Below are 140,460 nucleotides of genomic sequence, written 5' to 3'. Positions count from 1 at the left end.
TCTCCTCTCCTCTCCTCTCCCTCTCCCTCTCCCTCTCCCTCTTCCTTCTTTCTCTTAAAGTCTCTTTTTTAACTCTCCATATTCCACTTGGGCACTTCACCATGGGAAATAAAAAGAATTGCCAAGCCCTTTGTATAACCTCTCAAAGGAGAAGGGACCTATGGCTGCTAGATAACCAGAGGGGGAACACTTCCAAGACTATGTCATACCCTAGAAGGATGAGTTGAGACCCCAACTTTCTGCTTTCGGGTCTCTCGGATATCTTTGCAAAAGGCAGTATAAGAATAAGCGGTATAAGATGCAATTATATAACACCATTTGGAAGAGAGGTCTGGAAGGTCTTATTTGGAAAGCAAGTCTTGGGATATGGGTAACTGGAATGGGGGAAAGCAATTAGTCAGTTGGTCAATAAACATTAAATGCCTACTATGTGCCAGGTACTGTGCTGGGACCCATCTTCCAGTAGGAAAGATAAGTACCTCAGCTTGTGTATCAATTCCCCAGCTCCCTCATTTTAGGGTCCCCACCCTTGGTCTAATTTACTTGTAAAACCGAACCGATGGGATAAATGCATTGTGGCCAGAATCTTTAGGGAAAGTTAACAGACAATGTGACTTTGAATTGCAATTACCCTCTCTTAAAAAAAAAAAAACTATTAACTTCCTTGCTATGAACTGTATGTTTACATGGGAGGGGAGGGGAAGGACAAAGTCAGTGCTGGCTTTGGAAGAATTTTTTTTTTCTAAATATGGAGCTATCTTTTTTGTGGTGGCAAAGAACTGGAAACTGAGGGCGTGTTCATTCCCCATCAAATGGGGAATAGCTGAACAAATTATGGTATATATCTGTGGAATACTATTATGCTGTAAGAAATGAGGAAGGGGATGATTTCAGAGAAACCTGGGTAGACATGTAAACTGATTCAGTGAAGTGAACAGAACTAAGAGAACAATTTATGTAATAACAATATTATATGAACAGCTTTGAAAGACAATGTTGAGAGATGAAGTTCAGTAGGGGTGTAGACTCCTCTCAAAGAATCACCAGAATGGAGTCAGGGAGCCTTCTGATTAAAACAATGTCCATTTTCTCCTTATTAGAGTGTAAACAACTACTAGCTTTCATATTTGTGTCCCCCAAGCACAGTGCAGTGCTTTTTTTTATTCATTTATTCATTCATGGTATATATTTCAAAATTTTCAGATGATGGGACAGATTTCAAAAAGGCTACATCTGGCTGAATGGAAAAAGATGAAATATAATCTAGAGAAGTGTAAATTCTTATACTTGGGTTTAAAAAAGTCATTGTTACACAAGAGAGGGAGCCCTGTCTAGACTGAAGCTTATAAGAAAAAGCCCTTTGAGTTTTAGTAAAATATAAATTCAATGCTAGTCAACAGTGCAATATGGAAGCCAAAAAATAAACATAACCTTTTTTATTTTTAAATATTTTCTTTTCCCTCGATTGGCATGTTAAAACAATTTTAACATTCTTCTAAAAATTTTTGAGTTCCAAATTCTCTCTTTCCCTTCCTTCCCCTGGACAAGAAAAAAATACTATATATGATATATTTATATATAATATATATTACAAACACTTACATATACACATACACACACTTATATACACATATTTATAGATGTGTGTATAAATATAAATACATATCCACACATATATACACTTATACATATATACTATAAATGTGTTTATGTACATGTATATTTTGTAATATATATTTGTATATGTAGCCTTATAAACCTTAAAATAGCATAAGAAAATGCAAGCTCCTTGAGGGCGGTGGCTGTTTGGTTCTTGTCTTTGTATCCCCAACTGCTGGCATAGAATCTGGGATCACAGTATGTGCTTAATTTTTTAATACCTGTTGAATAAAAGGATGAATAAAAATGTCAGCTATTACTAGTAAAGGAGATTTCTAACATCCCTTTAGCCCCTACCACTTGGCTAGGGGATGGGACAGAGTTCTCGGGGGACACTGATCAGGTATATAGACACAACACCATAACTTAATATTATGAGTCCATTATTAAGCCACCTTCCTCCCTCTTTTCTAGCTCCCACTCTTCTCTTGGAGGTTCTTTAGGGTAAATATGAGTCTCCCAAAATGTCAATGTATTAAGAAATATAATTGCCAAGTGGTCCAGGATACTTATAAGAGCTAGTCAGTGCTAACTGCACCCCCCTCCCGCCCCAAATAAGGTTGTTTTACTTAACGCTCTATTTTCATGGATCCAATGAATTCATTTAGTGAGGCAATGCCTCTATTTATGAACGATTCTTGTTGGTTCCTTGAGGAAGTAATAAAGTTGGCCTAGAGTACATTTTGAATGACTTTGAGGTCCTCAACAGGCTGCTGGGTATTTTCTAGGATTATGCTATAAACAGTCAGGGTAGAGGAAAGAAGGAAAACTACTTTTAGAAAGGGAAAAAGATGGTATGCGCTTAGCTCAGAAAAACACCCTGGCGCCTGCTCTGTCAGGACACTTGGTTCTTTCTCTATGAAGGAGTGCTCTAATTTCCAGGAGGGCTGAAAGTTATAGCTCACTGTTTACATCCTTTGTCTGCAGCAGTCTGACGGTATACACTGCAGCCTTATTTTCCTTGTCTCCTTCTTAAATCAACCATAAATCATTCTCCATGCTGAGCTTTCCACAAAAATTCCCTGTGGTTTCTTTCTGTCTCTCACTCCCAGCTATCACGTTGTGTCTCCCATTGGCAATAATGGCAGCATCTGTTCCCCATACCAGCACTATTTGCGAATACTTCGAGACCGCGTCCTTGATTACTCCTCAAAAGTTCAACTTCTGTTTTCACAGAGCCAAAACACATACTGTATTATCCAGTTTAAATAGTTTCCAATCCTCATCTGGGCAACTGGCTTCTTCATTTCCACCCATTACTCATATCATTTTTTAAAATTACACTTCAGCCTTTCCTTTGAATTCATAGTATACACAATTCATTCCATTCTGATTGGTTGGTGACTTAGTTCTTTGGAGCTGTGATTTGCTGTTTCCTTGGGGTGGCTTTCATCCATGATGCTATGAACTTTTGAGATGCTTTCTTGCCCAAGGGCTGCATTTTTCTTGGAGTAAACCAGTATAGCTATAAGTTCACCACAGTTCTGGGAGCCTTCAGGTACCATAACATCTACAAAGCCAATTAAATTGGTCTTATAGAGAAGTGTCCATAGTCTGGAAGATCTTGGTCCCTCCAGGCTCTTGGTCTCCTTGTGTTGGCCACCCTCCCTCCTGTTTATATGGCTCAACAGGGCAATATTTTACCAGTGCTAGAATGAGCATTCCAAGCAATGACCATCCACTCTGTGCTACCATGCTATTTAAGTGGAAAGAAAGATCATATTTTGAATCAGAAAACCTGGTCTGGATTCCTTACTAGGTCAATCACTAGTTATGTCATTTTGGACAAGCCACTTAACCTCTTAGTCTATTTCCTTATCTATAAAATGGAGATAATAATCTTGACATAACCTAAACTATTTCATGGGTCTCTTGCAACATTTGTTGGATCTTAGATGTAGAGCTAAGATCTCAGACACTTTCAAACTGTATGTATGATCCTGGGCAAGTAACTTAACCTCAATTGCTTAGCTCTTACCACTCTTCTAGAACCAATACTTAGTATCAATTTTAAGATAGAAAGTAAGGATTAAAAAAAAAAGATATTTAGCTGAAAGAGAATTTAGTGGCCATTTTATTTGACCCCCTGTTTTTACATGTTAGGAAATGCCCAGAAAACTTAAATGATTTGCCCAAGGTGCCACAGAGAGTCAGTAGGAAAGTAAACTTACTAAATAAACTGAAAATCTATCTTAAAAAAATATTTGAGAATTCTATCTGTTCGTGGTTAGCCAAAATGTGAATTTTAAAATTAATATCCAATATTCCAAGTGTTATATTTAAAAAGTTTATTAATAATAATTAAAGTAAGAGACCTAGTTATTCAGCCCGTTCATGAGAGCAAAAGAGGAGGAGAGAGGTGGAGCTTCAGAACTTATACAAACGTGACCACAAACATGGAGGCACAGAATAGATTAAAGGGAATTTTGGAAAACACTAAGGAACTTCTGGGGGATGAAGACCAAGGTTCAAAATCTCCACTTATACAGAATTTAGTGGCCATCTCATCTGACCTCCTGTTTTTACATGTGAGGAAATGTCCAGAAAATTTAAATGATTTGCCCAAGGTGCCACAGAGAGTCAGTAGGAAAGTTGGGGTTTGGATCCAAGTTCTCTGGCTCTATTCTTTCTATTGTACTATGAAGCCTCCCTAAATCGCAACGTAACAGAGACATTAAATATATTTTGATTTGTCCCTTTTGGGTAGTTATGCAGAGCATTTGCTGATATTCCCTGCCTGCTTTCAGGTGGACCTTTGGGGGACAGCTTTGAGCAGGTATGACCAAGGAGTTTGTTTTATGGGATAACAGAGTTCTTAATTGGTTGCTGAGCTGGAACAAGTGATGAGGGTTTGCTGAGGCAGGTACCAGTGGAGATGCAGCCTCGGCAAACGGCCCACTTTTGCTCTCTCTACAAGCACACTTAGAGCTGCCTCCTAAAAGATGAAGGAAGGAAGGACAGCTGTCCCGTCTCTTAACTGTTGCTCACGACAGTGAGCCTATGACTATTTCCCTCTCTCTTTTGGATCTTTTTTGGTTTTAAGTTAGGAGATATTGAAAAATTGGTTCAGTTGGCTGATTTTGTGAATTGAGGGTAGTTCATATGTGATTTGTAATCTCAAATTAACATTCAGGGATTGGTCAAAGGTCCTGAACAAAGGTTTATAGACTGAAGGATTACTATGAATTGTCGGGTAAAGATAGACTAAAATTTAGAAGACTTAATCTTGCTTATTGTTCTAAAGAAAGATAAACCCATGGCGGATCATTTGAATCCTCTCTGGACAGTTTCCCTTGATTCCCATTCTGACAGGTAAGCTTGAGGTTTTCTATAAAGATTGTTATTTCTCTTCCTGGTTTAAGGAGTATAAAGAAGTCAACACATTCACTGGGCTGTGGGTATGGAGGTAGGTAAACTGTTATAATGAATAGAGTACTCAGCGTGGTCAGGATGTCCTGGGTTTGAAGTCTTCCTCTGACACTGACTAGCTATGGACAAATGACTTAATCTAAGCCTCATTTTCCTCATCTGTAAAATGGAGATAATACTTATAGGACTTACTTCATGGCATTGTTTAGAAGTTTAAAAGAAACCATCTTTGTGAAACAACAAATGCAACCCTTAAAGTGCCATATAAAGGCCAGTTATTCTTATAATCATTATTAATAAACAAAAGGAAACAAAGCAGGAAGAGGTCTGTTAATCTTTTTTTCCAACAATCCCCAAATTAAAATTGTTCACATGACTAATGTGTTCTTTATCAATATAATGCCATATAATATTTCTAGAATGATTCCCTTCCATAAAACAAAGTTGCTAAATGGAACTTCCTGATTATCTCTTCCTTACAAGTACTTTCTCATTCTTAGATTTTCACGATCCTCTTAACCCGTGGGTTCTCCTCCTACTTAACTATTTCCTCTTACCCTTTCTTTCTGGATCATCAAAAGTGGGTATATCCCAGGATTCTGTCCTAGACCCTTTTTCTTGGTGATCTCATTCAATTTCTATAGATCTAGTTATTATCTCTATAGAGATGGCCCTTTTTGAACCCTTTTTTTCCAACTGCCTCTGGATATCTGTATTTGAAGGTCTCACAGATATCTCAAATCAGATATCCAAAATGGAATTCATTATTTCCTCCCAGAAAACTCACCTTTTTCATACCATCCATATTTTCATTAAGGACCCCATCATCTAGACACCCAGGTTAGCAACTTCAAAGTCACACTAGATTCTTCCTTTTGCCTTATTACCTATAATCAGTCATCGATCAAGTCTTGGAAATATGGTCTCTATAATATCTTTCACATGGAGGCAGCTAGGTAGCACAATGGATAGAGCATCAGGACCTGGAGTTAGGAAGAACTGAGTTCAAATCTACTTTTGGCCACTAGTGGTGTGACCTTGGGCAAGTCACTTAACTACTTTATGCCTCAGTTTCCTTAACTGTAAAATAGAAATAATAATAGCATCTACCTTACAGGGTTGTTGTGAGAATCAAATGAAATAATATTCATAAAATACTTAACACAGTGCCCAACCCATAGGAGGTGCTTTAAAATGCTTATTCTCTTTTCCTTAGCCCTTTATAGCCATCCTTTTTTCTCCTCTATACCAACATAGTTCCTGACTTCAGTCTCTCATCACTTCTCAATTAAGGCATTTTGCAAATCTCTAATTCCTATGTCAATCATAGCTATTATCCATCCTGGAATCCCCCACCTCTGTTCATGGCTCAGCTCAAGCATTGCTTTCTACACAAGTCACTACTACATTTTTCTAGGCCTCCAGTTATTAGGACCATGTCCCCAAATTACTTGTGTTGACTTCGTATATGTTTTGTATTTATTTGCAATATGTGGTTTTTTTCCTCCTGTAGAATGCTTCCCAAAGGTAGAGATTGTTTTGTCTCAGTGCTTGTACAGTATTTGGCCCACAGTAGTTGCTTAATAAATGCTATTAAATTGAATGCAAATGGAGAAAAGGAAGAGGACTTTGGATTTATGGACCTAGAAGGGACCTTTGAAATCCATTGAATAAATATTTCTTAAGGACCTCTTATGTGGAAGATATTATATTGTCTCTTAAAGACAGAGAGATGAAGTAAGGATCAAACCCTGACTTCAAGGAGCTGATAATCCAGTAGGGGAGATATAACTTTGGGAGGTTAACTGGCCTCATATTTTGTTTTAAGTTAGGTTGTACTTGAAATGTCCAAGAAATATGGGAATCTACCCTGGTTAAAAAAAAAAGACTTTTGGAGAAGGAAATACAGTAATCTCTCTGAATAAGTCATTTCAATTTTTGACAACCAGGAAATTCTTTCTCATGCTTCATCTAAATCGCTCCCACTGAGACTTAAGTTCCTTTTCTCTTATTCTCTCTTTAGAACAGGGGTCGGCAACCTTTTTGGCCGTGAGAGCCACAAATGCCACATTTTTTAAAATGTAATTTCGTGAGAGCTGTACAGTGCTCACAGTGCGTGCTCCTGTAACAGTGCCTGAAAAAAAATTGACTTTATGGCTCCTGCAGAAAGAGCCATATCTGGCCCTCAAAAGAGCCAGATATGGCTCGAGAGCCATATGTTGCCAACCCCTGCTTTAGAAGATGGAGAATAGTTGCTCACTATCCCTTGTAGGATGAGTCCTCCATGTGAGAACTAGTTATCAAAAGTCTTCTCCAAGGTAAAACCTTTCCATCACACACTTTACTCACCAATGCATTGTCTTCTGAATCTTCTTCCCCTCCCCCCATATTACTTTATTTATTTTTTGAATATTTTTCCACGGGTACATGATTCATGTTTGAAACGTCTTCGAATTTTCTCTTCTTTGAGTTTTAGCACTCCCATAGATCTTGCTAGGGTTAGCTATGAGGTGTAATAAGGCACCAGGTCTAAAGTCAGGAAGACTTAGGCTCAAATCCAGCTGCCTCAGACACTTCCTAGCTATGTGACCCTAGACAAGTCTCTTAACCCTATTTGTCTTAGTTTCCTTGTTTGTAAAATGAGCTGGAGAGGGAAACCACAAACCATTTCAATACCTTTGCCAAGGAAACCCCAGATGAGGTCCTGAAAAGTTGGACGTGACAAAAAATGACTGAACAACAGCAACAAAGCCTTTGCTGTGCTATTTAATGAAAAAATGCAGAAGATCCCTAGCAAAAAAAAAAAAAAAAAAAAAAGGTGGGGGATTTGGGAGGATCATTTTCCAGACGCATAATCAGGAATTCTTTCATATGAGATAAAAATAGTCAGTGGCTGGGGGTGCCAGGCAGGAGAAGTTTACTCATGTGGTCATACTTAAATTTTGTACTTTGTTCTTTTATTTCTTCTACTTCAAGTGATTATTAATAAATCTTATAAAATATAATACTTGGAGTTATTGGATATTAATTTAAAATTTACATATCTTAGAATCAATACTGTGTTTTGGTTGTAAGGCAGAAGAATGTTAAGAGCTAGGCATTGGGGGTCAAGTGATTTGCCCAAGGTCACACAGCTAGGTCGTGTTTGAGGCCATATTTGAACCTAGGACCTCCTGTCTCTGGGACTGACTTAATCCACTGAGCCACCCAGCTGCCCCCAGGCCAATTCTTTTCAGTCAATAAACACTTATTTTCTCTCCCTCCACTTGCCACTGAGAAAAAAGGAAAAGAAAAGAAAAGCAGGATCATTGTAAGAAATATCTGCAGTCAAGGAAAACAAATTCCCATCTTGGACCAGCATCTATTGAAAGCCCTGGGACAAGCTGAGAGATGAGATTTATGTCCTTTTTAAATCGCCCATCTGTGTGACAATGACAATGAGAAAACTTGTTGAATAGATTGAGAAGAACATGTTTAAGGATGGAGAAACATACAATTGGGCTAAGCATATCTGAGAACCTGCTCAGTCAGTGAACCTGGGCTTTGGCATGCTTATTATATATATGGCACTAGAAATCTGATGGATGTGGTATGAGATGCCAGAGATCATGGGATTCATTTCTGAAAACAAATACGACTGCATACTCTCTTATAAGCCTTATCTTGGGTCCTAGAAACAGTTCTATGACACCATCAGTGTAAAAGTGTGATGGCCAGAGAGCTTGAATCTCTTAAAAGAAGCAGGCAACCATTAAGGACTATGTAAATGGTGCCAATAGAGTTACTACCGTGGTTATTATTCTGATTTCAGAGCAGAGCAAATCATTTCCATCTCAGTCATTACTTGTAGTTCTGGAAATTCCTTATGTTTTTACAGTTTCCGGCATGTTCAGCTGGGTAGATATGTCAATATAAACACCGTGCAGACGCCATTGCTGGAAGATAAATTTGAGGGCATGGCACATTTTTTTCCTTAGCAATTCACATGTATCATGCTGGTGAGTCGATGCAGAGTTATAGCAGTCATTGCTTTAGGATTGGGTGACATTTCTTCCCTATGGGCAGGGTGCCCGGAAAGGTGAATGGCCGTGCCAGGTGAACCTCCACAATGAACGAATGCTATACAACAAATAGACGAGGTTCAGATTCAGCACTGCACCAACATCAACAAATGCAGAGGATGTTTCGTGTCCTACACGTGACTCATACGAGCTGATGGCTCTTTCCTAAGGGACCATCAAGCTACTTACTGACTCTCTTCTGATTCTTACCTTCTACCCATTCCAGGACCTGGTAGATTCTGGGGTAAAACTTACCCAAATTTCTCATCTTGGCTTTCAAAGTTTTACGTAATTAGGTCCTACTTATTTATAGATATAATTTATATGTATATGTTTCTGTAAATATATACATAAAATTTATATTTATAAATATATAATAATTTACATTTGAATAAATATATAATATATAATTTGTACTTTTATATACATGTGTAAATAGGATCATTTCTGTATTTATAATAAATATATAAATAGGATCATTTCTATATTTATAATAAATATATAAATAGGATCATTTCTGTATTTCTATAAATTTATCAATAGCATAATTTGTTTTTCTATGCTTATATCAATAGCATAATTTACATATTTATATATTATACTTCTAAGTTTAGATAAATATATTCTTTATCTTAAGTAAATATAATTTATATTTTATAAATATTAATTTATATTTATGTAAATATGAAATAATTTATATTCAAATATAATCTATGCTTCTATGTTTAGATAAATGTTTATATTCATATACATATTAATTTATATTCATATAAATATACATTTTTATTTAGAAGAATAAATGATAATTTATATTTACATAAATGTATAATAATTTATACCTCTATGTTTATATAAATATAAAATAATTTATATCTCTATGAATATGCTACAAATATTATAAATATATACAATGCATACATGTATACATGTATATGTATGTATGTATTTACATGTTTAAACTCTTACCTTCTGTCAGAATTGATACTAACGATTGGTTCCAAAGTAGAACAACAGTAAGGGAGTTGTGACTTGCCTACAGTGACACAGCTAGGAACTGTTAGAGACTCGATTTGAACCTGGGACCTCTTGTCTCCAGATTTGGCACTCTATCCACTGAGCCACCTAGCAGTCCCTCTACCTATTTAATACTGTTCCTTATTCCTTTCCTATGTAGAATTGCTGTAGCTAGGTGGTGTGATGGATAAAGTCCTAGACTTAGAGTCAAGAAGATACCAGTCTGAATCCTACTTCATTAGATGTGTGATTCTGGACAAGTCACATAACCTTAGCCTCAGGTTCTTCATCTGTAAAATAGGGATATTAATAATAGCACTGACCTCCCAGGGTTGTTGTGAGAATCAAATGAGATGATATGGAAAGTGCTTTGCAAATTTTATAGTACTACAAAATGTTAGCTATTATAATTATTATCCTCTGGATGATATTCTCAAATATCTAGATAAATAAAGGTAATGCAATTGCTGCCCTTGGAATCAGGAGAGACCTGAGTTCAAATCCTGCTTCTGACATAAAAGATATGTGAGCCTGGGCAAGTTATATAACATTAATGAGTCTCATCTATTAAATGAGAATAATAATAGCACTTATCTCAGGCAGTTATTGTGAGGATCAAATGGGAAAATGTATGCAAAGGTAAGCNGTTGTAAGGCAGAAGAATGTTAAGAGCTAGGCATTGGGGGTCAAGTGATTTGCCCAAGGTCACACAGCTAGGTCGTGTTTGAGGCCATATTTGAACCTAGGACCTCCTGTCTCTGGGACTGACTTAATCCACTGAGCCACCCAGCTGCCCCCAGGCCAATTCTTTTCAGTCAATAAACACTTATTTTCTCTCCCTCCACTTGCCACTGAGAAAAAAGGAAAAGAAAAGAAAAGCAGGATCATTGTAAGAAATATCTGCAGTCAAGGAAAACAAATTCCCATCTTGGACCAGCATCTATTGAAAGCCCTGGGACAAGCTGAGAGATGAGATTTATGTCCTTTTTAAATCGCCCATCTGTGTGACAATGACAATGAGAAAACTTGTTGAATAGATTGAGAAGAACATGTTTAAGGATGGAGAAACATACAATTGGGCTAAGCATATCTGAGAACCTGCTCAGTCAGTGAACCTGGGCTTTGGCATGCTTATTATATATATGGCACTAGAAATCTGATGGATGTGGTATGAGATGCCAGAGATCATGGGATTCATTTCTGAAAACAAATACGACTGCATACTCTCTTATAAGCCTTATCTTGGGTCCTAGAAACAGTTCTATGACACCATCAGTGTAAAAGTGTGATGGCCAGAGAGCTTGAATCTCTTAAAAGAAGCAGGCAACCATTAAGGACTATGTAAATGGTGCCAATAGAGTTACTACCGTGGTTATTATTCTGATTTCAGAGCAGAGCAAATCATTTCCATCTCAGTCATTACTTGTAGTTCTGGAAATTCCTTATGTTTTTACAGTTTCCGGCATGTTCAGCTGGGTAGATATGTCAATATAAACACCGTGCAGACGCCATTGCTGGAAGATAAATTTGAGGGCATGGCACATTTTTTTCCTTAGCAATTCACATGTATCATGCTGGTGAGTCGATGCAGAGTTATAGCAGTCATTGCTTTAGGATTGGGTGACATTTCTTCCCTATGGGCAGGGTGCCCGGAAAGGTGAATGGCCGTGCCAGGTGAACCTCCACAATGAACGAATGCTATACAACAAATAGACGAGGTTCAGATTCAGCACTGCACCAACATCAACAAATGCAGAGGATGTTTCGTGTCCTACACGTGACTCATACGAGCTGATGGCTCTTTCCTAAGGGACCATCAAGCTACTTACTGACTCTCTTCTGATTCTTACCTTCTACCCATTCCAGGACCTGGTAGATTCTGGGGTAAAACTTACCCAAATTTCTCATCTTGGCTTTCAAAGTTTTACGTAATTAGGTCCTACTTATTTATAGATATAATTTATATGTATATGTTTCTGTAAATATATACATAAAATTTATATTTATAAATATATAATAATTTACATTTGAATAAATATATAATATATAATTTGTACTTTTATATACATGTGTAAATAGGATCATTTCTGTATTTATAATAAATATATAAATAGGATCATTTCTATATTTATAATAAATATATAAATAGGATCATTTCTGTATTTCTATAAATTTATCAATAGCATAATTTGTTTTTCTATGCTTATATCAATAGCATAATTTACATATTTATATATTATACTTCTAAGTTTAGATAAATATATTCTTTATCTTAAGTAAATATAATTTATATTTTATAAATATTAATTTATATTTATGTAAATATGAAATAATTTATATTCAAATATAATCTATGCTTCTATGTTTAGATAAATGTTTATATTCATATACATATTAATTTATATTCATATAAATATACATTTTTATTTAGAAGAATAAATGATAATTTATATTTACATAAATGTATAATAATTTATACCTCTATGTTTATATAAATATAAAATAATTTATGTCTCTATGAATATGCTACAAATATTATAAATATATACAATGCATACATGTATACATGTATATGTATGTATGTATTTACATGTTTAAACTCTTACCTTCTGTCAGAATTGATACTAACGATTGGTTCCAAAGTAGAACAACAGTAAGGGAGTTGTGACTTGCCTACAGTGACACAGCTAGGAACTGTTAGAGACTCGATTTGAACCTGGGACCTCTTGTCTCCAGATTTGGCACTCTATCCACTGAGCCACCTAGCAGTCCCTCTACCTATTTAATACTGTTCCTTATTCCTTTCCTATGTAGAATTGCTGTAGCTAGGTGGTGTGATGGATAAAGTCCTAGACTTAGAGTCAAGAAGATACCAGTCTGAATCCTACTTCATTAGATGTGTGATTCTGGACAAGTCACATAACCTTAGCCTCAGGTTCTTCATCTGTAAAATAGGGATATTAATAATAGCACTGACCTCCCAGGGTTGTTGTGAGAATCAAATGAGATGATATGGAAAGTGCTTTGCAAATTTTATAGTACTACAAAATGTTAGCTATTATAATTATTATCCTCTGGATGATATTCTCAAATATCTAGATAAATAAAGGTAATGCAATTGCTGCCCTTGGAATCAGGAGAGACCTGAGTTCAAATCCTGCTTCTGACATAAAAGATATGTGAGCCTGGGCAAGTTATATAACATTAATGAGTCTCATCTATTAAATGAGAATAATAATAGCACTTATCTCAGGCAGTTATTGTGAGGATCAAATGGGAAAATGTATGCAAAGGTAAGCATCCCATAAATGTTAACATTTCTTGGGGGATGTGGGGATTAGAAGCCAGAAGACCTGGGTTTGAATATTTGCTGCCTTTGTGACCTTGAGCAAATCCCTTACCTTTTCTGGGCCTCAGTTTCCTTATCTGTAAAATGAGGGGTTTGAACTCTATCCCATCCATTTCAACATCTAAATTTATGATCCTTTGATGCCATTTAGCTTCTTGGTTCCTTGTTTTCCTTTTTGAAATAACAAAGCCTATATTATCTGCTTTATAAGTTTGTTAGGAGGCTATAGAACAGGGACTGAGCCTTATTTTCTTTATTCTCTGCAGAGCTTGACCCAATTTTAGGCACATTTTATTCTCTCTTATCTCCTGCTGCCGTCCAACATGAAGTTTTTGGTCCAACCAGACCAATCTCCTTCCTCACTTCTCTAAACACAATATCCCCTAGATATCCCCCCCTTTTCTTAATACCCAGAAGGCTGTCTTAGTATCAATTCTAAGACAGAAGAGTCACAAGGGTTATGCAATCAGGGTTGTGACTTGACCAGGGTCACAGAGCTAGAAAGTATCTGATGCCAGATTTGAATCCACATCCTGCTTCAATATTTAATAAATACTTGTTTGATTCAATTAATTAAAAGCACCCAGGGAGCTTCCTATTTAGAAGATATTCAGGATAAGCCTTAAAAAATGCAAGAGGAGTAAGAATTGAAGCCAATTCCTTGTTGGTGATTTAGGAGATTTTTAAAAGTATATTCATAACCTTAAAACCAGATCTGACTTGAAATAGGGCTTTGCCTTGCTTTCAGTCTTAAAAACTACTAACTGGAGGGGCAGCTAGGTGGCTCAGAGGATAGACAGCTAGACCTAGAGAAAGGATGTTTTGAGTTCAAATATGACCCTTCCTAGTGGTGTGACCATGGACAAGTCACTTAACCTCAGTTGCCTAGCCCTTACTGCTCTTCTGCCTTATAACAAATACTTTTTTTTTTTTTTTTTACCCTGGGACTCCATTCTAGGAGCATAGGGCCACAACCTGTAGGCAATGGGACACACAGTTGCTCAGGGTCACCCAGCTGGGAAGTGTCTGAGCCCGGACTTGAACCTAGGACCTTTCGTCTCTAGGCCTGGCTCTCAATCCACTGAGCTAGCCCAGCTGCCCCTACTTTAGGTTGCAGTTTCTTTAGCAGATGTAGTTTTTACAGGGTGGGGTTGCTAGCCCCACGCCCAACCCTCCTCCTTTTTTCATCCCGGCTAGGGACCGCCCTTGGCCCAGGAGTAGTAAGGGTGGGCAGTAGGGGTCAAGTGACTTGCCCAAGGTCACACAGCTGGAAGTGTCCGAGGCCGGACTTGAACCTAGGACCTCCAGTCTCTAGGCCTGGCTCTCAATCCACTGAGCCACTCAGCTGCCCCTAACAAATACTTAGTATTGTGTAAATGAGGGTTTTTTAAAAGTACTAATTAGAAATCAAGAAATGTTTGGGGGGCAGCTGGGTAGCACAATGGATTGAGAGCCAGGCCTAGAAATGGGAGGTCCTGGGTTCAAATCTGGTCTCAAATACTTCCTAGCTGTGTGACCCTGGGCAAGTCACTTCACCGCCATTGCCTAGCCCTTACGGCTCTTGTGCCTTGGAACCAATACATAGTACTGATTCTAAGGCAAAAGGTAATGGTTATTAAAAAAAAAAAAAAAAAAAAAAGAAATGTTTTGAACCTAAAATAAAATCTGTTTTGTCAAACTGAAAGAGTGTAACAACACCGAAATTAAAGAACTCAGAAAATTAATAAGAAACCAATTCGTGTGCTATATTAGGAGCCGGAGAGTCTGAGTTTAAATCCCAAACTTTTCTATTTACCACCTATTCGAACTTGGGCAAGTTTCTTCATGCTTCTTCGTCTCAGTTTCCTGATCTGTAAAACAAGATGGCTGGATTAGATCTCCAACATACCCCCCAGCTCCAAATTTATAAGCCTAATTCAATGGCATCAAACTGGAAGCTCGTCAGTGTTTAGGAGAAAGCTGAGAAATCAACTTCAAATTTAGTAAGGTTTGAGACTTGCGTCACCTCCCATCACCAGGAAAGAAAGTTCGGGCACTCTGATCTTACACACAGACTTACAAGAGCCTCCTCCTTGCTTCCCCCTTCTGCTCCCCTCCATGTGGCTGTCAAGTCGATATGTCGAAAACACAGATCTAACTAGAAGTCTCCTGCTCAGGATGCTTTGGTGGTTATCTAGTGTCCCTAGGACAGACTAGAAATGTTTTTAATGATTAATGATCTTTACAGTATGGATCTAACTTATCTCTCCACATTGCTATCCCACAGACACTTCCACAATACAGCCAAACTGGGCTCCTTTCTCATCTTTATACATGAATGACAGATTTTCCATTTCCCACCTCTGAGACTACAACAGGTTATCCCTGGTGCCTGGGAGCCCTTGAAATTCTTAGGTCCCATCAAGGCTCTGTTCAGCAGCCACTTCCTCCATGAGGTCTATCCTAAAACCTCCTACTAGTTAGTGTTTCTTTTTTCTTCCCACCACACTGGAAATTGTATTTCAGTGCAATTAAGTAAGAAAAGCAGAAAGCCACCTCTTTTATTATATTGTGGAGAAAAAAAAAAGTCTGGAGTTCAAACCCTGTTTCTGATAGTACCTTTGGGGTCTGGGGTCACTTAATCTCCCTGGGTCTCTGGTGTTTCATCTACAAAAAAAAAGGCAATTGGATTAGATGACCTCTGGGATGTTTAGATCTTTTATGATCTTCTTCCTGAATTTCCTCTATGCCATTTGCTTCTGTACACATTCTTTTACAGATTCCCCTCTTTTAAAGATGTCTTACAGAGAGCCAAATTGGAACATGCATTGGAAGAGATGGGGAATGAATGCTTTGAAAACAAACTAACTGTGGGAGGAAAAAATTGTCAGCTCTCTGTCCAGACAATGAGCTAAGTGGCCTAGCTCCAATTCTAGCATGGAGGAATTGGGCATCTAGGGTCTTTCACATTTAGCAGAAAACAAACCCCATCACCTAGCTACTCAGTCAGAATGTAAAAGCCAGTCGGGAGACAAGCAGAGCTCCTAAATGGACCTCCTATGCCCAGCCCCTTGCTATTTTCTCTAAAGGAAACAAAAGATCTGGAGAAAGTATTTCCTTGCACTATTTGGCAAGAGAGAGAAGCACCTGGAGATTTCTGAAGGAAGAGAAAGCACACCTTACCCCTATGGATATGAAAGAAATACCACAAAAATGGGAAATGTAGAAGAATGAGTCTTGGTATTGTTAATCACCATTGTATCGAGTGCTTTGTCATAAGATGCTTTCATAAGTTGTTTTTTTTTTAAAACACATTGACACTGGATCAGTTGGGGGAGATTTATAGCAAGGAGGACTGGAATAAACAATTTTCTATTACCTGGTTGTCACCTTCGCCATTTCTTGGAAGAAAACACAATAGATGGGGCTACGCATGGTGAGCCAAATACAATTGTCTTCTTGCCCTGCTAGGTCACGGTTTATTTTAGTGATAGAGAGTTCTCTCCTGATTCGCATGCATTTTGGGATAAGGCTATTCCCTTTAGATGGATTTTCAAGCAGCCTCAAAATGCTGCTCAAGAGAACCCTCTTTCAGCTCACTTGAGGGAGTAGAGCAGAACTAAGCATGTACAAGAGAGCTATCATGGTCTTTCCTTCGAATATCCTGCCCAGCAGGACAGTCCCAGGAGGCAGGCAACTTGTTTTTTGGACTGGATGAACTGGGAGAAGAGAAATTCCAATTGTTCCATGTTACTTTTGCTAACTACATCCCATAAAAAAATACTGCTGTAGTCCACTCAATCTTGTCTCCTGGTTCATTTGAGCGAATCATGCCATCTTAGTTCTTTTCCCAGTGTCCAAACTTGAAAGATGGAATGAGTAGCCATTGGACCAGGGGTGAGGTGAGATCAGGAAAGGGATCTCAGATTCTAGGTGATTTTTCTGACTTGTTAGAAGAGTTGTTTTATTATTTGGGAAATTATATGGCTTCTAATAGGTCAAAGGAGAAAAGAAAATTTTGAGCTAGTGTATTGAGACTGCCAGCTATTGAATGAACCACTTGGCAATGCCTGCCTGTCAGCCATCCCTAGCATATTGTTTCATTCTGTATATACTGCTATGCAGTTTCACACAATGTTTCTGTTCATACACAAAATATACAGTTCTCAGATATGCATGTGTCCAGCTGGATATGAAAATAGGAAACTGCTCTGACAGAGGCTTCCTGACCTTTGAGGAAGGTAAAAGAAAAAAGCCACTAATGGTGGAATAACTGGGGGCGGGGGGTAGAAGGGAGGCAATAGAGGGATAGAGAGATTCCTACCCTTCCCCAGAATGTTTGACTAAAGCAGTTCTGGGGGAAAAAAAGGAAAAGAAAACACGTAATGTTAGAAAGAATTTCAACTCAGAACACAACCTCTCTGCAGGAATCTAAATTCTAGGTCAGGTCACACTGATTTTGGAGGAAAAAAAAGTCCCAGGCCCATGAATATTTGAGACAATCTATTATTTTCCCAAACTATTATTTTGAAATGTCTACAGATCCATATTTTCATAGCTACAGGTTCTGTAACCCGCCCAGGCCTTCTCGTCCTCTGCAATTCTCTTCTTTGTCTTTTGTAAATGTTCCATAGAAATTCTACCCAACATGCTATAGACCTTTCCTTGTTTCCAACACTGTATGGATACCAGCACTGCATATAAGCTGCCCAGTTGTTCTCTCTGTCTCTTACTACATGACCAGCATCTCTCCTTTTCTTGGCATTCATGGATTTGATTGTATTTTTTACTCCACTTCTCCAATTGTAGTCATTGCTGGTAATATGTTGCAGCTGCCTGAATGCACCACGTTATCTTTCTATTGCTTTTGGAGGCACTTGTGATTTTGATTCTTCTGAGATTGTGTTGCTTGATAATGCATTATTTCATGGTAACCCTAAGTGAACATTGTGACTAAAATGTAGGGAAATTTGGTAGCACTGAGTAGCTTGGGCATCATTAAGAAATATGGTACCATCTCCCCAAAACATTTTAGTTCCCATCTCTTTCTCCTGTTCAATTCTAGGTGCAGACCACTGTCCAGCTATAGCTTTTATCCAAGATGAATCTAGTGATGCATTTTCTCCATGGATGGTCATATAATCTTAGCAATATGCATTCTTCATCTACCATGTTTTTCCAAGGTGGGTAGCTAAGTGATCTTTGATCTCACTAAGGAGGCAGCTTTGTGAAAAAATTCTACCAGAACTTGTAGTAATGATCTCAATGACATCTACAAATATACAGGAGGGGTCCTTCCGGCAGATAAGGAAGTACTCTTCTCCTAGAATTTTGTAGAGAGCAGCCTATGACTCTATCTTAAGCCTTGCTTAATGACAGAGGCAGTGTAGAATTGTGACTAGAGAGTGAGCCTGGAAGTCAGGAAGACCCCAGATACTGGCCGTGTGACTCGATGTGTGTGTGACTTAAATTCTTAGTGGCTCTTGGGTTAAGATGAAGTCACACATAATTGACGAAGGGACTTGCCTCACATCAAAGTTCATCAAAAAAAGTTCATCAAAGCAGTGAAATCACAGATCTAGTCCCATCTTCTGTCCTTTGGTGTGGGGATTCAAAAGTGGCTGAGCAAAAATCTTAGTGGTAGTAGCTGTATCTGACATCAAACCATATTATTTTAAGATGGTGGTTGTAAGTGATGACTTATTTAGGAAAATAAGAAGCCCACGCCTAAGCAGCCTAACCTGGCTCTGGCTCCTGCCAAAAAACCCAACAACCACCTCCACCAACCACAACCCCAAAACTTATTTAAAAACTAACCCACACCAGGATGTCAGGAAAGGGAACTCTGTGAGGAACAGGGAATGCTGGGGGATGTAGTCCCTGGGGTTACAATTTTTTTTTTTTTAGCCCACAACCCTCAAAGATCATACTTCTTCCTATTAAGTCAAATGTTCTCAAGCTACAGCTTGGTACAAAAATCAACTGATGGGTTAAAAAGAATTATTTCTACCTGCTCTGTGATGAACTGGGAACCTTCTTAAAAAGATTCAATGGATCCAAGCTATTGCCAAGGAATTGGGCATTTTTATGAGCCTAACGAAATTTTTATTTTGCTCAGGCTCTATTACATTAGCCCAAGTGGGATGGATGATGCTCCCGCCTTTTGGGAAGACAATCAATAATTCTTTTTATTTGGTAGGTGACATTTGATAGGAAAACATCCATTTTCTGGGGCACAGACTCTTCTTGGTGCCTACCTGCTGGAAAAAAAAAATCAAAGAGGATAAAGAGACAGATCACCCAGATGCCCGGGACTGGGCTGAATGCTCTTTGAAGTCTGTGTGCTCTTAACTCTTGTTTTCCCCCTAAGTAGTGCTGACTTTTGTTTATTCATTCACCTGCTTCTTGCTGTTTCTCACTAAAGGTTAAGTGGTTGTGAAACTGCACGCCCTGCAGGATCGGTTTCTGTTGCTTTAAATACTTGTCCAAGTGGCAGTATCTTATGGCTCCACTCTGAAAAGCTCCATTGGCTCCTGAGGGTGGTTTGTTTTTGACCACTGGAAGTTTTTAATGTGCTCCATCAGTCTCCGGCCAACCTGTCTCTCTGCAGTCAGGGCCATTTTGCTTTTGTTTGAGACTCTTTATGACAGTGCTCAAGGGAGACGTGCTTGGAAACTCACAGGGCTCCTGCAAAGAGGAAGCTGTGCCCACTCTATCAAATCTGCTGCTATTTACTCTGCCCATTATAGGACGCTTACATTTGCATTTCCCCCCTTGCTTATTATTGCACGATGCTGATTCACACTCAGAGGAAAGAAAAGGAATGTTGTCTTCGCCTTTTTCTCCCCCGCCATCCTGGACACATGCTAATAATGGAGGCCAGCTAGAAAGACCCTGGTGCGCCCTCTCCTAAGTAGCTTTGAGGTCCCATTTTTGGAGCCAGCTTCAATGCAGATGCAGCTGTTATTCTACTTCAATTTTGATTTATGACCATGCCAACTCCATCTTCCAGGTACCTGCATGTCTCTGAATTCCCAAACTGAATCCTTAAAATAACCCCTCAATATTTCATGATTTCATTGGCATTAATGTGGCATTAATATACATAAAATGTTTTATACATTACAGATGTTTCCACTCATATTTTATAGCTGACACTCCCTGAATTCACATATTATTCTAGATTATGCTAGAGCTGAATCCCTTTGAAGATATTTTGAGGATTTTTTTCTCCCTGGTAGTACTGAATGATAACTATTTTTTTTCCTCCAAATCAGGGGTGGATGAGTGATGTGTTCTCTGCTCACAGGGCTTGAATGGGATGCCAAGTAGGAGGCTGAGACAGGGAGGGGGTGAGAATAGAATGGAAGAAATAAACACAGCTGAGGAGAGACAAAAGGCTGACATTTGCTCTTTGCTTTGTTCTCCTCCCCTCCTCCCCATTTTACACCTGTAAGAAGAGAAAGCAGAACCAACGCTTAGGATTCATAGAATTGTGGATTTAAGGGCAGATGTGATCTCATTAGGTTGTGACCCTACCTTCCAACCTGTTAAATATAGAAATGGCTGCTTCAGGATCCCCAACATCTAGTCTCACCTGGGAAACTCTCAATGACAGGTGGTCATCTTGTGCAGTCTCAAAGGACTAAAAGGTCATTCTGCAGCTAAGTGACCAACCATATCCTGGGGATGTTGGGAAGGGGATTTCTGCATTTGATTTTTGTGTTTTGCATTTGGAGAAATCACCTGTGTGGGGGTTGTGGGAGGCAGGGGGAGAGATGGGAGTGGACTAGATGGCTTCTAAGATAACCCAACTTTAAGATTTTATGGTTTCCAGTTCAGCCACTAACTTCCCTTTTTTTCTTTTTGTTTCAAAAAACCCTTAACTTCTATCTTAGATTCAATTCTGTATATTGGTTACAAGGTGAAAGACCTGTAAGGGCTAGACCAGTGATGGGCAAACTTTTTAAAGAGGGGGCCAAAGGAAATGAAATGCTCCTCTGTCAATTTGTTTCTAAGGCAACTGTTTTGAAGTTTCATTGTATCATACCCTACTCACTGTATTTGTCAGACTAGGAATAATGTAGCTTGGCCCTATAGAACATTTCAGGGGACCACATCTGGCCTGTGGGCTGTACTTTGTCCATCATTGGGCTAGGCAATGGGGATTAAGTGACTTGCCCAGGAACACAGCTAGGTAAGAAGTATCCAAGGCCAGATTTGAACCCAGGACCTCATCTCTAGGCCAGGTTCTCAATCCACTGAGTTACCTAGCTGTCCTCAGCCACTAACCTCTTACTACATGACAGGAAAGTATTCTTGGGTTCACAAAGATTTTGCTAAGCAGAGTAAAGGCAGGCAGCTCTTATCAAGGTGAAAAGGCTTCAGTGCCTCTCAGTTCAGACAGGACAGTATGTCTGTCCTCAGAACATCAATATAGCTAAATTCAAAAAGGCTCATTGCCAGGTGGCTGCATATTCCCCCACCCTTACCCCAGATTTTCAAGCATAACAGCTCATGAAGACTATCCACACACTAAAGGATCCTGTGGCGATGAACTACACGAGAAGAGGAATTAGTTACAGCAGTGAAATCACAGACCACTGAAATACTGAATTATAAAGAGATTCTTAATAGGAAACATAGGGGCTGGTAGAAAGCTAGCCTTCGGGGATATGAAGATCTAGGTCTGGGTGGCATACTGGATAAAGCTTTGGACTTGGAGTTTAAAAGTCCTGAGTTCAAATCATAACTCAAATACTTGCTAGATCTATGACCCTGGGCAAATCACGTAACATATCTTATTCAGTTTCCCCATCTGTAAAATGAGGATAATAATGATGCCTTACTTCCAGAGTTATTGTGAAGTTAAAATAATATTCATAAAGTGCTTAGCAGAATGTCTAACATATAGTAGATGCTTAATAAATGATGGTTAAAATTTAATTTTTTTTAAAAGTCCTGCCTCTGACATATAATAACTGTATGACCCTAGAAAAATAACCTTACCTTTCAGGATCCTCAACAATTCTCTCAGACTATAAATTGCACAGAAGGTGCCAGTCTCCTTTGGTAAGGAGAGGTTCCTCACTGAGAGTTCCCTATACCAATAAAATCATAGCTCTAAAGAAAAAAAACAAAACCCTTACTTTCATTTTAGAATTGATACTGTATATTGGTTCCAAGGCAGAAGAGTGGTAAGGGCTAGGCAATGGAAGTAAAGTGACTTGTCCATAGTCACACAGTTAGGAAGTATCTGAAGCCAGTCTAACATTTTTTTAAAGGAATACAAGTATTCTCCCTCACCTCAATTTCAACAAGCATTCATTAAGTGCTAACTGTAGGTCAAACACTATGCTAGATGTTGGTAATACAGAGACAAAAATGAGACAGTCTTGGAGTTAGTCCTTCCCCTGAGGAACCTGCATTCTACTGGAAGCAAAACAACCTGTTTGAAACTATGCTCAAAGGGCTTTAAAACTGCATACCACTTGATCTAGTAATACCACTACCAGGTTTGCATCCCAAAGAGACTTAAAAAAAGGGTTGTGGGGGGGGGGGAAGGATCTACTTGTACAAAACTATAGTAGTTCTTTTTGTGGTGGCAAAGGTTTAGAAATTGAGAGGATGTCCATCAGCTGGGGAATGGTTGAACAAATTGTGGTATATGATGGTGATGGAATACTATTGTGCTATAACAAATGATGAGCAGGATGATTTTAGAGAAAGCTGGAAAGACTTTCATCATCAATGCAGAGTGAAATAAGCAGAACCAGAGAACATTGAACACAGTAACAGCAATGTTCTACAGTGATTAACTCTATAAAAGACTTAGCTACGCTCGGCAATACAGAACAGTTTTGAAGGACTATGACAAAGAATGCTCTCTACCTCCAGAGAAGGAACTGACGGAGTCAGAATGCAGGTCAAAGCACACTATTTCTTAGTTTATTTTATTTTGGGGTTTTGGTTTTATATGAATATTCTCTTATAATGATGACCAGTTACAGAAGAATGTTTTTTCATGATAATATATGTATAACCCAGATCAAATTGCTTACTATCTTGGGGAAGGAAATAATTTGGATCTTATAATTCTGGAAAACATACATTGAAAATTGCTATTATATATAATTGGAAAAATACAATATTAAGAAAAAAGAAGAAAATTAGTTACTATTATTATTCTACCAACTCCACTGTAAATTTTCCATCTTGGTTGTTATGTTTTAGGAGGGGATGCTTTTCAATAGTGAGTGAAATTGTTTCTTTGTCATAACTTGTGTGGGAAGTTCTTTTTGCAATATTAGAAGTTTTAAAAAGAGAGGCAGAATGATTAAGTAGATGGATCTCAAAATAAAGAGCCCAAAGACCTGCTCACTTGAGAGTCTAAACATTCCTGTCAATTTACTCTATAGCTTTGGAAAAAAATCAGTTAGCCATTTCAGATCTTTTCCCCTTCTTAAATCAGTAAAATGGGTCTAATAATAATTCCTGATTCCTTTCTAACCTTCTTGAGATAATGACAGGAAAAGAAGTATTTGTAGAAGTATAAAAGTAAGTACATTTTGATCTCCTTTGGAGAAAAAAAATATGTTTATCTAGTTCCCAACTGGTATGAATATATTGAATACCCAGTGAATCAATCCTACTATTTGAATTTGCACTGCATAATTCCATCAAGCTGGAACCAATGACCATAGTTTGAATTTGAATAAATATGAGTACCCCCGAGAATTCATTATTCACACTACCCCCATCTAGCTATATTATTATATACTCAAAGAATGCTTAAGAGCATATGCTAAATTTCTTCCATTCTTAAAAATACTAAACAATTTACACAAAACCCACCCACTAAGACATGGTTTTAGATTAAAGTGGTGACAGGAAAACTGCATATGAAGTGGGACAGAAGCCCAGGAAGAGAATGAAGTGCTAAGACATATTAGTTTCAATACCATTGTATTCAAAATAATGAGCAATTTTTAAATGGTTAAGGATAAATTTTATCACCTCAACAATGTCCAACAACTTATGATCCAAATTTAGAAACTTGATTTTAGTGGGCAGCTAGGTAGTTCAGTGAATTGAGAGCCAGGCCCAGAGAATCTGGCCTCAGACACGTCCTAGCTGTATGACCCTGGGCAAGTCACTTAAACCCCATTGCCTAGCCCTAACCACTCTTCTGCCTTGAAACCAATACACAGTATTGATTCTAAGATGGAAGGTAAGGGTTTAAAAAAGAAAAAAAAAACTTGATCTTAGAAAAGCATTTTTTTTTAAAAATATCCATTTCATTTTAAATGTTTTCAAAAATTACATTTTTGTAACATTGAAGGGTTTCTTTTGTCATTTAAAGCTCTTGAACATAAAGCAATTCTTGTTTAAAATGTTGAATTACTGTAGCTTAACAAGGGGCCCAAAGGCAAGAAGCTGCAAAGAAGCAGCAAAAGATTGGTATTCTCAAAAAAGTCAAGAGAAAGTCACATGGAGAGAAAATAAAATTATTACCTTGTGTATGGAAAAAGCCTATACTGGAATTCACTCTGCTACAGTGTAGTCATATTACTACAGACCTGGTATCTTTCTACTTATGTTTTTGCCTGTAGTAAAAAAACTAAAAGGAAAGATGTCAGAAGAAATGGGAAGTTCAGTGAATTACATAAACCAAAGAAGGCAAGCAGAACCCTTGTGCCTCGGACACAATCAGAAAAGCAGCTGATCAGTCTTTAAAGACAAGATGTCCTAGAGACCTGATGTGTGACTGAGTGATGTGCACACCTGGGAAGGTTCTGATTCTGAGCCAAGATTTATGATGAATTAATGCTATTGTAACCTAGGGAAGAAAGTGGGTTAAGAATAAAGATGAGTGAAGAATGTCCCTAACTAGATCTACGTATGTTTCTTTAAACTCCTGCTCTAGGTTGTGTTTCAGTTTAATGTTTTTGCTCTCACTAGTCAATGTTTGCTTTTCAAAAAGAATTCCATTTTTATAGATTAAGCACAGTTGTATGGTAAAGATATCACTTAAATTTTTTCCCATCAAAAACCATTTAATTGAGTACTGTGTGTTGGTTGTTGGGCTAAGTGCTGGGATTACGAAGAAAGGCATAAACAGTACCTGCTTTCAAGGAGTTCACATTATAAAAGGGGAAACAAACATCTGAGAAATAAATAGGTACAGATGAGGTATAAACAGAGTACATAGGAGATAATTTCTAAGATGAAGGTGTTAAAAGCTGGAGAGACTAGGAAAGACCTGTAGAAGACGGGATTTGATCTGTGTCTTGAAGAAAACCAGAGAAACTATAAAGGGTGGGCTGCAAAGCATAACATGCACAGAAGGCAGCTAAGTGAAATGGAACACACCACTTTAAATTACCTAAGTTTAATTGTTTGCCTTCTCATTGATCAGGGAAGAGGAGGTAGAGGGAAACAGAGACAATGGAACTCAAAAAAATTTTAAAAGGATGTTAAAATTAAAATAAACAAAACATTTAAAAAATAAATTACATACATTTGTAGGAAGGTTGAATAATTATAAGCAAGGAACATCCACTTACTTAGGTTCAGAGATCCAGAGATAGAAAAAACCTTAGAGGTCATCTAGTCTAACGTTTTACATTTTATAGGTGAGAAAACTGGGATTCAGAGACATAAAAATGATTTATCCAAGGATACATGGCAAGTAAGGAGAAAACTGGGATTAAAGGACAGACCTTCTGATTCCAAATCCAGTGGATTTGTATTCAGGTTGTAATATAATATAATTATAAATAAGACACTTGAACCCCTTAGGTAAATAGCACACAACTGTTTGCACATGAGCATCTGAAAATAGGCAAACAATCTCTGTCTAAATGCAGAATAGCATTAAGTTTCCCTCAGAAATAAGGGAAGGAATCCTCAGTTGGAGAGGTGGAGAACTGTGGGTATGTAGTGTTGCATACTTTGTCAAATTGGGTTGGAAATACTGGAAACTTAGTTTTGTTTAACTTTTGTTATATAACAGAAGGCAGGTGGTGGGAAGGGGAAAGTAATATGTTCTGGAAATTATTTTGATGCAAAAACAAAAGGCTTCAATAAAACTTGGGAAAAAAAAAGAAAGAAGGGAAAGGTCAATGTATTTTGAAAATGGGTAGTCCATGAAACTCATGTAAATTTACCTGTAAACTTGTGAGAAACACAATGTAAAATAAAAACCAATAAAAGGCAAAATTTGTGAGACTCAGCCTTTCACAATTTAATTTTGCATTAAAACAGCACAGAATTAGAGTTAGTTCACAGGCAGGTGTTTATCTAGCTTACCTAAAGTGAACAATCCAAATGCTTTAGAATGGTTCTAAATGCTGCTCCCCAGTTGAGCATCTATCTGCAAATGGACCAATTTCTACATCTGGTCTGTAACTTCAAGCATTTAAATTACCTGATGTTGGAAACTGGGGTACATTAAATGATTTCACTAATTAGGAATATGGCGGACATGCCAAGGGACTGGGGCAAACAAAACAAGTGGGTTCTCTGAAGTCATCATTAACTGAGTGTTTCAATTGCACAGATATGTCATAGCAAATGTAAAACAGTTAATAATAGAAACAGCTATACTGATTTTCTAACTTTTTCGAAATATTTCTCATTTAGCTAGAAACTTTCCACATTTTGTCACTGCCCAGAATCAATTTAGCTTTTTTTCTTTTTAATGAGTAAAATAGAGAGGAAATCTTAAATAAAGTCTCTGAATTACAAGAGGGTAAACAAATATACTTTTCTAGCTAATGAGAAAAAGGGTGCTTTTAAAACCCTAACTAGGGGTAGCTGGGTAGCTCAGTGGATTGAGAGCCAGGCCTAGAGACAGGAGGTCCTAGGTTCAAATCTGGCCTCAGACACTTCCCAGCCATGTGACCCTGGGCAAGTCACTTGACCTCCATTGCCTACCCTTACCACTCTTATGCCTTGGAGCCATTGGCTCTAAGACTGAAGGTAAGAGTTTAAAAAACAAACAAATAAATAAACAAAACTCTAACTAACTCAAAAGCAGATAAACTTTCAAACATCCTACTCTGACTGTCTCCATTGTGACTGGTTTTTGAACCTAAAAAGAAAAAATGTGCATATGTGGGAGGGTGTTAAATAAAGATTCCACGCCTTTATAAAACTCTTAAAAGGTCATTTTAAGGGGCAGCTAGGTGGCTCAGTGGATCAAGAGCCAGGTCTAGAGACTGGTGGTCCTGGGTTCAAATCTTGTCTCAGACACTTCCTAGCTGTGGGACCCTGGGCAAATCATTTAACCCCATTGCCTAGATCTTACCACTCTTATGCCTTAGAATAACAACCAATAAATAATCTAAAGAAGAAAGGTAAGGGTTTAATTAAAAAAAAAAGAACCAAAAAATAAGAATAAGAACCAATAAATAGTATCTAAAGAAGGAAGGTATGGGCAATTTTTTTTTAAAAAGGTCATTCTAAGCTAGAGCTATAGAAATTCTTCTGTTGTCCTAACTTGTTGGTAAGGGTATAGGCTTTGTAAGGAAAAATACCATTTACTATTTGTTTTTGCATTCTCAGTACTTAACACAGTGCCAGGCATACAGAAGACACTTAGTAAAATACCTGTTGGATTGAAATGGAGGCTCCAGAGGATACCCCTTCTTTTCCTTCTCTGCCATAAATTACTTTACCCAAATAGCTTCTCCTGCATAGAGGTCCAATTTGGGAAGGCAGGTGAAGGGACACAGATTGACTGGGGGAAGGAGCAGGGAGGCAGGATACACAGGCTTGAGTGGCTCTGGTGACAATCTGTAAAGGGTAGGAAGGCAGCACTGGACAGGAGCCAGAGGAAGCCCAGTTTAGAACTCAGGCAATGAGCTGGTCCCAATTTGGTTGACATTTTTAAAGCTTCAAAAGGTCAATGTATATGCTATAACATACTGTACAGAGACACAAGACTGGATTTTACTGTGCCTGTCAAGTGGCTGGCTTGAACCTGCTATTTAGAACTTGCAGACAGTACAATTTCCATGTGTGAAGATGTGAGCATAATTTTACCTTCTGTTGTTTTTTAAACCACCTTGGGCCACGATTTTTAAATTGAAACACAAGAAGTAGGTTGTGCTCAGGTTCCCATAGCAACATTAACTTATCCAAATTGCCCATGCTGTATGGAATACTTTCAATTACCAGTTTGGCTTTTAAATGTACACTTTAATTATGGGAAATGTAGATGAGTTAAGATTCTGATGCAAATCTTGGCTTTTACATCTACTGATTTATACATGTTTAAATAGTAACCTTAATATTGCTAAAGACACATGCCACCAAGTCAAGGCTGTCCTCATTTCATTTACAATCTTTCTTTTCTATTCACTCTATCCTGAATACCACTGCCAGATTAATCTTTCAAAAGAACCTTTTCCCTCCTGTTTCTCCTCAGCTCAAAAATCATCAGTGCCTCTCGGTTGTCTATAGGATGAAATTTGGACTCCTTAGCTTCCAGGTCTTTTGGCGTCTGGCTCCAACATGTTGAGAAAAGAGCAAGCCACAGTGATGCTATGGGAAGAGGGTTAGCTTTGTAGTCAAAGGACCTGTGTTCAAATCCCATCTCTACTACTTTATTGACTGGTGTGACTTGGGTGAGTCACAACTTTTTGGGACAGGTTTCTTTATCTGTAAAATATGAGGATTGGACCAGATGGCCAGAGATGTCTCTAATCTTCTCAACCTACTTCATCTCTCAGTGTTGCTCAACAAGAACCTCTCATTTTCAGGTAGGCCAGTCCAATCATACTGTCCATGCTGAAATCTACCACATGTGCTTTTATCCTCACCAATAATCTAAATCTTAAGTAGCTTCTGAGGTCTGGTTCAAGTATCCCTCTGACCATTCCAAGCCACATGGCTCTTCCTGAGCTCTTATGACACCAATTTTGGTACTTACTCTAAATGCCTTCATTCCATCCTTTCACATGTCTCTGTCTTACCACCCCCTAATCAGACTATAACTCCTGGGGGCAGGGTCCCTTAACTTCATTTATGTCCTCCAGAACAGAATGAACATATATTGGAAGAATATGCAATTTCTCATTTTTATCCCATTTTCGTATGCTGAAATTTTAAAGTCTGATCATTTTAACCTCTTTATAAGTTTTACAGAAAGTTCTCAACAGTCTGTATACCTGGTGACATTCAGAAACAATACTAAGGATGGGGCCACTGTCACAAGAGCAAAATAGCAGACACAGACAAAAGGAGAGAAAAAGTCACAATCTACTCCAGATAGTCTCTGAATTAGGAGAGAAAAAATAGCTTTGAGCAAAAACTTGGGTTTTTCCTGAATTTCCCTGGAAACAGATATGCTGCCTATTTGGTGACAGATGACAACTGAGCACAGCTAGAATATGTTTGTGAAATGATTACTAAACCCAATGGTATAAATAAAACAGATGATTGTCTCCACTTTTAAAATAGGCAGGCTATTGTTTTTTTTTAATTGATCTCAATTATTGCAGTAGACTTAATGAGTAGTATACTGTTTTTGCAACCATTTTCAAAGAAACACGAGCGGTTAGAAGTAACAAACACAAACATGCTTGGGCAATTCATACTTCTTTTTTAATGCCAAAAATGGTGGCTACTTCCATATTACATAATAATATGTGTGTATAAGCTTAATGGAAGGGTTCACCTATAATAAAAGAGACAAACGTAGATATTCCATTCCTATCTTCTACTTGCTTATTCAAGAATGATTTTTGGAGAGTCTTTTGCATGGGGTGATCTTGATTTACAGAGAGAATAGCTTTGCTCTTCAACCAGCAGAAATGCCAGGAATACGATTATCAGAGTGATTATGATGAAATGAATGCAATGGTTTCTGAAACTTGCCCTGTACCCACACTCGATACATTTTCACTTTTTTTTTCCTATTAACTTGTAAACGTCGATCAACCAGGTTCTGCTTTTCCTCTAACCCAGCCTGATGGAACATATTGTGGACTTCCCCTGTGACACAAAATGAAAAGCAAAAGTATGACAAGCGATTAAGGACAAGAAAATTGTCACACATTACTGCTTCAGCTAACTATCTAGATTTTTATCCTTTTTAACAAAACTATTTACAAAACTGCCCTTCTAGGGTACAAATGAGGATGGGAGTCTTTAAGAAAAAACATATAAATTCTACTATATATTATTAAAACATCATAAGGAAGTATGATATAAAACATAGAGAAGGGCCAGGAACTAACTGTATTTGATGTTTTAACAGATATTCCTTTTCAGACTTTCTACTTGTTTATAAAAGGTGCCAAATATGCCACAATGTAAATGTGTTTACATAAGGCTAGGGAAAGTCCTTGAATACAGGGCTCATTTAATGCCCATCACTGGCAGAAATGTACTTTAGAATGAAAAATTGATAAGAGATAAGTCATTTCCTATAGGACTCATAAGAATAAAACATTCTCGATGGACTATACTTGTCATCAACTCTTTTTTGCTCCATACTACCAATGTCCACTGTGGAGTGATGCACATCATCTGGCAGGTGATGCTATGATGAAATAGTAGGGCCAGTGGATCAATTTCACTGGGGAAAAAAGATGTTAAAATACCCTTTTTAAAAAAACCTTTAAATTTTAACTTCCTGACAGAATATTTAGAACAACTGGAAAATGAGGATGTCATGACCTTTAATCAATGATTTGACATTACAATACTTAACTACTATAGCTTTTGAATTCTTCCCACAAATAGAAACTAAGGATTATTTTTTAGAACCACTGTATCCTTTATGATGTAACTTACCTTTTGTAAAGAAATATGCTCTGGTACCATCTCCTCGAACATAAAAGTTTTCAGACAAGCAACATCCTACAGAATATAGTTATGAGAAGGGGAAATTAAAATTCCTATTTGAAAAGCAGAAAAAAAGGAGTAAAATCATGGTAAACATTATAACACAAATATGCAAAATCACCAAGGAAACAAAAAGGATCTAGTTGTACCTTTTTTGAAACGAAGTTGAGTGAGATCATATCTTCCATGGTCCCGAAATAACAACATTCCTCCAGGTTTCAGTAATTTGGACAGCCTGTTTACAACGCCTTGCATCCTTTAGAAACAAAGCATGATGTCCTATTCAATTTTGCCTTCTTTTTTCTCTACCAGGGTGAATGTTCATCTTTTGAAGTCAAACTATAAAAAGCCTGTCATCAAGCTCATTATAAGGCCACAGAAAAATAAACAACAAACATGATCAAGAATGAGAACAAAAAGGGCTTTTACCAAGAAAGATTCATATATATGAAATAACCAGGTTCGAAGGAAATTGAACTGGCGACAAAGAAGCCTACAGTGTCTAAAGAGACCACCCAAGTGACCAGAATTATTTGGTGGCTTCATAGAGGTTTCTGCAGAATGTCTAACAAAGCTGTACTGAAAAATCACATAGATATTTTCCAATAACCACAGAAAAATTAATTGGCTGCAAGACAGGGAAGAAGAAAAACTGCATTGTATTTCTGCTTGCAAAATCTCTTACGAAGTAGAAGAGGTACCTATGCTACTGTCATTTCACATCCTAAAATAGGAGTTCCTTCCTTGGGGCGAACTTGGGGTCTTTTTCCTTTATAATACTTATGCATTTAAAAACATTTTTCTGAGAAGTTCATAGTTTTTACCAGACTGTCAAAGAGGTCCATGACACACAAAAGGTTGAGTCCTTAGTCTAGAACCAAGCTCATCTTGCCATCCCCTTCATAACTTCCTCTTGTGGTTGATAGATGTTCCCATCGGTCACCAAAGCTCAAAATCTTGGAGGTCACACAGGCATCAGAATCATATATCTGGAGTTGGAAAGGACCTTAGGGACCATCTAGCCTGGACTGTCTCCTTTTAAAGATTAGGAAACTAAGGCCTAGAAAGGCTGTGACTTACTATCTCCTAGATTTACCGCTACTCCATATCCAATTGATCACCAAATCCTATAGGTTCTTCCTCCTTCATGTGCTCTCTGAACCTATCTTTTTCTGTTTCCACTGGCACCTCTTTTGCCTAGGACCTCATCATTTTATGACTGAAGATGAGCAATAACAGACTTCAAACATGGTCTCCCTAATTCCATATGCTTCCTGCCAAACCATCCTGCATGCTATGGTCATACTAATTTTCACAAATGCTGTTCTTGTCACATTGATCACCTCCTCAATAACCTTCAATGATCCATGATCAATTTTTGTTGTTCAGTCATTTCAATCATATCTGACTCTTTGTGACCCCAGTTGGGTTTTCTTGGCAGAGATGCTAGAGTGCTTTGCCATTTTCTTCTCCAGCTCATTTTACAGATGAGGAACTGGAGCAAAGAGGGTTAAGCAGAAGTCACAAAGGTGAGTCTTCCTGATTTCAGAACCAGCACTCTACCCACTGTCCCACATAGCTGCTCATTATTGATTAACAAGATATAATCTAACCCTCTTATCCTGGTATTCAAGGCCCTCCACAATCTGATCTCAACACATCTTTCTAAACATAAATTTCACTACTCCCCAGTCTGAAACCTTTTCCAGCAAGACTGGTCTACTCAGTCTATCCTGAAGAAACCTTATATATTCCATTCTTTAATACTTTAGTTCACTCCATGCTCCTTATTTACAATGCTATCCTCTTCTCTAGCTATTCAAACCCTAATTTCTTAAGGTCTACCTCAAGTTCTTCATTATCTGACTACCCTAGCCCTGGGTGATCTCTCAATCCTTATGCTTGGGGTCCTCTACGTATCAGTGGATAGAGAGCCAGGCCTAGAGATGGCAGGTCCTGGGTTCAAATCTGACTGTGGCTACTTCCTAACTACGTGACCTTGGGCAAGTCACTTAACCCCATCGTTTAGACCTTAATGCCCTATTGCCTTGGAACCAAAACACTAAGATGGAAGGTGAGGGTTTCAAGATTTAAAAAAATTTTTTTAAAGAAATATGCTTTTTACTTTTTTTTAGCATTTTTTGATAAATGGTAAGTTTTTACCTCAAAAGTTTAGATCTCTGGGTTTAGCAAACACTAGGTTACTATGGTCATTTACTACTATGTTTTGTCTACTTAATCTCTTCCACCAATTCATGCTCTGTTTCTTAGCCAGCAGCAGAACGTTTTTCTGATTACCATTTTGCAATATCATTTGAAATCTGCAACATAAATTGACTCATTCCTGTACTCTCTATGTAGAATACTTATAATTACCCTAATAATGATAAAGTTCTTGGAGGATACATGTATTATCTTCCTATATAGAAAGGTAAACAGTTTAACTTTGAGTCCTTCATGATTTCTCTTTCATCATTATCTTTTTAATCCTTCTCTTGATTCTTGTGTTTAAATGCCAAATTTTCTATGCAGCCCAGGTCTTTTCATCAAGTATGCATGAGAGTCCTCTATATCAATAAATATCAATTTTTTTCCCTTGGAGGATTATGCTTGGTTTTGCTGGGTATGTTATTCTTGGATATAATCCCAGCTCTTTGCTTTCTAATAGCATATTACAAGTCCCCTGCTCTTTAAAAGTGGTAATTGCTAAATCTTATGTGATCCTGATTGTGGCTCCACAATATTTGAATGTTTTGTTTTTTTTCTGGCTGCTTAAAGTATTTTCTTTTTGACCTGGGAGCTCTGGGATTTGGCTATAATATTCCTGGGAGTTTTCATTTTGGCCTCTCACAAGGTGATTGGTGGATTCTTTCAATTGTTATTAACTCTCCATTCTAGGGCATCAGGGGTAGTTTCCCTCCATAATTTCTTGAAATACAGTATCTAGGCTCATCTTTGATCATGGCTTTCAATTAATCCAATAATTACTAAATTATCTCTCCTCAATCTGTTTTCTAGGTCAGTTGATTTTCCTATGAGATATTTCATTTTTTTTCTATTTTGTCATTCTTTTAATTTTGTTTTATTGTTTTTTGATGTCTCATGGATTCATTAGCTTCCAAAAGCCCAATTCTAATTTTTAAGAAATTATTTTCATCTATGATGTTTTGTGTCTTTTTTCCATTTGGCCAATTCTGTTTTTTAAAATGTTATTTTTTTAGTGTTTTTGTGCCTTTTTTATCATTTCACAATCTTTGTTTTTTTGCTTTCATTTCTTTACCTATATTTTTCTTCCACCATTCTTATTTGATTTTGAAGATCACTTTTTAGCTCTTCTAGGAATTCTTGTTAGGTTTGTGTCTAATTCTCATTTTTCTTTGAGGCTTGGCTTAATAGCTGTTGTGATTTCATTATCTTCTAAATTTTTATCTTGATCTTCCTTGTGATCATAGTAGATTTTTATAGTCAGGTTGTTTTTGTTGTTGTTTACTCCTTTGTCCACCCTATTTCTTGATTTGGAACTTTGTGTTAATGCTGGGCTCTGTTCTGGTATGAAGGAAAGTGGAGGTGCACGTCTCAAGCTTCAGGCTTTTTCTTTATTGCTGTTTTCAGAGTTAGTTCCGGGGTTTCAAAGTTTTTGTTGTTTTTAAGGTGGTATGATCAAGAGAGAGGTGTGATCAATGCTCTCTTGATCTTCACTCTGGTCCTTACCTAGGAAGAGCCCTTAAATCCCTTGCTGTCACAATAGATTCTAATCCTCAGCACCCTCTGTCCCTCGGGACAAGAAATAATACTGTTCTTTGGGATCCATGATCCCTTGGGGCCAGAAGTGATACCGCCCCTTCGGGCTTCCCCTCATTTGTGACTGACAGTGCTCTTCTCTACCCTGTGACCCAGGAATGGGTGTAAGCAGTGGAGGTGCTAAACAGCCTTTGGTCCTGTGCCCAGTGCTAGCACAGGCATATACTATAATCTCTTTATGCTCTATTGCCTTGTTTTCTTTCTTTCTTTCTTTCTTTAAATTAATATTTATTTTTAACATTATTTTAAAAAATTTTTGAGTTTCAAATTCTCTTCTCTCCTTCCCTCTCCTACTTCACCCACTGGGAAGGCATGTAATAGAACATTTATGCACATGAAATCATGTAAAAATATTTTCATATTAACCATGATACAAAATAAAGCAGAAAAAATTAAGTGAAAAAATAATACTTCCATTTGCATTCAGAATTTATCAGTTTTCTCTCTGGAAATGGATAGCATAAACTGTGAGAACAATTTTGTCAAGCAAATGGAGCAAGTATTACTATACCCATTTTATAAATGTGGAAACCAAGGCCCAAAAGATTTGTCCAGTTATATGGATGACATATAGTGGTAGAGTCAGAAGTAGAATGTAAGTTTTTTGAAAAGGGCTATTTAACTTTCATCTTTGTATACCCAGGCAGAGCACAGTGCCTGGCACATAACAGATATAAATCTATAACACTTATAATAACAATACTTAAACTGATTGATTTACAACATGTATACATAATATTTTCTTCTGAGTTATAAGCTAACATCACAACTTTCAATATTCACTAAAAGCAGGTCTAAAGGAAGCAAACAAATGACTTTGTAGCTGGTATGCTTCTCCTTTTCCTTTATACTTTGCATGGCCAAGTTAAGTAAAGAGTAGGACTCTTCTCTTACTTTTCCCAACCTCCTAGACTTCTGTGAAAAATCAGAATACTGCAATGGCACAAAAGATTACATTATCTAGTCTAAAATATTGTAGAGTGAAATTGATATGATTTGACTATACTGTTGCAATACTAAAAAGGGAATCCTAAATTCCCAAAGACGTGTCAAAAATCAAGTTACTCTTGATTTAGGTTGTTTTTGAACTAAAGAAACACATGACAGTGTTGGGAATGAATTCACTATTTATGCAGTTTACTTTGTCCTGGGTCAACAAATCTCTGAAATATTATTATCTGATTTTTTTATGGTATGAATTATCTTTAGCAAAACAATTTGGAACTTAATTACCTAGGAGATATCACTCTCCCTTTACTTGAGACCCTTTCAAGAAACTAAAATTGCAATATCATGTTTGTATAGTAGGTAGGATTTCTAAATTGGAAGACTATGTATGCTCAGGTTCTTGAAAAGCTGCATTAGTAATTGCTGTGTGTAAGGAGCTGATATGTGTAACTGCTGTGTGTAGGGGGCTGATCTCAATAATTTCTAAGGTATCTTCCATATTCAATATTTTATGTTTCTCAAATCAGCAAAGGTGCTCTTACTGACAGGTCCTAGTTCTATAAATTGATTTTGGGTGGAAAGCAAAGGCCTCACCAGAAATCTTTTAAGTAGATGCTAGATTTGTCTTTTGCTTTTTAGTGGGAATTCCGTTTTTTGGGGGTATTGGTTGAATTAGATGGCCCTTGAGGTCCCTTTCCAACTCTAAAATTCTATAATTCTGTGAGTACCAAATTGGCGACTTCCAATATGTGGCCTGCATATTTGAAATTCTTGTCTTGGTATGTTAATGAATTCAATTTGTGGTTAAGCTTCATATGATATTCAGAAGTTATAAGACTGAAAAGAGATTGTTAGGATATGACTAAAGTTACAGACTAAGGCATTAATTCCATTGGATTTGCTGAGTTCATTTGTATTAAATTTGAGAAATTATCTATGAAACATAAAAAAGAAAGAGGGCCATAGCTGGAATAGCAGAGTTAAGTAAAGAGTTTCATAGATTTTAAGTGAAGAGTTATGTGGTTTTTTTTTTCTTTTAAACGGTAGGGGAAGTGGGGAGAGGGAGGGACTTATGTATATGTAAGGTTTAGAAAGAAAGAGTTTTCTGGGGCTTCCTTATTCTGTTATTGACTATTTTCATATTGTATGTTTTTCCAGTTTCTGATAATGGATTTTTTGGTTTAAAAAACAAAACAAAACCATGCCTAACATTTTAAAACACCACTCTACTCTCAGAAGGTTATATGTTAGAAAAATATGATGCATGAAGTTATTGATTAAAAACCTCCTACAAAACTAAAATGCAAACCAAACCACCCCAAAGGAGCCCAGCTAAACACTCCAATATTTATCCATTTTTTCCCAAAGCCTTCCTCAGAGTTCAGTATCCTTTAATCTGGATTCCACTTTGACAAGAAGTTGGTTTCAAAGGCATTATCTCCTAAAAGAGGCCTTTTCTGACTTCCCCTTTATTTGCACAATCTCCCTTTTAGGCATGTCTCTTAAGTTTACTTACATGCAAATATGTTTTAATCCTTCAGGAGAATGTAATTTTCCTAAGTAAAAGGACTACAATATTTTCATCTTTGAAACCCAAGTGCCTTATTCATGGTAAGCATTTAAAAACTGTCTGTTAAATCAAAATGAATTGAACAAGACCTGTGATTACAGATAAGAATGAGAAGACTTTTTCATTTTGGTTAACAATGAAGTCCCATAACTGGTTTTGGGAAAGGTGAGTAAAAGATGAAAATAAGGAATGAAAAAAATCTCTTTCTTCTCCTATTCTACCTGAGCCCACTGTTCTGCTTTTGGCTATCTCTGGACTAAAATAAAATAACTAAATGGTGGCAAGTTCTTCTCATTAAATTTATTATGGCTTTACAGCAAGTTCTCTGGGCTGTAGGGTTCAGGACATGGTAGAATTATCCAGGTCTTTAAAATGACCAGGTAGCCACTTCTTTTATGGTCAGGTCTGTTCACAGAGGCCTGAATGACCCTGGCCATGACAATTATAAAAAAGTCTCCCTGGATGGTAAAGATAAGTCAATATCAAGCTTGAATGAAACTGATTAAAAAAATAAATTTAATGTACTTCACTGTAAAAAGTTTTCCTGGGACATCTGCTTAAATCTGTGCTGCGACATCCAAGCCAAATCATTATTTAGAACAAAATAATTTCAAATACTCTTTCTGTTTCTTATCTAGAATTCAAACATTTCCTACTTGATCCAAGGAATAGATATTCTTTCTCCTTATCCTCCTCCCACTTCATCTTTTGACTATTCATATTAGGAGGCAAAATAAGACAGATTGTGTCATCCAACCAGTACCTGAAAAAAAGTTACCATTTAGGTTGATTAATGGAAAGAAATAATCTGCAGAAACGGATAAAACAGCAGTTTCATAGGACTAAAGTGAAGCTAGAAGATACACATAAATATTCCTTTGGTTTATAGCCAAAGTATTTTTATTTCTACACAGGATTCTATTTTTGAGTTCAGTTTGTCATTCTTTCACTAGTGATGACCTCTGAAGAAAAAAAGTTAAGGGACGGGGCCTATGAAAGGACCAAGCTTCTTACATCAGAAACTCTAGCTACTTTGGAAAAGGAAGACAATCACCAAACCCAGGGTGATTCAAGCATATGCCTCTGGTATCTATCTGTCAAGCATGCCAGTCTCTATTTCTTTCTTTTTTTAAACATTTATTAATATTTATTTTTTAAAAAAGTTAACATGGTTACATAATTCATGCTCCTACTTTCCCTTTCACCCCCCCACCCAGCTCCCTCCCATAGCCCATTGCGCATTTCCACTGGTTTTAACATGTGTCATTGATCAAGACCTATTTCTAAATTGTTGATAGTTGCATTGGCGTGGTAGTTTAGTGTCTACATCCCCAATCATGTCTGCCTCAACCCATGTGTTCAAGCAGTTGTTTTTCGCCAGTCTCTATTTCATGCAAATCTTAAGAAACTTCCCACATGCTTACCTTGACATGCCCAACATGGTGAGATGTGACAAAGGGAGCTAAATAATAAACCTGAATATTCTTAAAGGGTTTTCCCCCCTTCCTCACTAGAGAGTATTGTTCCCCAAAACCATTCCAACAGGAAGTTTAGCTGAACTCTCTAATGGGAACAACAGGTACCTTAGGTCTCACATGGATTAATCTGGCAAGACCAAACAATCTACTTTTGTTTTTTTTACTTTTTTTCAGAAGCCCAACTAAAATCTTTGTGAACCTGTGTGGATGCATGACCTCTCTTTATGAACCTTTGGTAAGATGCTAAATCAAGGATGTTTGTTTCTGATCTCCAAGAACAACTTGCTGTTCCTATGCTTGCCTTCCCCCTGCGCCCCCCCCCCCCCCCGGGAGCCTATTAGGCTGTTTCTGAATTTGTAATTTCCTTGAAGCACTGTCACTTTTAATAGGTATGTGTCTTGCCAGAATATGCTCACTTCATTTTGACAGTGACAGAAAGCTCACTAATGAAGTAGTTTGACCAGTTTCTTTCTAAAATTCTGAAAAGAGGGGGAAAAAAAACTGCATTTAAAAGGCAGCACATTATACATAATGTAGCTTGCTAAATAATAAATTCAAGAATTGTCATTTCACTTTGATATTCCTGAAAACCACTAGTGATAAAAAAAAAAAAGCTTTAACATATTTGCTTTGCCCTTTAGTCTTCATTTACCTGTCAGGATGAATAGAAGAGAGTACAAAGACTAGGAGAATGACATCCAGGATCCCATCTGGAAAAGGGTAGGATAAGCCATCATCACATACATCATGAACAAAGGCAGAACACTGGGCTGGGCTGTAGGATGAGTGGGACTGTCATGATGGAAGAAGAGAAAGATGAAGAATGCAAAAGTCATTAAGCAGAGCTTCAGTGAGGTTGCTTTGTTGTTTTCTATTATTTAAAAGGTCAAATCTTTTTATTTCTTCTGAGGAACTTTCTCCAGAAAATTATGAAGCACTTGATTTACAGGCAAGAGCTTCTGTTTCTTCCACCTGGACAGTAGAAACTATGTTTGCCAATTCAGCTTCACAATAAAATCTTTGCTATGCTGAAAAGGACTGGTCTTACAAAATGACCAACCAGGTGCTCACGTATATGATACGATTTGGCGGGGGGGGGGGGGGGGACCCTGGGATGCTCTTCTGGAGCCTAAATAAGCCTTTCCCATGGCTAGCCTACTTGTCTTTGAGATGCCATAGATTTATTCCATTTTTATTAAGGCTTTGACTGAAGTTAAAATATCACATTAATTCCAGTCATTTGCACAGTAACAAGAATGAGATGATAAGATCATCGGATAGGGGAAAGACAGAATATTTGGGTGCTAATACGCAGGTTAAAAATTGCTACTTTAGTGGGAAAGGGAATTCAAAGTATAATCTTTAGCACTAAAGACAAGCTTTTCTGACTTAACATTTTGCCCAATTTGGTCCCTATTTAAAGCAATTAGCAGGTACATAATTCTTGCTGGCTAAATGGAAGAAGGAAGCAGTGACAGAAGAATCTGTGTTAGTCAAGGTACCTGTCTCTTCCATGATGACGATCTGAAAAAGTTACAGATTTGCTCTAAATATTGCAATTTCTTTTAAAGTTCATGGATGATAGAATTATATAATACGTTATCAAAACTCTTATTGAAACGATTTATATTTTTAGCCCACAAAAAGTTTCATATATTTACTATTCATTTTGTAAAAGAGGAATCATTTATGATTTTTCCTAAAATTATCTTCATTGCTCTTCAAAAGTTATACCCTAAAAAACAGATTTGTGATTTTGTGAGTTTATGAGGAGGTGCTGGCATGGAATTCCTCTCTACCACTACAGATGAGTAATAGTCCTAGAGTTTTGTTTGGGAGGACTGATAGGTTAAATGGCCACAGAACAAGGATGTGTCAGAGGCAAGACTTTAGCTGAATCTTCCTAACAGATTTTTAGGTTATAAACAAATTTTTATATTTATGATTCATATATTTATGAAACTTTTTATGGGTCAAAATTATAAATAGTTTCAAACAAGAGTTTTGATAACTTAATATAAATATATCATTCCTCTTTCCTTATGTTTGATGACTATAAATAGAAAGTCTGCAACAGTAGTCTTGGAGTGAGGAAGAACTTAGTTAAAGTCTTGCCTCTGACACATCCTTGTTCTGTGATCATTTAACCTACCAGTACTCCAAAACAAAACTCTAGGACTATTACTCATTTGTAGTGGTGGAGAGAAATTCCATGCCAGCATCTTCTCATAAACTCACAAAATCATAGATCTGTACGCCTTCTTCCCCACTGTGCCCTCTCCCCTGCCCCAAAAGAAATTTATAATGGTTTTCATTATTTCAAGCTTTGTCTTTTTTCTTCTGCTTTGTTTCCTTGCTCTTAATAGTTTGATAGAAACTTTAAAAATGTTTAACATTTAATGACTTCCTCTCCCACTGAACTTTCCCTTGTAGCAAAAATTAAAACAAAAATTAAACAAATGCAACCAAGTGTGATGGTACATGATAATAGTACTAAAAATAGGGGCAGCTAGGTGGTACAGTGAATAGAGCACCAGGCCTGGAGTCAGGAGGATCTGAGTTCAAATATGATCACTTCTTAGCTGAGTGACCCTGAGCAAGTCACTTAACTCCATTTGTCTAGCCCTTTTCCTTCTGTCTTAGAGATGTTACTAAGACTGAAAGTAAGGGTTTAAAATTATAATAATAAATAATAGCTAACATTTTATATGTGCCAAATATTGTAATAAATGCTTTAGAAATATTCTTACCTAATCACATGTAACATTCTGCACCTGTCGACACCCTGCCTCTTTACCAAGAGAAAGAAATGTTTATTCATTTGTTTATCCAGACCAAAAATGATCATTGCAATTAAGTTGAGTCTGGTTGTCTTTTGGGGTTGTTTTAGTTTATGTTATTGAGGTCATTGTAGATAATGCTTTCAGGCTGTCTTCCCACACCAGTAGACTCAATTTTTTTTTTCTTTTCTAACTTTGCATGCAGACCTGGATCATTTTAAGGCCTTTTAGTTGGACCTGTTTGCTTTCTTATTTTTACTTTTTTGAGGTACAGGGGCCAGAGCAATATGTATAGCATATCATGGTCTGTTCAAGGATAAGAAGACAAGATGATGCGTGTTCTGTTTGGTATTCAATATCTTTCCTGACAATTTTCAGTATTTTAAGGTCTTTGGCCATGGCAGTATTAATACTCCTGCCAAACAGGCCTATTAGTCATTCCCCAAACTTGCCATCCATTCTGATTTCATGCCTTCACAAAGGCTGGGTGTCCCCCATGCAAAGCATCCCTCTCTTCCTCCCTGCCTCTTAGAATAATAACAACAACAGCAATAATAATAATAGTTAACATTTATAGAGAGACTACTATGAGCCAGGCAATGTGCTAAGTGCTTTACAATTATTATCTTATTTGATACTCTCAACAAGCTTGGGAGGTGGATGCTATGATTATCAGCCCTTTTTACAGATGGGAAAATAGAGGCAGAAAGAAGTTAAGTAACTTGCTCAGGGTCATCATGGCTATTATCTGAGGCCAGATTTGAACTCGTCTTCCTGATTTCAGGCTCCACACTCTATCCATTGCACCATCAAGCTGCCAACAATCTCTAGATTCCTTCTTTCCTCAGGTGTTAGTGCTTTCTCCTTCCTCAAACTGCCTTGTATTTGCATACCTTTGTACATGTTGTATTCCCAAGAGACTGTGACATTTTTATTTTCATATTCCCAGTGCCAAGCACAGTATTCATATATATATTTTTTGGATTTCACAGATTTAGGGAACCTCTGGTGGGCAAAGCCATCCTATCAATGCAGGTGATTATTTGCTTTGAAACCTAAGAATTTTAGGAAGTTGCCCAGGGTACTCAAGAGACTTGCTCAGGGCCAAAATGTGTGAGAAGCAAGATCTGAATCCAGGTTTTCCTGACTTTGAAGCTGGCTCTCTAGCCGCTACATCACACTGCCTCTCATTTGAAGCACTAATAATAGGCACTTAATAAATTTTTCTAAACTAAAATGAACCAGAACTATAGGTTCTCTTCAGGGGTCAGCTGGCCACCTTGTTCTTCTCAGAAATGACAAAAACTCAGTTTAAAACAGTCATATGTCATCTTATCCCAATACTCAAGGATTGGGGAGGAGTGGGGAGGGAAATGAGACCATTTCCTATCAACCTATCAAGACAATAAAAGAGATACCTTTACTAGTTCCACGGCTTCAGAAGCAAAATCACAGCAGTAAAGAAAGGTCTCTGGAGCATTCCTATGAAAGCAAGGGAACACTCTAATTATGTTGTTGCCATAGATATATTCAAGCCACACACAGAGGAAATTGCATGTATGACTTATTAATAGGGATTCTTATATAACTCGGGGCAGGCCCTGACCTATTGTTTATGTTGTTTCATTATCATCATCATCACTATCATCAGTAAAAAGTGACAATGATGATTAGCAATAGTAATAATGCTGCTTTTTTATACCAGCACTATGTGGTTTCTCTACCTTGCTTCCCCTGCCCCCCCCCCCACATTACTTCTGAATTGGCACTGCTTTCATTGGTTTCCTACTACCTATGGGCCAATCTCTCACCTGGCATTCAAAGCCCTTTATAATTTGGCTTCTATCTATCCTCAAATTTTACTTTTCCTTATACCCTTCTCCCTTGTGGCCAAAGGAATAATATACCTATGGTTACATAAAGGGTTGAGTTGTTCAATCATACTCTTCCTTCAGGGCAAGAGTGCCTTCTCCTCTAAATTCCATTTAAGTGTTTGACCCTTCCTTTAAAGCCCAGAATATCCCAGACCATGGTGGCTTTTTCCCCCCTAAACTTCACTGCATTTTAACAATTGTACAACTAATTTGTCACATAACGTTTGCTATTGTCCTGTAATATTTTCTAATACAGTGGTTTGCAAAGTTTTTAATCAAGGTGGAACCCTTTATTATTATTATTATTATTATTTTGGGTACCTCTACTTGCAAAAAATAGACGCTTTTTACTTTTCTATATATTCCTCCCTCCCTCTAGCCATCTTTTGGAAAAAAAAGATGAAAAAAGCAGTTGAGCAAAACCAAACCTATAAACAATGTCGTTGTTGCTATTTGTTATTCAGTCATGTCCCATTCTTCATGGTCATATCTGGGCTTTTTTTTTTTAAATAAAGATAATGGATTGCTTTGCCATTTCCTTCTTCAAATCATTTGATAGATGAGGAAACTGAGGCAATCAGGGTTAAGTGACTTGCCAATGGCCACACAGTTAGTGTTTGAGGCCAGTTTTGAACTCATGAAGATGTGTCTTCCTAATTTGAAGCCCAGTGCTCTATCCACTGTACCAAAAGCTGCCCATATGACTGTATCAGATATATACATAATTCTTCAGTCATAGTCCCTTATTTCTGCAATCAAGGAAGGGAAGTACATTTTCTCCACTTTCTTCTAGGGTCATCTAGTCACTATAATCATATATGGTTTAGTTTTACTTTATTGATCTTTCCATTTTCATTGTTGTGGTCAATATGAATAATTTTCCTGGACTGCTTACTTTATTCTTTATCAGTTCATATAAGTTATCCCATGATCCCGTCAATTCCTCATATTTGTCTTTTTTTACAGCTCAGTAATTCACCATTAATATTAATGTGCCACAACTTATTTGTATCCCCAGAGCCAAGCACAGTGCCTGGCACATAGAAGGCAGCTGATAAATGCTTGTTGATTGATTGACCAATTTAGCCATTCTCCAGTCAATGGGTATCTCCACTGCTTCCAGTTCTCTGCTACCTTAAAAAAGTATAATCATAAATATTTTGATATAGATGGGACCTTTCTGTTTCTGACCTCTTTGGGGGAAATCCTTTACTTTAAATAAATCTTTAGCCCAACTTGTACAATAAAATATTTACAAATAATAATGATATTAATAATGATAATAATAACCAAGATTTATAAAATGCTTTAAGGTTTGTGAAATGTTTTACAAATATTGTCTCATTTGATCTTCCCCCAAACGCTGGGAGATAAGTACTATTATTATTCTTATTTGACTGATTAGGAAACTGAGACCCAAAGGCAAAGTATGATTTGCCTGGGAGTCAAACAGCTATCATCTGAGGGAGAATTTGAACTCAAGTTTTTCTGACTTTAAGACATTCTATCCATTGTTTCAAATCTATCAACTGTTCTATCAGCTGTTTCAAAAAGAAATAAAAGTACTATTCCTAAGGGTACTAAAATAACATAAGCCTGTTTTAAAAAGAAATCTGTTTCAGATCAAGTTGGTACTGGATGTAACAATATTATAAACAAACTGCTTAGGGAGAAGCCTGTGGTGATTTGCTATCAAAGTGTTTTATGACTGGAAATGCCATTGGGTGCTATAGTTCATCTTACAAGATGTTTCACAAATGGTTTTCATGTTCCTTCTTGCTTATATAAGCTAGTATTTGGGGGATTCTTTAAGTTCATCATGTTTTTGCTTTTAAAAAGCTCAAGGGCTCTGTTTTTAAACTGATTTTTTGGTTTGTAAATGATTGTCATTTTGCAGGCAGTCAGGAACTCTTAAAAAAAATGGACACCAGGATCACATTTCAGAATCACTAGGAATGACCCAGAATAGAGATATTTGCATTTTTCACACATATTTGGGATGTGGTCATCAAACCAGGTTTGTGGCCATCTATTTTGTCATCAGAGCCTTAGGTATTACTCAAGCTGCTTTTTGTTGTTTCTTCTTATTTTGATACCCTCCCTCCCAAATAATAAAAGGAGGAAAAAAAAAAACAGGAATAGAAATGGACAACTGTTTTACATATACTTTGGGGAGGCGTGCCATATAGATAGGCAGAGCACTTATTAAGCACTTACTACGTTCCAGGCACTGTGCAATAGGTCTGAGATAGAAATAAAAGCCAGCAAAAAAGCCTCTGCCCTAAATGAGCTTGAATTCAAACAGGGAAGATAAAATGTGAAGGAGAAAGGGGGGGGGGGGTCGGGGGAGCTGAGGCTTACCAAGTCAGGGGCACTGGAGGTGATCTGGAAATGGTGTCAAGTCCTGGACTTATTTCACATTATTTCCTTTCATATACTTTTTATGCTCCAGGCAAACTGGCATATTTAACTATTACCCAAACTTAGCCTTATATCTCGCTCCGCACAGACTGTCCCTGAGTCAGGAATGTCCCGCTCCATCTTCCCTCACCATTAACTCTTAGAAGTCTCAGCTTTTTTTCTAGGCTCAACTTGGGGATATCCACTCAAATCCCCCTGGGTTGCTTGTGTTCTTTCCCCCATCAAATGATCTTCTATTAACATTTGTGGGAATGTTTATAGATGCATAAACTCCAACTCCACACCCAGCAGAATGTAAAGTTTGTGAAAGCAGGGATGGTTTTTCATAGCACCTTATATAGAGGAGGCTCTTAATAAATGATTGATGATCTGAATTGTAGTTGAGTTAATGGACAGTAAAAATAAAATACTATCAAGCATGTAATGCTAGGAACTGGATTCTTGTCTCTTGGGTATGGGGGCTACAAAGTCTTATCTATATGGCTGTAGGAATATATCATATAGCCCTTCAAACACCAACAGCCTTGACCAAAAATTATGGATATTCCTTTAGTATGACATTAGCCTTGTAAACAAGATCACACACCAATTTTTTCTCTTAAAACTAGACCTTTTGTCAAAAAGCTAAAATGCCTTGAGTGTGTTGGTGCAGTGAACAAATAAATTACTTTTTATGGAAATTCTCCATAGCCTTTACTTTGGGCTAATTTTATACAACAGCTTTTAACTCAAGGCAGTAGAGACATGTAATCAATAGGTAAAAAATATGACTAATTATGATTTTGGCAATTATATTCTGCCCACAGGTACTAAAATACTCTTTCTGGAATGAATTTAGCACTTTTTTTGTGAAGTATGACCTCATATGGCTGAACAGGCCTCCCATTATATGGATAAAGGCTGCTGTTGAGTGATTATCTAATCCCTAGGTGTCTCTTCCTTCAAAGCTCTATCCTGGGTTCTGTTCAATGATAAACTTCTTGTTTCAAATGAGTTGTATTTGGTAGACAATTCCTCAATCTATACATCCAGCTCAATGTCTCTCCTGAACTCCAGTACTGTTTCACTAAATGCTTGCTAAACATCTTTATCTGGATGACTCACTGGCATCTCAAAAGAGAACTCTTAATCCCTACCCCTAAAACCTTTCCTCCCCCAAACTTCCCTATTTCCATTTAGGGAAACAGTCTAGTAGCTTTCCAGACTCATTTTGTATTGTTCCTTTTACAAATTCTATGTTCCAGTCAAACTCTATTACTAGCCATGTCCCCAGATTCAAAACTCCATTTCTTTGCCTTTATTGTATGCCAAACATTCCCTATCCCTGGTATGAACTCCCTCCTCATCTGTGTCTTAGAATTCTTAGCTTTCTTCTTCTTGGGTACCATAATGTACACAAAGCCTTTCTAATTTCCCTACCTATTAGTATGCTTCCAAAACATCTATTTAACTGTGTATTTGTTGTATCCTTTAATAAAATGTAAACTCCTAGGAGACAGGGGCTATTTTTTTTTTGTTATGGGAATTTGATAAATGCTTGTCAAATGACTAAATGAAGATGGTCAACAGTGGAAGCTGTACCAGTTATTCCAGTAACTCTGGTTACAGTTTAATGAAACAATCCCAGCCAAAGCCCAAGGCAAACAGTAAAAGGATTTCTTGGGCATCTGTAAGAGTACAAAACCAAAATATTCTTTCTTATCAGAATATACACAGTATTTATTATCTGCACAACTGATATGAAAGAAAATATGGTATTGTGAATGAAGAGCCAGACTTAGGACAGGAAAACCTGGATTTAACCCAATTCTGACATTTACTATCTGTGTGTGATCCTGAACTTAACCTTTTTGAGTCTTAGTTTCCTCATCTATAAAATGAAGGTAATAATGTATGACAGTCTTTGTGAAGCTCAAAGAAGATATACATAAAATATTCTAGATTATATCATTGAATTGTAAGCTCTTTGGGGGTACAGACTGGCTTTTGTCTCCTTTGTATCCCTAGCACAGTGCCTGGCACAAAGAAGGTACTTAATAAATATTTATTGGGGGCAGCTGGGTAGCTCAGTGGATTGAGAGCCAGGCCTAGAGATGGGAGGTCCTGGATTCAAATCTAGACTCAGACACCGCCCAGATGTGTGACCCTGGGCAAGTCACTTAACCCCATTGCCTAGCCCTTACCACTCTTCTGTCTTAGACACAGTATTGATTCTAAGGCAGAAGGTAAGGGCCTATAAATAAATAAATAAATATTTGCTGATTATTTTGCAAACTGTAAATGATTATATGCATGTCAGCCAATATTATAATGATCAGCATTACAATTACTCAGGATCATAGCATTTAGATCTCTAAGAATTCTGTCTTGGGCCCACCCTTTCCTATCTCTATTGAAGATCTCATCAGTTCATGTGGATTTGACTCTCATCTCTATGCAGACGACTCCCAAATCTACATTTCCAGTCTCTTCTGAGCTTGGATTCCCAATATGTCACTGTCTAGTAGCCATCTCTACCTGTACATCCCATACACTCTCAAAATCAAGATGTCCAAAACTCATACTCTTGAGATCTAACCTGATGAGATCACCAAGAGAAAGAGTATAAAGAGAAAAGAGAGGAGAGTCTAGGACAGAACCTTGGGAATGGGCAATGATGATAATTCAGAAAAGAAGTAGCCAGGCAGGCAGAAGGAAAGAAGGATCAATGTCCTGAAACTCCAGAGAGAGCAAGTAAAATATATTGTTTTGGGCAAGGTAAGATAGTAACTCCTAGTATCCCTTCCAGATGTCTCTTATTTCTGTTGTTAAAATTCTTCCAATTATCCATCAAAACCTTAGTCATATTTGCTTACCTGCATACATACACATACACACATATTTGTATATTCTTGGAACATAGTATGTACTTAGTAAATATGAAACTGAATTGACTATCCAGGCAGTTATCAAAGCACGTTGATATTTGCTCCTTCAAGATATTCTATCTCCTGATTCTTTGCCTTTATATATGTTATCCCCATACTTCTCCCCCTTTATTCCTGCTTGGTTATCTCTAACTTTCCTTGAAATACATCTTAAGATCTGTCTCCTGGGGTTTTTCCTGATCTCCCTCAGGTGCCTGCAGCCTCCTCACAATTTACTTTTTTTTGATATGTAGTTTGTATTTATCTTTACATATACATACTGTTTCGACACCCATCACCCCATAAAATGTAAGTGCTTTAAGGACAGAGTCCATTTCCTAATTGGCTTTGTATCTCCAGTGCCTAATGTTGTAATTGATTTATTATTGTTCAGTCATTTAGTCGTGTCCAACTCTTTGTGACCCCATAGACATAGCATGCTAATATTGTCCATGAGATTTTCTTGGCAGATACTAGAGTGGTTTGCCATTTATTATTTCCAGTGGATTAAGGCAAAAAGAGATTAACTGACTTGCTCGGAGACCCAGAGCTAGTAAGTATCTGAGGTCAGATTTGAACTCAGGCCTGTCCTGACTCTAGACCCAGTGCTCTATCATACTGAGATGTCCAGCTGCTTGGTTATTAGTTGATGTTTAATAAATGATTGTTGATTAACTGACACATAACAGGTACTTCATTTTTGATGAACACAGAGACAGATGAGGTATTTGGTTTTTAAAGATAAAGAGCTTGAAGAGAAAATAAGATATAAAAAAAATCTATATATCTATATCTATATGTATCTTACCCTCCGGTTTGTCTCTCAGAAACTGCTCAGGGATAGAAATATAGATTCAGGGATAATCAGCTCACAGGTGACAGTTGAAAGCAAAGATTGTCAACAAGATAGCTGAAGAGCAAGAAATCTTGGTCTATGTTTTAGGATGACCTATAACCAAGGAGCAAGAGGAAAAAATAGAATCAGCAAAGGAGACAAAGGCCTGAGAAGGTAGGAGGATGACTCGAGGTAGCCCAGGGTCAATGAAGCTAAAGGAAGTAAGATTTTCAAGCAAGGGGGTCTCAGCTCCTGGACTGGATGGTTCCTCTCTACAGAGTAAAAAGCATAGTCCAATACTTAATATCACCCATATTTCCCTCCAAAAAGAGCCTTAAAGATGTAATTTTTTTCCTACTTACTTAAGATCCCCTGAAATTTCAGGCATTCATGAACCCTGGGTTAAGAACTAAGAAGCTCTCATATAGAGCAAGAACAGGGTGGAACTCTCTAACATTTCATGTCTTCCCAGAAGATGCTTTAAATACTGCTTTAGGCCCATTCTGGTGTACAAGTGCTAAACCTCTAAACCCAGAAACTGCACATTATTTTGACACATGCGGCATTCTTCTAATGAATGGGCTTTCAGATATCCTCAGATTTGGGACTGAAATGCCTCTAAGGTATGTGGTGTGAAGGTTCCTGAAGAAAATAAATCAATCCTTTAGGACCTCGTGGGGGGTCCAGCTCTTTCTTGGGAGACTAATCATCTGGTTAACACTATTTATTAGGAACCTACTTTGTGCAAAGCACCTTCTCAGGGACTTGGTGAATTATAAAGGCTTATCTGCAAAGATTTTACAGTCTGGTGGGAGGCATGGAAAAAAATGCATGTCAAGAAAAGGAAAGCAGGACTGCAAATTTCTTACAAGGGTTTTTTTTCCCCTTTTCCAAAAGGGAGGAAGAGGAAAGGAAAGAAAATAGATAATTTAAAATTTTTTAATTAAAAAAGTAAAAAAAAATAGAGTAGAACAAAACTACATGTACACAACATCTAATGCATACATTCATTGTTCATTACTGTGACACACAAATTTTAAGAAGGTTCCACAAGACCACGTTAGCTAGGGAAGATTACATCAAGGATAAAAGTTTTGAAGGAGCAAGAGACATGATTAATTAGAAAGGAAAGGGAAAGGCATTTTAGGTTAGCAGAAGGAATTAGGACTTGGTTTAGAGGGCAAGAGTTGGTTTGAAAGAGAGATAGCCCCAAATCTCACAGAGTAGATTATAAGGGTAATAATTAGGGAGATTTGTAAATAAAAATCCTTGTGGTTCAGAATAAGTCTTTTATTTACCTAGAAAAGCTATTCAATCACTGTACCTAAAGTTAAGGGACCTGGGGCTCAAATTTGAGTTCATTTTTCACTTTGCTTGTATGACTTTGGGCAAGTCTTTGAATTGCCCTGGACCTCAGTTTCCTCATCTCTAGAATGAGGAAGTTAGATTGAATGATCTAAGGCCCCTTACAGCTCTAAATAAATGCTTCTATGATCCTATAAAATTGATGCACAAAAATATATTTAGCAAAGTCTCAATCAGGCTCCTGTTATACACCTACATATTTCTGGAGGATGAATACTATGTTCACACCTGATATGCTCATCCTGTGGCTCTGGGGATTTGCATTCAATATAAGATCTAGCTGAATAAAGTTAATGTGTAATGAATAGGACCTGGTTATAAAAATAGCAAACCAGGACTAAACTAAGACACATGTAGTAGTTAGCTAAGATTATTTTCTCCATCTGTTCCAGTTTTGATTTCCTACCTCTCAGGCAATCAGTCTTTTGGTTGGTGGGACAGATTTTCCTGAATGGCTAAAATAACCAGTGTCATAATATTCTGAAATTCATTCAAAGAGTATTTAATAGTGGGTGCTTGGCATGATACAAAAGACAATATAAAGAGAGGGCACATATATACTTGCCTCCCCCAGATGACTTTTAAGTATAACAACTCAACTATTTAGTGATTAAATAGAATAAACTTCTCCAAACTCCTTTTTGAGAATGAAGATCTCTTTTGTAATGTCAAAAAAATTCCATAGGCCTCCACAAAATATAACTCATTAACAGTGATTGTTGACTCAAAAAACATAATACAGAAGGTTACTATGAATTCATCGATGCTTTTATGTATATTTGTATTATATTAATTACAATGGTATCTAAATGTTTAAAAAACAGTGCATATTCTGAGTCATTTATTCAGTTTAAAAAAAGGCATGTATGCTTATTTATAGATTAGCATATGAATTTTTGGACACCTTCCAATAACCAGAGTTCTACTGGCCTCAGGTTGAAAATCACTGCCTGAGCAAAATAACCTTTTGGTGGACTTGGGAACTGCTCCAACTTTTCCTGAAGACAATTTGAAGTTACTTGATAAAAACTGTTAAGTGTTTATACCTTTTGATCCAGTGATAGCATTACTGGAAATGTAACACAAGGAGGCTAATGGTAGAAAGGTCCCATCTATATTAAAATATTCACAACAATATAAAAAATATATGAAACTACTGGAAACTGAGTAGGTGCTGAGTGATTGGGGAATGGCTGATCAAATCTTGGTATAGCAATGCTATGATATATTTTAAAAGTATTTTGTTGTTTAGTTGTTTTTCAGTTTGTTTCACTCTTTGTAACCCCATTTAGGGTTTTCTTGGTAAAGATACTGGAGTGATTTGCCATTTCCTTCTCCAAACCATTTGACAGATGAGGAAACTGAGACAAACAGGGTTAACTGATTTATCCAGGGTCACACAGCTAAGTCAGTGTCTGAGGCCAGATTTGAAATCATGAAAAGTCTTCCTGATTCCAAGCTCAGTGCTCCATCCACTGCCCAATGAAGCTGCCCATATGACCACTATTGGATAGTATACACACAATTCCATAAGCCATAGTCCTCTACCTCTGCAACCAAGGAAAGGAGGTATGTTTTCTCAACACTAAGGTCCAGTTTTACACCTACTGCGCCACCTAGCTAACCCATTTTTTAATTATAAGAGATGAAAAGTATGAAGAAATCAGAGTAACAGAGGAAGCCATATATAAAATGGTATGGAGTAAAATAAAATCACAACTAAGAGAATACACACAGTGAATACCATCACATAAATGAAGACAACACATTCATATATTGCAATGAACAACTTTGGTTCCAGGGCACTGATACTGAATACTCTTCCTCTCTTTGTCATGCTATCAGATAATTTGGTTCAACTTTTTTTTTAAATAAAGGAATATTAATCAGGTAGTTATTGGGGCATGTTTGTGGTATAAAAAACAAAATGTACCTATAAACATTTTGTTGTCTGGCACACAGTAGGTGCTTAATATGTTTATTAACTGACAAAAATTTTTCTTTAATAGGGGAAAATAATATCTCACAAGATTGTTATGAGAAAATTTTTTTGCAAAACAAAGGGTGTGTATGTGTGTGCATGCACATGCATGTATACATGCACATACATATATGCCTATATATACAACATATATTTAAATGTATATTTTAAATACTCTCTCTCTCTCTCTCTCTCTCTCCACATGGTACATATGCCCTAAGATGCCCATTTTTGGAGGATGAGGCAGTTAGCTGGCTTAGTAGATTGAGAGTCAGATCTAGAGACAGGAGGTCCTGGGTTCAAATCCAGCCTCAGACACTTCTTACTTATGTGACCCTGGGCATATTTATCCCTTTTTGCTCTTCTGCCTTGGGACCAATACACAGTATTGTAGGTAAGGGTTTGAAAAAAAAAGGTGTGTGTATGGTATGCCAGTTTATGCATACATCCACACATGTGCACGTGTTTCTACACAGATGCTAATCTTGTTGTTCTTGTCCTGCTGTCTCCTATTTCCAGGCCTCTGTTTGCATCATCCCTTAAGCTTAGAGTGGACTTTCCTCCCCTTTATCTCTCCTGAAGTCCCTCCTCCTCTTCTTTAAAGTCTAACTCAAGCCAGCAGCCACATGAAGAAATGCTTCCTTATCTACTGAGATGGAGGTCATCTCTCCCTCCCCAATTTCTTATAGCATTTTGCCTGATCCTTCTCTTGCAATTATTTTCTCTTGTACTCATTCCTTCCTTGCCCACTACTCATTGAATTTTAGTTTTTTGTTTCCTGACTTTCCCCTCTTTAAATTGCAATATCCTTCAGATCATGACCAATTTCCAATCCATGTGGGACTATAAAAAGAGTGATAGGTTTAACATCAAAGAATCTGGATTCTAGTCTCTGAATAAGTGACCCAAGAACAAGTCATTTAACCTCTCTGGGTCTCAGTTTCTTTGTTTGTTAAATAGGGTCACTGGAAGAGCTAACTGCTAGGGTTCCTTCTAGCTCCCAAATCCTGTGATGTCTCTTTTTATCCACTGGTACAGTGCCAAGTATGTGGAAGGAGATCAATAAATGTTTGTTGAACTACACTGAATTGAAGTGAATTAACCTTTGTCTTCAGTTCTGCAAGGTGGATACCCTCGGTCTTCACTGTACAGCCACAGCATGCAGAACAGTGTGTCAGCTGGGGGAAAGCATGCTTTTATTTCACCAGGAAGGCTACTGAATAATTCCCTCTTGCATCAGCAGTTTAAGTTTGAAACTTGTGACCACCCAATGACTTTCTGTGGCATTTTGTGAAATCAGCTGACAGCCTTGGCCCTGTTCCCAGCAGGCAGGTGTAAATATCACTAGAATCTACCACGACACTGGGCACTCTCTTGGCAGGTGGTTTAAGAATTAAACGGTCTTTGGAGAATGATCTGACCTCTCCCTTCCAAAGGGCTAATTATGGTAAGGTATTCTGTAACTACAAAGTGCTGGATAAGTATAATAATCCAAGGTTTTGATCTTCCACTTTCCACATGCAATAAATTCAATTTTAAGGGGAAAAAATACATATCTGCTCCTCCCTTTGAAAGGCAATAAACTGGTTTTCTTTTGAAAATTAATTAACTATCTCAGTTCACTGGGCAACAACATTCCCAATATGTATGTATCCTCATGAGGAAAAAAAGGTTACCAAGAAACAAGGGTCAGAGACTAAAGAGAAAAGGGCTTTCAGTCATTTAAAAATGTATTATTATTATTTGATGTAAGAAAGATTATTGTGCAGAAACAATCATCAACTTGGAGGGTATTAGAAGTCATTAATCAACAAATATCTATTAAGTACCTTCTTTGTGTGAGTGCTTGTACACAGCACTAGGCTATAAAAAAACTAAGAGAAGCCTCAAAAAAGGTTTCTGCCCCCAGGAAGCTTCCAATTTAGCTTGAGGTAGCATAAACGTTGGCAAAAGTAAATAAATATATAAGCCAAGAAAAATCACAAAGAACTTTATGAATGATTATTTAATGAATGGTACAGAGAATGTCTACATTTACTGACCTGAGGCATGAGGCCATTTTTTATGGAAATAAATTTATCATTTTACTAAAAAAAAAAACAAAACAACAAAAAACAACATACTTATCTTCTGTCTTAGAATCAATGCTGTGTATTGGTTTCAAGGAAGAAGAACAGAGAGGGCTAGGGATTTGGGGGTTAAGTGACTTATCTAGGGGCAGTTAGAGTCTGAGGCTAGATTTGAAGCTAGGGCTTCCCATCTCTAGGCCTGGCTCTCAGTCCTATCTAAGTTACCTAACTTATTCTCCATTTTACTTTTCAAACTCATAGTCCTTATATAGGACCAATTAACCCTAGGACTATGAACTCAGAAGGAAAAAAGATCACTTTGGAGATCATATGGGGATTAAAAAAATATGATTCCTAGAGGCTAAAGGGTGGATCAAATTAGAGTATAGCCAAAACAGCTTTAGGGAACTAATGATTTTCTTGAAAAAATAAAAAATAAAAAAGCTGTGTTTGGTCATTAAAAACCAAGAGTACTACTCCTTTAAGAACATTATCTGGAAGACTGAAAATAAGTGATTTGGAACCCCCTGTGAGGCAACCGTGTTTTCTTTATCCTAGAATAATTTCAAGAGGAGAGGTATATGAGTCAGAGGGGATAGGCCAGGAAAAGAATACTAGTCAATTCAGTTTCCATATCAGTGTGCCCTATTTGGCTTAGTTCTGTTCCATCCCTTTCAAGCCCAAATCATTTAGTAGAAATACTCAATACAACTTGAGGAGTAGCAGCATAGGCAGGATTACAGAGGTAGAGCCAGGAGGGTCCTCAGAGGCCATCTTGTCCAATCCTTTGCCTGAAGAGCCAAAAGTGATATGTCCAAGGTGTCAAAGGTAGTAAGCAACAGACATGGGATTTAAACCAAGTTCTTTGACTAAGTGCACTTATGACCATAATTATAATTTCACTATCTATCCCATAGTATTGTAAGGGGAGTCCTTTGGAGACTTTACCTTGAAAGTTATTAAAGAAATGTGAGTTATTTTTATGTATTAACTAGGAAGTATATATATCTATATATCTATATCTATATATGTATCTAATATGTACAACATTTTATCTTTTTATACTCTTTTTTAAATTTAAATTTAAATTTTGAATATTTTCCCATAGTTCCATGTTTCACGTTCTTTTCCTCTCCCCCAAACCCCCTACTCCCCTGTATTTTACTCTAAAAAGTGACTTCCTTTCCAAAGCCTGGCAATTGAGAACTACCATTGGGGTGTTTTTGGAAAAAAAAGTCCTCCACCAGGAGCCAAGAGATCTGGAGATTGGTCCTGGCTCTGCCAAAAATTCCACTGTGTGACTGTAAGCAAGTCCCTTCGCTTCCATGTTCTTGTTTCTTCATCTATAAAATCTGGGAGAAAAAGGCTAAATGATCTCCTGAGCTCCTGTGGGTTTTTAGATTTTTATGTCCTGGCATTTCAATCCTATCACCAATACACACACAAACACAAATGAACACCCACACCCACACAGAGAAATGCACATCAGGGTGGTTGTTTTGTTTTGAGATGAATGTAAGTTATGGTATTTTTCCATGAGGGAATGAACAGTTGTTCAGCAGCATTTTCAGGCGATATCTTACTACACATGAAACTAGACCCTAAGACAATTCTTTCTTCTACTGCCTATCTTGTTTCAGTCAGCCTTCACTGAAAAGCACAGATACTAAATATTATTTACAAGATTACAGCTTTCTATAATTTTCCCAATTGTCTATAATGGAAGATCTAATACTCACTTCAGAGCATTAAGAATGGGGAAAACACTATTTCCAGCACCACAGCCAACCTGAAATTAAAAGAAAAATCAAAGAAAAATCATAGCAGTAAAGCAAATGTCTCTTTAGCCCAAGCACTTATCAGTTTAGAATTGTTTCTGACTTTTATCATCCTAATGTTTAACTAGTACTGACATTTTATTAGCTTTATGATGTACACATCATATCACATATACTCTCTGTGCCTCAACTTTCCCATCTATAAAGTGGGGTACAATAATAATTTTACTATCTACTTTGTAGGAAGGAGCTTTGTGAGCCTCAAAGCAGAATAGAACTGGGAGCTTTTGCATGTACTGAATGGCACACTATTACCTCAAAAAGTAAGCAAGAAATAGTTTTTAGTAGAACTGCTACTCTTTCATCTAGCTAGATACAATAAATATAAGAAATCGATTAAGAGAAAAAATTGTAGCCAGGCACACTGGGTTGCAAACTACATCACTGGAGACAACACACACAATGATGGTATTGGTTAGTGATTCTACTCTATCAAATAATACTCTAAGCATAGATTTCTTTAGGCACTTCAGTTTGGGATCAAATTATGTTGACCAGTTATTTTCTCTCCCTTTTTTCTAGGGATGTGAAATCCGACTGCAAACCAGGGCCACTGAAAAAAATTATACAGATTGTACACTTCAAGATCACTCACTGTATGAGACTTTCTGCCCACTGTTTCTCTAGTACAATACCTCTAGAATTCTGAAAGTAGCACAGCTGCCAGGGAACAATTTGGTCTTTGAGGCCTCTTCTTTCTTCTTTTTAGGATGCTGGATGTCACCAGATCTTATTTTGCTTTGGCTATAAGTAAAATTATCACCAAAATCATTTTTACAAGATTCTACTCTTTTAGGCACGTCCAGGCAGCTTGTTTTTGAGAAAGAGTCTGTAGCATCAGTTTTTACAAAATCCCAAGACATTTTCTCCTTCTTTTCTTTATTTTGTAGTCCAACTGGAAGAATTTCAGGAAATTCCCTCAACAGCCAATTACGATCCTTGAAAAATTTATTTTTATGAATCTCATAAAAATTATTCCAATATTTACTTGCTTGATTCTCATATTTGACTGAAATGAAAAGAAAAAGGCATTTTACATAATCTGTATTTTGTTTATTGTTCATAGTGATATAATAATTTTATAGTCACTTAAAAATTTCAAAACTTAAAAATTAATCAAATTTAAATATATATCTCAAATATGTGTTTTCTTTTAATTTTACTTTATCTTGTGTCTTCACAGCCTAGGACCTTAAAAATAGAGAACGCCATCATTTCAAACTCCTTTTCTCAATTGACAGTTGGAAATCTACCTTTAATAAATATATTTTCACAAATAATCTTATATTCTTATATGAATCTAGGCCTCAGAAAGTGACATTTCCTTAAGGCTTCAAATGCAGGCTTAGTAAGTCAAATTTTTTAAAATGGAAAACTAAAACACTAACTTTCCTTAATAGAGAATGAAGAACAGGAGAAAGAATGAGAACAGAGATTATCCAAATTAGAATTCTTTTAGGCATCTCTTTTAAATCAGAGTCATAACTAAGTATTCTTAGGTTTGTAGCATAGCAAGACTCTTTGTTTCAGGAGACCTTAAGAGGTAGGAAGGAGAGTCATCATCTAGAGTGGTAGCAATCCCAGGGGTCAGGGCCCAAAGCATTTGGAGTTCAATCCTTGGACTCTACATAAGCGTGTAGCGCGCAGTTCTGAATAGAGGCCTACTCAGCCCTGTTACCTCTGTCCTTGATTAAAGAGTGGCTTTTCTGACTTTAAAAAAAAAAAAAGAGCTAGGAAGATCCTTTGAGGCCATCTAGTCAGGCCTACACCAGAAAAATAAATCCTCTTTCTAATAACCCTGACAGTCATTGTTCTAGATTATATTTGAAGCTCTTCAGTGATGGGGATTTTTAAATTTTCATTTAAGCTTATTTTTTTCCAATGGACACAAATCTACCCTCTCTCCATCCCATCCCATCTCATTTTTTTCATGTTATTATTTTTTTTTAATAAAACCCTTACCTTCTATCTTAGAATCAAAACTGTGTATTGGTTCCAAAGTAGATGAGTGATAAGGGCTAGGCAGTAGGGGTTAAGTGACTTGCCCAGGGTCACACACCTAGGAAGTATCTGAGGCCACATTTGATCCCAGGATCATCTGTCTCTAGGCCTGGCTCTCAGTCTACTGAATCATCTAGCTGCCCCCATACCATCTTATATTTTTAAATAATGTAATTTAATAATAATGATAATATTGTTATTATGTAAATTAATAATAATTGAGTAAATAATAAAATAAATAATCACTCTCTGAAGTGTCTCCTTAGAATGAGTATAAGCTTTCTTAGAACTCTTACCACTTGTCCTAGTTGCGCTTTCTAGAGACAAGCAAACTTAGCTGAAATCTCTTTTCATGGTGCAAACTTTATATCTGAGTGACAGTTTCCCCTAACTCTCATTTTCTTCAGCAGTGGTTCTTGGAGTTATCCCTTTGCTCATCCTAGTCCTTTTCACAACTTAATCCAGTAGCATCTAATGATGACACTCAGTATTTGAGGCTAGAGGTTTTTGTTAAGTACTGTACTTTCAAAAGCATGAAGCACATTTCATTTTCATCACAGATTTGAAGGTCCTCTACCCTCAAGATGTTGTTCCAAGGGAACCTGACATATTACTGTGTCAAATGCATACTTAGCACATGGTTCTACTCTGCCTTCCTAAGACTTACTTTTTTTCTTTTAATTTTTATAGCCCTATATAATCATAGAACTAATGTTGCAAGGAACTTAATTTTTAAAAAAATTCTCAAATTAAACATCAAAAAGAGAGTAAAAAGATGGCTGTATATAAAACCATAATCTGTTTCATGCCACCTTTTAAAAATATATATAAATTACATACATTATTTTCAAAACTATTCTCCTTGTCTATACTTCTTGCTGACTCTCTTTTTTTGGCATCACAATTACCAACTTCTTTACTGTCTGATACTCCCTCTCCAATTAAAAGCTAAGGAAAAGTGGAAAAAACCCTTGTAATAAATACATAGCCAAGGAAAATGAATCTACATAATGGTCAAGTCCAAAAATGTATGTCTTTCTGCACTTGAGTTCCTCAGCTCTGTCAGGAGTGAGTAACAGATTCTAACACTGGTCCTTTGAAGGCAATGGAGGTCGTTGTAGTGATCAGGGTTCTTAGTTTTTCAAAGTTTCTTTTCTTTACAATGCCATTGTTACTTTATAAATTGTTTTGCTTCTGTTCATTTCATTCTGCATCAGTTCATAACACCCAAGATTTTCTAAAATCATTTATTTCTCTATTTATTTCACTGCTACTCTTCAGAGGTTCCATGGTGCCTAGGCTGGGTCTTTCTGGCCAGGAATGCATGACCTTTTCAGGTTTTTTTGGAGGGAGAGAAAAATCCCTATTGGCCTAGAACTTTGAAGGCTAAATAGTATTTTATGACTGATAGAAGGCTGGGCTTGTTTGTCAACTTTGGACTGGTTTTGTTGGTAGTGCCCTTTCCTATTATTGCCCTTGGGGCTTTCGACTGACTGCATAGCTCTAGCATGGAAAAAGTCACTTACTGTACTTCCTTCCTTCCTTCCTTCCTTCCTTCCTTCCTTCCTTCCTTCCTTCCTTCCTTCCTTCCTTCCTTCCTTCCTCTCTCCCTCCTTTCTTCCTTCCTCTCTCCCTCCTTTCTTCCTTTCTCTCTTTCCTCCCTCCCTCCCTCCCCTTCTATCCCTCCCTCACTCATTTTCCTTCCTTTCTCTATCTTCTGTCTTAGAATCAATACTACGTATTGGTGCCAATACAGAAGAGTGGTAAGGACTAGGCAATGGGGTTTAAGTGACCCTGCTAGGAAATGTGTCTGAGGAAACACCTGAAACCAAGACCTCCCATCTCTAGGCCTTGTTTTCAATCCACTGAGTCACCTAGCTGCCTCTCCCTGCCCCCTCCTTGGATTTCTTAATCATTATTTGGTTTAATATTAATTTCTGGGCTTTGCTAGAGTAGGTATATAGGAGCTGGGTAGTATGCCTCTGGTTCAGGTATGGAACTAGAGAATATCCCCAAAACTTTAAGAGTTTAAAAATGTACTAAAACTTCTAGATAACCTGTAGAAGGGTATTCAAAGATCATTTAACCCAACCTCCTCATCTGACAGAAAAGGGAAATGAGATCCTGAAAAACTGTGACTTACCTAAAGTCATACCAGTAATTAGTAGCAAAGTTTGGATTTAAATGTAGGTCTTCCAACTAAAAATACTGTCCTTCTCACTATACCTCCTAGCCTATCTTAACTGCAGGAAAATTTATCTGTAATGAATTCTAATCATATGGTCAAAAATGCCTTCCCATCAAGGTAAAATCTCAACAGTTAAGAGGAAATGCTTTAAAGCTAATATACTCTGTTTTGAATTCAAGCATTGAGAAATGATGCAAGGTCTACAACATTATCCTATGAACACCAGTTTCAAAGTATGCTAAAATCTTACACACACAGTCAATTCCTGTATAGGCAATAATAAATGGAATTCTATTTATGGAGAATCTAAAAATTAATTATATTTGTTTGTAGAATATTTCTAGATTTAAGGAAGCTGTATTCTAAAAAGCTAATTCAAAAAGTACTAGAAATCTATCTAACATCTCCATTTTACCTCTTTCTTTTCATTCTCCAAATATATCCCAATAAGTCTATTCCATGCTAGGGATAGAATGATAAAAAAATATCAATCTAAGCATCAAATTTTTCCCTCAGAAATTTCCCAGAGCTAAGCAGGTGGTTAAGTAGGTAAGCAAGCAGCCAAGTCTAGGGGCATGATGAATGAAAGTAAGGAATAAATAAGAAGAGTGTGAAACATTAACAAGGCAACTAATTAATGAGAGTGCTGGTTAACTGTCAATAACCTTGTTAATAACCATGCATTCTCTGGATAAGCCACAATGAATAACGTCAAAATGACTTACGCATCCCCAACTTACTTCAGTGTTTTGCACTAATGAGTGATATATGATGAACACTAAAAATTACCAGTTCTTTACACCATTAAAACATATTCTTTTAAGTACATATTTCACTATTGCTTTTACTTTCAGTTTTGAAAGAAAATTGTTAGCAGATTCCAAGAACACAACTAATTTTGCTGAGATGCCAATGTGTTACTCCAATTTATGAAGAATCAAAATTTAATGACATCCTTTACAATCATCAAAAAATACTAATAATATCAAAATGTTAAAGTTTGTTAAAACAATGACCTTGGTTACAAGAATGGGATATGTCTACAAATGAGTGCCAGGAACTGTTTAATTAGGTATTTTCACTTTTCAGTTCCTGATCCACTCAAAGGCTAGTAAAAAGAAATGTGCATGAATTCAAAGGAAATATTAACTAATAAGGGAGGGAGCAGGAGAAAAGAAACACAACATTCCACCAAAACCATCCAACAAATAATTTTAACTATGCTATTCTGTTCTCTTCCCTAAATTATGAAGCATTCAATTGAAAATAAAACTTTACCATGTCTTCTAAATTATTTAAACAATTATAAATTTAATGTCAATTGCTTTTAACACCTTGTAAAATCTAGCACCAGAAAGGTACACTGAATTGTAATAATCGAAATGGACAAAAGCAAAACATGAGGATACAGAATTCATGCAACCTGTATTATTTGAATTATACATTGTATAAACCATAAAGGAAAGACCATAGTACACTAGAAGCAATGAAAATATAAACTGGTATTAGAATTCAGTGGAGGTAAAGGTGGAGGCCAGGGCTAGTGAACTGGGAAGGTTTCTTTTTAATGCTGTATTGCCTGTTGCAGGTCCCATTTCTGTCAATGTTAGGGATTTTTAAAAAAATTAATTTTAATAATATCTTTTTTTACATAATTTTCATTTCAGAATGTAAATCCCCAATGCAGAGAACCATTCCTCATAACAAAGAATTTTTAAAAAAGAAAAGGAAAAAAAGCAATAAATAGTAAAACAAATACATCAGTTAAACCTGACAGTATTATATGCAATGTTTTGTACCCATAGCCCTTCACTTCTGCAAAGAATCAAGGGAAACAAATTTTTTTTTCAAATCTTTTCCAGGGTTAAGCTTGGCCATTATACAGGTGCTGGAAATTCTGTGATCAAGTGAAGGCAACAGTAGGAGGTAGAAATTCAGCCAATCATCATGATGCATCATGACAATAATAAAAACAGATATTTCCAGGGCATGATTGAAATTGTGGATTGTGGAAGGGTTAATTCTCTTTGCACAGGTGGATTCTCAGAAAGAGTTATTTAGTCAACCTGAGCTCAGGCCAATACTGATAAAAACCTGTCCTTTCTTCAGCCTTGTCTCTCTGACCTTCTAACCAGGTATGCTAATGATATTAGAAATTTCCTTGCTGGAGCATGGCTGTTTACTCTACTGGGGTTACAGACTCTTGAGTTAATTGCTGTATGCTTGCTGATGGCAGAGAAAGAGATGCAGTGATCCTTTTTAACCACAGCAGAATGAAGCAACTTTTCAATTATTCACACACTGCCGAGGGTAAGAAGGTATATGACACATACTAGCCAATTATAAATATTCAGAATTCATTCTGAATCACATTGAATATCACAAATAAGAAAATGTATTAAACCATTTATGCCTCTGACACATATACGATATGATTAATATGAATTATGAAAATTTATTCTAAGTTGCTATGTAACAAAAAGCAATTTAAGGTTATTTTTGCTCACCGATTACGCAAATAACTCAACTCTCAAAGTTGGAAATTTCTAAGTGTCTAGGGATCACTGAAAAAGTTTTCTAATAAAAAAAATCCTTTAAAGGTATTACAATGAAAGTGAATTTCCTAAATGTGTCCCACATGAAAATTTAAGCCTCTCAACAGCCTTGCCAACAAATATTCCAAATTTATTAGTCCACAGAAATTTTTTGTTAACTCACCCTTCTCCTCACAGGGTTTTCAAGTGGCAAGATGAAGTGAGAAATTCTTTATTATTTGCCTGATACAAATAATAACTTGCTCAAAGCATCTGGATATTTGCAAAGCTGATTTAAAATGAAATAGCGTTTTCTGTTACTGAGTTTAGTAACCATCGCATTTCCTAGTTAACCAGCTATGATTTAAGAGAGTAGAAATGCTTTTAAGGGATGAAAAAAAATATTTTTCCACACCCTCATCTTAAATTGCCAAGTGTATCCTTCTCAAACTTTCCTTAGAAAAGAATCTGTCCAAGAAGGGTGGGAGAAAGAGGAAGAAAAAGGAAAATAATTTCATTTTCCTAAAAATTTAAAGTAAGTGGAAAGAAATCAGTAAGTGGAAAGGGGGAACTGGTTCATGAGATCAACTAATCCAGGCATATTGATATAAGACCTAATACTGATGAAATCTAACAGCTATAAATAAATCATTATTTTTTTAAAAAGCCCTTGTTATTCTTCAGATGAACAAATTCTCCTTACTATCAACACTGTACATGAATTTCTCCTTTTCAGCATCAGCCAGGCTATTGTGATATTTGACAAAGGGACCTGAGTGTAGGTGCAACAGGAAAGACAGACAGACAGACATAGAAGGGATTGAAAGAAATATGCAGATAGTATTGGGCATACCAGCAACTCAAACAGTAGTTCTTCCTTCAGTGGTATTAAAATATGCAGGGTAAAGGAGGTAAACAGGACTCAAATTCGACAACAATCTGAATCTGAGATGTAAGAGAAAATTGATTCATTTGAAGACTTTGGGCTTTTCTATATAAGAAATGACACAACGATTACAGAGCCACTGGCAAGCAGGTGAATATGTCAAAAATCTCGTCAGGGCTCAAAGACTCTAGGCAGATCTACTAAATTACTAATCTCACCACTTTTCCTTGTGGCCACCAAACAGCCCATCAGGAGCCTCACCCACCAGGGCTTATGGGCTTTAATCACCTGTCTAGAATTCAATTCTAGACAGATCCAACAAATGTGCAGGTTCAAATTCAGATTCTGATACTATAACTTGTAGATCACTTATAGTTTCCCATTTGTGAAATGAGGGAACTAAGATGACTTCTAAGGTCCCTCCTAGACCTTAACTGACAATCCTATGACCTGGGCACCATACTATGTGCTCTGAGGATACAAGGTTATAAATTGTACACAGTTCCTGCCCTCAAGGCACTTATAACAAGTAGGAGGTTAAAGACATGTACACACATAACTGTAACCAGAAAGGATAAAATTGGGTAGCACCTTTCCCAAGAGAAGTTCTCCTTTCTTCTGCTAATGCCCATATACTGGTCTTGCCATTGCTGCTCTCTAGTTGACCTTGTTTAAGTTTCATGGGATAGTCACCCCTATCCTCGTTTCTGTCTTCGTTCTCAGACACATATGAAGTCAACCATACTGATGACTGGTGCAAAGGGGCAGTTGCAATAAGAAACCTCCTCCACTTTGTCTCATTTAAATGGACTCTTTTGTCCTTGTCTCCACGGCAGCCAGCAAACTTGCTCACAAACAGGCTGAACATGCTAATAAGAAAACCAAGTGGCTCAAAGTGCTATCATCAGTCCTCGCCAGCCTGCTTTTCCTGCTTCTATAGAGGGAGGCCAGTCACCATCTTTCTATTTCAGTCACCCTATGGTTCTGTGGGAACTGTCATTTTCCTTTACTGCCGTTTCCAAGGCCCCCAAAATAACCTTCTCATTAGCTTCACTCTAGTTCATTGTTAACACAAATAAGCCAAAACGGGCAGCCACTTACAGAGCAAAGTTGAAGCATTTTAAGAGAACATTACCAGCGCTGCTCATCTATTCATGTTCTAAACAGAGGCATTCAGAAGGGTAAGAGAAAGAAAGGGAGAGATTAAAAAAAAAATTCCTTAGATCTGCACATTTTCTGGAAATAAACTAAGGATGATTTATAACTTCCTAGAAATAAACTAGGATGACTGATAATTTTATTTCAGACTGGGTATGATTTTTCTCTATCATATTCAGTTGGCAACTAATAAGAAGCCTGACTAATGTTGAAAATGTTTATGTTCATGCTGACAAAGATGGGTGGTTATATTTCCTCAGAGTAGGGAGATGGTTCCTGCAAAGGGGTACCATGTTGGTTGCTATACAAGCCAGAGAACTTTTATGTACCCACTATAGAGTCCCACAATATCTTTACTTCAGGACTGCATGGCAACCAATACAAAAAGAGTTCCTACTCTGTTCCTGGGAAGGGTGGTGAGATCAAATCCTAACTCAGATATTGATTAGCTGGGATTCTTCACTGAGTTGCTGCAAAGATCAAATTCTAAAACGTATGTAAGGAGTTTTGCAAAACTTAAAGTGCTACATAAATATTAGCTATTTTCTTCTTATTATTAATCATTAATGCTTCCAGGTACATTTTTTCTCCCCTTTCCCAACACATAATCAAAGAACCTCAGATTTAGAAGGACCAAGCTTGGGTAGCTACCTAGTTGAACAGATATCTTAAAAAGAACCCCTTCTTAAATTAGGACCACTCTTTGGAGCAAATGGAATGGTCTCTGTGAGAGTAAAATTAGGACAAGGATTGATCAGTTTCTTCTACCCATTTTGTGGTAAATGCCTTTCCAGATGAGCTATAATACTATTACTTAGATATATAGTAGGGAATGGAAAAGGAAGCCTGTAAACAAGATCTGCATATCCAAAAAGGATATTCTACAAGCAGAGTGGAGAACCTAAAAATCTCAGAAATGCAGAAATGTTAAATGCATTCTTTCATACCATAATATAATAAAAAACACATTCAATAAAGGGCCTTAAAAGTATAAATTAAAAATCAGTGTCAAACTCAATAATATAATCCAAAAGAATGAGTCAAAGAACAAATAATAGAAAAAAAACCCAATAATTAAATAATTAAAGATAATGACAAAAATGAGACAAGATATCTAAATTTGTGGGATGTAGTCAAAGCATTAGGGGAAATTTTATATTCCTAAATGTTTACCTCAATAAAAGAGAGAAAGAGTAGACAAATGAATTGAACATAAAACTAAAAAAACTAGGGAGAGAACAGATAAAAAAATTCCCTATTAAACAGCAAAATAGAAAACCTGAAAAACCAAAGGAGAAACTAACAAAACTGAAAATACAAAAATATTAAACAAATAAAATTAGGAACTAGTTTTACATCTATAATAGATAAACCATCAGTTAATCTGATTAAAAACTAAAGAAAGCCAAATTATCAATATCAAAATGAAAAGAATGACTCTACAACCAATGGAGATAAAATTAAAGCAATTTTAAAAGCCTTTAGTCCAATTATATGCCAATAAAACTAAGAGAAATGCATGAATATTAACAAAAATTAAAATTACCCAAATTAACACATGAGGAAATAGAATACTTGAATAATGTTATCTTAGAAAAGAAGAAATTGAACAAGATATAAAAGAGTTCCCTAAAAAAAAACAAAAAAAAAACAACCTGAGGACTAGGGGTGATGAATTCTACCAAACATTTAAAGATCAATTAATTCCAATATTGTATAAATCATTTTTAAAAACTGATAAAGAAAGAGCTCTAAAAAATTCTTTCTATGATACAAATAAGGTTTTGAAACCTAAACCAGGAAGAACAAAAACAGAAAAAGAAAACTGAACCACTTTCCCTAGTGAATTCTGATGCAAAAAAACTTGAATAATACTAGCAAGGAGATTATAGCACATATAATATAGATCATAGGGCATATCATATTGCCCATGTCAAAAGGAAAAACAATAAAAATCATATGATTATTGCAATATGCAGGAAAAAGCCTTTGTCAGAATATAATACTCATTCCTATTAGCAATAACGGAAAATGTTGGAATAAAATGGAGCTTTCCTTAAGATGTGAAGTTGTAACCAAGAGCAAGCATCTATAATGGTGATAAATTTAAAGCCTTTCCAATAAGAACAGAGGTATAGCAAGGATGTCCATTAACACCACTATTATTCAATGTTGTATTAGAAATGCTGTAAGAAAAAGAAACTGAATAAAGACAGGCAATGAGGGAACAAAACTAATAATTCTTTGCAGATAGCCTGATGGAATACTTAGAGAACCCTAGAGAATCAACTAAAAAGCTATTCAAAACAACAATCAACTTAGCAAAGTTACAGGATATAAAATAAACCCACATAAATCATCAGCATTATTATATGTTACCAACAAAACCTACCAGGAAGAGATTGGAAGAAAAATCTCATTTAAAATAGCTGTAGGCAATATAAAATACTTAGGAGTATATTTTCCAAGACACCCATAGGAACTATGAGAATACAATTATAAATGCCTTTCACATAAAGACAGATCTAAATAATTGGAGAAATATTCATTGCTCATGGGTAGGCTGAGTCAATATTTTAAAAATGACACTTTCCAAATTAATTTATTTATTCAGTGCCATACCAAACAAACTACCAAAGAATTATTTTATAGAGGTAGAAAAAAAATTTATCTGGAGGAACAGGAACAAAAGGTCAAGAATATCAAGGCAATAAGTGTGGAAAAAAGCAAAGCTGGTACTAGATAAGAAGTAAAAGTGGTAGATCAATGGAATAGATTTGGTACACAATATACAGAAGTAAATGTCCACGGTAACATAGTTTTTGATAAACCCAAAGGCTCAAGCTTTTGGAGCAAGAACTCACTAATTGACAAAAAAAAAAAAAAAAAAAAAAAAAAAAAACTGCTGGGAAACCTGGAAAGCAGTCTGGTAGAAAGTAAGCGAAGACCAACATCTCACTCTGTATAATAAGAGAAGATCAAAATGCGTACAATGATTTAGATATAAAGGATGATATTATAAGCAAATTAAGAGAACATGGAAGAAATTACTTGGCAGATTTATGGATAAGGGAAGAGCTCATGACCAAACAAGAGATGAAGAGGATCACAGTAAGTGAAATAGATTATTTTGATTACATGAAATTAAAAAGGTTTTGGACAAATAAAACAAATGTAACCAAGAGCAGAAGTTCAGCATGAAACTAGGAGAAAAAATTTATAGCAAGTTTCTCTAATAAAAGTCTCATTTCTTAAATATATAAGACAATGAGACAAATTTATTAAAAAAAAAAAGTCATTCCCCAATTGATAAATGGTCAAAGGATATGAACAGGCAGTTTTCAGAAGGCAAAATCAAAGCTATTAAGAATCTTATGAAAAAAATACACTAAATCACTAATTAGAAATATGCAAATTGAAACAAGTCTGAGGTACCACCTCACACCTATCAGATTGGCTAACATGACAGGGAAAGGACATAACAAATGATGGAGGGAATGTGGAAAAATAGATGCATTAATGCATTGTTTGTAGAGCTGTGAAATGGTCTTACCATTCTGGAGAACAATTTAGAATTATGAACAAAAGGCTATAAAATTGCATATGCTATTAGGTCTGTACCTCAATGAGATCAAAGGAGAGGAAAAGGACCCATACATGCAAAAATATTTATAGTAGCTCTTTTTGTGGTAACAAAAAACTGGAAACTGAAGGAATGTGCATCAATTGGGAAATGGAAAAGAAGTGTGGTATATTATTGAGAAGAAATACTATTGTGGTATAAGAAATGATAAAAAGGATAGTTTCAGAAAAACTTGTGAAGACATATGAAATGTAGCAAAATGGAATGAGCTAGGCAAACATTGCACACAGTAACAACAATATTGTAACAATAATAAAATATGAAAGACTTGGCTACTTTGGTCAATACAATGATACAGGAAAACTTCAAAGGACTTGGATGGAAAATGTTATCCACCTTCAGAAAGAACTGATGAATTCTCAGTGTAAATGGAAGCATAGTTTTTCTCATTTTATTTTCTTGGCTTTTATTTTTTACCACATAGCTAATGTGGAAATGTTTTGCATGACTTCATATATATAATAGGGTATCACATTTCTTGCTTTCTTCTTGGATGAGGAAGGGGTGGAAATAGAGTGAGTATTTGGAACTGAAAATAAATATTAAAATTTCTTTAATAAAGGAAAACAGAAAATAAAAAAGGTTGGAGATAGGACTAGGGTACTGTGGGTTTTCAAATCTATGTCCAGACTAGGGTAGTGTGGCAGCTCCAAAGACAAATTCCTAGCTTGCCTTTTTTTTTTTTTTAAACTAGGAAAAGTCTTATATGTGAAGTATGTTAAAGATGTTCTCCCTCCTCAAAATTCCAGAAATGGTGAATTGTGGGGAACAAGGTGTTATCTTATAGATCTCATATATTCAGGCATGAAGGTACTTTAGAGGCAACAAAGTCTAACCCCCTCATTTTACTCATGAGGACACTGAGGCACAGAACCATATAATTTATAAAAGTATGGGGTAGTATTTCAGCCTAACTCTTACTGACTCCAATGCCAGTGTTCTATCCATTAAATGTTGTTGCCATTTTACTATCCCCCCTTCTAGCTACACGCATCACTGAGCACAATAATTGGTTGAAGGGGAGAAAAGTAAGGGATTGGAATGTTTTGCAGATTCACCCAAAGTTAGCTAATAAATATGACATGGAAGGTCTTTATCTATAATGCCAGGTAATATGAAGCCATCTTGGTTCAGATGGAAACTTTTCTTCTGTTTAATTATTACTGGGAAAAGAGGTGTAGGTTCTAGTTTTAGAGATAAAATTAAAAAGATCAATTAACACTTACAGAATACAAGCCAATTATTATGGTATGAATTTTCAAAGGGGACTCCAAGGTGTTCAAGAAGGGAATCATTAGAATGGATTTGGGTTATTTTATCAAACGAGAAATCGAAGGCCTTATGAAGGTACTCATGGCTTTCTCCTTGGGATTCTAAAAATAAATGTTAATAACTCAGATGCTTTAGAAGAGGAGAAATGAACTTCTAATATACAAAGTTCCTAACAAATGGAGAAGGCATTAATATAACCATGGGCAAGCAGTAACAATTTATTTACATTTTCCAGGAAGGTGAACACTTAGTTACATAATTTCTAAATAAGAAACATATGGTCAGTCATTCAATCAAGAAAGAGTTATTAACGATATACTATATTCCAGACATAAGCTCTGGGGACCCCAAAAGAGGCATGCATAGAAATATAGGGCTGGTACTTGAAATGGATGGGATGATAATAACTAGTAAGAGGATAGTCACACAATTCTTGTTTTTCTTCTGTTTTATCTACCATGAAAAGTACCCTCTGTGTTGGAAGTGACAAAACAAAACAAAACAAAAAAATGGCCAACAGTAATATGATACCCAAGAAAAGTAAAGAACTAGTAAGGGTATCTGGTTACCATGGATGGATTCAAGTCACCTGATTAAGGTAAACAACTCTCTCAGGTATTAAAAGAACTGACAGATGTGATTGTGAAGCCACTCAGGAATGTTCAAGAGACAATGGTAAAAAGGTATGGGCCAATGTTCTAATTTTCAAAAAGGGGAAGGAAATTGTGTCTGCCAACTATAGGCTAGTAAACCAGGCTTCAATTCCTGGGAAAATTAAATAATAGATCATTAATAAGGGTGGTAAATGTCTTGGAAAGGAAGCAGTAATTACAAAAAGCTCGCATGGTTTCATTAAGAAAAGTCATGTCAGACTCACTTAATTTCTTTCTTTGAGAGGCTTATTAAATGGGTAGATCATTTGAGTATTCAAGATTCAAAGGATGGACAAGCTCTTATTGGATTCTTAATTCAATTAGGATTTGGACTAGATTAGCTGTGTCAAACTCAAATAGAAATGGATCCCCGTGGGCCACATATTGATTTTAAAAACCACTAACTGACATTATCTATGTTGAAATGTAGTTTTATTTATTTTACTAAACATTTCCCAATTACATTTTATCTGGTTCCGGCCCCATTGGGGGTCAAGTGGCTGGAACACCTGTAGCCTAGATGGCTTCTGAGATCCCTTTCAATTCTGAGAATCTGTTCTGATAATTCAAATCTGAGAATCCAAATAATGAGAAAATTTATTCCTCACTGCCTACTAAACTTTACCCTGGGGTGGGTAATCAAGAGAGGGAAGACCCTCTAGAGTAACCTTCCCAAATACCTTTTCTTCAATTTTTGCCCTCAGTTGTTATAAAAATGAGGGGGTATATGCAGGCCCAAGTTCCTGGGACAATATTCACTTACCAGTTAGCAGGTCTTGCCTGATTTTAGTAAGTCTTGCCACACATAGCTTCCTCAGAAGAATGCAAGGCTCTTTATCTGGGAAATTTCAGAGTAGCTGCCTGATAAAGAAACCAATCCTTAAACTCCCTCTATCCTAGATCTCAGTTGTATTGATTTTGCTTATAACTGAGCCCCCCAAATGGATAAAAAACAAATAACCTACCAAATAAAAGAAGGTAACCCAAATCAGAAATTTGGCAAAACCTGGAAAAATATATGTGAAGAGTATTCTAATTTGGATGGTCTGGACCCATGATTTCATCAGTTAAGGAATTCCCAGTGTGGAAACTCCCTTCACTGGTGCGCATCAGCAATTTGTTTAAGTCTTAGAGAATTGTTCCTTGTTATTTGAACCCAGGTTTCCCTGATTTCTGGTCAGCCCCTCTACTGACTATACCACCATGCCTTTCAGAGAGAATGGAAGTTGGGAAATGTGATTATAAAATGGGTTGGACCCTTGAACATATGGAAAATCTACTGTGGCTAAGAGCCCTTTCCTTTGTTCTCTCAAATAAAAGTACAGTAAAGAAGCTGCCTCTTCTAGAACATAACAAGAGATTTTAGAACATTTGAGTAACCCAAATGACTTACAGAAACATATCTTTCAGTTGAGCCGCAACACAGGTAATTTCCTTCATTTAAAAAATAAATAACTTTTAAATAAGTTTCACTGATCTGTTTTGTCTCTACAGTCATGGTTTTAGTTCCCATCCCCAAAATGAACCTTTTCCTAAAACAAAAACAATTAAGCAAAAAAATATTCATTATGGAGACCTTGTCTAACAAAATATATGTATATGTATATATATTGGTATATATGTATCTACACACACACACACGTTTTTCTGCCCTTTTAGCACTCCACTCTCTGTCATGAGAAAGAAGATGTATTTTATTAACTCTTCCTTAGAATTCTTAATTGCTTTTTCCATTACACAGCATTAAATTAAATGATCAAAAGATCAATTTCATTGAACTTTTCATTTATATTGTTGCAGTCGTGTTTAGGTTGTTTTCTTGGTTCTGGTTATTCGCTCAGTATTAGTTTGTATAAATCTTTCCACCCTTCTCTGAATTCTTTATATTTATACCTTACTATACAATAACACCCAATTATACTTATATACCATAGTTTTTTTCAGTTAATCTCCCTCCAATCAGTGGGATTTCATTTTGTTTTCAGTACTTTACTATCAAAAAGGTGGCTGTTGTGAATATTTTGCTAGAATAAACCTCTGTTTCCATCTTTACTTTCCTTGGTATATCTCTCCAGATAGTTGGGTCAAAGGGACAATACAGTCCCTTTTTTTGTTATAATTTCAAATATAGATGCAGAATGGTTGAACCACATCACAACTCCACCCAAAGTACATCTTTTGCACCTTTCCACAGCCCTTTTAGCCTTGACAGTTCTATCTTTTATAATCTTTGCCAATTTAGAGTATGAGGAGAAACCTCGGAGCTGTTATTCTTTGCATTTCTCTTACTATTAGTGACCTGGAGAAGGCTTTCATGTTGTCATTTAGTATTTGTAAACCTTCTGTGGAAAACTGCATGTCCAGACCTTTTGACCAATTAGCTAGTAAACAATGGCTCTTGACGTCCATTAATTTTTTTCTTAATTTATTCCTATCAAGGAACCAATGTATAAAGTCTCTCCCTCATAAAGCATGAAACTGTAGCTACTCTTTATCTCAACAATATGTTATCTTTCTAATAATGTGTAAAATCAATTTTAACATTAATTTTTCAAAACTTTCAGTTACAAATTTTCTCAATCCCTCCCTGCTCACTCCTCCTTGAGGTATTAAACAATTTGCTATAAGCTAACTGTGAACTGCAGCTAGTCTTGAAAGCCTGACTTCTTTCTATTCAAAGACATGAGCAAAAAAAATGAATCAGAACCCAATGTCATCTGATAATATTCAACCAATAATCACTGAGCAAGTTTCTTTGTGCCAAACACTGGAGATAGTGGGACAAAAATTAAAAAATCCTTGTTCTCAAAGAGCTTAATCTATTATGAGGAAATGACATGTACCCATATAAGTAAATACAAGGCAATTGGGGACATATTAGCAATGAAAGGAATCAGAAAATGCTGTATGGAGGAGTTCATTTGAAGTAAGCTTTGGAGGAAGTTTGGAATTCTAATAAGTAGAGATGAGAAGGAAATGCATTCTAGGAATAGGGTATATAGGCTGTGAGCAAAGGTGAGGATATTTTTTTAAAAGGATATCAAGTAGATTGATATGACTGAATGCAAAGTATGTAAAGTGAATATATAATTTGCCTTCAATGATAGACTGGATGAAGAAGGGCTTTAAATGCCAAACAGACAACTTTATATTTTATCTGAGAGGCAATGGTGAACCAGTGGGGCTTCTTGAGCAGGGAAGTACAAGGTCAGATGTATGCTTTAGAAGCTTCAATTTGTAATACCATATTTGAAACCAAATATTATCATAGGGAAAGTTTCTAAACAATAACAGTTTGACACCATGTCTAAAACAATACTATCCTGGTATACATAAACCCAGAGTGAGCAATTCCATGACTTGATCTCTAAATATACAGCAGGAGTTAATAATCAAAAATCAGCTAGCTGTACACTGAATGGATAATTGAACTGGATAACCTTGGAGAATGGGAGAATTCTTCTACAGAGAAATTAAAATGGGTTAGCAAAAGTTCTTATTAGTAAGATCATAATCTGAGCAAAAAGGAGTAAGGAATGGGTTGAATGTGTGAAATGATGAAGCAAAAGATTCATCCCATTATTTCTACATGCTTCCTGGAAACAAGTGGTTGATTACCTTGGTCTTCTAGTTGCACTCTCACAGATGAGTTTTCAGTTGTTTTTTCTCTAGCTGCTGCTTCTTCTTCTTGTGACCACTCCATGTGGTCCCTATAGAAAAACAGTTACACATAGATCACAATGGGGTTGGGGGAAGCATTGCAGGGGTGTTTATAGAACCTTTTATTCTAGTTTTGAAAAAATGAACTACATTGTTTATTCCCATGTCAAATGAATACATTTTGGTGCAAGATGTTCCTTCTGACAGTCCCAGTACATTCTGAAACTCCTACAGTTCTTCTGTGTTGTTTTTTTTTTTTTGGTTTTTTTTTTTTTCTGCTTGCTTGCTTTATTCTCAGAACCAACAGCCTCTAATAGCTCCCTGCTACTGTAATGTTCTTCTCAACCCTCCGGCATCTATGCAGAGTGTCCATGTGGTTTGTTATTTTCCACTTTAATCTGAATTTATTTGCCTTTTTGTTGATTTCTACTCAGGACATTCTATTCTGTAATAGTTTCCCTTGCTCTTTTTGCCTGTGTTCTAAACTCAGCTGCAAATGTGATAAGAGTCTTCACAAAATTTTTGCATTCAAGAAATTCTTGATAGCCTATGTTTGTCTGTACTACCTTATTTTTCTATAAACTGATTCATTTAGATGCAAATGATAGACTGCATGACATGACAAAAGAAAATGTGTCACCTTTATAAGGAAATGAATTTTCCTAGAGGTATTTTTAGCTATAAATGTTCTATTCCAGTATGGGGAGGTATTATTTTCTTGTTTTCTTGTTGTAAAGATTTTTATGTTCTTAGAAGAGGAGCAAAGGTTTTATATGAAAAGGTTTTTTATTAAATATGTATTTTCTCCTTTGCATAGATAGGATTAGAAATAAATGAAGAAATCTCTTACAATGAACTATTGAAGTTGCTTCCAGCTTTAAGCTTAAAATCTTATAGTTTTTCTGAATAATAAAATGATTTTTCACAACAATAAAAAGCATAAAAGTTGAGAATTTAAAATCAACTCAGCTTATGAGTTAACTTATGAATGGTAAGCAAGCAGGAACTAAGAAATCCCAGAGTTAATACCAAACTGACACTCTAAGCCTGTTGATTAATGAGAAACAGGCAAACATACTGGTTGTCTAGGTGGCAACGTCACATTATCAACAAACTTTTATTTATTGAACAGCTGCTATGTGCAGGTCAGTCCCTCATGTCCTGGGGAAACAAAGTATATAAGACATGAACCATGACCTACAAAGGTTTATATGTGGTGGGAAAGAGAAAAACCATGCCTAAGAGATGAACAACATTATAATATAGGATGTGCTAAATGTTAAGTGATAGAGAGAATGGTTACTTTAGAAATCAAGACTGCTCACTAAGTGTTGGAATGGCCAAAAAAGACTTCATGCACCAAGCAATACCTATGCTGAAGACAGGTGGGTGAGAATCTATGTGGTGGGTAATCTTCAAGATTCTTTTTGCAGAAACGAATCTAATGGAGTAAAAATTAGAATGGAAATGAGTAACTTGGCAAAAATCTTTAGAACAAGTTTCTTTGATAAAAGTCTCATTTCTAGATATATCAGTAATTGATTCAGTTTTATAAGACTAGGAGCCATTTCCCCAAAAGAGAAATGGTCAAAGAATATGAATAGAAAGTTTTCAAAGGAAGAAATCCTAGCTATCAGTAATCAGATGAAAAAGACTCTAAATTGTTGTTAAAGGAAAACAAATTAAAATAACCTCGAGCTTACTTTAAATATCGAACCTATCAGAGAGACAAAGATGACTAAAAAAGAAATTGGTAAATATTGTAGGGGCTGTGGGAAAACAGTGCACTGTTAATGGAGCTATGAATTAGTCCAGGAATTCTGGAAAACAATCTGAAATGTTGCCTATAAAGTTATCAAACAGTGCAAACCCTTTGACCCCATCATATCATCATTAGGTCTATACCCCAAAGAAATCTGAGAATGAGGAAAAGAATTCATATGTACAAAGATAGTTATAGTAATTTTTTCATGGTAGCCAAAAAAAGGAAATTAAGGAATTGAGTGCCTGCTATGGAATGATTAAAGAAATTGAATATATGAATGTTACTGTGCAATAAGAAACAATGAAACTGACAATTTCAGAGGAAATTAGGAAGACCTTTACAAACAGATGCAGAGCAGAGTGAGCAGTAATAGAACAATTTATAATGGTAACATTTCAGAGGAAAAAAAATAAAGATTTTGAAATAAAATTTTGAAATAAAGATGTTGAAAGATTTTATAATTCTGATAAGTATAATGATAAATTAAAAGAATGAAAGTAAACCACGCCACCCACCTCCTGACAAAGAGGCGATGAATTTAAAATGCAAAAAGCAAAATTCATTTTCAGGCATGGCTAATATTGGAGGGAGATAGAGATGGGAGGGGAAGGAGAGGGAGAGTGGGAGGGAAAGGAGAGGAGGAAGAGAATTATGTAGTGCCCATAGGGAACAAAAAAAAAGGGACCTATTTGCCTGAAGAAGAAAGATTTCAATTAGAGAGTGAGAGGGGAGGATAAGATGAGAAATATTTATCATGAATTGTCAGGAACACCAAGCTGGGAAGACAGGACGCTTTTGCCAGGTCTGGTAGGCTGGATTTTGAGTATGGGAGTCACATGTGCAAACAGTGTATTGAAAAGCAATCTAGCTATGGATGGATAACAAGAGTCTAGAAGTCAGGAAGTCAGTCCAGACAAGGAGCAGAGAGAGCTTTGGATGAGGATGGTGACTGGCAGTAGAAAGAAATGGACACATTTGAAAGAGGTAGTTAGAACCAGAATTGACAGGACCAAGTGACTGAGAGGCAGTAGAGTATAGTCTTCGAGTCAAGAAGATCTGAGCTCAAGTCTTCAAATCACTTTTAAAATATTGGGAATAATGAACTGGAGGAATTTCATGTGAACTGGAACAACCTTTAGGAATTGATGCAGAGTGAATGGAGCAGAACCAGGAGAACATTGTACACAGAGACGAATACACTGTGGTAAAATAGAATGTAATGGACTTCTCTACTAGCAGCAATGCAATGACCCAGGGCAATTCTGAGGGACTTATGAGAAAGAACGCTATTCACATCCAGAGAAAGAATGGTAGGAGTAGAAACACAGAAGAAAAACATATGATTGATCACATGGTTCAATGGGGATATGATTATGGATGTTGAACTTAAATGATCACTCTACTGCAAACATGAATAATATGAAAATAGATTTTGAGCAATGAAACATGCAAAATCCACTGGAATTGCTCATTGGCTACGGGGGGGGGAAGAGGGGAGGGAAAGAACATGAATCATGTAAAAACATTCAAAATTAATTAAATGAAAAATTGAAAAAAAAAAAAAGGAAAAAAATTGTTGTTCAGTCATTTCAGTTGTGTCTCACTCTTTGTGACCCCATGTGGGGTTTTCTTGACTAAGAAAATGGAGTAGTGTTACCACCATTTCTTTCTCCAGCTCATTTTACAGATGAGGAAACTGAGGCAAACTGAGTTAAATGACTTGCCCAGGGTCACATAGCTGGTAAATGTTTGAGGCCACATTTGAACTCAGGTTTTCCTGACTCTAGGCCTGTGCTCTAATCACTGCTCCACCTAGCTGCCCCCTCAAAGACCTAACTTTAGCATTGATGAAATGAGTTTCATCATTGGGATTTTCTGATATTGAAAAAAAAAATTCAACATAGATCTGGAATAATTGGGGGCAAAGAGAAGAAATATAATATGAACCCAAGCCCAATGTTTCAAATCTGAGCAGTGTCAAAATAAAAAAAAATAAGCAGTAGCTTATTTGGGGAGAAAATTATTAACTTGGCACAATTTGAGGTCATGCTATTCAAGCAAATGTGGGTGGGTAGATACCAGAAGTCTTGAGGGTATGTATGTGTATGAGAGAAGATTTCAAATAAATATATCTCTAAAGAATAATAAATTCATTCAATTCTTTTGAATCACCTCAAAATGAGTATAACAAAGACCCCCCCCAACTTCATAAAAAATTAGCATTTTTGGCCATTATAATCTAATCACTAGAATTTCAGATGAAACTGAATCACCAGGGTAATTACCAAAGAGCTCTGCCATTTGGCTTTCATGAGTGGGAGAAGTATATTTTTGTTCTTAATTTACGTCATGTGAACTGACATGTGGAACTTGAAGAGACAGCAACTCTGATGGAGATTAATTTTTTAAAGTAATCTTATTTAGGACTGTTATGATACAAAAGGTTCAGAGTGACTGATTCCAGAAAACTAGGTCTTACTAAGCTTATGAACCTTGGTTTCTAATCTGGAAATCTCTATAGTGTACAGGAATGAGGGCAGAATGAACAGTTTCCCTGTAAAGAAACAAGCTGTGAGGCAATACTAGTATTTATGGTTCTTTGGCTTTCAGCATTTGCTTTAATGTTAGTTTAACTCTCTTCTCCCAGAGCATTTAATAGATTTAGTTAGTTCTTTAAATTGAACTAACTTGCTTACAGTGTACTTTATGCTGCTTCATTTTCTTAACTGCTAAGTGAGGGGGAATATTGCAGAGTAAACTCCTTCAGAATGACTTTTTTTCATTGTATAGTTATGGATACCACCATGGAATATATTTATATATAAGACATTCCTTCCTACTATATATTTGTAGGGACTTCCCATTGGTCTGTGGGCTTTATGGTAGTGTTTAACCATACAATATTCTAGATCATTTATACTAAAACCCAAGAATCTCTGATAAGAATCATTAACTTTTCTCTAAGGAATAAATGCAATTACACAAAAAGGTCCTGTTCACAAAGTTCATTTAGTAAGTTGGTTGTTGGGAACTGGAAATGCATCTTTTTTGTTTATTGTTTTGAGGTTAGTTCTAGGTAGATGGAGTCCTTCATTACCTCTTAAACTACTTCTATGATAGCTTCTTTTGTTTTATAGTCAATTAACTTAGTACAGTTCTCTTTTTAGAACATTTTCAGCCTTATCACTACACTGAAAAGCATTTTTCCATTAAAAAAAAAAACAACTTTGTTCAATATGGAAGGTAGATTTTGCTCTCCTCCTTCTCTTCCCCTCCCCACCCTAGCCCCCAATTGTGATTTTATTGGTGTACAAAACTTTTAGTGAGGAAACTCCCTCTGCTAGTGGAGATTGGCAACTATTCTCCAACTTATTATGGTCTTAAAGAGCTGCCTGGGTGCTTGAAAGTTTAAGCAATTTGCCCAGGGTCATTCAGCTAGTATGTGTCAGAAATGATCTTCCTGATTCTGAGGCTCGCTCTCTAGGCACTATGCCAGGCTGAGTGTGTGAGGCTATGGGAATGAACTCTCACTTGGAGTTTAGTTGCCTTTTAGTAGCATCCAACTTTTCCTGACCCCATTTGGGGTTTTCTTGGCAAAGATACTTGAGTGGTTTGCCATTTCCTTCTCTAAATCATTTTACAGATGAGGAAACTGAGGTAAATAGGGTTAGGTGACTTGCCCAGGGTTGCAGTATCCAAGTCTGGACTTGAGCTTACAAAGATGAGTCTTCCTGACTCCAGGCCAGGCATTCTATCCACTGTAACACCATTTGCCCTCTCAATACTTAAATAGATCTATGACTTCTCACTGATTTGGGAGATCCCTCCTGCAATTCAGATTTACCCATTCTATATGACTCTCAACTGCTTTCTCCTAAAAGTTTGCCATGGGGGGGTTGATTCAATATGCTGGGGCCTCTCACATGATGTGGGTATCAGTGGAGCACTCTGTTCACCTGTCATCTCTTGCTTTTTCAATGTAACCAACTAATCTTTGGTTTCCATCATACAATTCCTTGATGACTTCCTTCTCTCCTTTCAATTTCTTCATGGGTACTATATAATAGCCTGCCCAAACCCACCCAGTGCTTTCCCAGTGTCTTCCCTGTAATGCTCATCTTGATCCTAGTGGTATTCTAAGCCTCCCATCCATACAGCAACAAGAGCAAAACATTTGTATTGACAAGATCATCTGTGATTACCATGGGAAGGCTGGGACCATCAAAAGTGCTTCACAAGGGGGCAGCTGGGTAGCTCAGTGGATTGAGAGCCAAGCCTAGAGACGGGAGGTTCTAGGTTCAAATCTGGCCTCAGACACTTCCCAGTTGTGTGACCCTGGGCAAATCACTTAACCCCCATTGCCCACCCTTACCACTCTTCTGCCTTGGAGCCAATACACAATATTGACTCCAAGATGGAAGGTAAGAGTTTAAAAAAAAAGTTTTCACAAGTTCCTAAAGTGGTCTCCCCCCTTCTGAACACTGAGTATGTTGTCTGCTCATCTCTCCTATCTATCTCGGCTACACATGGAGTTCTATGTGGTTCCCATCCTCAGAGGTGCAGGAACTTTTTTCCTAATCTATTGATAATTATATGTCAATATAATTAGTTTCCTTTCTAATCTGATGTATATCATTTTATGCCATTAAAAACATTATTCTAAGCAGTCAATAGACTTCATTAGTCTGCCAAAGAAGTCCAATGTCTCATACAAAAGATTAAGAACTCTCATCTAGAAGGCATCCATTCAGACATATTGAAATCTAAGAAATCTAAGAAAAAGTACAAATTTGAATACATGCAACTACTTCAAAGATTTACACACACAAAGCTGTGTGACCCTGGGCAAGTCACTTGACCCCCATTGCCCACCCTTACCACTCTTCTACCTATGAGCCAATACACAGAAGTTGAGGGTTAAAAAAAAAGAAGAAAGAATCAGCAAAGGGAAAACACTAGCATTCCAATGGATACAGATTCAGAGTTTCAAATCCCACCATGGACAAATCACTTAATTTCTCTGGGACTCAGTTCTGTAAAGTAAGGTTGGATTAAATGACCACTAAGGTCTTTCCCATCCCTAAATCCATGATCTTAAGTCACAATTATGAGTGGCAGCTAGGTGGCACACTGGAAAAGGCACCAGGTCTGGAGTCAGGAGGACCTGGGTTCAAATCTGGCCTCAAACATTCCCTAGCTTTGTGATCCCTGACAAGTCACTTACCCGTATTTGCCAAGCCCTTGCCTTTCAGTCTTACAAGTTGTAATTAAGACAGAAGGTAAGGATTAAAAAAAGAGAGAGCTCTCAATAATGAGATATGTTAAAAGGGCAGATGGATCAGAATAGTATAAAGCTAACATTTGTATTGAGTGGGTCCCACCAGGAATGAGGTTTTTAACTGTAACAAATGATTTACATTATTTTAGCTAATGAGTAGAAAAAAATAAAACTGGACTCAGAGGGATGAAGAAACTTAAATCTCTGATTTTTGCTGTGTGTTTCACCTCCTGCTTATACATCCTATCCCAGAGTGGCTGGTAAATGTGCACTTCTCTGAGTGCCTATTTCATCTTGAGGGCAAGGATTACTTTATTTCTGTCTTTTTATGGCCAGCATTTGGCAAGAGCTTGGCAAAGAATAGACGTTTGGTGCCCACTAGCTAAACTGAATTGAACTGAATTAAATCTTGATGGAAAGGATGTAATGGATGTAAAAGCTGTAATAGATGTAAAACATTCTATAAGCCATATGAATGTCAGTATTATTATTCATGACAGAGAAAAGAAAAAGCCATACATGATCTGGCATGTACCATGATTTTGTGAGGGCCAGTTTCAAGGAGAATTCAGAAAAAGGATGGCTAGAATCCAATGACAAAATTACAGTGGGGTGATGAGACTAGGAGGGATGAGAAGATCTCAAATATGAAATTCTGATGGTCCAAACAAATTATTTTACTGATGATAAAAAGGGTTGCTGTCTAAAAAGACTGACATGGCAGCTCAGGGACCATGCTGACCTCTTCAAATTTTAAAAAGGCAGGTAGTGAAGATGGAAGCAAAAATAAGTAAATGAAGATGGATACAAGGACATAGAATGATCCTGTAAGTATTGTGCCAAGAGCAATAAAGCCCTTACAAATAAGCTGACAGTGGCATTAAATTCTAAAGACAACAAAAGTCTTTTAAAAACAATGCTGGGGTTGGGGGCAGCTGGGTGGCTCAGTGGACTGAGGGTCAGGTCTAGAGATGGGAAGTCTTAGGTTCAAATCTGGCCTCAGACACTTCTGAGATGTGGCAAGTCACTTAACTCCCATTGCCTCCTAGCCCTTACTAAAGCAGAAGATGGCCTTAGAACCAATACACTGTACTGATTCTAAGATGGAAGGTAAGCATTTAAAAATAACAATGCTGGGGGCAAGTAGAGGATCAAAGAAGTAAAGGTTAGGGTGGATAGAACTTGATTAGTCTCAAGTTAACACATGACAAAAGATGAGGATACAAAAGAATGTTAACTCTTACTCTGTTCCTATTGTCTCTGAAGGAGTGATATTTAAGTGGTGGAAGGCAGAACAAAACTGGTTACCAGGGAGTAGAAACAAAAGATAAGTGAAGAAACATTCCTGGAATTTTTGAGATTTCATCAAAGAATTGAACAGTTCTATTACACTGTGTTTGTGGATGGGATGCAGAGATAAGGGCTAGATGAAGACTGGTAGATTTGTGACCTGACTTGCCAAGATGGCAGTCATCAATGCCTCCAAATCAGGATATGCCATTTGTATTCAGAAGTTTTGTTTCAATATTGTTCTATTTTATTTATTTTTATATTTTATATTTTACTTTATAATTTATAAGTACAAAATGAAGCAAATTTATGTACTATTACAATAAACAATGATTTTTTTTTTAAATTTAGAAAAGCATGAGTGATTTCAGTAGGCTACTCCTTTGAGTCTAAGTGATCCAAATTTTTATGGTGTCACACCACCCTAAAGAAATAGTGGTAATAATTTGGTGTCATAGAGCAGAGTTTAAAGTCAGAGTGCCTCGGTGACATTATAAAGCCCATAAACATCAATTCCTTTCAAGCAATGAAAATGCTACAGTTGGAATACTAGCAAATAATTCACTCTTAATTGTCTGAGGGCTTGGTGAAAGTAAGGATACAAAGGACACAGTACTGTATAAGCAAAACTGACATCTGTCATACAACTGTGTACTTTTGTCAGGTCCTTAGAAAACATGATCATTACAAAACCAACGACTGGGCCAGAACACAGTTTTTTTTTTTTATCAAGTACGGAAACATCTTTAACCCTTAAATTAAAAAAATTATATTGATAACTTTTTGTTTTTAAAACATTGACACCTCTAGCATTCTTCCACTTCCTAGAAAGCCATCTAATAACTACTTTTTTTTAATATAGATTTTTTTTTAAACCCTTGTACTTCGGTGTATTGTCTCATAGGTGGAAGATTGGTAAGGGTGGGCAATGGGGGTCAAGTGACTTGCCCAGGGTCACACAGCTGGGAAGTGGCTGAGGCCGGGTTTGAACCTAGGACCTCCTTTTCTCTAGGCCTGACTCTCACTCCACTGAGCTACCCAGCTGCCCTCTTTTAATATAGATTTTTAAGAAGACAAAGAGTAAAAACTTGAGAAAACTGATCAATATTTTTTTAAACCTAAAAATTATTTGGAATGTTCCACACCCAAGGACTCTAGCATCTGCAAATGAAGGAGAAAGAGAAATTCTAATATCTCTTCTTTTATAATTTGACATCATACATTTCAACTATTATGTAGAGGTTTTTCTTTCCATTTACACTGCTGAAGTCATTGTGTATATTCTTCTTCTTGGCTATTTGTTTGCTCCACCTTTTATTAGTTCACATTCTATAACATTCATGTGTCACGATTTGTTTAGGCCATTCCTCAGCTGATACATATCTACTTTGCTTCAGGGTTTTGTTTTGTTTTGTTTTTTTGGGAGGGGTAAGAAAAGCATTGCTATAAATATTTTATAGTACATGAACTTTTCTCCCAATCCCTTTTTATCCTAGTTGCATTAATTTTGTTTGTGCAGAAATTTTTTTAGTTTCACACAATCAAAACTATTTTACTTTCTAAAATTATCTCTATTCCTAGTTTGGTTAATAATTCATCCCCTATCCATAGCTATGAAAGGTATATGATTAGCTTCTCTTCTCTAATATTTGTGTTGTTTGCGTTTTGATATGCAAATCACGTATACTTTTTGAATTTATTGTATAATATGGTATAATTAGATTAAGCTAAATCAAATAAGGAATTCTTTCCTAAATAATTTATGTTTTCATGTTTATCAGTGGGTTACTGAGTTCCATTATTTGTGATTCGTTTTTCTCTAGCCTATCCTAATGATCAATTTTTTTAAACCAATCTAATTTTTAACCAATATTGTAATAAGGAACTTCTGGGACAAGATGAAGGATATCTTGAGTGACAGGAACGTCAGTTGAAGACCTTGGAATGTGCCCAGGGTGGCGTGAGCCAGGGCCAGAAGACAGTTGGAACCACTCTATAAATACCCAGAGACAACAGCAAACTGGGTCTCTCATTCTTGAGGTTTCTTGGGAGGAGGGTGGGTAGGAGGGAGGGTAGGCCGAGACCTGCAATCCAGCATCCATATCTGGTTGCCATAGGAAATCAATTACCTGCTAATAAATAGAGCTGAGAGAAACATCATCACAACCGACAAGAAGAATAACACTAACCTTCCCTATCCTTTGGCTTGTGCCAAGGCCGGGCTAAATCAGGGATTGAGAGAGGGAGATTGTTACCAAATCTATCATCCATTTTATTCAGTTCACCTTTATTAATTTAGACATAGCTTAATATTCCCAACTCCTTTATCCTATTCCCTTGTTCCCAACTTTTATAGACTGTAAATAAATCCTGTTAATAGTTCAATCAAAGAAGACTGGTGTTCCTTTCCTAATTGGTGAATCGTCTATAGCTGATTAGGGAAGGGATTTACAAACTGCAGTCAGAATAGCATTAATCCCAAACCAATCCTTTACCATCAAATCCAACCCCAAGTCAGGGCTAGAGGAGTTGTTAAACACACAACTCCCATTAGGTTCCTGATTTGGGCGCTGCTGTGAGCAGAGGCTTGGCTAAGCTGATTTCCATAGGTTTGGGGTCACTGACACATTGGGTGACAAATACTTCACCAAATAGCCCAGATCCATCCATTGCCTGTGATTTCTAGTGCCTATTTGGCAGACTCAGTCAACAGAGCCTGCCAGGTCAAGTGAAGCTTAGCAGCCTTCTGATTACCAATCCGCCTCCAGTAATTTACCCACAACGATATTAAATGGTTTTGATGACTGCTGCTTTATACTATAGTTTGAGGTCTAAATGTGCTAGTCTCCTTTCATTCCTTTTCATTCTTTTTTTATATTCTTGATCCTTTTCCCCCCTCCATTTGATTTTTGTTATTATTTTATCTTACTTCTTAAAGTATCTCTTTGGTGGCTTTATTGGAATTGCATTAAATCTATAAATTAACTTTAGTTGTTTTGTTGTTTTTATACTATTGATGGAGTACTGAATATTCCTCTACCTATTTAAATTGCTCTTATTTCTTTAAAAAAATATTTTGTAACAATTTATACATATACTGGTAGACAGAACCAAAATGGAATAGTGACATCAGCAATTTTGCCAAGCTTTCCCAAGCCACTCCTTTAAACAACTTTAAAAAGTACACCAAATTGAATTATATGAGGAATAAGGAAAAAGTCATGTTGACTCATTTTTTCCAGCCAAGGGCAGCTTAGTAGGACAGAAAGGAAAGTAGAGGTCTGTAGAAACAGGGGGAGCTGGCCCCAGGGATGGCATGGCAAAAGTGCCACCAGCCTTGGAATCTGTTGTAGCAACAGCAGAAGCAACTGTACAACAGCTCTTAGAAACATCTGAGGTCCAGAGCTGGTAAGGAGTTTGAACTCCTGGTCAGAAAAAAATTTCCAGAAGACCACTGTGCTAGCACAGTGTATAGAGTTCACATCTCTATTGTCCAGTACCTAATTCCAGGTCAAAGTTCCAGGTTGGAGAAGAATTGTTGCTATTATGAAAGATCAGAGGAGTTACTTGGGTAAGGACCAGAGTATAGATCAGGGGAATAGTGATCAAATTGCACCTGGGATCATAGTAGTTTAGAAGTACTGAAAACTTACAGGCCCCTAGACTTCACTATAAAAACAACAGAACATAAAAGGCTTTAATCTCAGGCCTGCCATCACCCTCCCCCAATTCTTCCCTCCCCTAGACATGAGCAAAGGCCAACTCTAAAATAAAGTCCCAAAGTTAAGAAATATAATTTTTAAAAATGAGCAAATTTTTAAAATACTTGATTATAAAAATCTGCTATGGTGACAGGGAAGCTCAAAACACCAATTAAGAAGATAATAATTTGATAACATCTTTAAGCAAAGCCTCAAAGAAAAAATTACAGGTTGGACACAAGCCCAACAAGAATTCCCAGAAGAGTGAGAGAAAGAGATCTTTCAAAGGAGCGAAAAAATTATTCTAGTCTTAGAAGAATATAGAAGAAAGATTGAGAAAAGAAATGAGAGCAACGTAAGAAATTTATGAGACAAAAACAATTAAGAACTTCAGAAAAAAGGCACAAAAATAATAAAGAAAATAACTCCTTAAAAATAGAACTGGCCAAATTTTAAGAGGTACAAAACTTGATTAAAGAAAATAATTCCTTAAAAAATTAGGATTGTAAAGTGGAAGCTAATGACTCTATTGGACAACATGAAAAAACGGAAACAAAGTAAAAAAACTGAAAAAATAGAAGAAAATGAGAAATATATCATAGGAAAAACTGATCTATAAAATATATCAAAAATAGAAAATTTAAAAATTATTTCACTACCTAAAAGTTATGATAACAAAAAGGGGCTTAGATGTCATATTCCCAAAAATCAAAAAGAAAATTTCATAGAATATTGTAAGGATCAGGGATGGGAAAAAAAAAAGAGCCAGAAGGCCATTGGTGACAGTTGGTGACAGTTAAGACTAGAGGGAATTCTGGGTAATTCTTCAGAGGAGGAAAGAGGGGAAGGACTTCCGGCAGAGGACTGGAGAGAGGGAGGAGGAGAACATTCCAGCTTGAATCCAGTCCTGAGGGCTTCCTGAGGATCTTTCTTTGGACATTGAAATCCTGATTCCCTGGTCAAAGGCATCCCTTCACATTCTCACACATCAAGACTTCAACCATCGAGACAGCTAAATTTTGAGACTCCATTTTGGGAGCGATCTCTTGGGCTCCTTCTCCCATTACCCAACCTTGCTGAGAGACCCTTTCCAGTCTAACTTACAATTATAGAAAGGATAGAAATAGAAACGGAAGGAGAAGGGACAAGGAGGGGAAGATGCTAAGGAGTGGGAACCCCAAAGGTTCCCACCCAAGTGACAGACCCCATAGAAACAGAGAAGAGGGCACCCCAAAATCCCTCTGCCCTTCACCCCTTTCCCCAATCCCTGAACTGTGATTAATAAAAGCCATTCATTAGTCAGATAGCATTCCAGAGTGCCTGAAAGATGAGGGGGAGGGGAATCACAACTTGGTCTGGCTGCCTCCATCTTGGAGCCAGACCACCCGCTGTGAAGTTGGCTGACCTTGGGGGAGGCTTGTGTGAACCCCGCCCTCATTCAGAATCGGATTGGGGTCCTCCATACCTCCTCTCATAGCCTTGCCTCTAACTCCTATGGGGCAGTACGACCATCCAGGTCACCCAGTTTTGGGGTGACACTCCCTCAAAGTCTCAGCAGTGTATATTTGGCAAGAGTGGAGAGCTGGAGGAGAGTCTCCCCATATAGACTCTATTTCTCCTCTATCATAACATTTGGGTACTGGCTCTTATTATTCTTATAATTTCTTGGAACCAGATGGCAAAGTAGAAACTAAAACCACTGATCATCTCCTGAAAGACATCCAAAATGAACAGTTCCAGAAATGTTATAGCCAAATTTCAGAGCTCCTAGGTCAAGGGGAAAATACTTTAAGTAGCCATAAAGAAACCATTTAAATCCCATGGGGGCACAGTAAGAATCAGACAAGATTTATACTACTATAAAGAAACAGAGGGTTTGGAAAAATTCTATTTTGGAAGGCAAAGGAGCAAGGATTACAACCGAGAATTACTAACTTATCAAAACTGAGTACAATCCTATGTGGGGGGAAATGGCCTTTTATTTTTTTAATTAGTTAATTTTTTCATGGTTACATGATTCATGTGCTTTCCCTTCCCTCCTCTCCCCTCTCCCAGAGCCGATGAGCAATCCCACTGGGTTATACATGTATCGTTGTTCAAAACCTATTTCCATATTATTTGCAATTTCCATATTTGCAATAGAGTGATTATTTCAAGTCAAAAATCCCATATCCCCATCGAACCATGTTATCAATCATATATTTTTCTTTTGCAGGAAATGGCCTTTTAATGAAATAAGAAAAGTTTCAAGTATTTTTGACAAAAAGATCAGAGCTAAATATAATATTTTATATTCAAACACAAAATTTGAGAGAAGGATAAAAAGAAATTGAGAAATCATAAGGAACTTAATAAGATTAAACTGTTAACATTCTTGTATGGAAAGTTGATAATATAACATATGATTGTGTGGTACAATGAAAAAAACGCTAGACTAAGAATCAGGAAGATCTCTAAATCCTACCTTAAATATTTACTAGCTGGGCATATCACTCAACTTCTCTTAATCTGTAAAATGGGAATAATAAGAGTCCCTAACCAACAGCTGTTTAGATTTAGATATAAAACACTTTGCAAATATTAAAATGCTACAGAAATGTGAGCTATTATTAATGGGCATTCTTTTTCAGGCATGAGATAGTCTGGATTGCTGCTAAAATCACTTATGACTGAAATTGTATAATTCTGCAGCTAGGTGGTTCAGTGCCAGTCCTGGAGTCAAGAAGACCCAAGTTCAAAATCAGCCTTGGACACTTAGTAGCTGCATAACTCTTGGCAAATCACTTAACTTCTGTTTGCCTCAGTTTCCTCATCTATAAAACAGATAATAATAGCCCCTACCTACCAGGGCTCTTGTAAGAATAAAACAAAATAACTGTAGAGCATTTAAAACAGTGCTTAGAATATAGTAAGTGCTATGTAAAAATTAGTTATTATTATTTTAAATTAAATAGAAAGTACTAAGAAAAAAAGATTACACACAAAAGGAACATTGTTTTTTAAGGCATTTTGCAAAGATTATCACACCATAAGTAGTAGAAACATTTCATAAACTTTAGTTTGAGTTGTTTGAACCAATATATTATAGGTGAATATTTCAACATAGCTCTTTATATGGGATTCTACCAATATACATGGAAAGACTGGACTTTTAGTCAGAAAGATGGGTTTGACTCTGCCTCTGGTGTTTAATAGCTTTATGACTCTGGGCAAGTCATCTAATCTTCTTGAGCTTTGATACTCCTATCTATAAAAAGCAGACAGCAATACCTGCAATACCTACCTAACAACACTTCTGTGAGGCCCCAAAGAGATGATAATTTACATGAAGTATTTCATAAAATGAATGTCAGTGACAACGCCAGTGGTGATCATCATCATTATATCCTCCTCTTCTTTTTTTGATGAGTCCAGAAAGTACTGGTATAAGTTGCTATCCTACTATTATTCCTTTATATTCAATGTTCTACCTGGTATTTTATAGGTAGGAGAAATATTATTTTTTTCCTTCTTTGCTGAATAAGAACATTAGTTTGTAAGCTCATCCTCTGCAGGTGCACATAGGACATTCTCTTACAACCCAAGAAGCAGACCAGATAATAAGGATATGTACCTACATAATTTTTCTTTTCTGCTAGATCTATATTTTGAAAGCTTTCTGTTTTATGTATCTTGGCAATTGTGAATATTTCAGCAAGTGACATCTATTAAGAGTACTATTCATATTTCAAATATGGAAATATGAATAGCATGATAGCACATGTATAATCTATGTCAAGTTGCTTACTGTCTCAGGGAGGGAGGAGGGAAGAGAATTTGGAACTCAAAATGTTAGAAAATAAATGCTAAAAATTGCCTCTACATGTAATTGGGGGAAAAACAAAATATTACTCAAAAAAGAGCATTATTCTTAAATCTTTTAGATCAGTGTTATAACCAGGAGATTGTGGGCAACAATTTAATTTGTGCTAATGCTTCAGTTCCAGTAGTTTATTAATTTTTCTAGGCTATTTTAAGGTCTATGTTTATAGGATAGGGAATTGTTATCTGTTAGTCCATGAAAGTATAGCTAGCTTCTGATATAGTATAATTATAATCATCAGGTCATGACTTGCTAGGTATTCAATAGGTACTAAAATTTTATAGCCTGCCATAATGTGTTGCATTTTTTACCATTTCCTTATATATTCCAAATTGACCTAATAGTCTTTAAGTTCTTTAAGAATAACCCCTCTGTAATTTTTGGTGGCAATGATTACTCTTAAATGCCATCATAAATCCCATTTCTACAAATAAATCTCTGTAACTCAAACATTTGTTCAATGCTTTGAGCCTATGTGGATGTTGGCCAGGGAAGAGTTTAATTCCATTTTGGATCTTAGGCATTTCAAAGCCTCCATCTGGAAGTAAAACGCTTCCAGTTGCACTTGAGAACTTCAATGTCATTTACCTGTTATCAGCTTTTACTACTGCTTGGTGAAATGATATCTGCTTCTTGGGAAAGTACTTTTGTAAGTTTATCAGATGCTCTGAGAACATCTATCAATCTCCTTTTCTTTGGTGAGAAAAGTGCTCATCTTTCACTCTGCTTGCAGTGAAAGGTCCTAAATTTTGCTGATATTATGCAGGTGTTTATTAGGATACTTTTCAAATCTCTTATGATTCTTTCTATGGTTCCAAAAGTGTATAGACTAAGATTATTATTGTGTAGTTAATTGTTTTACATATGTTTTTCCCATTGAATTTTGACTTCAAGATGCCAGTAAGTCTCTTAACACATTCAGGCACAGCATTTTCCACTGAGCATCCTCAATGTATCTTATTACAACTGTTATCCACTGGTTCAATTTGACTTTAGTATTCAAGCTCAACACCTTCAGTCTCTATATTCTCCTTTGTGTAAGTTAAGAATTTCCAAATGACAGGGTGGCATCACTGGAGAAAGATTCTAAAGATGAAGGTATATATAGTACTTAAATTTTAGGGAGATGAGGAGAGAAGTGAAGCCATATATAGCTTGATGTTACCCATGTACTCCAAATTATTATTATCTAAGCAATCAGAAAATGCTGCTTGTGAAATATCAGACAAGATGATATAAGGGAGTTAAAATAAAAATCAAAAACTGGCAGGCAAGCCTAGAGAATAATAACAGATTTGTATAGGAAGCTGGTGGATTCATTCTCCCTATTTTACAGTCTCATCACATAGGTAAATAGGGTCAATGGAGATTCTGCTCAATTTTTTTACTTCCTATATTTATAATATAATAAAATGGCAAGACTTGAGCACTGCACAATCCTGACATGCCTTCAAAATCATTAAGAAAGATTGTATCTACTGGATGCTGGGAGGACAGGGGAAACCAGGGCATGTGGTACTTGACTGTTTTTCCTTGTGTAAACAGTTGCAATAGCTTTTGTAGGGGAGAGCTCTCCGTTACTAGGTACTGAATGCTAGCAGCAACCTGGTCATTTGCCATAGTCTGTGCTAGCAATTATTCCTACCTAAGTAAGCTTGCCCACTAGGGGATATATAAGTTGCCTCTTGCCTAGAGGTTAGCTAACTCTCTGGCAAGAATCAGTTCTAGTCACATACTCTATGTTCTAGCCAAACTGGCCTTACTGTTGTTCCCTGAATATAAAATTCTACCTCCATGTCTGCACAAACTATTCCTTCATGTCTGGAATGCACTATATTCTCACCTCCAGCTCATAGAACCCATACCTTATATCAAAGTTCAGTTCAATGCAACTTCTTATAGGAAGTCTCCACTACATACTACTGCCCTCCCTCTGAAAACTGCACTTAATTTTCCATGTGAATATTATTTTTTTAACAGAATATAGACTCCTTGGGGGTATAGACTATTGTCTTTGCTCACTGAGAATCTATAGAGTACCTGGCACATAGTAGGTGTTTAATAAATCTTGATGAATTGGTCCAAATTGTTTTCAACGATGATTATCTTTTTTTGTTATTTCCAATAGAAACTTGCTTCTCTTTTTTAGAAGGTGCTTCAGTTCTACCTTTATTCATATATATATATATGTATATATATGCTTTATTGTTCCTTTTTAGTCTGTGCTTGCTGTATTCCCCAGAAAGAAAGTTAGTCCTGAGTGACAGATCACCCCATGCCCTACTTCCTATTGCTCCACTACACTGTTTCTATAATCATTTCAATAGAATATAAGCTTCTTGAGGGCAGAGCCTGTTTTTGATTTGTCCTTATATCTCATAGTGCTTGGCACACAGTAGGCACTACAATGCTTGTTGAATTTGAACTGATTTCTGTCCATAATAATATTCTACTCTCTGACTGGATATAAACATAAAACATGTGCTTTATTTTGTTTTACCTTGAAGTTGGATATATCCTAATGATTATACTTTCCTGATTGCCATTGGGGCTCTTGTCAGCAATATGAATAATATACTTACTAATTATAACCGGTTTTGCCAGTGCTCATCAGAATCTTTTTTGACCTTCCCCCATCTATCTAAGAAAGTCATGGGCTGTGCATCTTCTCCAAACTTCCTTTTTCCTCATGAGAGTTCTACTTTGAAATCCACATGGGGACTTTTCATCATTCTTTGTGCATTGTTGGTATATCCTCCTTCCTCTTATCTCTGCTAGTTCTTTCAGCTTCCCCCCCATACCCCTCATGTTTCTTCCCAATGTTGATATATTGGCTGGGAAATAAAATGAGTTCAAATGCTTGGAAATCAGTTATATATACCTATACATACACACACACACACCCCTATGTACCACACTAAGTTCAAATAATATTCTAATAATAGCCAATATAATCTCAATTTTAAGTATGTTTATTCTAAATATTTCTATTTTATTTTACTCTAATTCTTTAAAGACATATGATATATGGGAATATCTCCCTTAAAAGGCTTTGGAACAGTTTTAAGAGAGTAAAGTTTAATACATCTATGGAAAGTTCCATTTAGAAGAAAGTTGTATTTACACTTTCTATCTCCTCTGGAGCTGAGCACAGTGTCTGGTGCACAATAGGATCCAACAAACGTTTATTAAGTGTTTTTAATGCAACAAGCTCTTTACTAGGTCAAAAAGTTACATTTTTTTGCAAAGATGCAAAGAAGCTCACAATCAAATATGTCGAGGAGATAATACAGCATAGAATATGACAGAGACAAACACAGAGAGATGGAGAAAGAAACAGAGAAGACACAAGTCAGAGACAGACACCGAAAGAGAGAAAGAAACAGAGACAGAGACAGAGAGATGACTTTTAGTTGGAGGGACCAGGGAAGTCTCATGGAAAAGAAGGCATGTAAACTGAATCAAGAAGAATTTCAACAAATAGAAGTGTGGAGCAAGTGCATTCTGGGCATAGAGAGATGGACTTCAGGAATTCATAAAGCTGGAGAGGGGAGAATGAGACTGAACATTAGCTGAATCTAATGTGTCTGGGACCTAGGATATATAAAGAGGAATGGTATAAAATAAGCCTGGAAAGGTTGGTGAACTAGATGGTTGGAAGGCCTAAAAGGACAAACTATTTTATACTATAAATGTTAGGGAGATAATAAAAATTTTTAAGCAAAGGATTAATGATCATGCATTTTAAAGATTCTTTTGGCTGCAATGTTGACAGAATAAAGAGGAGAGAGAGATTAGAGACAAATTCTTATTTATTTGTTAAAACCAATAGAAACTTTTAGTTAGAGCACTTCATTTCCCAACTATTCACCCTAAAAAGGAGTACAATGTAAATCATGCTTAAGTTGATAAGAAATATTATAATGACAGTATACTTTTATTTATAGAAAGGGTCTGGCTTTACTTTTAGTCTAAAAGTAGCAGAAATTTAATTAGAGCAGTAAACAGTACAAGTTCTCTCTAAGCAATCCTGTGTTTTGATATGTCTTATTTAAAACAGGTAAAAAATACTGTTTTATGCTTGGCTTGAAGGAAGAGATATGAGATGCCCCAACTCCATCCATTAAAGCAGGAGTTCTAAAAGTGTTTTGTATTGCATATATTTGTAGGCTTTTTCAATTGTACTGATTTTTTTCTCTTCCTATTTTTTTTGTCTTAAAAAATATTATTTGTCCTGTGAGGTGGCTTTCTGCAAAGAGGAGAAGGGATGCTGGAGGAAATTGTAGTGATATAAGAAAACAAAAGATAATAAAAACTCAAAAAACACACTCCATTGCTCTACTTGATACTTACATCAATTAGGACATTACATGTAGGTTTCTCTGATAAATATTAGTTTACTTCAATAAGCAGATGCAAATTACAAATATCTATTGTAAATTATTTGGACTAAAGAACATTATCCTTCCCATACTATCTATAGGGCTTAAAAATAGGTTCTTGCCTAGATTCACTCTCCCACAAATGTCAAGGAAAGGTCTGACAACTGTATCAGGTGACTAGTAAATTAAATATCAACGTAATAAAATATTCATGCCAGACAGAAGGAAGTTTACTGGTTTCACCAGATGACCAGGTTTCAAGAATCCTAAGACTTCTAACATTCTAATAATTTGATTAAAATTTGGCCTGAAGATTCTGAAGAGCTCCAAGATCAAACATATTCTAAATCAAAGCAAGATCTTTTATAATTTGCAATGTGACCATGAATGAGTTTCTGTTTCAGTTTGCTCATCAATAAAACTGGAACAATAAATCTCAAAATAGGGTGTAATTAAAGTATTTTTAAACTATACCCACATGGGATTAGCTATGACAGGAATCTACATACTTTTAAAGTTGTTCAGGTATTTTGGTCATGTCTAACTCTTGGTAACCTTATTTGTGGTTTTCTTGGCAAAGATACTGGAGTGGTTTGCTTCTTCCTTCTCCAAATCATTTGACAAATAAGGAAACTGAGGCAAAGAGGGCTAAGTAACTTGCCCAAGGTTACACAACTAGTAAATATCTGAGATTAGACTTGTATTTAGGAAGATGAGTCTTCCAGACTCCAGGGTCTGGCACTCTATTCACTGTTGCACCTAGCAGTCCCTTTAATACATTTAGTCAACTTCAATTAAGTTGCCTACTTCTGTCATTCATAGCTGATTTAGTGTTTTAGCTCACTGTTGTTCATTTATACTCTTACGAACTTTCTTTGGATATCAAATAAAGAAGTGCTGTTAGGAGGTAAAATGGATAGAGCACAAACTTGGAATCAGGAAGATCTGAGTTCAAATCCTGCCTAAGACACTTACTAGCTGTGTGACCCAGGCAATTAACTTAACCATTGCCTACCTCAGTTTCCTCAACTGTAAAAATAAGAATAATAACAGCATTAACCTCACAGGGTTGTTAGGAGGATCAAATGATTTAACATATGCATAGCACTTTGCAAAACCTTAAAGTACTATGTAAATGTGTTGTTATTATTATTTGAAATGGTTGTTTTCTTAGCATGTGCATTACCTTAGTTATAATACCCACTTATTAATGACCTAGATGTATAAATAATGATGGTCCATTGTGGTCCAGTGGTGAAAGGTCTGGGTTGGAAGTCAGAACCCTGGCTCAAACACAGGCTCTAATACTTAATACTTGTATGAACATGGGAAAATCATTTAATGTTTTTGTTCCCTAAAGGATAAAGTGGATTAGATGGACTCTAAGATCCCTTTTAACTTCAAAACTATGTTCCTCTTTCCTCTGAAGCCTAAGGTAGAACTGGCCCAAGGAAACTGTTACTTCCTTATGTTCCCAGTCCCTAACCACAGCTCCCTGGATCTGCCCTGATCCCCTGGGTACCTCCTCCTCTTCTGAACAAATGGAAGCTGAACAGTGAAGCTGTGTGTGCTTGGTGGGGCAGACAGACTGGATGCCAGAACAGGGTATCCATGGTAAAAGAACATGGGGGTGAAAGGTAGCAAATGTATTCTTACTATATTTAACTGGAATTTCAAAAAAAAAATTCCACATAGGAGTAGAAATGCAGAAGAAAACCATATGATCAATCACATGGTTTGATGGGGATATGATTGGGTCTTGGCATTAAAAGATCACTCTTTTGCAAATATGAATAACATGGAAATAGGTTTTGAACAATGATATATGTATAACCCAGTGGAACTGCCTATCAGCTCCAGGAGGGGAGGAAGAGAAGAGGGGTGGGAAAAATCATGAATCATGTAACCATGGAAAAATATTCTAAATAAATAAAAATAAAAAAGCTTACTAAAAAAAGAAAAGAAAATTCCACATAGAGACTAACAGTAGTTAGATTCCATAGTATTGTTGTTCAGTCTTATTTTAGTTGTGTCTGACTCTTTGTGACTCCATCTGGGGTTTTCTTGTGGTTTGTCATTTCCTTCTCTAGATCATTTAAGAGATGAGGAAATTGAGGCATAAGTGATTTGCCCAGGGTCACAGAACCAGGAAGTGTTGGAGACCAGATTTCAACTCAGAAAAAAATCTTCCTGACTCCAGGCTCAGTCCTCTATTGCACTATGGCATCACCTAGTTGCCCTCCATAGTATTAGTTCGACAATATTATTCAATAAATAGGTTTTTTTAATCTGACCACCTTATTGAAAAAATTTTATATAAAACCCCCTGGCTAACAAATAAACTTTCATCACATCAACCAATCATTGATTTGGAAGTGTGTGTAATTAACAGTAGGAAAAAAGAATGCTAGATTTGAAATCAGGAAGACCCAACTTTAAATCCTACCTCAATCACTTGTGTAGTTTTTGATAGCTTATATTTCTTTTGAAAACTATGTGCTCATGTTGGAAATGGCTTTGGGACTTTTAAATCTGAATAAAATCCTGATGTATCTTAGATATCAGATTTTTATCAGAGATTGATATGAAATGTAAAGATTTTTCTCCTCAACAAATAGCTTTTCTTATTCTAGCCTTCTTGCTTTTGCTTAAGCAAAAACATAAATTTTGTGTAACTGAAACCATCTATTTTATATTTTATGATCAATCATATTTGCCCAACATTAATCTGAATGGTTCCTACTGCCAGTCTCTTCTAATTTTTTAATAATATGACCTTTCACATTAAGGTTGTTTATCCATTTGGAACTTATCTCTGGCATATAATATCAGACAAAACCTAATTTCTACCAAAGAGTTTTCCAGTTTCCCCAACAACTCTTATCATCAGGGAGTCTTTGCCTGGGTAGTTTGTGTTCCTGGCTTTATGGAACATGAGACCACTTTGTTTGGCTGCTCCTGGATTTTGTTTAACTATTCTGTTCCAATAATCAGCTTTTTTATTTTTTAACCAGTACCAAATAGTTTTATGATTACCATTTTATTACATAGTTTGAGATCAAGTAATACTAGACTCTCCATCATTCCTACATCTATAAAAATTATTTCTCCTGAGATTCTTTTTTTTTAGTGTATTTTATAATTATTGTGTAGTTCTACAAAGAAATTTCTTGGCAACTGATTGGTAAGGCACTAAATCTTTTCATATTATTTTCCTAAAACATAATTTTCACAAAATCATTCCTTAGTCCTATAAAATGTCCATGGATTTCTACTGACTATCATATAAAATCGAAGCATCTTGCTAGGCTGACATTCAAGGTCCTTCATAATGAGGGTCCATAGGAGGTCTTTCATAATCTACCTTTCCAAGCTTCATCTGTACAACTCCACAATATGAACTCTCTGCTGCAGCCAAGTTGGTCTATTCACTCTCTGTCCCCTAAGAACAAACCTTGAGTGTTTCTAATTCTAATATTATTCTTCAAGGCCAGGTTCAAATCCCACTTTCTCTGTGGAGTTTTACCTTGCTACTTCCACTCACACTGCCCTCTGCCCTCTCCCAGCTTCTACAATACCACTGACCAGGCACATATATTGCCTTATACTTAAAAAATTTTTTTTCCATATATATGTCTCACTTCTCCAGTGTCTTACCTACAGTGACTATTTTGTTTATCTTTTTTCACTGCCATTGCATATAATACAGTATCTTACATGTTCCAGATGTTAAATATTTGGTCATGTTAATTTACAAAAGAAATATTCTACTATAGGATTCTTGTATATAAACTCTCTAATTGATATATAATTTCTTTTTTTCTGTCTCACATTTTGCATTTTAATTCAATCACCACTCTACACCAGAGAAAAATTGACATTTGATCTTTATTTAGATTCCAGAATGGCCTCCTAACACAAGTGGCAGATTAATATTTAAAATTGGCACACACACAAAGGAAAACTATACTGTAGCAGCCAAGCAAGCCTCCACTGGCCTTACTCTGTAACGCTGTCACATAATGTACTTTCTTAATACAAGGGCAGTCGTGTAATGATGAATCATCGTTACAAGTAACTGCGTAAGTTGCTTAAGTGGAACAAAGCTTTGGGCTGTGCCTCCAAAGTGTTCTAAACTGGCCATATTTTTCTGTCAGTGTCCAATAAGTATACTAAGTGATCATTTAAAAGCATTAAGGAGTAGACTTAAACACTTGTTTTCTAATATGAGGATATCTACCAGGCTGTCACAAGGGGGAAAAATCTTTCTTATGGCATTGGACAGTAAGAAAAGGACATTTTCTATTTTTAATACAAGCAACAGATCTCAAGTTACTCTGGCTATATACCATAAGCAATTCTTCATCGCATAGAATGTCAGACTTGGTTGATTTGTGGCTAATTTGACTGAAATCCCCCCATTTTATTTTTGTTCTTCATTATAAGGAATGGCTCACTAGCTGGGACGGAGAGGGATATAATGGGGAAACAAGATGAAGTAATGATGAGTTATCAATACATTTTTTTTAAATTAAAAAAATCTAAGAAAACAAAGAAATACAAGGCAATAACCTTGTTCAACTGAATATATACTTTTAAATACTGTACCAAAAAGTTCACATTTGTGTAGGCAATCAATCCTTTTTTTATTTCTTTGTATATTAAAACATGCATTTGTTAATGATTAAGCTCATAATAAAATGAACTTTATGAAGAAAATTATAATAGTAAGCTAATGTTATTCATTTAATTTAGGGTAAATATTAGCTGGAATGTGTTTCACTAGAAATATAAAGATGGTGCTTTAAGAAATGGGAGGAGAGAGCTAAACCAACAAACAAAGAAATAGTATTTTAATGTCTAAATGATAAATGAAAAAGAATGCCAGGCCTTGTAGATAAAATCCTGAACAGGGAATCAAACATGTATAGATTGCATGACTATAACCACAGAAATGAGCACATAGTAATTTTCAAAATAACTTGAAGTCTGTAGAAGAAGATGGGCTACTGATGATAACAGTAGTGATAACAATAGCTAACCTTTTTATAGCACTTGCTATGTGCTAGGTACAATGATCATCTCATTTGATCCACAGCACAATCCTGAGAGGCAGATGCTAATATTATCCTTGTTTTACAGCCGGGGAAACTGAAACAAACAGAGGTAAAGTGACTTTCCTAGAGTCACATAGCTAATAGTGCTGAGGGATGGATTTGAACTGAATCATCCTGTCTTTGGGTCAGTTACTTTATCCACTGACTATCTAGCTACCTCTGTATACCTAAATGTTTAAGGAAAGACTACATTAGCAGTACAAGGCATATTTATTTATATAGCAATTGCTTTGTGCTAGGTATAAAAATATTTATTTATACTCAAACACTGATCTCCAACTTTACCTCTTTCCTGAGAGCCAATTTTGGATTTCCAAATACTTGTCAGACTACATTTACAGTGTTCTTTCAACAATTCAAACTCAACAAACTTTAAACCAAACATCTTCCAAAAACTGGTTCTCCTTCCTGAATTCACTACAGATTATAACAACTGATATTCATAGAGAGATAGAGGCTAATCCTGTAATTTTATGGATATAGACAGGGAACTCCCTAAAGGAGGACTCTGCAAAGAACTTGACATACATTATTTCTTCTGAGTCTCAAATCACTCTTTTTTTTTTTGTCTTTTTTTTTTTAAACCCTTAACTTCTGTGTATTGACTTATAGGTGGAAGAGTGGTAAGGGTAGGCAATGGGGGTCAAGTGACTTGCCCAGGGTCACACAGGTGGGAAGTATCTGAGGCTGGCTTTGAACCTAGGACCTCCTGTCTCTAGGCCTGGCTCTCAATCCACTGAGCTACCCAGCTGCCCCCCTCAAATCACTCTTACAGTTAGATAGTATAGGGCTGACTGTCCCCATTTTACAGAGATGCACCTGAAAATTGGAGAAGTAAAGGGGCTTGTTCAAGGACACTACACTCCTAAGTGTTGGAGGTTGTATTTGAATACAGGCTTTCCTGATTTATGCCAAGCTACATCATTGCTTTCCTAACTATCCAGGCTCAAAACCTAGAGTCAGTCAAAAAGTTTTTTTTTAGTTACTATTTGCCAGGCACTAGGCTAAAGACTGGGGATATAAAGAAAGGCAAAAAACAAGGTTACTACTCTTGATCAAGCAGGGACTCAAGGAGTTCCCATTCTATTGGAGGAGAAGATGAGTAAGTAGCTCTGTAAACATATAATATATACAAGGTAAATAGGTAATCACAGAAAGAAGGCAATCCAGAAGTTCTTAGGCCAGGGTCCATGAATTTGTTTTATTAATATCTTGAAAACTGTATTTCAATATAATTAATTATATTTATAATATTTGAATTTTATTTTATGTACTTAAAAACATCATTCTGAGAAGGGGTCTGTCTACAAGGTTCACCAGAGGGTGTCAGAGGAATCCATGACACAACAAAGGTCAAGAGTCCCTGCTCTATGGGCTACGAATGCTGTTTGACTCTCTCTTAAATTACCCTGGGGAGAATCTTGGTCATTCAAAACCTAGTTGGGTTCTTCCTTTTTCATCAATCCTGCATAGCAGAGTCAGATTAATTTTCCTAAAATAATGTTTTTATCATGTCATTTTCCTGCTCACAAACCTCTAAAATAGCTCCTGATTGCCGATAGAATAAAATTCAAACATCTTAACCTGGTATACAAGGTTGACCAGTTGATCCAAATCACTTATCTCCTTCTATTTCCCTAATCCAGAAATAATCCAGAAAAAAAGGGGGCACTGCAGCTCAGTGGATTAAGAGCCAGGCCTAGAGAAGGGAGGTCCTAGGTTCAAATCTGGCCTCAGACACTTCCTAGCTGTGTGACCCTGGGCAAGTCACTTAACCCCCATTGCTTAGCCCTTACTGCTCTTCTGCCTTGGAACCAATACACAATATTGATTCTAAGGTGGAAGGTAAAAGTTTAAAAATAATAATAATCCAGAAAAAAAAATTTCCTTAATTATCCTCCAATCCAGTCCCCTGGACTCACACATGGTTGGTTCTCTTAATACACCTTAAAAGCTTTCTCACTTTCATGCTTTGGTTCATCCCATTCCTTCTCCTTGGAACACTCTCTTTCCTACTTATCCAAGTTATATCAATCCTTCAAGATCCAGATCAAGTTTTACTTTCTCCCCAAATGGTAGAACCAAGGATAGAAGCTTTCTTTTTCCTTTGGGTAACTAGAATGGTACAAAAGAAACAGCACAGGGCATGGGTTAAAATCCAGCCTCACATACTATCTAGGAGACTTTGGACAAGTCTTAGTTTTCTTACCTGAAAAATGGGGGTAGGGGAGGCAGGTTGTACTAGATGGCCTCTAAGGACCCTTCCAGATATATGTCATCCTTTGAACTCACTGCATTTATTGTTACTTTTAACACTTAGCATTTCCTCCTTTCCTGCCATCTATCTATATGTTCTGAATTAGACTATACAGTTAAGAGCAGAAGCAGTATCTTATATTTTTTTGTTTCATCTACAGTGCCTAATATGATGTCTGGTACAAAGTAGGGCTTCAATCAATATTCACTGATATGTGTACGACAAAGAGGGGGATAAGGAGGAGCTGACACTGGGGATGCCTAGCTAGGATGAAGGCTAATGGTCCATAATGATTTAGCAGGTGGATATGTGAAAGAAGGTCAATCTACAGCTAACAAGAAAGGAATGTTAGGACCCTCATCTCTCTAAAACTGTTAACCCAAAGAGTTCTACCTTCCCAATCTTGTTTATGAGAGGAATCAGAGTTCAAAAGGCAGGGTTCCCTGGGAATTAACCTTGCCTTTACAGTCAGAGCAATAATAGTTATCATATATAGTGCTTATTAAGTGCCTGGCACTATATTAAACACCTTACAAATATTATCTCATTTGATTCTCACAATAAACCTGAGAGGCAGGTGCTTATTGTTATTGCCATTTTACAGTTAAGAAAACAGACAAACGGGAGGGAAGTGATTTGCACAGGGTCACACATTCATCAATGACTTTTGGCCTCTAAATGATCTAAATGATGGTATTTGGCCAGTTATTTCCCTAGCCTTGGCTACCCCATATGAAAACAAGAATATGACAATTAATTTTTACCACCAATTGAGAACATCAAACTTAAATAAGCACTCACCACATGTTGTGTTCATAAACTTTTGCTGGATCTGTTAAAATCCGTGATCCAAGAGGCACGGTTGGTCGATCATTACTTTGAAATCTTACCCGCATCCTTCCTTTCCTTAGACTGGAAGCCAAAAGTCTCTGAATTGCATTCATTTTAATTGGACACCTGGGAAGTTACAAATGATTCATTATTTGATATTTATTAAATGCTGCATAGAGGAGGTAATAAGAACAGTCCCTGGGTTAAAGTGCTTTACTGATATAATAAAAGAAGAGAAACATATTAGGTAGATACTGAAAAATAGATACTGAAAAATTATTTCAAGAGTTGAAGGAAAATATCACTGCTTCACTCCACAGTCATTCAAGCTTCTAAAGGCTGGAACAGAGAGTTAGAAAGGGAGGGCATGACATTATTTTATACTCTTTAATAGACTTGGTTGGTTATTTATTTTTGTTATTTTATAGATCACGACCAAAGACTATGTGCCCAAAATTTAGATTTCACTTATTAAAAATATTTTTATGTGAGCTTTTGGATGAATGTAGACTGTTATAAAAATTCCAGGCAAACACTTTTCTGAGGAATATTTCCTCTGCATCAGTACTGAAAAAACAAATATAGTTATAGTAAATAGAAAAGCCAATCTATTTGGTTTCATCCCCCAGGCTGAGCTGGATGATGAAGACAATGTAGTCTAATATAATAAATGCTATATATTGAGCCTGAATAGTATGAATTTTTAGGTTTATTTATATTCTGGTTAATGTTTTTAAAGTGTGGTAGCTATATCAGAACTATAAGATGGATTTCATTATACAGACCGGTCATTATCAAACATAGGCTGTTCTATAAGCACAACCTGGACCCTAATCCTGATAAAATATCTCATGAAGATGAGCAAAAGGGAACCTAGTGACAAGAGGAGTAGATCAGTATTCACTCCTGGAAAAAACAATGCCAAGTATAGTGGGTCTGCAGCGCCATCTTAATTTCATATTGGCAAGCATCTCCCTGAAATTAAACTACACGGATCTAAAAGGCTGCTCAGAAAAGCTCACTAGTTTTAGCAGAAATCCACCACTCCTGAGTGTTTCACACTGATCACTCATTCATTGCAGAATTCTTGCCTAACACTGTAAGCTGTCAGCAAGAAATGGAGATGCTAAAAGGTATGTGTACAAAATATACACTAGACAACTCTAGAGCCTGATTAGGCACTAAAATAACATTTACTATATGCATTTCTCTACCTTACTAAAATTCAATGTGCTTAAGGAATAAAAATTCGACTGAACAGGAAAAATCCCCCAAACATTTAATAGTGCTTCTAAACATATATCTAATTTCTTCTCTCTCTTTTTTTTTAATACTACAGTGTGGTTACTAAAAATACATATATTTATTTACTTACTTACTTGGGCTCCATTCAAATGTGACTAAGGATGATAAGAAATGAGATGTATAGTAGCTAATGAAGATGATTCTGCTTTTGGTTCTTCTTATTCTACTTAGTGCAAGCTCTTCCTAAAATAGAAGGGAAATAGAAAGCTCCACCTACTACTACCTTTACCTTGATATGTCTTTGTTCTTTCTCTCCTTCCAAAGCTCATATATGATGGCCAAAACTCTACCTGCACAATTATTTTTAAGGGCTCCCTATATCAAAATGTATTCATAAACCTCCGTGTGCAGACTAGGACAAATAGAAAGTGACAAACTGTTTTAATATGTGCAAGGAAGTAAACACTTTCAATTCAGGATGATCAAATTAAGGGGAAATCTCAAACCTTAAAGCATACATATGGCCTCAGGTATACACACATTTATGCATATGGGGAAAGGCAGAGAGAAGATAAGGGGAGAGAAACAGAGACAGAGACTCAGAGAATATATGCACACACCTTCTATTATGTTATCTTCCCTACTATAATTGATCTATAATCCTTGGAGTAGGAAAAGAAGGTGCCAGAACCAGTCTAGCCATTGTATACTTCAAGAAAATATCCAAAGGAATAGATTCCCTGCCAGACTACTATTCTCCCTGCCCCGTGCTTTAAATTTAGGAGAGGAAAAAGTCTTAACCAATCTTCAACTTAATAACCTCTACTTGATTAATGCAAATGATTATAGTTCTAATATATGTTGTCTGCATCATTAATTTGGAACCCATCACATGCTTTCCTGTATTGTTAAATTATCTTTTTATGGGTATGGTTTATGTCATTTCTCTAACTAAGGTCCAGGCTGCTAGGAAGCAGTGATGCCCAAGAAAGCACTCAAAAAATACTAGCTGACAACTCAGAAACAAAAAGCAAATAACTGATATTTTAGTGTGAATTTCTCCATTAAGGGCTTCCCATCCAGGCTACTTAACTTTTTTTCAGGTTTTTTTAGGTTGGCTCTCTGACTACTCCCCTCTAATGGAGTGAGCAGTAAGTAGGACATTGGAATATGTAAAAAATGTAGAACATTAGAGCTGAAGGGAGCTTGGAAATCATCTAGCACAACCACCCTCATTTTATAGTTAAGGAAAATAAGATTCAGAGAAGGTAAATGATTTGACCAAGGTCACATGGCTAAATAAGTGGCAAAACCCACACCTGAACCTGAGTTTTAAATTTTTTTACTTTAGGGTTCTTTACACCAGATTGCTCAGTGAGCATCCATTTTACATGACCTTCCTCCTGTCTTGAGCCCCATTTTCCAAAAGAGAAAAAATAATTTCCTATTTGATTTTGGGGGAAAAATAGCAGACTCAGTCAACAGATATTTATTAAGTGCATACTATTTGCCAGGCACTTTGTCAAGAGCTGGAGACACAAAGAAAGGTAAAAGACAGTCTCTGCCCTGCAGGAGCTCACAGTCTAATAGAAGATATGACATACAAGCAATTATATACTAATAAAATACATACAGGATAAATTGGAGATAATTGCAAAGGGAAGATCCTGGGATTAGGGGCACTGGGAGAGGCTTCCTATAGAAGGGGGGGTTAACTAGGAATTGAAGAAAGATAAGAGATGGAGATGATGAAGAAGAGAATTCCAATGCATGAAGAACCACAAAGAAAAATGCTTGGAGTCAGGAGATGGAGTATCTTTTGTGAGGAACAGCCAGGAAGCCAGTGTCCCTGGATGGCAGAGTATGTGGAAGAGTACAAAGTATAAAAAAACTAGAAACGGAGGGGGGAAATTTATAAGGAGCTTTGAATGCCAAACAGAAGATTTTATATTTGAACCTGGAGGTTAAAGAGAGCCACTGGAGTTTATTGAGTGAGGAGGGGAAGGATGACATGATCAGACCTGGAACTTTAAGAAGATTACTTTGATACCTAAGTGGAGGATAGACTGTACTGGGGGTGAGACTTATGGCAGATGGACCAGCCATGAACAAAATTTTGGTAGGTGAAATATAACTTTGACATTCTCCCACCCTAATCTTATACCCAAGACCCACACATACAACTGGCTCAACATTCTAGCATTCTCTAATTAGTGAATAAAGGTTTTTAATTAAATTAGTAATTCATTACTTTAGAGTAGTATATCATTTATGATACAGCAAAACTTTAATCTCATTTGTATGTCTTTGTCTCCCAATTCTCTGCCATATATGTTATTCAGGAACATATTCCTCTGTGTAAACTCGGGTTAGATTGTAGTAGTCATTAAAGAGACAGATAATAAGCTTCATTTAAGGGGCAGACTAAATGGAAGCCAGAAGTATAAGCAGCTACCTTTTCATTTCCAGAGTTGATTTTCACCTTGCAAGAAGTCAGAGAAGAGTGAGAAGAAACATCAAGAGACTCCAAAATCTTGGGATGCTATTAGGGAAGCTCAGGACACCCCCTACAGTGTTTTAAGCTATTTATGTTTGTTGCTCTGCTTTGGTAGGTTGCAAAGAGATTGGCTCAAACAAAACCATCATATCCCTGACTATTCCACACTGCACTGTTGCAAAAGGTCTATGTTGTCTTCTCACTATCAAGAGCTCTGCCAGATTGCTTCAAGTTCCATTTTATGCATGCTGGCAGCATGTCTCCTCCTTACCTACAAGTGACCAGCATCAATTCACCACCCTACAGTGGTCTCCTTAAAAGGCCTGCCAAGGTCAAAATAAAATAGAACATCACCTGTGCACTACTCCCCTCTGCAAGATCTCATTCCTGGTGACTGAGGCCTGGAGATAAATGTGACTCAAACACATCACCAAGGAAACCAAATCTACTCTGAGTCTCATTTGCTACAGGTATCATCGCTACAACAGCAGCAGCATTCACGGAATACATTAAGACTCTATTGTAATACATAGAGTGTGTCACATATCTCATAAGCAGAGGGTTAACTTGCTTGCCCTCTAGTTGCTTACCTGTTTGAGAATACACAAGGAGAATCCTATAAGTGACAGTTTGTGACCTATACAGAACCCTATGATGGCATGCCATTTTTGACATGCCCATTTCCCTGACACATGCCCACTACACTAGTGATTTTGTGAAGAGGATGGAAGAATGCAAAAAGAGGGCAGGTTGGTTTGGGTGGGGGTATCTCTTTCTTCTATAGCAAAACTTAGCAAATCACCCCTTTGGCTTTACCTATAGAAAAGGCATTCCACTTTTTATAAGTTGTATTCCCAAAAAGAGAATGTTTAATTTAATTTTTTCAGACATTATTTAAGATATTCTAGAGAAACTTGAACTTTAAAAGAATATAACTTGATAGCTTCCTGTAACATGAACGGCCTTTTTGTAAAGTGAAGCATCATTCCCTATTTTAATCTATCATGTAAACTATATTTTCATATATCCTAATTTAAAGCAAAAGTACACATGTACCCTGAGTAATGCAACAGCTTCTGGTATACTAGACCCAATTTAAGAGGGCCATGAGGTCCTCCCCCTTTCTCCTTCCTAACTCTATCATTCCCATTTCAGTTATTCAACTAGAATGCAAAAAGCATCTGTCCCAAGGGTTTTAAGCCTGCAAGAAGTCAAAAAGAGCCTTCCCTTTGGTGAGCCACATGAACCACAGACACTCTGTTTCCCTGATGATTGTTTCCAGGAACTGAATCATAAACAATGAGCAAAGACCAAAGGTCTCTCTCTCTCTTTATTTGGGCAATGTAGAAGTCTTAAAATTCCAGTTCATTTAACATGGTAGCAGTAGAGGAGAGACAAGAGATGGTCTTTCATTTTTTTAGTTTTTTTTTTAACCTTAATATTAACTTTGCCTCCTGAGCTCCTAGATTTGTGAGGTGAGCAACTGAGAAAAGCAAACATTACATAAACAGAACTGCTAGTTTTGTGAGTCTGAGTTGACATGAAAATACCCTAGTCAGCCCTTTCTGAGGTAGCACAGGCTGGGCTCTTAGCAAGTGTTAGTTTTCTGTTTGAATAAGTTTTATTGCTGTGTTTTATTTTGATACCATAGTCTTTTTTTAATGTCTTTCCCCCACCTCCCAGCCAGCACTGAAACCTTTTTATGAAATAAAAAAAAAGTTGTTCAAAGACACTGTTTTTATTATTGTTCAGTCATTTCAGTCATGTTTGACTCTTGTGACCCCATTTAGGATTTTCTTGGTAAAGATACTGGAATGTCTTACCATTTCCTTCTCCAGCTCATTTTTTTTACAGATGAAGAAACTGAGGCAAACAGAGTTAAGTGACTTGCCTAGGGTCACACAGCTAGGAAGTATCCAAGATCAAATTTGAACTCAGGTCTTCCAGACTCCAGGCCCAGAGCTCTATCCACTGTGCTACCTAGCTGCCCCTATCTACAATATTCAGCTTCTGCAGTCCCCCACTTCTATGTTGAGGAAGATGGTCTATCTCATCATCTGATCTCCAAGACCAAGATTGGCCAGAGTTTAGCTTTCTTAATTGTAGATACTGTCCTACTGTTTCTGCTTATTCGACTCTTCCCAAATGCTGTTTCTAAGTGTCCCAAAGAATTATGAGCCCCTAGCTGAAACTCGAGGAAGAAGACTTGCTGTTTAACCATACATAAGAATTCTATTCCCCCATTTAAATGTTAACTCCTTCAATGTTTCCTGGTTTTTGTTGTTGTTGTTGTTGTTGTTTTGGTATCCCTTAAAGTAGATTAGTGAGCCACTTTTTACCTCTGCAATGCTCCTACAAAAAAGAGGTCATCATTTGTATCCATCTGCACCAAGCACTCTGAGCTTCTCAGAGAACCTGGTATTAATGAGGATAAACTAAAGTGTTCTTGTTTTACTTTTCAGGATATTGAAAGCTGACAGGTAGAAACACTTAAGCACCCGCCACACACTGAAGCAGAAACTGAAGCATCAATTAACCCTGGCAACTTCAGAGCATTCTGATGGTGGCCATCTGGGAAGCAAACAGCTTGGGCAACTCACTCACATCTTGTTTTAATCTTTCTTTGGATGATTATAATTTCAGGGTAGAAATTAGCTTATTAGCAAGAAGAGCACAACAGCAATAATTACAATAAGCATTTGCAAAGCACTTTGATCAGACCACATCGCATTCCACATCTACAAAATTAAAATCTTATGCTTAGCATCTGCTCTCCCAGACCACTATGAGAGGCTGCCTGGCAGGCTGAACCATACGTGGGTTTGAAGAAGAGGCCACTAGGAGGTGGAACTTCTTGCTCTCAGGGATTTTACCTGAACTCATCTGCACTGCTGGGGGGAATCCCAATTCTGCCATAATCAGGCAGGTTGCTGCTTCTGCCACAAGTGCCAGTGGTGGGGCAGCTGGGTGGCACCACAGTTAGATTCACACATCTCTAGTTTGGAGGATCTGAGTTCAAATGTGGCCTCAGACACTTCCACAAATCACTCAGCCCCTTCTGCCTAGCCTTAGCCCTTCTGTCTTAGAATTGTTACTAAGTTAGAAAGTGAGAGGTTTTTTGATTTTGTTTTTTTTTAAAGTACCAGTGGAATGCTAGCCATTTCCACATGGTTAATGGAAGGAAAATGGGAAGTATGACCAGCACCACGAAAGGAAGTCTTCTATTGATTGAAGTTTGTAAAGTTTTCAATGGAGTCCATTGATTCTGATCAAACTAAGTAGATTAATGATGAACAATGGGTTAAAATCCCACCTTTGATACTTACCAGTTGTTCAAAGATGGGCAAATTAATCATCCTCTCCAAACCTCGAAGCATGGTTTCCTTGTCTATAAATTGGGAATAAGGCCTTGAAAGGGGCAGGTAGGTGGCTCTATGGATAAAATACTGTGCCTAGAATCAAGAAGACTCATCTTCCTGGATTCAAATCTGGTCTCGGACACTTCCCAGGTGTATGACTGTAGATAAGTCACTTAACCTTGCTTGCCTTGGTTTCCTCATTTGTAAAAAAAAGAAAGCTGGAAAAGGAAATGGCAAATAATTTCAGTATCTTTGCCAGGAAAACCCGAAGTGGGATCCCAAAGAAGCTGACATGACTGAAAAATAACTAACAACAACATGGATTATTGGGAGGACCATATGAGATAATGTATGAATTTAAAGCACTTTGACAACTTAATGGGCCAGCTATACAAATACTGGCAATCATCACTGGACTTAACCAAGCAGCTTTACAAAAAAAAATCCTAGGGGGCTCAGTGGATTGAGAGCCAGGCCTAGAGATGGGAGGTCCTGGGTTCAAATCTGGCCTCAGACACTTTTTAGCTGTGTGACCCTGGGCAAGTCACTTAACCCCATTGCCCAGCTCTTATTACTCTTTTGACTTGGAACCAATATACAGTATTGGCTCTAAGATGGAAGGTAAAGGTTTAAATATTCTTTTTTTATTCTTGCAATATTTAGTATTGTTTATAAATCATGACTCATTCTACCCTTTTGAATTTCTGATGATATTCTTAAGGACTCTTGTCAAAATTTTATTCACTGGTGATATGCCCCTTTGCCTTCTATCATACTGATATTTTATTGTAATATGTATAAAAAGTAAGTAAAACATTTATTAAGATACCAAATAATTGTAATTATTCTGCAGCAAGATTATTAGCAAATGAAACCATGTCAGCTTCTGATATTAAGGAAATTATAATGTTAAATAGCACTAAATATGAGAACTTGTAGGGATGAACTCCTTCAACAATTTAAGTTTTCTCGTTAAATTTTCCAATGCGTAGGTGTACAGAATAAGGAAAATTCTTTCTCTAATTCTTACATAGTACTCCAAATAAACACTGTACATTTTATGATTTTACATTATTCCAACTCAAATATGGATTTGATCAAATAGTATTATTTTTACCTTGAAAAGAACCATTTATCACCTACCTAATCAGAAATCAAAATCCAATTTTATTTGCAATGTCTTGACAGCACTTTAAAATCTTTAATATATTAGAACATATTTAATTTTTTAAAAGAGTTGCAAAGGTCAAATATTTTATCTATAAGCAACCATCCTACTAATGATTACTGAGCTGATCTAGGTCTTGGAAAACAGATCGAGGCTGCTGCCAAGGCAGGACTTAAAGGCTTTCTAGCATGGCAGAGCTTCTATCTCTCTTTTGGGGACAGTCTTAAAACCTTGTGTCACTTTCCTAACACAATGGTGCATCAAAAAAGAAATTTATGGAGAACTGATAATAGAGTCTAAGGGCTTCATGAATATACCTAAAATATAATAAGAGCAAAAGGAAGATCTTCATTGGAGAATATATTTTAAAGTAGAAGGTAGAAGTGGGTTGCAATCTATTTTCATGGAGGGGAATACCCATGTCAATGAGTTACAGCACCATTACACAGTATTATTTTTTTAGATTCTCTTTGGATCTCAAAGTGCCTTAGAGAGATTCTACTACTATTATGGCAACCTCTTCCAACTCATTCTCATGCTCATAGATTTAGAGTTATAATTTGTTCCAAAAGAAAAAAGTAGCAGAACAAAGATAATGAGGAACAGTTACATTAAGCTAAAATTAAATTATGCTAAACAATAAAAATTAAAAATAAAAATTCTACCTAATCCACTAAAGTTAGAAAGGTTTGTGACAGAGAAGAAGGAATGAAGGGAAAGGATGGTGAAAGGCAAAGCTGGTGATGCTATAAGATGCTGGAATTTAATCCATAAAGATGAAATCAAGCACTTTTTTGATGATTACATCTTTACTAGAAGAAAACACTGGTGAACCAAAAGCCAATCAAGTGACTCTAAAAAGCCCAGCACCAAAATGAACCTGAAAAATGTCTAGTGAAAGCAGGGGAGAGCCACCTGAACAGAAAATGAACTTAATTAAGGTTAGACACTAATCTGAAAGAAGTAAAGCTGTGGTTCTCTCAGTTACTGACCTAAAGCTTTTTAAGGTCTTCTGAAAGAAGTTGTAAAAACTAGAGTAAAGAGGCAGAAGTTTAAAGGAGATGAAGTTCAGTTCAATAAAAGAAAAACTTCCTAAGAGCTAAAATGATCATGAAAGTAACCAAGAAGATGAAGGATGATGGTAAAGGTTGGCAACAAAATGAAGGATATGGGGAAGTAGCCATAAAACAGCACAACGCAAAGGTGAAAAAAAGAAAAGAGGAGTATGAGGAACTGAAGAAAACACACCCAATATTTAACTATCTGACAAATTAAATTATCCAGAAAGCCCTATTCTCTGACCATGTTAATTAATTAAAATGTTACTATATGATGTTGCATTGTCCTCTTTCTTCCATAAAGTAACTGGGTTACAGAGTATAAAATGGCTCTAGAATCAAGAAGACTTAGGTTGGGTCCAGTCTTTAATAATATACTGGCTGGGTGATCTAGGGCTAGTCATTTTACCTATTGGTCCCTTTCCACTCCTAAACTTTTTAGGACCATATATTGCAGAGCAAGCATAGAACTACATTGGTGGAGAAAGTTTTTTCACCAGGAGTTCCCTATAACCAATGAAATTATTGGTCTTGTCCAAAAATCTCTTTTCTCTACACCAATGAGGAAATTAACTATATTTGTCCTGAGTATTTGTATTTACAATACTTAACAAGTCATTTGAAACAAAAATTACTCAAGTACCAATTGATTAGTCAGGCTCCAGGACAACTGAAGTTTCCAAGGAGCACTGTGCCCCCTCTGCTGGACAGCTCTTCATTAGATCAGCAATGAGGTCTGGCATCATACTTAAACAAAAACCTACTTAACATATTTTCTAGTTATTTTTCCTACTTATTTTAAGGAAAGATTTAGAAAAATTATTCTGAAATTTCCATAAGGAAAGAATAGGGAGTGGAAAATCTCTTACCTTCTGTCTTAAAATCAATACTGTATATTGGTACTAAGGCAGAAAAGCAGTAAGGGCTAGGCAGTGGGGCTAAGTGACTTACCCAGGATCATACAGCTAAAGAAGCATCTGAGGTCACACTTGAACTCAGGACCTGATTCTCCTAGCTGCCTCTGGGAAATCAGTTTTTAAACTGCATTTCATCCAAGATGCAGATTAAAAAAATTAATTAATTAATTAATATTTATTAAGCACCTATGTGCCAGGCACTATACTAAGTACTGGGGATAAAAAAAGGTCAAAAGACAGCCTCTGCTCTGAAGGGGCTCACATATTTAAGTATTTTCATTTCATTGATTTAGAGCTGGAAAGAATCTCAGAGGTCATCTCATCCAATCTCCTTTTACAGAGAAGGAGATTAAGGGCAGAAAGGTTAAGTAATTAATTGGCTTGTGGAGTTACACAGGCGAGAGAGAGAGGTGAATTTGGGACTTGAATCCAGGACCTCTGGCTCTAAACTCAGCATTCTTTTTCCAAGTATCATAATGAATGTTAAAAAAAATAAAATACAATAACCAGAAAGTATCTAAATAATACCATCATATACCTAATAAAAGTTAAATTCTTTTGCACATTTTCTATAGGGTTTCATTATTCTGGATAACCTTGAGGTTTTGAAATGAAGAACCAAGTTAATTAGGCTAGTAAAGAACTCTTAACGAGTTATACAGGTGATTGGTTCTTTATATGAACAAGTCAAAGCTCAGGAAGTAGAAATGTTCATCCCTGCTCTAGCCTAATTTTGTTTTAATGACAACCATAAATTTTAGGTCCTCAATCATTAATCTAAGGCACTAAATTTAATACATAAATGTCTGCTTATCATGATTCCTTCTCTTTATCTGCTCTTAGATGCAAGCAAATTGTAGATATAAGGTAGAGCAAGGTATTTTTATATCTTTTTGCTTTCACATTGTAAACATCACTTTTCCCTGTTTAAAAAAAAAATAATCTGTTTCCCTCTCCACACTACTCTTCCTCCCCCACACCCATGTCTTTATCAAAAAGTAAATGGCATTCTGTTAGAGCAGGGGTCAGCAACGTATAGCTCTCGAGCCATATCTGGCTCTTTTGAGGGCCAGATATGGTTCTTTCTGCAGGAGCCATAAAGTCAATTTTTTTCAGGCTCTGTTACAGGAGCGCACACTGTACAGCTCTCACAAAATTACATTTTAAAAATGTGGCGTTTATGGCTCTCACAGCCAAAAAGGTTGCCAACCCCTGTGTTAGAGTAATCATTTTTCATTGTTTGATGAGAGTTCTCAAATCTTTCAAAATGGTTTTTCTCTATAATGATATCATTGTACATAAATTATTCTTCTGCTCTGCATCAGTTCAACTATGTCTTCCTAGTTTCTTCTGAAACTGTCCATTTCATCATGTCTTATAGCACTATAATATTTTGCCAAGATATTAATGTGCTAGAATTTCTTTAGTTATTTTAATAGGAGGCTACATCCTGGGTTTTCAATTTTTTGCTACCACGGAAAAAGTTGCAATAAATATAGACATGTTATTCCTTTTCCTTCTTTGCTTTTTTGGGGTATAGGCCTAGTGGTTATATAACTAGGCCAAAAGGAATAAATATTTTGGTAACTTTCTAGATATAGTTCCAAACTGCTTTTCAGAATGGCTGGAGGGGAAAAGGCCATCTTGATAAAAAGCAAAAGGTTAGTATTCATGGACTTCTTCATCCTTAAGTCTAATTATCAGTAGCTAGAGAGCCTGTTTTGGTGCTGAAACTCAATAATAAAGTATGACATTTAGAAAGTGCTTTAAGAATCACGAGATACTTGATACATTTCATCTAATTTGAGGCTCCCCAAATCTCCCTGAGGCCTACATATATATATATATATATATATATATATATATACCTATAGATATTATAATCCCATCTGGACAAATGAGAAAAATGAGGCTCAAGGAGAATAAATGACTTGTCTGTGAAAACACAGCCAATAACTTATCACTAGTGTGATTTGAAATCAGGACTCCCTGACTCCCAAGTCTAACATTCTCCTTGCTATACAAGTATCCCTTCCACATCACAAGAGTCAAAGGGGGCAGCACCCCAGCAACCTGGAAAATCCAAGTGAAATTTGTTTGGCCCTCTTGGTACTATAGAAGAAGTCTGAAATTTTTTTTTTCCTTTTTTTAAATGGGATGTTTACAATACCTTATTGCAAGATATGGGTTAAGTATTTATCTATATGTAGATCAGTGTTAACATTTCTAGCCTTTGTGTGTCATCTGTTGGCTTCTGAGTTCTCTTTTGCAAGCTTTAACTTTTTACTTATTTAACATTTAAAAAGAAAGTGTAACAGAAGAAAATCAACTGCTTGAACACATGGACTGATGGGGATATTATTGGGGATATAGATGCTAAACGATCACTCTAATCCAACTATCAATAATATGGAATTAGGTCTTAATCAATGATATATGTAAAACCCAGTGGAATTGTACATCAGCTACAGGGGGGTGGAAGAGTTTGGGGGAGAGGGAAAGAACATGAATCATGTAACCATGGGAAAATATTAAAAAATTAAAAATTAAAAAAATAAAAAGAATGCATATATTTGTGTATTAAAAGATAAAATATATTGATGTTATATAATATTACACATATATTTTATGCATTTCTGAGCTTCTAAACTTTTTCTGTGTCATCTGTTGGCCTTTGTATTCATCTGAAGCTTCTGCAAAGCTCCCAAAGAATTCATTTTTAATTTCTTATGCTGACTCATAATATAATGAAACTGTGATGGGGAAAATCACAATGTAGAAGGGATGCATACTTGTACTATCTGCTTGCTTCTCGGACCTTTGGGAAGAAAAATCCTTCTGGTGTAAGGTCTGTTTTTTTTATTTTTTATTTTTTCAAAAATTCTCCCAATGGAATGATGTTTTCATTTCAGATCTTGAGTGTGAGAAGCACTGTAAGTTTACCTTATCATGAGAAGCTCTACTTGTTTCTCCCTGAAAGATTAGTTTAATAGGGGCAGAATTCATATTAACAACCAATTAAACATGAATTCTATAGGTCCTAGTTGAGACAATTTTATGCCACCAAAAAGCAAACTCTACCTGGCTTTGTAGACTAGGTTTCCATAAAATTAGTACTTTGGGTTTGACAAAAGGATCCTTTTTGGTGGAATAATATATGAAACAATTATGGGTTTTTGAATTGGGAATTATTAAATTCTCATCCTATTTCAATTATAATTTTTTAAATGCCTTGTGCTAGAAAACAAGTACTAGAGACAAATTCTGAAAGACTCAGATGGCAAAATTGCAAATCAGGTCTATCTTATGGAAGAGAAGTGGCAGGTTTTAGACATGTACCCAAATACCAATCCTAAACAGAAATAGTGTCTTCTATCCAATTTCTTTTCAATCTTCCCAACTTAGGATAATACACTTGCTGTTTCATGCAAGAAAAGTGCAGAAAGAAATAATCAGTGGAGGAGACAGAAGCTCTTGCATGTATATCCTTCAGAAGCTGTGCTTATGAGTGAATTTATCTTATAATCACAAAGATAGCACCAACACAGATGACTTATAAGCATTGAGGATGACTATTTACAACATCGTAACAACACATTTAATTCTTCGTTATATTAGGAGTCAGCATCAATTTGTGGTTTCAAGGCCAAAGAATCTATTATCTGGTCCCCAAACTAATAGTGATAATTAGGTGTACTTTGTACTCAGCTATGCTGGTTCCTGAAAGCTGATACAACAAATGGCTCAATATGTAGAGCGTTCTTGGCATAATAGAACCTGTTAAAGTTTATAATCCTCTGGCACAGACTATAAGAACCAAGAGTCATCACCCCAACACATCAGAGTAGGGCTTTTATTGAGTGAAGGCAAAAGGTAACAGATAATAGACAGAAACGCCCAGGGCTGCAATGGTATTCATGAAATGTACTAAGATCAAGAGGAAAGTCTCCTCCATTGTGAAGGACTGATGGGAGATCATAGAAATGAATCACAGATAATAAGAATGCAACTCATTGATTGTACCAAAAAAGTTCATGTCTGTGACCTTAAGCTCCCACAGATTCCTGCCATGCTATTTTCTGATTTAATATCAAAAAATACTTTGAAAACATAAAAAGCAATAAAACAAAACAAAATTCACTGACTTAAAATGAATGTAACTAATCCTTCCTTAATTTCCAATCCCCAAATGCGAGAACCGTCCCGCTACTGCTAGAAGAACAACTCTGGAAAAAAAAAATTTTTTTTTAAAAAGGTCTTTAAGCTTTGAAGGTGAATACCAAATAGAAGAGAATTAAAGTTTGAATGAGAATCCTAAACAATTAAGGGGACTTGTTGACTTGACTTAGTACACAAATCCTAAACTGTCCCCTTGATTCCAAAATGTCTTCACATTACCTAAAGATATTCCCTTTACTTTGTTTGGTTGCTCTTCAGTCGTTTTCAGTTGTAGTCAATTCTTCATGACCCAATTTGGGGTTGTAAGATTTAAATTTAGGTTTTTGTTTTGTTTTTTACTAAATAAGAGTAATATATATATATATTAATTATATATTATATATTAATATAATATAAAGTAATATTGTGATCACTGATTTTAAAATATTATAGCTTAAGTCAAAATGACTTTTAGCAGTTTTTATTTACAAAGAGGTGGAAAGAGTGAAAGTGTAAAATGTAGATAAAGTAACAGATTCCTAACAAACCTATCAGCCCTTCTCTGGTGAAGCCTGGCTCAGCACTAGCAAGGGCTTCCCCAAGTCCAGTCTCCATGTGGATTTCCTAGTAATGCTCAGCCAGAAGTCCTGGTGGTATTTTCAGCTAGAGTTCCACCAAAACAGCCTCCTCCAAAGCCAAGCCAGGAATCTCAGCCACTCACCCAGCAAGCCAACACAGGATTCAGGGAAAAAGTCTCCTCCAAATGCCAGGAAAGAAATCCTCAGCCACTCACTCCAAGCTCCAGGAAAGGAATGATACCTAGACCATGCTGGTTTCTTCTTTTATGCTCCTTTTTCCACATCACTTTCTGTCATTCCCCCCTCTTCACAGAAACCAATTGCAGTCTTTCAATTTGCCTAGCACTGCCCAAGAAAGGTGGAGGAAGCAGTGGCCTTTGGAGGTGTGACTTAAGTAGTCACTAGTAAGTGACTAGTAGTCACTAGTAAGTGACTTAAGAATTCTCATACTTAATAGTAAGTAGGGGTACTTTAAGTTCTTGATTTGATTAGCTAAAAATAGACAAGGGAGAGTTAATCCTACCTTCACAGGGTTTTCTTGGCAAAGATACTGGAGAAGTGTGCCATTTCCTTCTCCAGCTCATTTTACAGATAAGGAAACTTAGGTAAACTGGGTTTAGTGACTTGCCCAGATCACACAACTAGTGTCTGCGGCCAGATCCGTATGATCAAAATGAGTCTTCCTGACTCCAGGCCTCTATTCACTGCAACCCCTGCTGCCCTTATGCTTTGTAACACTGCCTGATTTTTTTTTCATTTAATAATTTTTATTTTTTAGAAAAGTTAACATGGTTACATAATTCATGCTTTTACTTTTCCCTTCACCCCCCCCCCCAACTTCCCTCCCCCATCACCAATGCGTATTTCCACTGGTTTTAACATGTGTCATTGATCAAGACCTATTTCCAAATTGTTGATAGTTGCATTGGTGGGTAGTTTCGAGTCTATATCCCCAATAATATCCGCCTCAACCCATGTGTTCATGCAGTTGCTTTTCTTCTGTGTTTCTTACAGGTATACTATTCTGTGTTCACTTAATTTTTTTATAGTTTCTCTCTTTATAGTCAAGTCATTTACCCATTCTGAATTTATCTTGGTGTAGGGTGTGAGATGTTGATGTAAACCTAATCTCTCCCATATTGTTTTCCAAATTTCCCAGCAATTTTTGTCAAATAGTGGATTTTTGTCCCAAAAGTTGGGCTCTTTGGGTTTATCATACACTATCTTGCTGACGTCACTTATCCCAAGTCTATTTCACTGATCCTCCCTTCTGTCTCTTAGCCAGTACCATACCATTTTGATGACTGCTGCTTTATAGTATAGTTTAATATCTGGTACTGCTAGGCCCCCTTGCTTCACATTTTTTTCATTATTTCCCTTGATATTCTTGATCTTTTGTTATTCCAAATGAAATTTGTTATAATTTTTTTCTAATTCAGTGAAAAAGTTTTTTGGTAGTTTGATAGGTATGGTGCTAAATAGGTAAATTAATTTGGGTAGAATGGTCATTTTTATTATGTTAGCTCATCCTACCCATGAGCAATCAATGTTTTTCCAATTGTTTAGATCTAGTTTTAATTGTTTGGAAAGTGTTGTTTTCGTATAATTGCTGTGTTTGTTTTGGTAGATAGATTCCTAAGTATTTTATATTGTCTAGTGTGATTTTAAATGGTGTTTCCCTTTCTACCTCTTGCTGCTCTAGTGTGTTGGAAATATATAGAAATGCTGATGATTTATGTGCATTTATTTTGTATCCTGCAACTTTGCTAAAGTCGTTGATTATTTCTATAAGCTTCTTAGTTGATTCTCTAGAATTTTTTAAGTAGACCATTATATCATCTGCAAAAAGTGATAGCTTAGTCTCCTTATTGCCTATTTTGATACCTTCCATTTCTTTTTCTTCTCTAATTGCTTCTGCTAGTGTTTCTAGTACAATGTTAAATAATAGAGATGATAATGGGCATCCTTGTTTCACTCCTGATCTTATTGGGAAGGCTTCTAATTTATCCCCATTGCATATGATGCTTGTTGAAGGTTTTACATATATACTGCTTATTATTTTTAGGAAAGGACCTTCTATTCCTATACTTTCCAGTGTTTTCAATAGGAATGGATGTTGTATTTTGTCAAAGGCTTTTTCAGCATCTATTGAGAAAATCATGTGATTTTTGTTTGTTAGATTGTTGATATGGTCAATTATGTGGATGGTTTTCCTAATGTTGAACCATTCTTGCATTCCTGGTATAAATCCCACCTGATCATGGTGGATAATTCTCTTGATCACTTGCTGGAGTCTCTTTGCTAGTATTCTATTTAAGATTTTTGCGTCTATGTTCATTAGGGAAATTGGTCTATAGTTTTCTTTCTCTGTTTTTGATCTCCCTGGCTTTGGAATCAGTACAATATTTGTGTCATAAAAGGAATTTGGTAGGACTCCTTCTTTGCTTATCATATCAAATAATTTATATAGTATTGGGATTAGTTGTTCTTTGAATGTTTGATAGAATTCACTTGTGAATCCATCTGGCCCTGGTGATTTTTTCTTAGGGAGTTCTTTGATGGCTTGTTCAATTTCTTTTTCTGATATGGGATTATTTAGGTATTCTATTTCTTCTGCTATTAATCTAGGCAATTTATATTTTTGTAAATATTCATCCATATCACCTAGATTGCTATACTTATTGCCATATAATTGGGCAAAATAGTTTTTAATGATTGCCTTGATTTCCTCTTCATTAGAGGTGAGATCTCCCTTTTTATCTTTAATACTGTCAATTTGGTTTTCTTCTTTCCTTTTTTTCATTAGATTGACCAGTACTTTGTCTATTTTATCTGTTTTCTCAAAATAACAGCTTCTAGTCTTATTTATTAATTCAATAGTTCTTTTACTTTTGATTTTATTAATTTCTCCCTTGATTTTTAGTATTTCTATAGTTTTCATCTAGGGATTTTTAATTTGCTCACTTTCAAGTTTTTTAAGTTGCATGCCCAATTCATTAATCTCTGCCCTCCCTAATTTGTTAATATATGCACTCAAGGATATAAATTTCCCCCTGAGTACTGCCTTAGCTGCATCCCACAGAGTCTGGTAGGATGTCTCATCATTGTCATTCTCTTCAATGAAACTGCTGATTGTTTCTATGATTTCTTCTTTGACTAATTGGTTTTGGAGAATCATATTATTTAATTTCCAATTAGTTTTTGATTTACCTGTCTAGGTGCCTTTACTAATTATTATTTTTATCGCGTTATGATATGAGAAGGTTACATTTATTATTTCTGCCTTTTGCATTTGTTTGCAATGTTTCTATGCCCTATTACATGGTCAATCTTTGTAAATGTACCATGTACAGCTGAAAAGAAGGCGTATTCCTTTTTGAACCTATTTATTTTTCTCCATATATCTATTAAATCTAATTTTTCTAGGATTTCATTCACCTCTCTTACCTCTTTCTTATTTATTTTTTTGGTTTGATTTATCTAGATCTGAAAGAGGAATATTTAGATCTCCCACTAGTATGGTTTTACTATCTATTTCCTTCTTGAGCTCTGCCAGTTTCTCCTTTAGGAATTTGGATGCTATGCCATTTGGTGCATACATATTGAGCACTGTTATTTCCTCATTGTGTATACTGCCTTTTATCAGGATGTAATTACCTCCCCTGTCTTTTTTAATCATATTTATTTTTACTTTGGCTTTGTCAGAAATCATGATTGCCACTTTCTCATTTGAAGACCAAAAGATTTTGCTCAAGCCCTTTACCTTAAACCTGTGTATGTCCACCTTCCTCATATGTGTTTCTTGTAGACAACATATGGTAGGATTTTGGTTTCTAATCCACTCTGCTATTTGCTTCCGTTTTTTGGGCGAGTTCATCCCATTCACATTCAGAGTTATAATTATCAGTTGTGTATTCCCCAACATTTTGGTATCCTCTCCTAGTTCTACCCCTTCTTCTTACACTATTTCCTTGTAAACCAGTGGTTTGCTTTAAGCCAGTAACCCTTGTCCCTACCCTTGATTTACTTCCCTTTCTACCCCCTCCCTTGTTATTCTCCTCTTTTTTATTTTTAAAGGCCTAATGAATTCCCTCCCCCTTCTTCTTTCCTCCCTTTTTTGACCTCCCCACTCCCCTGCTCCCCTTGGTTTATCCCTTCTGACTTTCTCAGTAGGGTTAGATAGAGTTCTATATCCCAATGGATAATATAGCTACTCTTCCCTCTCAGGGTTAATTCCACTGAGGGTGAGGTTTAAATATTACCTCTTAATGCTCTCTTCCTCTCCTTCTTATAATAGTATTCATCCCCTCCCCTTCCCAGGCCCTCTTTGTATGTAATAGAATATCCTATTTTTCTTATTCATTCAAGTTTCTCTTGGTGTCCTCTACTATTGTTTGTTTTATAATTCAGGGAATTGTATATTTGGAATTGGGAAGATGCCATTTAAAAGTATGTTATATATTTCCTATGGACACGTGGGGACTTTGAAACTACATTTCCCATGATTCCTCATGGCAAACAGGAAGTATGATGATGTAAGAGAGGGGATAAGGGGATAATGGCAACCATACGAAGTTTGGAATTCGAATTCTCAATTTTCCAAATAGCCTAAAGAGAGCCATGCCTGTTTTTTGCTCAGCTCTTTCGGGCAATTTTTAAAAAAAGGAAAGTGGCTTTCCTCGCCATGCTTTCGCTAAAAGCAACAGCATGTTTTTGCTTCTCATGGGACTCAGCCAGCCAGTCCAGCCCAAACCACCTTGGGAGGTCAGGCCAGCCAATTCCGGCTTCTGGCTTTAAAACCAAAACGCTGGTACAGACCACTGCCTCACATTCCTGCCTACTCTGATCTCCACCTTTTCCTGACTCAACGGAGCAGACCTCTTCTCCATTCCTGCCTTACTGAATCCTGAGATTTCCGAGGAGCGACCCTCACCCCGACTTAACGAGTTCCACCTTTTCAGCTTCAGCCTCTGCTGCTAAAGATTTGGGAAGTATCCCCCTTTTCTCCCTACTCTCTTATAGAGGACTCTTAACCTGAAAGGCCATTCTTGCCCTCCACAGGGAAACCTCTGCCCACAAACTCTCCACGTGGGTATTTTCTACAAAACTGACCTAAGTTTTTCTCTAGCCCCAAGCCCACGACCCGACCCCACATGGACCTAGCGTCTGAACTAGTGATTACTCTTCATCGGGCGCATGGCCTATTCAAACTTTTGCGATTATTAAAAACTAAAACTCAGGGGAAGAAATTCACCCCATACCTGCTTGGAACTCTGAACTAAGAGCAGAGACTGATTATAAAAAATCTTAAAAAAAAAAACAACTTTCAGAACTGAATGACTTTTAAAAGACTGTTTCTTACTGCATTTTGCTAATTAGTTTTGTGAATTACCTTTGTTTATTTCGTTGATTTTCCTGTTGTACTGAATCATTTTAAGCTAATGAAGTTTTTGCTTATGATTTTATTATATTTCCTAATTTACTTAAAGCTTACTGTATGAAAAACGCTGCGATTATAACATCTTATAGGAGCACATGTTTTTTTAAGTTTTATTCTGTCTTGGTAATTGTATGGAACCTTGGAAGTTTCCATGCCTTGAGATTTAAATTGTAATTTTACAAGAAATCTTTTAACTCTTACTCTAGATCCTAAAAAATTGTTGTCTTAAAGGATAAGCTTTTATATATTTTATTATAAAAAAAAATTATTGCCTTAAATGGGTAGAAGCATGAAAATTTCCTACCCGGGATTGTTTTTTTTTTTTTTAAACAGGAAGCCAAGGAGCTCCTGTATATTCTTATCTGAGGATGATTTAGACCAGAAGGTTTCTTTTTTTTAAATATCAGATTTTGCTTTGGAAGCAATAACAGGGTTTGTTGAAAAACTCTTAGCCAGGATTTAAAAGTTGTAACAAGTATATGATTTTTAAAAACATCATTGTTTATTGTTTTGAAATGTGCTATTAGAAATTATGGTACTCTATTTGAATGTGCATTGTGAATCTGCTATTTGTAAGATCCATTTTCTCCCATTTTTGGGTAACAAGACCCTTCTAGTTCTAAGCTATATATATTTTTTTTGGATTTTAAAACATTTTTTTTAATTAGAGCAATTAATTTTTCCTTTTTCTCATCTTATACTGGAAGTACATATATAATCATTATTTATCCTTTTTCTGATAAGCTTAATGCAAATACCTGCGCCTGAGACTGGGAATATGGGACTGTGATCTATGCCTTTCTGTCTGATTCCAGGAGAAGGGAACATGAGAGCTGTTAATACTGCTAAGAAAGCACATGGTCACTTGACTAAAAATCTGCATGGATTGCAGAGGTCTATGTCAATACTTTAGGGCTTGAAATTGGGGTTTGAGTTCTGGAGTCCCAGTCTTTTCTAAAACTTTAGAGGACGTGGGTCACCTCAACTTAAATTCCTAGGCCAGCACCTAAGATTGGTTATTTATTTGTCTCACTTCCCTGAAAAGTTGGTGGCAAATCAGATCAGAGAGAGACATTTCCCTTAAGTCCTAGCCATAAATGGGTAATTGCAAACTGCTTAAATCACTTAAATTGGGCCTTGATTCAAGGTTTATTTTCCTTACATTTTTTTGCACATTTTACATTTCATTCACAAGTTAATTTTTTCTTCTTTTTCTTGAATTTTATTCTTTGCATTTTGCCAATTGATTTCATACAACCCCCGTGACTCAGCCACTCATCCTTAGCAGACCTGAGGTACCCTTTTCAAGACAAAAAGGTGTGTTTAGAATTTTCCTCAGGGGGATGGGATGTGTATTAAGTTTTTTTAAAAATTCGATAATGTAAAAATATATGTATATTTAACTCTTTTAGGAATAATTTCAGGGGGAAATGTATGATTCTTAGAAGGAAATGTATGTTTTATAATCTATAATGTTTAGTTTAAATTCTTTTGAGAATAATTTCAGGATAAGGATTTTGCCATCTCCCCAGAATCCAGACGACGAACCTGTTTGGTGAAGATACCATGAAGATGCCTGAAAAGCCTTCACTGTACCATGAAGACCAAAATTGAACGCTGGGGTGCAGTTAATTGAATTATGGGGAGTTGAATTTGAATTGAATGTATTGTTTTAATTGTACATGTTATGCCAATAGGGGACTGCCCCCAAATTGGTTTTTTGTCAATGCGGCTAGTTTTATCCATTTGTTCATCTATTTCTTTTATACCCCAAATTCCTGAAATTTAGAAGTTGTCTATGTTTACAGATCCAGCGAAGAAAAAAGGGCCAGCCTTTTTTTTTTGCCGGACCTCAGGGGGAAATGTTTGTTTTAAATTCAGAGAATTGTATATTTGGAATTGGGAAGATGCCATTTAAAAGTATGTTATATATTTCCTATGGACACGTGGGGACTTTGAAACTACATTTCCCATGATTCCTCATGGCAAACAGGAAGTATGATGATGTAAGAGAGGGGATAAGTCTCCTGGGTGAGGAGGAAGTGGCCCTCTTAGCAACCTGGCGCGGGAAGATACGAAAGGTAAAAATGGCTGAGGTAATGTGAATTCTTACAGGCACGTGGTCTAATGATTTTATACCTATCAGCATGGCTTTAATTAAACTACTAATTTCTATTATTATATCGGTCTTTATCATTTTTAATCGTAACACTATTCACCCCCCCTTTCCCACCCCTCATATCATCTTAGACCATATAATACTCCAACCTCTCCCTATGAATAATTCTTCTAATTACTATAATAGTGAAAACTATAATAGTGATTAGAGTTCACTACACAGAATTACACATAACATTTCTCCACATAGGAATACAAATAATTAGATCTTATTGAAACCCTTAAAGAGGCAAATTTAAAAAATAAGAGTTTTCTTTCTTTCCCCTCTGTTTCTTATTTACCTTTTCATGTTTCTCTTGATTTTTGTGGTTGGACATCGAACTTTCCATTTAGTCCTGGTCTTTTCTGTGCAAATACTTGGAAATCTTCTATCTTGTTGAATGCCACTTTCCCCTGGAAGTATATAGTCAGTTTTGATGGGTTGGTGATCCGTGGTTGAAGACCCAGTTCTCTTGTCTTTCTGAATATCATATTCCAAGCCTTGCGATCTTTTAGTGTGGAGGCTGCCAGATCCTGTGTGATCCTGATTGGTGCTCCTTGATATCTGAATTGTCTCTTTCTGGCTTCTTGTAAAATTTTTTCTTTTACTTGGAAGCTCTTGAATTTGGCTATTATATTCCTGGGAGTTGTCTTTTCAGGGTCTAGTGTAGAGGGTGATCTATGGATCCTTTCAATGTCTATATTGCCCTCTTGTTGTAGAACTTCAGGGCAATTTTGCTGAATAATTTCTTTTAGTATGGAGTCCAAATTTCTATTAATTTCTGCTTTTTCAGGAAGACCAATGATTCTCAGATTGTCTCTTCTAGCCTTGTTTTCTTGGTCTGTCATTTTCTTGTTGAGATATTTCATGTTTCCTTCTATTTTATTAGTCTTTTGACTTTGTTTTATTTGTTCTTGCTATCTTGAGAGATCCTTAGCTTCTAATTGCTCAATTCTAGCCTTTACGGACTGGTTTTCAGCTATAATCTTTTGGTTTTCCTTTTCAATCTGGTCATTTCTGGTCTTCAATTTACTTGCCTCACTTTCCAATTGTGAAATTCTGCCTTTTAAACTGTTATTTTCTTGCCTGATTTCCTTTTGAGCTATTTCCCATTTCTCTAGCCACATCTTTTCCATCTTTCTCGTCATCTCAGATTTGAACTCTTCAAGAGCTTGTGACCAGTTTTCATTATTTTGGGATGGTTTGGATGTGATTGTTTGTTTGTTTTCCTCTTCTGTTTGCTCTGTTGTCTGGATTTTCTCTGTGTAAAAGTTGTCGAGTGTTAAAGATTTCTTCTTGTTGATCTTTCTCTTCTGGGGTTACTGATTCTGGCTTGCCATTGTTAGTCCAGCTCCTTCTCAGCTTTATCCTCACACTCAGGGTCTGTCTGTGCTCTCTAGGCTCCTGAGGTCTCAGGTCTAGTTGTTCTCAGTGTCAAGCCTCCTAGTGGTCCCCTTATTTGCTCCTCTGTCCAAGGCTCCTTTCACAGTCTCAGGGTGCTGCTTCCACAGTCTTGCTCCCGTCTGCACTGGATCCCCACTCAAGGTCCAAGCCTGCGCTCAAGATTCTTGTCCGCGATTGCGTCCGCACCTTCACCCGCACCTGAGCTCAAGGTCTGTGTTCAAAGTCCGCGCATTCTTTAGCCTCTTGGGGTCTTAAGTCTTGCTGCTCTCAGGAGCAGGCCCTGGAGCTGCCAATGACTTAATGGGTGCTCCAAACTTGCTCTAACTCTTTTGAGCTGGCTTTGGCACTGTAGGTGGTGTGTGGGGGGAGGGTTGCTCAGCTTGCATTTTAGTGAGAGCTGTTTCACCCCTTTTTTAACATGGAAATGCCCTGAACCCACATACCTTCAACTCTGCGCCCTGTTGTGGGATCCCTTCGTTCGTCTGGATTTGTTTTTATGTCCCCTTGAGGAGTCCTATATGTTTTGGTTAGGAGGGGTTAAGCAGCTGCTTTTTACTCTGCCGCCATCTTAACCCGGAAAATGACACTGTCTGATTTTCAATCAATTCAAGATTTTTTAAAACTATCAAGAATTTCCATTTAAAAATAAAAATACCTCTAGGAAGATAGTTCTGGGATTCACAGTCTTTCATAGTTATTGTAAATAAGCTCAGCAGAGAGCCTTCCTCCAAGCTGACATCAGTGAAATAATGAGAGTTGTACATGGAGGAAATGTGACGGAATCAGGGAGCATTAGTTTGTCCTTTTGTGGAATAGAGTTGGAGCATAATTTAAATAATTGGAATGACAGATTCCTAGCCTAGGATGTGGGGAACCTATGATGGGCTGGAAAGAATGTATTTAACTGGAGTCTGGTAAGTCTAATCAAAAGATCTTTAAGTAATATTATTATGACTGATCCCCTTTTCTCTAATAGTTGCCCAGGGAGGACCCCGAAAGGTTAGGTGGATGAGTAACCCTTTAAGGTCCAACCTGGGGTTGGATAAATTATTATAGGGCTTTTGATTTGCCTTGGATCATGTTCGATATCTGACTGTCGTGATATAAAGACCACTCAGGAAGATACTTGTTAAACTCTCTTTATCTATAATCTGTAATCAGGGAAAGGATAAACAGGACAAGGAATAGGGATTGGAGACCCTGCCAATCTAATATCTATAACTAGTTGACAATCAGGACTGGAGGCTATTGATCTAGTAGAAGTTGGAGCTGTATTCTCCACTACACCTCTGGCCTAGCCTGGCCACAGCCAAGTCAGAGAATAGGGACTGCTGCTGATGCAGCTGTGCTGGTGATCTTATTCTCTCAGCTTTCTCACTATCAGTGTTTGGTGATGCACTAACTCTCCCCTGACTCACGGCACCTGGGAACATTCCATGTCTTCCAACTACCTTCCCTATCATTCAAGGTGGCATCCATCATTTTCCAAGATATGAATATAACAATGATAAATTCTTTATCATTGGCTGTCTACATGAAAATATACAAAATCTGGGTAATAAGCAAGATGAAATAAAACAACTAATATAAGAAGGCGAATCTGACATTGCAAATATTATTGAGAGTTAATAGAATAGAACCCAAGGTGGAAATATGGATATGGAAGGATATGCCTTATTCCAAAGGAAGAAGATAAATAAAAGAAGAGACATTATTCATAAGTTACCTAGGAGTTCCTGATCTAAGGTCATGAATATATACACACATGCACATACAATAGACATTAAGAAGATATACCCTTCTAGGAACCAAGAAGAGTTTCATAGTAGAGAACATAGCAGAGAAATCAACAGAGACAAAAACGTAAAGAAATATTATGTTCAAAGTCTATTTCATCAGTAGTAAAATGGAAACAAAAATACCTAAATAGTACCTTTATTACAGCATTTTCAGGAGGCTCACAGGATATAAGAATAAGGTATCCCAAAAGTCTTAATGCATTATACTTTTTTAAACCTTTACTTTCCATCTTAGAATCAATACCATATACTAGTTCCATGGCAGAAAAGCAGTAAGGACTACACAATGGGAATTAAGCAACTTGCCCAGAGTCACACAGCTAGGAAACGTCTAAGTACAGATTTGAACCCAGGACCTCTCATCTCTAAGCCTGGCTCTCATTCCACTGAGCCACTTAGCTACCACCCCCTTTAGTGCTGTCTTGAGCTTTAGCTGAACTGAGACTTCTGGGATAGCATATTTATATAGACATTTCTTACATGCTTAAAGTGCTACATACCTCTAGGAAGGTAGCTAGTTATAAATGTTAGTATTATTATTAGATAAGGCGTTGGGGTGAGAGTGAGGAGGGTGATCCAAAGAGAGCTAGAACTCTCTCTGCTAAAAGTAGAAAAGCTAATAACTTCTTAATTTACCCTAATGCTAATTTTATCCTTAAAAAAGTGAAGGAAACAATAAATGTAATTTCTATTCTGATATTTGATTCTCATTAGCAAGGAGAAGCTAGCTGTTAAGGAATTTTGAGAACCTTGGGGGCAAGTGACCACTCCACCTTAAAGTGAAAAAAATGGGAATAATTTAACATGTACCCAAGAGTTTTAGAAAGTGGACTTCAAAGGTTTCAGAAAAAAGGAAAGGTAGAATCTCATGGGCCAAAATATATCCATAAGGGAAGTCTGCCCAGGAGATATGAGTAATTCTGAAGACAAGAGAGGTAATTTCTATCAGAAAAAAAAAAAGAAAGAAATTGGTATAAAGAGACCAATGTGAGTACACAGAGAACATCAACCAACTTAAATTTTTTAAAAGACACATAAAGAAGATGAAAGCAAGAGCTGATAACAGAGGCACTGTTGTAAGAAGAGTTTCAAGAATGGTAAAAGTAAAAAAACATAATAACTTCATGTTGGTGAAAAAAGTTAAGGGTAACAAAAAGTTTTTAGTTATTTTGGAGGAAAAAAAGAAGATCCAAAAAAGATTGAAAACTATTGTTCAGGGTGGGTGGGAAAAAATTGCTGATGATGGAAAAGAAGTTAGAAATGCATAATTATTATTTGGCTTTTCTCTCACACTGGAATAGATGTACAAAAATGGTTAATAAAGAATTGAAACTTCAGTTAAATAGATAGAAGACAACAACTAGCTTCTCTTGAGCTCAAATGATCAGTTACCTAGGGGTTCTTAATCTGAGATCATACATGTATGCATATACATATATACACATACATATACACATAATACATGTATATGGGTTTGTGTTTATGTATGCAAGCATGATATAGAAATGAAAGGAGTCCTTTGAGAGAGCAACAGCTCTTTCTGCCAAAAGTAGAAAAGCTAATCATTTCTTAATTTACTTAATGATAATTTTATCCTTAAAAAGATAGATACATCTATAAACATACATACATATATTCATCAATAAATACATAGACACCTGTATTTCAATATAATTGGTTTCATCTCTAATACTATATATTTTATGTTCTGCATTTATACATATTAGTCTGATAAAGGATCCATAGGCTTTACTAGAGGAGTCCATGACGCAAAAAAGGCTAAGAATTCTTGAAATTGAAGAGATGTCCATCAATTGTGGAATGGCTAAACAAATTGTGATATATGGTGTTGATGGAATACTACTGTGCTATAAAAAAATGATGAACAGGATAATTTCAGAAAGAGTTGGAAAGACCTACATGAACTGATGCAGAATAAAATAGGCAGAACCAGGAGAACACTATACACAGTAGCAGCAATATTATGGAATGTGTGATAGACTTAGCTACTCTCAGCAATAAAATGATCCAGGACAATTCTGAGGGACTTATGACAAAGAATCTATCCACCCCCAGAAAAAGAACTCTTGGAGTCAGAATGCAGTCATGCATTCGAATCTTCACTTTAGTTTTTTGGAGGGTTATATGATTATCCTTTTACCAAAATGAACAAAAATATGGAAAGATTTTGCATGATAATACATGTATAACTCAGATTGAATTGCTTATCAGTTCCCAGAGTGGGGAGGGAAGGGAGGAAGGGAGATAATATGGATCATATAACTTGGGAAAACTTATGTGGAAATCTGTTATTACATGCAATTGATAAAATAAAATATAAAAATAAAGAATTCTTGAGCAGTACAAACTATTTTCTACAGTACTGAAAGAACTGAAAGATATCATTACTGAGCCACTGCTAATGATCTGTGAAGGAAAATGGAGAACAAGAGAAGTGCCACTGGTTTGGAGAAAGGCAAATATCTTGATTTTCACAAAAAGGAAATGCTGCCTGCAAATTATAGGCCAGGGAGTTTGATTTGGTTCTTGGAAAAATTCTAGAATGTACTATTAAAGGGTTGCTTCGTGAGCATCTAGAAGCACGGGGATCATCATGAACTAGCAATACTTTACCTAAAATAAGTCACACCAGACTAACTTCTTTTCTTTATTTGACAAGGTGATTAGACAATTAAATCAGAAGAACACTATAGAAATTTTTTACTTTGATTTTAGGGCATACTCAGTTGCATCTTTGACTTCATTGATTTTAGTATTCTCACCAATGACCATAACCATACTCTTATCCATTATCTGTCTATCCTCTGTGATTTTCATCCAGGTTCAGCCAAAAGCTTGTGTTCAAGGACTCTGTTGTCTTCTGATGTCATGATGGAATCAGTGGAGTTTCCAGTTGTCCATCTATCCTCCTTTGCTCTCATGGCATGACTTAACTCTTCTCTTTTGGTTCATATGAATCCTTGAGGCCAAACTTTGCTCCTTTTCTTTTTCAGAGTTTCTCAGTTATTATAAGTTGCAGCCTACTCACACATACCATGTATCTTTCCATTTTACCTTCTACATGATACACATTTTTAGTTTTTTGTAAGCAGTGGGGTTCCGGGTTTTATTGCCACACAATACAACACCTGCAAAATGTTTGCAATCAAAATATGGACACTTGCTATCATGGGATTCTTGGTATCAGATTAAAAAACACTTTACAATTTTCTGAAAGCCATCTATCTCATCATCCATTTGCAATGTCAATCCCAGATATATGTATATTTATGTATATGTGTGTATACATACATATATACATATAGTTAAAATATAGTGGGTCTTCATTCAGAGGAATGCTGAAATCTAGGCAAAAGACATTCTTCATCCATTTGGTTCTTCCCGTATGGATCTCCAGACCAAAATCCTTTGAGGATATATGGATTTTTTGCAGGAGGTTCTACAAGGTTTGGGAATTTAATTCAATCAACATAATGTCATTCCCAAATAGGAACTTCTGAATGATCTCACCATTCATGGAAAATTCATCCTTGACTTGGATTCTGTAAGACTTCCTCCACGGCAGTGACTACTTATATTGAGCATCAAATCTCCCTGTCTTATGCCTCAATTTATGTTTATTATTAGATTTTTTTTTTACTGAATAGATGTTCTTTTTTCCTGTTGTTATATCTTTCAGGGAATTCTGAATGATCTTGATATATGCATGGGAGATGTCTCATTGTAAAAGAAACTTTAAGGCAATGTTTTCGTTCTAAATCAACTTTTTATGCATAATCAACAAATAATATTCATTCAATTCAATATTATTATTCAATCAAAAAATAACATTCATTACATTTTACATAAGTTCCAGGCTAAGGAACTCTGCATGTAAATAAATAAGGAGACAGAGAGAAAATACACAAAGATGTCTACACAATCTGTAACTTTAGAATTAGCCAATCGAAAAATAGAGGTGAATTCTGATTCCAAACGATGAAGAAAGCATCACAAGACTACTACATACAGGGGACAGCTAGGTGGCTCAGTGGATTGAGAGTCAGGCCTAGAGTTAGGAAGTGCTGGGTTCAAATATGGCCTCAGACACCTCCAAGCTGTATGATCCTGGGTAAACTGCTTAACCCCCAAAGTCTAGCCCTTACCCTTACCGCTCTTATGCCTTGGAACCTATACACAGTACTGATTCTAAGATAGAAGGTATGGTCTTAAAAAACCCCAACCACTACATATAATTCAAAATCTCTCTCTGTATTAAAAGTCCCCTTTTTTCTATTTCTTTATTCCAGTCTCTGATGAGGAATTCTCTCTATTTTAAGTTGTCAATCTCTGTACCATTGATGTTGATTGACTTCATTCCCCTCTCTTTTCCTCAGGTAACTAGTCTCTTTCATCCTTCCCTTCTTCCTATCTTCATCTATAATCTTTCCTTAACCTCTTTTCTTGCTACCAACAAACATGCAAAGGTCTCCTCCAAACTTTAAAAAAGCCTTTCAATTGATGCTAACCATCCTCTTAAGGGATCCTCCAATATCTTTTCTTTCCCAGCCAAAGTACTAGAAAAAGTAATTTACATACCTTGCCTCCACTTTTTCAGCTTTCTTTTACTTCTTGATTCCTGGTTCCCAGTCCCATTACTCAACTAAGACCACTTTTTTCAAGGTTATTAACAATCTTTTAATGGCCAAATCTAATGGCCTTAAACTTTCTCGACTTCAATAAGCTTTTGACACTGCTGACCACCTCTTCCTCTTGTCTACTGCCTTATCCATGTGTTTTTGTGACTCAGAATTCTGCCTGCTGCTTTAACTAATTGGTATCTGGCCATTTCTCAGCCTCCTTCACCGGATCATCTATACACCATACTATGAATATAAGTATTTGCCAAAGTTCTTTGCTAGGCCACCTTCTCTTCTTTCACTCCAAACCCTCTCCTGATAATCACATTAACTCCCAGGGATTAAATTATTATCTCTATGTAGAGGACATCCAAATCTATCTATCCATCTCTGAATATCCATCCTGGATGCCCCACATCTCAAACTCAACATTTCCAAAATGAATATAATCTTCCTCCCCAATAAGCCCCCTCCTCCAAGTTTCCCTGTTTCTGTTGAGGTTACTATTGTTCAATTACCCGAGGCTAGAAAATTTACAATCGTCCTCAACCCTTCACCCTTCCTCTCCTCTAACAGCCAGTCAGTAGTCAAGTTCCCTCAGTTCAGTCTTTAAACATCTCTCACACATGGTTTCTCCTCTTTACTCAGATGACAATCAGCCTGGTTCAGGTCCTCCTAAATTACTGTAAAAACCTCCTAATCAATCTCCCTACCTCAAATCTTTGCCCACTCCAATCCACCTCCTATACAACTACTGAAATATCCTTCCCAAAGGACATGTGTGATCAAATTATTCCTTTGCTTGAGATGCTTCAAGGTCTATGTCTATCTCTTCCAGGATAAGATATAAACTCCTCTACCTACAATTAAAAGCTTTTCATAATCTGCACCCAGACTGACTTCTTGAAATGATTTTATATTGCTCCCCTCCATGCACTGTGTTCTAACCAAATCAGCCTGTTTGCTATTCCCAATATCGTATTCAAAGTTCCATCTCTAGCTTTCATGAGTTCTCACAGACAGTTCCTGAAGAGAACTCCTTTTCCATCTCCACATCTTAGAATCCTTAGCTTTTTTCAAGGCTTAACTCAGGTATTACTTGCTATGGGAAGAATTTCCTGACTACTTTCTTTGTTAATGCTCTCCTGCTCTTCAAATTATTTTGCACTGGTTTATCTGTGTAATGTTTTGTTCCCCAGCAGACATTTTGGGGCTGGGGCTATTTTGTTTTGTCTTCCCACCTCCTGTATGTAACACAATTACCTTGCAAAGAGTAGGCACTTAATAAAACTTAACAATTAGTTGAACTTTCCTCACTTTCTCACCATCACTGGAAGTTTAAGAAGTTGTAAGTGACAACTGAACATCTTTTCTTCTAAAATCCATGTTATTTACTTATATCATCCTATCCTCATTTTTGTGGCTCTTTGTCTATGCATTTCCTAATGGCTTCAGTAGCTGAATCATAGTCCTCCTGTCCACATCATCTCCTCCCATCACCCTCAGTGACTTCAACAAGCATGACAATATTTCCTTATCATCCATTCCAATTCCTCCATCTTTACAACATTTTTGACAACCACTAACATAGTCACAACATGGATCCTACCATTGTGCGTATTTCCTCCAAAAATGCATATTGCAACAACCTATCTATGCCTACCTATCTCATTCATAAATTCCCATAAATGTTCTACTAGAGTCCATGTAACCTGTTGGGGATGCTTTCTAGCTCTACTGAAATTACATAAAAAACAAGTGGTCTATCCATTGGTTAATTAGCCCATCTCTGAACTGGATTATATGAATTTCTGATGACATTTTTTTATTCTCTTTCTCCTGTGCAATTTTTCATGTGCAACTCGTAATAACTTGTTCTGCATACTATGAAGCTTTCCTTGACCCTGACACAGTGGATAGAGCACTAGGCCTCAAGCTGAGTTGGCTTGAGGTGAAATCTGGCATCAGATACCCACTAACTGTGACCCTGGGCAAGTTACCTAACTTCAATCTGCCTCAGTTTCTTCAACTGTAAAATGGGGATAATAATAGCATTGACCTCACAGAATTACTGGGACAATCAAGTGAGGTAATATTTGAAAATGCTTAGTAGAGTGTCTGGGATATAATAAGCATTAAAAAAAAAAACACAAAAAAACACCTTACCTTCTTTCTTAGATTCAATACTCAGTATTAGATCCAAGGCAGAAGAGTGATAAAAGGCTAGGCAATTGAGGTTAAGTGACTTGCCTAAGGTCACACAGCTAGGAAATGTCTGAGACCAATTTGAACTCCAGGTCTCCTAGCACTCTATCCACTGAGCCACCTATATTCACCTTATCATAGGCATTTAATAAATACTTGTTCTTTTCCCCCTGTCCTTCCCTTCAAATCCAGCTTTTTAGAGATCATGATACTCTATAACTCACAACCACAGAATATCACTGGAAGAATATTGGTATTAAAATATGAATCATCATTCCAAGTAGAGACTTGGGGCTAATTAAAAGTATTAGAAGATTCTCAAATCTCTCTTCCCATTCAATTTTGGACCAAGTTCTTATTCTATTTGCATAATTTGTTAAAAATATATGAACTGTTGATACATATGGATTGTTGATCAAGTTGCATATCTGGACAATAAGCATTCTTCATCTTCTTAGCTTTTCTTCTGTGGATAATTAAAGCAAACTCTTCTGAGTGATTATAAATCCAATTTAGAAAGAGATGAGATTTTTCAAGACTTGATACAATCAGCCATTGGCAAACCCAAAAATCTGGAGGGTTTTTTTTTAATCTTATAGAGAATCCCTTTTAGGTTTGGAATCAGCACTAGACATATTTCATGACAGTAGCAAACCTTATTATCAGTCAGAATGTTCTCCCTCCTAGACTTCACCTCCAACTTTCTCTGTGTGATTACAACTACCACCTAATTATCCTACTAAATATGCTCTTTCAACCTTAAGTGCCTACTATGTGTCAGGAGAGTGTGCTAAGTGCTAGGGATACAAAAGTTAAACGTATAGATCCTTGAGGAATTTATAACATAACCAGGAAAGATAACACTGAGAAAGAGAGAGAGAGAGAGAGAGAGAAAGAGAGAGAGAGAGAGAGAGAGAGAGAGAGAGAGAGAGAGAGAAAGACACACTATATGTAAAATAAGATAAAGGGGAAGGGAAGGCAATAACACATTAGCGAATCAGGAAAAATTTCATTTAGAAGATGAAACTTGAGTTAAACCTGATTGGAAAATGGGGATTCTAAGAAGCAGAAATGAGATGGGAACATGTTCCAAATATGAGGGACAATCAATGTAAAAACAAGGAGACGAGATGGAGTATCTTGTATGAGGAAGTGTAAAGACAGTCTCAAGTACAGGATTACAGATTTGGAACAAAAAGGAACCTCAGAGGACATCTAGACAAATTCTCTGTTTTACAGATGAGGCAATCAAGTCTGAAGGAGACTTAACTAATATACAAGCAGTAAAGAATAAAAGCGGGAATTTGAACCCTGGTCCTCTGACTCAAAAGTCAATACTTTTTTTTACTGTTACTATACTACCTCCCTTGGCCTTAGTACCAAGTGAATGAAAGGAAGTAAGGTAAAGAAAGGTTGGAAAGGTAGTGAAGAGCTTTAAATGTCTCAATTCAAGAGGTAATAGAGAACTTAAGGAGTTTAGGGAGTACTGGAGTGACAGTCAGTCAATAAACAGTTATTAAATGGCTAAGTGCCAGGTTACTGTGCTAAGTGCTAATCAGAATGTGTTTGAGTTAAATCACAAACTTCTACCCCTCTCTATTCTCCTAGGCTATCTCATTAACCTACTTATGATTGCTGTCTTCCTACTACTATGCCCTGGCCCTGAGAGGGGGTAGTATGATGCAAGGGAAGAAAGCTTGATTTGGAGTGAGAGGACCTGAGTTTGAAAGCTCTGTCACTTTCTGTCATAAGACCAAGGGCAAGTCAAGTTACCCCTCCCCCCCATCTCAGTTTCCTCATCTATTAAATTAAGAGTTTGGACTAGATAACCTCTAAGTCCCTGACTCTCTGGCCCTCCTTAGGTTGGACTAGTTCTAGTCTGTTCTCCCATTATTAACTAAGAACAATCACTTTGTTCTTATTTAATTACTAGCTCATAGAGGTTGGTAGTACAAGGAGTATCACCATCCCATTTTACAGATATAGTAATCAAGGCTCAGAGATTAAATGACTTGCCTACTTATGAAAGTCAAACAACTATTAAGTGGAGGAGGCAGAACTGGAACCCAGTACTTCTTGACTCCAAACATATTGAATATTCTTACTACTCTATGCTCCTTCCCCATTCCCTAGACCTTCTGCTATTTTGCCTTGAATATCTTCAACTCTGGGTATACTTTCTCTGATTCCAAGCTCTGCTAGGGAAAATCTGATTACTATGCTAACTAGACCCACCAAGATTTAATGCAATCTAACCTCAGCTCTGAGCTCAATGATGTGCAACAATCCTTAATTCCTTTAATAAAGGTTGTTCCAACCCTTTTCTCCTTATTCCTACCCCTTTACTTTCAACAGATAACGTTTACCTCATAAAATTGCTCAGGATTTTTATTCACTTTTTTCTCCTTCCCTTCAGTCTTAAGTGGGAGAGCTAGTAGTAGAGGCTAAAGTACCACTTTAGCTTTTAAATCTACTCCCTTTTGTTGCCTATAGTACCTTATCCCATCTCACACCTTATTCTTACTCTCTACTGGTTTTCTTTTCTACCCTAACTCATTATCAAGTTTCCCTATTCTCTCCTCAGTCTTCCCTCTCCCTCAAGAAAAGTGATTCTATCCTTTTTTCTCTTAAAGCATTTGATTTACATTTCTCTTTTTATTGTGCGTCCAGTTCTTTGTTTCATATCTTTCTATACCTCATGTGTCATAATGTAGAGGAAAGAGCATTGACCAGAAAGGAGGTGATTAGAATTTGAATCTCAATCCTGCCTCTTACTACCTTATGTGGCCTTGGGCAAATAATTTAAGATATAGCTCAAGTTCCCTCCAAATATTTAATGTCCTCTCTCCCAAACTACCTAGTATTTAATAACTTAGTATGTACTTGTTTTTATTCACTTTATATTGATGCTGTAGATGTTTCTATGTGTAGTTGTTATTCCCACTAGAAAGCAAGTTCCCTTAGAGTAGGGACTGTTTTCATTTCCCAGAGCCCAGAATGGCTTTCTGCACTTAGTAGGAGCTTAATAAAACTTTCATTAGTTTATACACCCATTGCCCAGTAAAGCACAGTGGACACACAATAGGCTGTTTAATAAATAGTGAATACTGAATATTGATGAGGAAGCTGGTTTTAAGGGTGGAGTGGGGCGTGGATGAAAGTGAAGGGGCCCAGGGAGGAGTAACATACCTTTAATGAGCCGCTCGATTTTCTGGTTTAGACAAGACCCTCCCTTCTTGCATAAGAAGGAGCTTGGACGCCGGAACACAGCGCCCCTCTCGGTCCCTGACCCAGGATGTGAGCAAGGACTCACAGTAGGGATGCAGAGAGAGCTGTATTAGCAGGGACCAAAGGTCTGCAAAAGGGAATGCAAAGCATCTCCCGTACACAGCCCTTGACCAATTCCTCTCTTCCTCGTCTAGCTGTCCAGACACGAATCCTGCCTTCCCCAATGGAGAATCTACTTAACCTGGGCCCGCTGGTCCCAAGCCTAGCCTGACCAGGTTGTAAGGACCACGTGGTTCTACACGAGGGCGGGAACAACTCCACCCCAATCCACCTAGCCCCGCCCTCCGCGCACAGAGCCTGATGGGAATGATAGTCCGGAAGCATGTTCCATGACTGTCGGAAACTACATTTCCCGGGGAGCTAGCGGCACTCGGAGGCCGAAGGTGGAGAGGCGGCCTCTTTTTGTTCCCCTCCGGGTGCCTTGGAAGGGAGGGGGAGGGGAGGCACACTGCTTGAACTGAGTCTTGGAGCATCCTCTACTACCTCTGCCGGAGACCGGGTGGGCCTCCAGGCCTCCAGGAAGTGGGTCTATTTTCTTTCCCCTCTTTGCGTCCGCCTAGAAGGCCTGCTGCAGTGTAGGCCCCCCGGTCCAGCTCTGGGTCACCTACCCCGGGGTTCTGAACCTCAGTGCCAAGCACGGATTATCCCAATCGCTCTCCAGCCAAAGTTCCCTTCGGTCCTACTCTCCCTCGCGCCGCCCTCTCCCCGCTGCCCCAGGTCCTCTCCTTCTCGCCCCCCCGCCCCCCGCCCCCCGCCCACCTCCGCGGAGCTTAGAGCCGGGAATTAGAAGGCCGCTCTTTCTCAGGGTTGGGGAAGGGCAGAGCAGGATGGCCCGGGACTACTTGGGCCCGGGCCCTGGCCCGACGAGGTAATGAAGTGGCTCTTTTCTCTGATCACTCGCCAGTCCAGCCTTCG

General features: G+C 36.7%; 1 protein-coding gene across 1 annotated transcript; it reads right to left on the bottom strand.

Annotated features, from left to right (window-relative positions):
- Window positions 1-30,029: 30,029 nt before the first annotated feature.
- Window positions 30,030-103,744, bottom strand: METTL8 (methyltransferase 8, methylcytidine). Its single transcript, XM_044666512.1, has 9 exons — window positions 103,602-103,744; window positions 75,107-75,198; window positions 57,789-58,162; window positions 57,055-57,104; window positions 43,283-43,346; window positions 39,737-39,876; window positions 31,437-31,543; window positions 31,237-31,302; window positions 30,030-30,432 (listed from the first exon to the last, which is right to left on the bottom strand). Exons 1-9 carry the CDS (start codon window positions 103,742-103,744, stop codon window positions 30,239-30,241), a joined length of 1,230 nt encoding a protein of 409 aa, XP_044522447.1. The 3' UTR covers window positions 30,030-30,238.
- Between the last annotated feature and the right edge of the window lie 36,716 nt (window positions 103,745-140,460).

Source organism: Gracilinanus agilis, chromosome 3, assembly GCF_016433145.1.
Source record: "Gracilinanus agilis isolate LMUSP501 chromosome 3, AgileGrace, whole genome shotgun sequence".
NCBI lineage: Eukaryota > Metazoa > Chordata > Mammalia > Didelphimorphia > Didelphidae > Gracilinanus > Gracilinanus agilis.
This window is presented reverse-complemented; position numbering and strand designations above follow the sequence as displayed.

Excerpts from the sequence above, each read along its gene's own strand:
- METTL8 (XM_044666512.1), bottom strand. The coding sequence starts at position 103,744 with ATGAATGCAATTCAGAGACTTTTGGCTTCCAGTCTAAGGAAAGGAAGG. Across the intron at positions 43,347-57,054 it reads CCCATTCTTAATGCTCTGAA|GAATGCTCCAGAGACCTTTC; the intron begins GTGAGTATTAGA and ends TTGCTTTCATAG. Across the intron at positions 30,433-31,236 it reads AGCATATTTCTTTACAAAAG|GGGAAGTCCACAATATGTTC; the intron begins GTAAGTTACATC and ends TTTGTGTCACAG.